Here is a 144179-nt window from a genome sequence, read left to right as displayed (position 1 = left end):
TTGACAAGTCCTACACATTCAACTATGTTGAGATGGGAATACCCCTTTAACCCCTTAACAAATGAATTATTGGTACTTCATGACAGCCTGGGACTTAACACATCATGACTAGTAATAAGTCCAACTCAAACTTGATCGAATTCATCCTAATCTAATCTTTGCATTTGATCACCAATGGCTGAAGAAGCTGGTTGATGTAGGCTGTATACAGACTCCCTAGGGCTGCCTCCAACATGGGCTCCATGTAACATGTATCCATGTTTTCCAGGACTCCCTTGGCCTGCATCCAACTTATTAGCCACTGGTAATCAAAGGTCAAGACTTCCGGGATCTGACAAACTCGAGCATGCTTGAGTTGTGCTAATCTGTAATCATGATATATCGGTATGACATAGTGTGCAGCAGATCTATGAAGCGATCTGAACTTGCTTTATAGACAGCAAGGACCGCCTTAGTCTCCCTTGACATTGTATCAATGCATGTTTTACAGCAAAACGACAAGATGGGAACATTTAGGTCTTCCCCAGCTCCCTTATTTTATTTTCAGAGCCAAAAAATATAGTGCAGAGCCAAAAAATTCACCCCGTATTAGGAAACAAAAAAAGCAATATTGTGTGAATGATTGGTACTGGACCCAATCAAGAACTGGGTTGTAGTTCACTACTGGTAGTTCTGTAAATAGACTGTAAAATGATGTTCAAATGTATCCGTTCACTTTCACTGTCTACTCATGTTTATGAAGTTTTGACATCTGGTTACTTTATTTGACTTTATATAAAACTACATGCATGAATTACCTGTCATCTATATATTGTTTAAAGGTGGAATTCTGCTGTATTTTAGCAAAGCTATAGCTGTTATGTGAGATCTTGGCTGTTTGCCAGTGACATATGTCTGCTTTACATCTTTGGGCTGGGTTCACACTACGTATATTTCAGTCAGTATTGTGGTCCTCATATTGCAACCAAAACCAGGAGTGGATTGAAAACACAGAAAGGATTTGTTCACACAATGTTGAAATTGAATGGATGGCCGCAATTTAATGGCAAATATTTGCTGTTATTTTAGAACAATGGCTGTTATATTGAAATAATGGCAGTTATTTACTGTTATATGGCGGCCATCCACTCAATTTCAACATTGTGTGAACAGATCCTTTCTGTGTTTTTTTTTTACAAACAAAATTTTTATTGTGGAATCAAACCATGTATACCCCACATTGCGGGCATCCAAAGAAATCCCATCACTAAAAAACATTTTAAACAAAACCCTCACTAAAGATGCGCTAGACTCCCAATCAAAGTTATTTTCCACCGAATGTAAAAAATTCATTGAAAAATATCCCTCCTACAGGGAAAGCTCCTGGTTGGAACATTTCCTAGACATGGACCAATTCCCTAAAGGTCTACTATCTAGGATCTATAAGAACCTCCTAGGATATGAGGCTACAAATAAACCTACCTTTATTACATCTTGGGAAAAAGAATTAGACATGACATTCTCCAGTTCTACAACCCTCCAAATCTTTAAAAACTCCCATGGTTTTTCTAGGTGTGTAAAGATACAGGAAAATTCCTTTAAACTAACCACTAGGTGGTATAGGACACCATATTTACTAAAAAAGATGAATATCCTTGCTGTTGATAATTGCTGGAGATGTAAATCGCACACAGGAACACTCTCGCATATCTGGCTCACTTGTCCCAATGTTCAAAATTTCTGGTCAGAAATCGTTCGGCTCATCTCTAATATTACTGGCATCACAGTACCACTTGAACCATCACTCATCTTGCTCTGGGTACCTACCACCTCATTCACCCCTTTCTGTGTTTTTAATCCACCCCTGGTTTTGGTTGCAATATGAGGACCACAATACTGACTGAAATATACGTAGTGTGAACCCAGCCTTAAGCTGTTGTTGGGGAAAAAACATATTTTTTTAATAGGACAAATAAAGAATCTCACAATTTGATTAGTAGGCCTTTCTTAGACTCCACTCATTTCAGTGCAGATTATCATCTTTTTGCATGTGATAGCCTGTCTTTTGGACTACATGTATTATAACAAGCAGGAATTTTCGTTCAGAGTTGATCACTGCAGGAAAGCTAATAGAAGACACCCAGATACAGTAAGAAATTAGTTTTCTTGGTGCTTCATGCAAATGTGGCTGATTTTACATCATTCATCAAAAATATCATCCAATCAGAATTCATGTTCGTTGGAATTGACTTGGGGTGATACTAACATTATTCTGGCACTTCTTTGCTATTTAGCATTTCAGAAATCATGAAATATTCACAGCTGAGAGCTTGCCCACCATAAATGTGCCAGGAGCAGGACCTACCCAACAGAGTAAATTTGTCCAGCATGAATAATAATGATGCCCTGACCTTCAGAGATGCACACATAAGCCTTATAAATGAAAAACATGTTCTAGATATTATACAATCACCTATCTAGTATCATAATAAAACTGTGAAAAATATTGCTTTTACAGGAAACCTGGACCATGCATGTGAGATACATGCAGAGTGTGTTCCAAAACAGCTCGGCAACTTGTAATCTCATTTAAAAATGGTCAGAATCCAAATATCAGTAAATCTGCTTTGTCAGGAACATGAGAGCAGGACCATTATAAGTGGCCTGCCAATTGTGCTAAGCTCCAGTTCATAGCATTTTATATAAAACTCACTGCTAATCACTGCAGACTCCATTGTAGATGTCCAGAAGTTCTCCAAACATTTCAAATCTTAAATTAACGCTACTGTTTATCTCAATGGCAAGAACGTTTAGCAGACTGACAGCTTGGTAATGAAGTGTATTACTGCAAGTACAGTGTCCAAGCTACTTTTTGTAGTCTCACCCATATAATGCTACTGGTAAACATGCGACCAAACACAAGAACTAGTAGTGAAATAATGTTATTTGTACAAGTGTTGGATTGTCAGTGATAGGATATTTCTAGGTACATATAAAGATGATCTCAGTTAAATACACTGCAGATGCTAAAATAGTGTAACAGATTTTACCACATTATCAAGACTTACAGGTATAGGGGTATCTGGGATATTCTGCAGATCCCACGTCATGACCCGGCTGATGGAAGGCCCTCTCAGCCAGTCAGTGACTGGGGCGGGACGTTGCTGCAGTCACTGATTAGCTAAGTGTGCAATCCATCATCTGGGATAGGCATTTTCCCCTTAGTGATGACATCATTACAACCTCTGCTCCCCTGCTCCTGCCACATGTCTGATTTTTGCAACAACTTCTCCTTTAACTGGAGATAATCTTTGTTTCCCTTGATGTTCTATACTGTAAGACTGCCTTAAAGTGAACCTGTCATGACATATATATAAATAAAAAAGCAAAAAAAACACAGCGAATATATAGTTAATGCTTGCCTTGTGTTGATTTTGCAGCTCCAGCAATCCATTTAGTGCCTCATTGCACTGCTCATGCCGCTGTATCTCACTCTGAGCTGGTGGGCGGGGCCTTAGATCAGTTTCCTCAGCTGCAGCAGTGCCCAGGGGTGTGTACAGGGGCGTGTACTACTGCTGCTGGCCAATCAGAATTCTTCACTGGGCCAGTCTGTGCAGAGCAGAGGGACAAAGATGTAGTATATCACCTCTGCTGATTTAACATTATTTATTAGTAATGACAGTGCCTATTTCAAAACCTATTTTTATCTCATAGAGTGACAGCATACCCCCATGCTTTTCTGATACCCCATCACATTTTTAATGAGTGGGATGCAACACTGTTTTAGCACTACATCCCCCTGTTTGTTTTTTTCATTGCACAGTTGCCCAAACCACCTAGCTATATTAGGAACTGCAAAAATATTGCATTTAACCATTGTGCAAAAAAAAAAAAAAAAAAAAGAAAATTTATAAAAATACACTAATCAAGCCTACTGGCTTTCAGCACTGCTTTGCTCCTTGCAGCTCCACCCTGTGTGCTGGGGAAAAGCTGGATCCAATCTTGGGAAACTGGGAGATGTTTTCCAGGATTAGATCCAGCTTTTCCCGGCATCCTTGGAGGAGTGGCAGGAAGCAGAGCAGCACTGAAAGCCGCCAAACTTGATGAGCGGAGCGCTGCTGAAAGAAAGTGCTTTGTTTTCGATGAGTGATTCGCTCATCTCTAATAATAATAATAATAATAATAAAAAAGAGGGGACATCTATCAATCATGAACTGATCTCATACGCTAGCTATAAGTTTCCAATCAGTCCGCCACTTCACTTCAGTGAGCTTTTGCAGTAGAAAACAATCTATATAATATTTGCTAGATTTGTCCAGATTTTGTAATGTTGATCCTTGTTGTCCCAGTAGTTTTTTGGGGGTACATTTATCACATGGAAAAAGGCCAGATTCACCCCTTTTCCATTGCTTACACAGCAAGGCAGGGAGGCCACCCCTTCTCCCTTGCTTGACTTATCATTATTTAAATCATGGCACAAATCTCCACAGGTGTAGTTTGTCTGCGCAATGCCTCCGCCAGGCACAGGGATGAGCCTCTTAGTAAATCTGTCCAGGAAACAGGGGACGGGGGCTTTATTTAGGACTGGCATAGTCATACACCAGTCTTGATAAATGCCCCCCCCCCTTTGTGTTCATAAGTTATAAAGATATATTTAAAGCATTACTGTCAATTTAAAAAACTTTTGACAAGTCAGGGTATTCAGAGCCCCAGCAATCACTAGATAAAGGACAGCTAAAAACTTGATTACCTGGGTTCAGCTCACTGTTGGAGATGGGTTCTATAGTAACTCTATAGAGTCTGTCTCCTTCAATAGATCGGATAGAGCTGTGAGCTGGAAACTGAAGATGCATGCTTCTCCCGACTTTATTCAGCAAAGACAAGTTTAGGATATGTCTTTGTGACATGCCAAAAGTTTTTAAAGTGGTTGTAATGCTTTAGTAGTGATACAAATCTGATCACATGTTGTGTAAAATCTGCAGATAAATGATATACCAACCTATCAGTGCTCACTATTTTAAACACATTCATAATATACCTATATGTATATTCAGTATCATGGGCCTGTACAATCCATAAGTGTTTTCAATGCAAGAAGAACAGTAAATAAATATTATACCACAACCAAGCTCAGTAAATAAAGACTGAAACAAAATGAAGTTCTATATTCCATATATAAATATTGTGCCAGAACCAAGCTTGGTACATTGCCCACATTAAAGGGGTAGTGCGGTGCTAAACAATTATTCACTAAATAACACACATTACTAAGTTATACAACTTTGTAATGTATGTTATGTTAGTGAATCACCCCCTTCCCCGTGTTTCCCCCCACCCACACCAGACCCGGAAGTGTAGTGCTCTATACATACCTGCCTCTTGCCGACTAGGGACGGTCGGAGCGGTTCGGTCGTCCGTCCGAAGATGACATCATTGGCACAAGATGGCGGACGGGGGTCGGCAAGAGGCAGGTATGTATAAAGCACTACACTTCCCGGGTCTGGTGTGGGGGGGGGGGGGGGGAAACACGGGGAAGGGGGCGATTCACTAACATAACATACATTACAAAGTTGTATATTTTTGTAATGTGTGTTATTTAATGAATAATTGTTTAGCACCGCACTACCCCTTTAAATAACATCAGACGTCAGATAACCAACCTAAATTATTTCAGATTTCACAGCATATTTCTAATTTAATTTAGAGGTCTGTTCTGGAGTCTGAATTCATTTATGGAACTTGTCAGGGGTCTGAATTTAATTAAGATATTGTCTTGTCAAATGTCTAAATTATTTAGGGGTCTGCTCTGGGGTCTGATTTATGTTAGGGGTATGGCCTGTGCTCTAAGTTTATGTAATAGTCGGACGTTGACGGATGTCGTCTCTGTGGATGTCAAAATAATGATCATGACAAATATTTTCGGACCTCTTCTGCAAATAGCGTATGTTATTATTATTCAGTTTTTCTTTTTTTACTGTCCTTTAACCTTTTTTACCAAAAAATTCAATGGACTTTTCAACTAAAGACACACCCAAAGGCCAATTAGTCCTCCTAAACTAGAAAAATGTACCAACAGCTGTCACTCATTGACGCCAAACAGCGAAATGACGGACATCATTTTAAACCCAAACTTAATGTCGTCACTTTTTCTTTTCAAAAACGGAGAGGACATAACCCTTCAGTGCATCTATTAAAGCAGTCAGCAAAATCCTCACAAATTGCATCCTAAGTTGAAGACTTCTGCTAAAAACATATACATCCTACATATGACGATGCACAGTATTATCTAACATGTTAGTCAAGGGGCACAGTGCACAGTGATTCGCATTGCCTCTGTCAATTACAGCTGCTGAAAGAGTTGCTGTGTTCTGGGAGTCAACAGTGTAAGACGTTTCAAGCTACCCTACACCGATAAACTGTGCTTCTTGTGTACTTATACTTCATTAAAGAGGGTCACAGTAAATTATACCTCATTAAGGGGGGATACCGTTCATTACACCTCATTGACTTAATAAGTGGGTACTTCCCACTGGGACCAGATAAAGTAAGAAGCGGGTAGAAAAAAGACCAGTGACTGTCAGCAAGCTTGTGATGCTCTGCTGCGGGGGCATGAGGATGGGTAAGTATAGATTTTTTAATGTCCCCCTCCCCGCACAGGATTTTTAGATTTGGCTGGAGATCCTCTTTAAGTGGGCACAGTGCATTATACCTTATTAAGGGCGAATAAACTGAATTACACCTTATTATGGAGTGTAGAAAACTGTGTTACACCACATTACAAGAAGGCACCTAACCTCATTAAGGGTGGGCGGTGTGTGAAGTGCATTAAAGGTTAATAAGGAGGCATTGTGTAATGTAACATTGGGGTCAAAATGCTTATTAGGGGATCATTGTAGAAATATATCACAGTGCATTATATCTTATTAGGAGGGGCACAGGGGTGGGGGTTGAAGGTAGTATTGCCGCTTAATGCTACACCTTAATACACCATTGCTGGTTTCACACACAGCAGTTTTTTGGAGGACTACCACTGCAGTTTTTGTGCTAAAGCCAGAAGTGGATTCAAATGGGATGGAAAATATAAAGGGAGAACTCATACTTCTCTTTTCTGTTGGTTCCACTTCTGGTTTGGTGTGAACCCAGCATATTTGCATTTTTCTCCTCAGCTGCGTGGTCCTGTGAAAACCTCAGCAAATTCTCAACATTTTTGTAGCTATTTTGCTGAGATCTCAGTGAAACCACAAAATGGGAAAGTATGCTGGGGTAGGCAACTTTACTGCCACATGCAGTCAGAAAAGAATGCTGCCTGACATGAGGTGCACATTTCTCCTCATGAATGGTGCTGCCCTGCCAAAAGTCATATTTACTTCTATGTGGTACTATTTTAGGTTATGGTGAAGATAGGATTTGTTGTTGACTTCTGCTGGAAAGTTTGTATTATGGTATCACCATTGTAGTCTTTCTTGTTGATGTCTAAGGGTTTCAGACCCCAGCATCTACAGTATAAACAGCAGTTCAGACATATCATCCTATTTGTTGTGCAACGATAAGGTACACTGTGGTTTCAGACTACATCCCTTCATTTGATAACATATGCAATTTCTATCATATTATTGAGTAACTTCCTTTACTAAAACTCCTTAACCCAGAAAACAGCAAAAAAAAGTCATGATCACTAAGCACCTCACCTCTTTGTAATCTGTGGTTTACTGTTTGTTGTCAGCGGAAATCTGTCTCTTGTAACACCTAGATCAGGACAAATTGCAAACGAAGCAAAGCTTATTATGTGCTTTGTGCTGGAGAGAGAGAAAGTCTGAGGTAGCCTTGGATTTGTTACCTGCAAGCTGAGACAGTCAGTCTGCTGGAGGGGAACCACACTGTTCCTGAAAGGTAAATCAATGCTTCTCTCTCATCTCTGTAGTGTATCTTTTAAATGAGCAGTAACTTTGTAGCTCACTAGAGAACTAAGCAAAGAGCAGTACATACTTACCTTCCACGCTGCACTGTGATCAGCCATGTTTATGAAAAACAATCTTTATTCCGGAATGACAGTGTCACAGAGGTGTGTCTGTGACACCGTCAGCACCTGTCCCGCACACCTCTGCCCACCCTGTTCTCTGGCTGAAGTGTCTTCAGGCCACCACCCCATGACCTCCAGAATGATTGACAGCAGAGACCAGCCTGAAGATACTGTAGCAGGCTGAGGCTGTATGTGGAGGGTGCTGATAGTGTTACAGACACACATCTGTGTGTCTGTTAGATCGTTTTTAATGAACACACTGGATCACACATCTGTGGTGAAGGTAAGTATGCACTGCTCATGTGATCTGCAAGGGGAAACTAGCAGCAAGGATATATGCATATCCGTGCTGTCAGTTTCCCTTTAAAGGCTAAACATTGTTTTGTTTTTACCTATGCATTCTGCCTCCCCTCTTCCATGGTTCCCTAAGTGACAGTCATCTACACCTACCCCAGCTGATACATTGTGATACATTGGTATATTGCTACTCTCTATTTTGCTTACTTGCCATACTCCCCTTTCATCATTGAAGCAAATCTGTGCTATTACTATTTACCTGTCGGTTGTTTTTTTTTTTGTTTTGTTTTGTTTTTACTACATGGCACATGGGTTTGTGCCTGTGTATACGGTGGTATGAGACAGCCCTGGATTTAACAAAAAACAAATCTGTATCTGATTCTGTGACACAAAGCTGACTATCTAGTGACTTTCAATGTGCACACATTTTCTGTATAGTATGTGGCTGCTTAGGACAGAACACTGAATGTCACGCTCCAGTGGGTAAGTTCACGCAGATGGGGATCTCCCGGCACACAATCTGAAAATAGCAGCTTGGTCCTGACAGACACTACGCCAAATTAGAGAAACCCTCCGGGAACTGCACTTCTATATACTCACATCACAGTGTGTTGCAAACACTGTACACACCACTTAATGTGGAGATGTATTTAATTATGCTCCTTGCATACTATAGAATTCAATGACAAGAAAGTATACAGTGAATAACAGACATTTATAGAATGATTTCCTATACAGAATTTCCCTATAGCTTTATGTATACGTACTGTGACCTTGTAGATAAGGTAAATAATATTAAGAATTTGTAAAAATAAATATTGCTATTAAAATTGTCAGAAGACTAAAAGCCCTTTATCTATCATGGCATCACGTCTGTATTACTCATCTATGCCACTTTAAACAACACCTCTTCACTTTTTTTCCCAGAGAGATGTAGTGTGATATAAGATGCTGTAACATGGCATATTCACCATAACATATACTCCTTTGATTTGCAGCCAAGTTTCTGGTGTGAAGAAAATCATGAAACATGTCAACAGCTGCCTTCACAAGCAAGCTCAATATTATATTATTCATTTACTGCCTTTTTACTTTGTTAGTTGTTTGCGTGAACATTAATCAGCAAAGGGTTAACATATGTGGTAATATACTACACATATAATTGTACTTATACTCTCTTTCACTCTGCCTATGTGCATTTGATGGTTCCTGGTTTTGAAACTAGACCACAATTACAATATCAATTTCTTAAAGCATATCTCATTTTTGTCCATGCTGTCCACTCTGGGTGGTGTAGGTGCATGTGCCCTACTAAATCAGAAAAGGGCTTGTTCACTGAACTTACTCGAGGAGGATGTCTCCTTGGTTTCCTGATCTTCCGGCAGGAGGAGTGACTGCCCACCAATCAGAAAAAGCAACATAATGAGAGGTACACTTTTAAATTGGTTCATTGACTAAAATAGTTACTAGACTTAGTCATTAAGGGTCCTCTATGTGGTTTCTCTACACCAGGAGATATGCCGGTTAAAGGGGAACTCCACATTTGTTTTCTATTAAAAGTACATCAAAAGTTATATAGATGTGTCTATATAATGTATTACTGTATCTGTATGGTTCTGCCACACTGGTAGCTGATAGACATCCAGGAAGTGAAGAAAAATGGCCCCTGTGCAAATCCACATTGTCTCCTGCTCCCACTGCTATCCCCCCTTAGGAAACAAATCTTCCATGCCTCTGTCTCACATTGTATGTGTTTGCTGAGGACAGGCTGATTATGCAGACAGGGGGCAGGGTGTGATGTCACAGGAGGCTTGGCTGGATCCCCCAATCCCCTGAGTGATTCACCATCTCTGAACAGGCAGAAGCAGCTGCTGCAACTTCACTGATTGTGCAGAAGTGTGCCTTAAAATTAGGGCTGTGTTCACACATGTTGGAGTTTCATTGCAGTACTGCAGCGTATTCACAAAAGTGATGCAGTAACACAAGTAAATGATGCTAAGCGACAGAGAGGATCAGAGCCAGCACTGCCAATCCCACCTGGAGAAAAACCAAGGCAAAAACAGTATATCCATTGTAAGATAATATGGGATAAAGCCCTTATTGTGGGGCTCAACTTCAAAGATAAAAAATGAATGATCATAATATGTGCGTGGAGATGAAAAGTAAAAAATTTTTTAAAAAAATTCTTTACTTTATTGCAATATCAGCGTTACAGGTGGAGAATACAGTGTGCTGTGTGGTGTTACAGGTAGTTGCTGTGTGGTGTTACAGGGTAGTAACTGTGTGCTGTGTAGGTGGGACAACAATAAAATGATAAAGTACTGAAAATAATTCAGTAACACAATGAAACTGCAATGTGTGAACACAGCCTAGATGTTCCGCAACAGATTTGGGTGGGGAATGGGCAGGGTGGGGGACTGTGATGAACAGCTAAGGCAAAGCATTGCATTCTGGAACCAGTACTGCATTCTGGGAACCAGGAAGTACAGAAACACAATACAGAACAAACCCCCTTCCCCCAAACAAATGGATTTTTGGTAGTTCCAAAACTGGGATAGACAGGTAAGTAATGCATTATGCTTCTGCAGAAGTTAAATTTTTTTTTTACCTCTACCTGGAGTTTCCCTTTAAGAAACAAAAAATGGGATTTACCATAGGTATAAAACTAACAGAAATCTGTATATACCTGAGATAGAAATACAGTATGTTAGTCAAAAAAAGGAAACAAGCTCTGCAGGTATCAGTATGTAACTGTTTTTATCTATACTTGCTCATAAGGTTTGATCCTTACATTTCAATAAGAAACTTCTATTTGCTGCACTTCTGGGATAAATGAATAAAGTTGCAGTACCACACCCTAACTTTCTCCATTTTATTGGGAATATGGATCATATTAATCATGTTCTATGTTCCACCCATTTAGAAGTCCACCCATCCACCCATAGTAGTCAAAGGGGTTATCCAGTGCTACAAAAACATGGCCACTTTCTTTCAGAGACAACACAACTCTTGTCTCCAGTTCAGGTGCAGTTTGCAATTAAGCTCCATTCACTTCAATGGAACTGAGCAGCAAAACCCCGCCCAAGCTGGAGACAAGAGTGGGGCTGTCTCTGGAGGAAAGTGGCCATGTTTCTGTAGCGCTGGATAACCCCTTTATTATCCAAGATCTCAACTTTCTAATTCCCCTAAACCCCCTATTTTATCTACTTATTGCCTTTCAAACTCAAATGCAATGTTAGACTGCTAAGTCGTCCTTCCATAAATGTATGGCAGCCTGGTGCCCATCTGCTAGAAAATGTAAGCAACCCCTACTCCTTCTTACTTATCACAATACTGTTTGGCCTCCTGGAACACTCGTTGCATTTTTTAAGGGTCTTAGAGACCTCTTTACTATAGTGGTTCATTTTTATTTTAGATGTATAACCCCAGCTTCTGCTCCTGTAGACAATATTGTAGACGAGATTGTAGACAAGATGAGCTCAACTGAAGCATTCTCGAGTCTAATCGTTTGGCATTTGAATACCAGTGGCTGAAGAAGTTGAATGCAGCCCTAGGTAGCCTATGACTGTATCCATGTTTTCCAGGACTCCCCAGGGCTGCATCCAACTTCTTCAGCCACCGGTATTCAAATGGCAAACCATCGGACACATGCTCAAGGTGCACTCATCTGTAATTGATTCTAATTCATGTAACAAAGTATGTTTATCCAGCATAAATTCTCCATATGCACATTATGTAGTTATTGTTTACCTTGTCACCTTCCCCCTCCCCAAACAACGGAGGTCTTTGTCTTGTAATTATTCTCTCCTATTACTGCACTAAACAGTTTGCAAAGAATACTGCAATTTAGATGGTAAATTATTGCTGATACCTTAGTCAATATACTTGCTTCTAATAACTATAAGTACTTCTACAACCATATACTTGTTTCATTTACTCCTCAACTAAATATGTATACCTACATGTAATTCATTCATAAAAAACTGGTTAAACAAAAACCTTCAATAACAAACTGAAGGCAGATCACCAACACAATAACTGTGTTTACCTGGGGCTACTTCTGTTGAGCCATTCATTTCATGCCTTCAGTTCATTCATGCACTAAAATTCCCTTACACATACAATGCAGAGCTATACTCAGAAACACTCATTTTAATCAGCTCTATTTACGGCTGCTAATTTTGATTTCATGCATATATATTAGTAACCCCTCTGCATCACAGCACATCTGCTGATGTCTCTGTGACACATTGTAGATAAAACTAAAGGTGTTAATTGTATCATCATCTCAAGGTTCCTGCTATACTTCACACTAATAACCCAGCGGTGGCAGCGTTACCATAGGTGTGAAGTTATCTTGTTTAGGGCAGCTCACTGCTGACATTAACCCTTATATAGATGAGGATAAAGAAATATGTAACAGGTCAAGCATGTGGTCCTGTGATGTAATATGTGTAAACAAGTTTTAGCTATCTTTGGAATAAGAGGGGTTTGAGAGGCAGAGAATAATAGGATTTGAAGGGCTTCAAGCTAATGGGAATAGATGTATCTGTTATTTCCTAAACGTGGGATCACCCTAGTGAGAGATGTGAACAGATTGGGGAGGATAAGTGACTTTACTACAGCCAATGGCTGCAATGATGTAAGCCAGACTCACCAGAAGGGGCTGATTGTGTACTGAGATCTCATGCTGGATGTGACTCTCTAGTCTCCCTCCCATTCTGCTAAGTCTCAGACAGAGAAGCACAGTGCAGGTTTAACTGGGAGCTGTTCAGGACTGTGGTGCTGAAATACTGAACTGGGAGCTGTTCAGGACTGTGGTGCTGAAATATTGAACTGGGAGCTGTTCAGGACTGTGGTGCTGAAATATTGAACTGGGAGCTGTTCAGGACTGTGGTGCTAAAACATCACCTGCTTGCTGTTCAGGACATTTGTGCTCAACTGTAAGTTGTCCATGTCGTGATGATGAAACACTAAGTGGGAGCTGTGCAAGACTGTTGTGCTCACTCATTGTTTAGGTGAGAGCTATCCAGGACAGTGGTGCTGGAAGTGCTAAATGAAAGATGCAGCAGTGACACTTCTGGGGACATAAGGAGCTAAAATTCGTAGACCTTCGGGACAATCCTCACTTCTGATCTTATCTACCGGATTTAACTCAACATGACTGAGAAAATCCATTCAACTAATTAAACAGATCATACCCGAACCTACACGCTCTATGCTGAGAACAACAACTGCACTTGAAAACTTAGTGCTGAAGGGTTGTAAAGGGATTCGGTGCATATAAGCAGCTCCTACTGTTTCTACAAATCTTAGGCTGCTTTATAAAACTGACAAGCCTTTAGGTTTACAACAACCATGGCTTTTATGGTGAAGACCATGGTGGGTGGTCAACTGAAAAACCTCACTGGAGGTCTGGGGGGCAAAGAAGAGAAGGGAGAAGGAGAGAAATCAGCAGCTGAATCTCAAGGAATGACAAGGGAAGAATATGAAGAATATCAGAAGCAACTTCTGGAGGAGAAGTAAGATTTAATGTTTTATTCATTTTTTGCAGCAATTTATGAACAAAATAGCAACTATACATTTACACATCCCACTGTTAAAGCATTTAGACAAGAACAATTTAATACTATTTTATATACTCTCCATAAAGGAGGAGAGTATAGGAAGCACAGTGCATAGGCTGCTTCAACAGCGAGAAAAATCCTTTGTGATTCTACTCCTGCTCTTGTGTAAACTTGCTAATACACAACCCTAAATTATACAATGCAGCCTGGTAATCTGGCTGTTTTTTGTATTCTATGATGAACGTATTATAAATCACGAATGACATGACCCTTCTGTAAATAACTCAGACTCACTGGTTTAATGACATTTAAAAGTTGTTTGTTGGGGACGGAGCTTACTGGTTACACTTCTGTTTGAGCAGCACATAAAGCAGATAATGTAAAGCAAATGAGAAGGAGAAATGTGGAGGAAATAGTGCACATATGATGTAAACAGTATACAAGTTAGTTGTACATATGCTTTAATAAATGGCAAGTAAAATATGAATCAACATAGGTTGCAGCTATCTGTACCTATATATATCATAATTTACCAAACATGATCATAATCCCCTTCAAATTCCTTCATGAATGTAGAAATTTTACTCACTGTAGAAGTACAGTATCATCAGTTTATACACAAGTAACTTAATCCATTAGTACTTTAGCTACTATGTTACATACACAAGAGCAACATCTAGGAACATGTACATTCAGACTTGTTTTACTTAATTGAAAACATGATTGTCTGTTATATCATGCCAGGTCAAGTTCTGCTATTTAATACCCTAGTGGCAGTAACTGTACATACTGTATTACTATACAAAAGGAAACTATGAATGCTCAAAATATGTACAGGGATGCATGGTGCCATTCTGTGACATTGCAGTAAATAATAACTATAGGCGATAAAATGCTGCATGCACTATTAGCCCTGTCCTCAGTCCTGCCATCCACAATTACAGTCCTGATTATGGCATGTAATAGTTTACACATATCTGCTTTCTGAACAGATTTTTATTTCACCTTATAGTGTTTGTAAGAAAACTGCAAAGTATTCTTTTATTCTCATGTACAGTTCTAACCACACTATTATGTGTTTTTTCTTTTGCTATGAGATAGGTTGTTAGGTGAAAGTAAGCACAGGGTAATAAGAGCATGGTAGGCCATATGGACTGTCTTTTTGGACACTGTACACCTCATATGTAAAAACTAACGACAAGAAGAAATTGCACAGTTGAACACTCTGTATATAATCACATTTATTTCACATTCACATATACTGTATAAACTGGACCCATATTCATTGCTATTGGCAAATCTGTAATCCATTACTTTTATCAACTAAGCCCCCTTTATGAGCAGAAGATGTTATAGTAAAGCCCAGAGGAAAATTGAATTTCCCACACCGTCAATGTCAGCATATCAGTAGGTATTGGCCTAGGTATTCTACATTAGCAGAAAGCAGGTGATGGGTAGAGAGTCTGGGTACATAACAGCATCAATTTAATTTACCTAGACTAATATTACTAATATTACCAACTTTATGTACGCCTGTATTTAACATCTTTAGGAAAGTAGTTTGCACTCCTGCATATTACATAAGTGGATAAACATCTCATTTTAAACTATCAGAAATAATAGGTAAACATAGAAGATTTTTAAGCAAAAAAACACCTCATCGTCCATCTAGTCTGCCCTTTTATCTATTTATCTATCTATCTATCTATCTATCTATCTATCTATCTATCTATCTATCTATCTATCTATCTATCTATCTATCTATCTATCTATCCCAGGCATGTTTAAATTCAATTATTGTAGATTTACCTACCAACTCTGCTTGAAGTTTGTTCCAAGCATCTACTACTCTTTAAGTAAACATGAGAAGTTTCATCTTTTCATGTTGCTTCTGATCTTTCCCCATCTAACCTCAGACCGTGTCCTCTTGTTCGTGAGTTCAGTTTTGTATTAAAAACACTGCTGTCCTGAACCTTATTTTGTCCTTGAACGTATTTAAAAGTTTTAATCATGTCCTCACTTTTTCCTTCTTTCCTCCAGACTATACAGATTTTGATCCTTAAAGAGCACATTTCTCTCCCAGCTTTGTGTCATGTGACAAGACAGCCTCATAGTAAAAGTTTATGGGACACGTCTTTTATCACTGATACACAGCAGGGAGCGGTGAGTTCTTCTGAACTGGACACAGTATCCCAAATTACTCCCCCTAAATCCTTCTCTTCTGAAATCTTCTGAAACAGAGAACTGCATATGATACTTGGATAGAAAATTCCCTGTCCCCAAGTGCATTATTTTACATTTGGAAACATTTGCCCTTTACAACTGATCAAAGGGTGTCCTGTTGTTGGGACTCCCAGGAATTAGCTGTAATCTGTTGGGGGGAACCTAGAAGCTCTACTAGAAGGAAGAGTAAAGAGGTTATCCATTAAAAAGCACAGGTACCTTCTTGCAAAAACAGCACCACTTCTGTCCCTAAGTTGTGTGTGACATTCACTTTAATGGTAATGAGCTGTAAAACCACACCCAAACTGAGGACATGGGGAGGTGCCGTTTGTGGAAGAAAGCAGACGTATTTTTTCTAAGCCAACCCCTTTAAGTATGACATGTGTCCATAGAAATCAATGGTTTGTCCATGTAATGCATGGACATTCTGGGCCCTCCAAAGACTCTTGTGGCTGCTCTCCACTCTGTCCAATTGATGGACATCCTGATGGCCCTTTTAATTTGATTTTGGAATGTCCTCTGCATCTACATCAGGGTTTTTGTTAGATTTGGGACATGTTGGAGCTCTGAGGTGTCAGGGATTTCTGTTAATTCAGTTAAGGAATTAGTGAGGCTGAGTACCGACACTGGGCGATAAAGCCTGCTTTGCAGTAGCAGTTTCCAGTTCATCTTATGGCTGTGTTCCCACTAGGTAAAAATGGCGACTATCTTTCTTGGACAGCTGTCATTGCACGGCAAATAATTGCTGTTGTTTGTCTAATTTTTACCTAGTGGGAACACAGCCTATGGGTTTAAATGAAATGTTTAATTTGAATAATTTTTGTGGGTCTTGCTTTGCTTTGCGGATTGGGTTACACTGCCAGCACAGGTCCGTCCAAGATGACAAATTGGCTGCCGGCAGAGGGGTGTGGGGACATAATAAAGAAGCTCTACTAATGCATCCCACTGCCTCTGCAGTGCTGCCATACTGCTCACGGGCCCCCGTCAGTGACTGGAGCGGGAGAAAAGACTAGGGAGAAGTTGGAGCCCGACGGCAGTCATGGAGCCTGTAATGCAAAGTAGAGCTTCTTTATTATGTTTCCATACCCCCCTGTGGCAGCCGCTGTTTCCTTCTGGCTGGAGTTCCCCTTTAAGATTTCTCTTCACTTAAAGCACATGACCCATCTCTAACTTGGCACTGTGCATTCAGGCCAGTATTGTTCTATTGGCATCTGCCAATTCAGATGTGTCAAGCTGATTACAAGCCGGTAAAGCATGATCTGCCACTTTAGAGAATGAGGAGAGGGTGTTTAGTGTCTGATAGCTGTATCTTTCACACCACTCCAGCTAGTGCTTTACATAGTACTTGTTGTATTCAGTCGAACATACTGCTGCGTGGCCATGGAAATCCATGAATCTCCCAAAGACTTGTTCTTGGACTTTGTTATTGGTTTTTACCCTGCTTAGGACAAGCAGCACTGAACACCTCATCAGCACTTCAAGTCCTCTTTAGTGGATTTGAGTGGCCAGTTCCTTTGTAGTTTGGCTAATATTTTAACATGGAAATAACTCCCCCTTCCCCTCTGATCCATCCTGGTGTACAGGATCAGGGAGTCCCCGCTTCTGTACTTTCATTACATAGTACACTACAAAATGTATGTACAGGACCAGGGATCGAGACTCCCTGCTCCTGTACAGTAGTGAGTAGTGATGTGTACATTGTACATAGTGCCACTCACTTTTACAGTGTGCTCTGCTCTACTATGCGGGGTGGTGGTGCAGGCCAGCACTAAACCATCCACCACCTGGTCCTGGTTTAAAGAACTTCCTTTCTTCTAATGATCTGCTGCTCTTTTACTCTCATTGTTGCCAGCTTGTTGTCTGGGTTACCGACTACTGATCTGCTCTAAAAGCTGTGGCTTTGTTATTATATTTATAGCTATAGAATACATATTTATATATATTATACAGTATAAATATATATATATATATATATATATATATATATACCATGACCGATGTTTGTCAAAGTGTGTAAAACAGAAACTAGAGTAAACTGCTCAGCTTTCATTTTACCAGAGCTGAAAATTGAGCTGTGTTTGGTTGCTATAAGCAGTTTACACAAGGCCGTCTTAACGGCATTATGGGAACCTGGGCAGAGCTGTGAACTGGGCCCTCTTCCTCCCTTACTGACCAAACCCACCCAACCTGATTCTAATGGAGCAACATCATAAAGGGGTGGGGGTTTCCCTCCACTGGGGGCGGGCCGGCCCGCCTCAAAAGCTTCACCCCTGGCTGGTGCCCGGGATTAGAACAACACCGTATGTGGGAACCGGGCCATGGTTAAAAAAAACACTGTGGCACCAGTGCTGTTCTATCTATGTAAGAGTTTTGAAGCTAATGTACTGCTGGTACATTTGCTTTAAGCCACTGACAATTTTAATAAATACATTGATTCTTATAACAATAGTTTCTTGTCAGGGCTTGGGGTATATTAGGTGCCCTACCACACTGCAAAAATTGTTCCAGAATGAAACATGGTGAATTCAACTGGCACCAGGGTGTTAGCAGCAGATCTGTCCTGTAATGGTAGCCATACACCTTAGCTTTCAGCAGACTTTGTTGTCAATCTAAGGTGTATGAGCCCATCAGAACAACCTCCGACAGATGTCGTCTGTGGTGACAGGACCCCTATGGAAAATCACTGCCCAACCTTTTTGTTTTGGGAGAGAGAAGCTTAGCTTACCCCTCCCCATATCCATGCCGAATGTTCCTGTGTATGGGCAGGATGGGCGAGAGAGATAATTTTTGTAGTGTGGCAAGGTGCATTATTCTGTTAAAAGCGGCCATTTTCTTTAGGCAATACCATTGTCATGAATGGGTTTACCTGGTCTGTGGCAATGTTTAAGTAGGTGGTAGGTATAAAAATAATATTCACATGTTTCAATGTTTCAGATGACCCAATGTTTCCCAGCAGATAATTGCCTAGGCAAAACACGGCCTCTGTTGTCTTGCCTTATTCCCTTAGTTCAATCTATTTTCTCACTCCACTAAAACAACTCATCAGACCAAGTCACCTTCTTCCATTGCTTCATGGTTAAAGGTGTTGTCTGGCCAAAGCTACTAATGTATATACTTACTGTACTATATACTTACCTGTCCCGCTCTGCCACAAATTCTGGTTTCCAGGCCACCTGCTGTCCACCACTGTTATCTTCACAAAATCTGGTTACATGCAAATCTCATAGGAAACCAGGCACCAATAGTTGTGAAGAGTATGAGAGTGGTGGACAGCGGGTAGCCAGATAACTGGAGTTTGCAGTGGAGTTGGACAAGTAAGTATACCTTAGTTGCTTAGGCCAGACAACCTCTTTAAGTTCTGTTCTCATGTGTTTATTGCTGCCACTTTCAGGAGGTGCAATGTTTAGCATACGCATTCTGACCAGTCTCTTACTACACAACCCTATAAACAGCAAATGTATTCTTTACAGTTTTTACGGTAACAATCTGTGCTATAGTAGCTCTCCTGTAGGATTCGAACAGACAGGCTAGCCTTTGCCACCCGCATGCATAAGGGATCCTTGAACTTATGACCCTGTTGCCAGTGTTACTACATATTCCCCACCCCATGTACCACCCAGACGCAGCTACTGTGACGTCACCCGGCACAGTATCTGCGTACGGCCGACCACTACGGTGCCCCGCTCCTGCCACCAGTGTCGTCTTCCGGCGCCACAGCCACAGCAGTATTGTGAGTGTGTGTGTGGGGAAGGATGGGGGAGGGGGATTGGTATCGGGGGATGGGTCAGGTGGGGTAGTGTGTGTGTGTGGGGAGGGATGGGGCCACGTGGGGTATTGTGTCTGTGGGGATGGGGTCAGGTGGGGTAGTGTGTATGTGCTTAAGGGAGTCAGGTGGGGTAGTGTGTGTGGGGGATGGCGGTCAGGTGGGGTAGTGTGTATGTGTGGAAGGGTCAGGTGGGGTAGTGTATGGGGAGGGATGGGGGTCAGGTTGGGTTGTGTGTGGGGAAGGGTCAGGTAGGGTAGTGTATGGGGAGGGATGGGGGTCAGGTGGTGTAGTGTGTGGTTTGTAGTTTACTTCACACAATAATTATTTTTTGGTTTATTAAGTAAAGTTATATATTAGAATTACATATTTTTGTTATTTAAACCAGTGCTTCCCAACCTTTTCCACCTCGGGGCACACCTTGGAAAAAAAAATTTCCTCGGGGCACCCCTACTAAATAATGTTCTACGAAATAAGAAAACCGTCATACAGTGACTCACAGGTGATGTCTTCTTTGATCTGAGGAGTCACTTTCCCTTTTCCTCTCTTACCGCCATGATGATTTCTTCCAGCTACTTTTCATCTCTTCAGAACCTGCGAGACAAACAATTTAGGCTCCGCACATTTCTAGCAACTTCCTTTCCTTTCTCCCTCCTGTAGGCTCCCAAAGTAACTGTGCTGTTTGGTGTTATGTGCAGTAAAGCTACTAGGAATGTGGGATGCCCCCTGTATGTAGGATCCTCTGCTGTGCCCCCTGTATATAGGATCCCCATGCTGTTCCCTCTGTATGTAGGATCCCCTGCTGTGATGAACTAATAATGCCCCCAGAGGTGCCTCCATGAACTAATAATGCCCCCAGAGGTGGCCCCCATATACTAATAATGCCCCCAGAGGTGCCCCCATGAACTAATAATGCCCCCAGAGGTGCCCCTATATACTAATAATGCCCACAGAGGTGCCCCCATGAGCTAATAATGCCCCCAGAGGTGCCCACATGAACTAATAATGCCCCCAGAGGTGGCCCCCATATACTAATAATGCCCCCAGAGGTTGCCCCCATATACTAATAATGCCCCCAGAGGTGCCCCCATAACTAATAATGCCCCCAGAGGTGCTCCCATATACTAATAATGCCCCCAGAGGTGTCCCCATATGCTAATAATGCCCCCAGAGGTGCCCCCATATACTAATATTGCCCCCAGAGGTGCCCCCATGAACTAATAATGCCCCCAGAGGTGCCCCCATATACTAATAATGCCCCCAGAGGTGCCCCCATACACTAATAATGCCCCCAGAGGTGCCCCCATATACTAATAATGCCCCCAGAGGTGCCCCCATACACTAATAATGCCCCCAGAGGTGCCCCCATTTACTAATAATGCCCCCAGAGGTGCCCCCATATACAAATAATGCCCCCAGAGGTGCCCCCATATACTAATAATGCCCCCAGAGGTGCCCCCCATGAACTAATAATGCCCCCTGCTCTGCCCCTTAAAAAAAACAAACATCCTACTCACCTAATCCGGGCTGTGGCTGCAGGAAGCAGCTCTCCTCCTCCTCTTCGGGCTCCTCTGTGAGCCGCGGGGACGGGACTTCTGGCAGGCGTGATGACATCACATGATCACGCCTGCTGGAGAGGTCACATCCCGGCCTCCCATAGGCTGATGGCATGAAGCGCCGGCAGCCTATGGGAGCGAATATAGGAGCAGGACGCTGACACTTCCTGCTCCTATATTCTGCTTACTTTAATATTCCGCCCACTCACAGTGCGGGCGGAACATGAAAGTGATCCGTGCCGCAGCTTCTCGGGATGCTTAAAGAGACAGCGTGCATTTCCCACTGGGATCCCGCGGCACCCTTGGCGGGTTCTCCCGGCACGCCAGTGTGCCGCGGCACCCCGGTTGGGAAACGCTGATTTAGGGTGCGTTCACACCTACAGGATCTGCAGCTGATTTTCTGCAGCAGATTTCAGTTAAATAACTGAACACAGCATCAAATCTGATGCTGTGTTCAGTTATTTAACTGAAATCAGCTGCAGATCCTGTAGGTGTGAACGCACCATTAAACTATAAATATTGCAAAATTATGCAGTTTTTTCTCAAAGTGACACACCATCCGAGTTATACTTGTTTTTTTGCTGAATGCTGACACACCAAGCTCAAAAAGTTGCCCATCACTGGCATAGGGGGAACACACCACAAGACTTGCTGTTTTGGCCATTGAAAAAGTTGCTACATACTGTACCATACTTTTGCCAATTTTACCTTCTTACATTGCATTAGTTTCATGAACCTGCTGTTTACTTGATGTCTAATGTATCCAACCTCTTGACAGAAGCCATCATTACAAGATAATCAATATTATTCACCATCAGGGGTTTTAATGTTACACGTGTAAGCGCACATATGACTTACACTTGGCTTTTCATTACTGTGTGATACAGAATTTATTTTAATTTTACAATATAACTTTTTTCCACACCTTCTTTACATGTGTTAATTTTTCTTATTCCAGTACATTTCCATTTTGTGTTCATAAGGCACAACTGCCCATAAACAAAATCCTCCCATCTGTCAAGAACAGGCTCTTCAGAGCGCATGTACCTGCCTGTCGGCTGGAGTAGATAGGACAGATAGGGGGATCAGATGTATTCTCCATATATCAAGCTGAATAAAGGCTGCCAGATGAGCCAACAATACATTATCAACTCCATACTGACATATATGTGAGATTCTGGTTGTTACACATAAGAACAGAAGATATGACAGACACATTGTGATAATGAAGGCTAAATAATGCCACTAGTTCTAGGGTTACTGTACATGACTACACCATATAGCTGTGGGAAGACACAAGTACGCAACAAGTATACAACTTCAATCTGATCAGGGCAAATCTAGACTCTCAGGGCAGGTCCCACAGGCTTTAGCCCATTAGAGGAATGGCTTTCTTAATACATTGACTTGACAGTTTTAATGGCTGATATGAAACTATAGACATACAATTAACCATGTCACAGACTTGTGTTAAAGAATCATTGCATACACAGAGACACTGATTTTTGCCAATGATATGATTACTAGCGGTACTAATTTGCACTGGAAATCAGGTATTAACACGTCTATGTGTGATCCTAAAATATTCATTCCAACACCATGATGGCACAATGCCTTCAAATCTTGCACAGCTCCATAAACATGAAACCATTACAAGCCATTTTTCTATATCTGGAATTCTACTATATGGTGAAGAATAAGCAGGCGTTAAATTTATCAACATGGTTAGCCAGTTTTCTAGTGTAATAAATGTTAAATTTTTTTTAGTGATAGGCCCCATTTTGCACAAAAAAATTTCACTTTTTGGAAAGTGGGTGGGCCTCACAATCAAGGGGATTGTGCTGGCAACCTTACTATATATCATGGCAGAAAACTGGTTTAAATTAAAGGAGAAGTAAAATGGAAAAAAAAATCATAAAAATCAGGGGGCATGGCAACATAACAAACAAAGTATTCTTACCTATCCCTGTGGCCTTTAACACTCCTCCCAGGCCTATTGATAGGCACCAGCCACCTACAGCTCTTCCAGCTGCAACGTCAGGTACCCAAGTGATCAATTGCCCGCTACACAGCAATCACTGAGCTCAGAGAGATCATCAACGAAAAATCCATTGGAGTACTCACTCAAGAGTCTCCAATGATACATTGCCCCCTATAAATGTAAATATGCAAAAAAGGTCCATGGAGCCTCAGTTGAGAGTCTCAAAACAGGAAGGAAGAGAAGGAAAAGGAAAGCCTGTTGCCAAGGGGGGCCTCCCAGTGGGGAGATCACCAAATTACCCTGATACGTGGCCCCTTAAGTCCCATTTAGTTGCGAGTATTGGAACATAACGGAATAAAGGAAATACCAAGGTGGCCCCTTTTGCATCAAAGTCTAACTCTGATGCAACTGAGGCTCCAGGGACCCTTTTTTGCATATTTAAATTTATAGGGGGCAATGTATCAGTGGAGACTCTTCAGTGAGTATTCCATTGGATTTTTTTGTCGCTGATTTACATGAGCTCAGCGATTGCTGTGTTTGGTTGGTCTATTTTTCATTGCTCCTGTTAGCCAGAGTCCTACTTCACACTGATGAGGGGCAAATACTCCAAAACGGCTGTCTATGGATGGATGCCTGGCTTTGGTAGACACTTGTCATGTCAAAATACTTGCCACAGAGTTAGACTGTGATACAAAAGGGCCACCTTGGTTTTTTTCCTTTTTATGTTCCAATATTTACAACCGAGTGGCACTTTAAGGGGCTAGGTATCAGGGTGGTTTGGTGATCTCCCCACTGGGAGGCACCCCCTTGGCAACAGGCTTCATTCTCTGGAGGGATATCTGGCTATTCCGGTATTTTGAGACTTACAACTGAGGCTTTTTGCATATCCTAATAAATTAGGAGCGACTTACTCCAGTGCAGATTAGCTACAGATTAGCTATCTCTTATTCCTTCATCTAGCATTCAGTTTTGAGCTTTCATTGAGCAAATGCTCTAGGAGGAATGTTCACAATTGATAGTAGCACTGACTGCTTAAACACTGCTCTCATTGGCTAAGATTTATTAATCTATCTGAGATAATATGCGGACACAGCTCAGCTCTCATGGACTGTGATTGGTTGCTATCTGTCTAAGACAAAATTGTTCTGGGCCATTTCGTTTAATGGGAGCAGGCGAAACAAGTTTATAAGAATTGACATGTTAATTCTTTTCAGGGCGGTTAAATATGTTGCAGATTTTCAGAGTGGAATTGATACTAAAAATCTGCAACACTCCTGCCATGTCTGTGAGTTTAGTAAGCATCTCTTAAGGTGCGTTTACACATAACGATTATCGTGCAAATTTGCGCGATAACGATCGAATTCGCACGATAATCGTACGTGTAAACACAGCGAACGATCAAACGACGAACGAGAAATCGTTCATTTTGATCTTTCAACATGTTCTCAAATCGTAGTTCGTCGTTGACAAAAAATTCGCAGATCGTTCCGTGTAAACAGTCATTCGCCAATTTAACCAATGTGTGAGATAGGCTTAAGCGATCGCAAAACGATTTTCCGTACAATATATCGTACCGTCTAAACGCTGAGTGTTATGAAAAAAAAAAATCGTTACTCCGACATCGTTAATCGTACATCGGGCCAATTATCGTTTTGTGTAAACGCACCTTTAGAGTATCTGATAAACCAATTTGATGTGCAACACCTATCTTCCTCATTTATTACAGGGATTGTGCAGTATAGGGATCCTTATAGGTTTATAAGAGTAGAAGGTGAATTTATCCAAAAAGACGCAGCACAGACTCTTGCCAAATAGCCATGTACTACCTTTTGTAGAGTTATCGTAAGCAGTATTTTTACAGCGATTCCATAAAACATAACTTACATAGTGTCAACCCTTTTCAATAAATATCTCCAGAGGTAGTGATAGCCAATAGCTGCTTAATTTCTGGCCATTAGTCACCACAAGTTACTTGCCACTTTTAACTGTATAGAGTTGTAGCCCCAACAAGTGTTTTAATTGTCAGACACAGATTGGCAGAGCTGAAAGGCCTGTTATTATATGCAATTTAGGAATCCCCTGCTGCTACAACAGGACTGAACATATCATATAGTATTATATAGGACAAGAACTCACAATTGCAGCAAGTCTCAGGACAGAGACTTGCTGCAATCTTGACCTTAGACTCAAAGTTTTGCCTGTTTGCAATACATCAACTTAGTTTGCAATTTTTCTTTTTCGGGTAGAGAGTGACATTGGGCTTTATGGTCCTGGTTTTGTAAAACACTACTGTAATGGTACAGGAAAGTGAATTAAATACCTGATCTCACCCGTTCCCCTGTATTACATTAATATTTGTTTGAGCATATATTATCGTGTGTGTCTCAGGGCTTTGCCAGGATCTCTGCATTATTATCATTTAAGAAAACTTTTCACATGTCATTAAGACATTTAGGAAAATGGGGCCCAACAGGGTCCAATATTCTTTAAAGGTGTTAGGTGTTTATTCCATAAGCGAGCATACAACAGCAACGTTTCGACCCACAGGGTCTTTGTCAAGCTTGACAAAGGCCCTATGGGTTGAAACGTTGCTGCTCTTACTACTGTGCTTTACTCACATTATTGCACCTACTCATTGGATCTGCTGTGTTCTAACCCCTGGCTTGTTTTCTGGTATCCCATTTCTGGATCTAATCTTCCCTACTTGCTATGGCATTTGATTCTGGTATTGTTTCTGACTAGAGATGAGCGAACCTTGAGCATGCTCGAGTCGATCCGAACCCGAACTTTCGGCGTTTGATTAGCGGTGGCTGCTGAACTTGGATAAAGCCCTAAGGCTATGTGGAAAACATGGATATAGTCATTGGCTGTATCCATGTTTTCCAGACAACCTTAGAGCTTTATCCAAGTTCAGCAGCCCCAGCTAATCAAATACCGAACGTTCGGGTTCAGATCGACTCGAACCCGAACCCGGTTCGCTCATCTCTATTTCTGACTTGTTCCTGACAGTACATTCTGGTTGACCTTGGTGCTGGCTAATTTACTTGTCACAAATAGTGATAACTTCTGTACTAGATATACCACTAGAATTCACACAAGGTCTTACTTTTATAGTATTTATATGAATCTGTTTTCTGGGTTAAATGATCTCATATCCAGTGCATGTTACTATGTGTTACCTACATCACTATATGAATACGTGGCTGGTTAGAAAACATTGCTAATTCTATGCCTCAGCCAGACTCCAACTGTCTTACTTTTATCCCTGGCTTCTTACTAGAAGAGAGCGAGTCAGTTATCACCTGCCTATATGACAGATTGCTATCTTTATGTTGGGGAAGAAAGCCTGCTCAATTTTTGAATTGAAAAAAATAATAAGTATGGCGGCAGAGAGGAAAACAGATCTATATAATAATAGACACTGACAACAAAGGCTATTTTTCAGCAGTGCCTGAATCTGTAGACTACAGAAATGAAATTATGCCCCCTGCAATACACATAAATAGCTGGAACGTCTCATTCTAGGTGAGGAAAGAGTGGAGAAGTGACATGTTGGATGACACAATAAGAGATTACAGAAGAAAAGAAAGCAGCATTATTGAGAAGGCGGTAAAATAAGCGTATGTAGTGAGACATTAATTGATAAGGGGAAGAAAACAGAAGATCTCTTATACAATAGCTGGAACTGTGCTACATTTCTTATGATGAAAAAAGCCTCAAGTTATGAGGCTGTCAGTAGACAGTACAAAAAATAAAAGCTAAAAATAAAGGATTAAAATCCTTTTTGCCATGTGCGTAATCCTTCTCTTAACATTATTGCTTTTAGTTGTGCTGCTTCCTAAGGAGCTTTTCGAAACACGCCTTGCACACATGGCGTATTAAATTAGTAGAGTGAGGGAGACTGGGATTAAACAATGTATACTGACAGGGAAAATACAGGATGTAGTTATGATCTGTAACCCTTCCATATCCAGTGACCGAAGGTCACTAGTCACTCAAAAAAAAAAGACAAATTGTGTAGAAGAAAAAAATCCTATTAAAAATATCAGCATGATCTGGCTCTTATTCTAGCGTAAGCTGCCAGTGGTTTGGGTGAGGCTGTATTGCCAAATGCTACAACATCTCTGGTGCTACTCACCAACATATTCAGGGGGTCAAGAAGAGCCACGTGTGGCTCTTAAGATGTGGGTTGAGGAACAGTATGATATAGAAACTTTACAACAGGTCCCTGACATCTATGTGGCCTATAGTGTGATCTACAAAGTAGCCTTTAGACACAAAATTGTGATTTTTTTTTTTCACCCCTTTTGTCAAGCTTAAAGTGACACTGTCACCCCCTATTTGCATTTTGACTGATCTCCACAGGTGTAAAGGGTAAATGTTACAGCTTTCATTACTTATTTTATATTATACCTCATGGTGCTAGTTCTGGTAAAAAGTGGTTTTTATCACCTGTGGATTGGTATATGTGGGCGAGGCCTCGCAGCCTTTGTGACACATCGCTCCGCCTCCAGCGCCACTTAGCTCCGCCCCCAGCCATGATTTCATAGCCGCATAGGTCCAGCCTAAAGCCGAGACAGATGGGGGCGGGGCTAAGTGGCGCTGGGGGCAGAGCGATGTGGCACAAAGGCCTGAGGCCCCGTCCACATATACCAATCCACAGGTGATAAAAAACTACTTTTTACCAGAACAAGCACCATGAGGTGTGATATAAAATAAGTAATTAAAGCTGTAACATTTACCCTTTACACCTGTTGAGAGCAGTCAAAATGCAAAAAGGGGGTGACAGTGTCATTTTAAAAAGTAGGGCCACAGCAACTGAATCTATAGTCAGAATAATTCTATTTATTCTCATTCACAGCCCTTTTCCTGGTAGCTAATCTCTGTTCTCTTATGGAGGTCTGGAAGCATCACCCCCATTTACATGACGTGCTGCAATAAACTCCTGAGAGTTGTAAAAGATACTAAGACAACACTTCTCCAATGTCAAAGAGAGGACCACAACATGTAGTTCACTCACCATTCCACAGGGCAGAAAAATCACACCTTTGTTTGAACGGACAGGGGACCAATCCCCCAATAGAATCGGATAATAAAAGGAGGGTTCTCACACCAGGACGTTGAAAAAAATCTTATACAATATTTAATTGTAGCAAATGTTAAAAAAAAAAGCTCCCGAAAAGAAAACCTGGGCAGCTTGGCTCATGCATCTTGGACAGAATCCCTAGTCATATGGTGCACTCAGGAAGGAAAGAAGGAGCCATTTGTCAGATATTAATTTAGATGTAACAAATGTGTCAGTAGTGCCGCAACATTTTAGAGATGACCACAAATAAGACGCCTCTGTGTTTTCATGTCAGGTCACAGAGTGTGCATAGACCAGCAAGAGGTTAAGACCATAAGAGGAAACATTGGATGCTGAAATCTAGTTGCTCAGCCTGTAATCTGGCATCCCTTATGGTTTATTTATTTAGTACTGCTTTTTTTTAACATGTCTGGATCACTTGATCTTTATTAGTAGTTTTAAACCCTGTAATGACTTTTTATGGGGGTCTTGATTCCATTGCATATGTCTTTAAATGGCGCTGATTGTTTGATTCATACAGGATGGAACGAGAAGCAATGTATGCTCAACGCAAAGCCGAAAGAGCCACACTGCGGACTCACTTCAGAGACAAGTACCGCTTACCCAAGGTATCTCTATAAGATTTTTACTTTACATTTACTGAGTCTTTAAAGCTGGTTCACCAGGAAAAGATGTGACCCCACAAAGAATTTTAATTGTGGCCCTAAAGCTACCTGACTGTCCCTGTAGGTATCCTACAAGTAAAGCAAGGTCAAAAGAGGTTTGTTATCAACTTTCTATATCAAGGTAATGTCACATATAGTATTAGCTTAGCAGAGCCAGGAACACAGAGCCTATATGGAGGCTGATGAAGCCACAGACTCTGTGTAAATCTCTGTGTAGCAGAATACTAAGGAGATTTTCTAAGCAAAGGGAAACTAAATGTGTAATACAGTTTATGCTATATGAATCTCTTTCTTATCATAACTTCTATTCATGTGACATGTTCATTCACAGATATGTGAGACTATAATGTATTTCTCCCTCCGTTTGCAGAGTGATGTTGATGATGCACAGATCCAGTTAGCCGGTGGGGATGTTGAGCTACCTAAGGAGTTGGCCAAAATGATTGAAGAGGATAATGAAGAAGAAGAAGGAAGATCTTCAGTCATCGGCCAACTCAGCAATATCCAGAATATTGACTTGGACTCAATTAAAGGAAAAGCCCAGTCTACACTGGATGACCTGAAGCAGTCAGCTGAAAAATGTACTGTCATGTGACTTTATCCAAACCCCCAAACCATCTAAGTTTTCCGACAGCCAACATGAAGATCCTAGAATCCTATCTTATGACCAACCATAATTTATGTTGGAGAGGCAGTTCAATGTGTACTTATATTTGAAGTTGGTTCCTGTATCCATGAGACAAGGTAGCTCTTGATCATGTAGTCAACAAAGATGAGCATATAAGATGTTAAAACCTATTTGTACATATTGAAGTTCAATACAAGTATGTGATCTCTTACCCAGAAGGCCGTTTTCAACTACGTGCAACACAAGAACAGACCAAGTAGACTATGACAACTGTTCAATCAATACAGCTAAGTGTGTAAACATCAGTCGGCTGTTCCTAAGTTGGCCTCTGCCTGCACATGTATGTGCTTGTTTAACATTGAGACAATGGCTCTAAAAAATAAAGTCTGGTTCTAATGCATATGGGATAACAGATCTCATACCTGTATTGCTGCAGAACACAATGTATACATCCTTATCCTGTAGGCATTGAAGTGACTAAGCTGATCATCTCACTTGTGTTGTGCTATGTACTGTACTGTATGTCTAAAATTGTTTGGCAATAAGAAGGGTTATTTGTAAAAGATTGTGAGATAAAATTCAATGTTTTTCTGATGCACAAAAATATGCAGTATCGGAACTGACAATTGTTAAAAGTGGTCACTGTATATATACAGAGAGGAATTCCAGAAGGAAAAATATATTTTCAAATCAACTGATGCCAGAAATGTTTTACAGACTTAAAAAAAAATGTTGTACGCCCCTGAGGAAGTTATGTAGTTCTTTCTAATCTTACATGGTTTTCATTGCTGCCACCTCTGTTCATCCTGGGATCTGTCCTGAGCAGATGCGGTTTCCTCTGGGGGTTTAAAGACTAAAGGTTTTTCCTCGAGGGCATACAGGAGCTAATAAATAGTTGAATTTTTGAAAAAGAAGTAATTTACAAAACTTTTTTGGCACCAGCGGATTTGAAAGTATGTTTTTTTCCTTTATCCTAGTTACTATTTTAAATGTAGTTAAAATTAAAATAGGACATATAACTATTTAAAAGTAACTATATGTCTACTTGCTGAAAGCACTATGACTGGAGTAAGAACACAGTGAGCACCACTGGTTTTCAAGGGTTGTATCTGGGATTGCACTTAAGCCTCATTTACTTCAACAGAGTTGAGCTGCATTACCAGAGAAGACCACTTACCATAGTGCAGCTGTTCTTAGAGGAAAGCAGCCATTTTCTTTAATTTCACATAACCTCATAAACTGGAGCTCATGTAAGCAACAGTAACGGGTAAGGGTCAGCACGATACATTCTACAGAATAGAATTTACATTCCATATGTTGGGAAAGCTACTTTTTAATTATATATATATATATATATATATATATATATAGGTTAGCATTGATAATAACTAACACAGAGCTAAACATTGGTGGTGGAAAGTGTATATTACAACCCTAAAGTCAGAAAAATTAGGAAGCTGTTTGGGTTGAAGCGGGGAAAAAAAACACAATTTAGATATAGAGGTCAGGAGATTTTATATCCTTGTACTGTCTGGGTGATCCCAGTCAAACCTTGTCGAAGCAGTTTTTAACCTTTCTGACATGTATGATACAACACGTGAATAAGGTTTTAGAACCTCTTTAGGATAAGCACATTTTTGAATATGCTAATATTTTTTAAAGTTATCTGAGACTCACCTCACCCATTGGAAAAGTAATATCTGGTTGTACCAACTTTGGCTATTGTAATCAAACACTTTCTCTAATATGATGTCAGTCTTTCACATTATTCTAGAGTTCAGACTGAAAACTTAAAAGTGGGCTGCAGGGACATTATAGACAAAGCAGTGGTATAATCCTAATGCTAAATCCTAAACAAGTATGATTACCTATTTGTCACACTTCTGCTCCATATATCCCCCTTCTCAGCACAGCTAGAGTAGACATGGCTTCAAAAGCAGCCCACATAGGTAACAACACACATTGCTGGTATGTTCTCCAAACTAGAGTTGATCGAACCTCGGAAAACCCTATGTTCAATCGAACTCGAACATTCCCGGACCTTCCGCATTAGATTGCTGATGTCTTCACAGTCCAATTTACTCTACTCCTGACTGTCCTCCTCTACCTGTATTGCTCTGATCAATTAAAGAGGATGCATTGCCAGTTTTAACTGATTAGCACCAGATAAAGGAACATGTTTTTGTTTTACTAATCTGTTTCTATTTTTGGAAATTTTTCAAAATTCTATTTGTAGTACATTATTATGGGGACTGCCATCTTGCTTGAGCAATTTTTTATCAGCATTTCCAGTGACATGCTTTGCAGCAAGCCTCATGGACATAGACAGAATGAACATCTCCAGACTCTAATCTTTGTTTGGGACACACTTGGAAACAGCAGCCTATTTTAACAATGTGTGAACATAGCCTAATGCTGTTTTTATTGGTCAGCCTTCTTTTAACAGCAAATAACAGCAGTTTTTTTTAAAATAACGGGCGTTGTTTGTATATTGATGATTGCTATTTGCTGTTAAATTGTCCAACAATAATGGCCATCATTTCAACGGTGTGTAAACCTAAGCTGTACAGATAACTTTCCAACAGCCTTTACTCGTCACCCCAGACAAAACAAAAACTCTCAGCTTTGTTTCAAGCCTAGTAGACAAACTGCAAGATTGCAGGATTATTTTATGATATAAATCGTAAAATGGAAAAAAAGACATCAAGTTTATCCCGTTCAATCAGCATAACATAAAACACACATAGCAGCCACACCACCACATTTCACTGTTGGCATCATTGTTCTTACTGTGAAACACCCTATTTGCCTATACCACATTTTTGCCTTTTTTAATCCTTTGAGGATTTCTTTTTCTACAACTGCAAGACTTGTAAAATTGTGGCTGTAGAGGAAAGCCAGCAATCCAGGGTAAAAGTCTGAATATCCTTTATTGGCACTTCACATGCAATACAGACTTGACATATGGGAAATCACGTATAGCAAAACTGCATTGCATGTGAAGCTCCAATAAAGGATATTCAGACTTTTACCCTATATTGCTGGCTTTCTATGGTTACTATTCGGTGACGCTTACACTGCCGTGCACTGGGCAGGCACATTGTTCTGTGGCTGTGCTGAGCTGAATAATCCACTCTATTTGTAAAATTGTGGCTTTAACCTCGTTGTTCCCCCATGATTGCTTGTATTTCTTTATATTGAGTCATGAACACCAACCATTGCTAAGGGTACAGGATATTGGGGGTGTTTTGTTGCTTTCCAAATCAGTTGCCGCTGTGCACTACAGTATTTCTAGCAGGCCAGCCACTTGAGGAAAATAACCATTCTTCACTTATTAATATATGAGTTCCAAAGTCTTTAAGTTAGCCATACCCCTTCAACACAACAGCTGTCTGTCGAACATTCATTCTCCTGTTTCCCCCACATGCAGTAACACCTAGCTTCGCATTCATGTGCTCTTAATAGGAAAAGGGGAGGTAAGTCTGCTCTGGTGGAGACTTGTATCCCCGATGCCCTATCTTTCTCCAAACATCCTCTTTAGGGGGGAGGGTCAGAAAGCCCCTCTACACATTAGGCCAACTATTTTTCCAATGTGTGTGGGGGCCTTAACATGTGGATCATAGTAATATTTTTAAGTAACTTTTTGTGCTTTATGTTATGACCTTTTCCCATGGGTGATATAGGTGTTGAATAACTTTGCCCCTAAAATCAATGCAGTAATAAAAGAAATATATGTATCATACAGTCTATGTTTAACACTATACATTGCTTCTAAATTTTAGAAAAATATTTTTTCAAAGTACTGTATAAAAAAATATTGCAATACATGTGAAAGGCAATGAAAAAGAAAACATTCAGGGTTTTATACAAGATGTGACTGGGATGTTATAACAAATATCTACATCTTCTGTGCACAGCAAAATGACAATAAGCCATTGAGAGTAATAACTTAAGAGAGCGCTGAGAGAGTGCCCTAGAATAGGACGCCTCACTCTCCTCTGTGTCTCAGCACTGTGTAGTGGTTGTGAAAGCTTTGTTAGATCCGTGAGTCTTTGTACCAGTGGTTTCTACTAGCAACTATATTTCTAACAACTTGATATTAAAAACGCTTTGGAAAGTTTGGTGTTGTGGTATTTTTGTGTATGTGGGGTGTCATCCTATATGTGCTTTTAATGCATCAAAACAATACTGTTTTAAATAGCCCTTATTTTCAATAAGCAGCATCACATAAAAAACTTATAGCAGCTCTACAAGCAAGTCTGCGCAAAGGTTTGACCAAACGCAAAACCTTGCTAAGATGTAAAAAAAAGAGGTAACGTGAAAAGTTTCTTCATCATTACAAACATAGAAGACTGAGGGTACTATTACACGGAACGATAATCAGCCAAATCGGCCCGATACGGCCGATTATCGCTCCATGTAATAAATACAATGATCAGCTGATGACAACAATCATCGGCTGATTGCTGATATAGGCTCTGACCTATTTTCGTTGGGCGCCAACCACGCACCGCTACGTGTAATAGGGGTGCGCGGCCAGCGACTGACGATATACATTACCTATCCACGTTCCAGGGCTGCGGTCTTCTCCCCGGGTCCTGCGCGCTCTAGCTTCAGAGTGGCCTGTCAGCTGACAGGCCGCCCAGCCAATCACAGGCCGCGGCAGTCCCGGCCTGTGATTGGCTGAGCGGCCTGTTAGCTGACAGGTCACTCTGAAGTTAGAGCACGCGGGACCTGTGGAGAAGTGGAACGCAGCAGTAGCCCTGGAGCGTGGATAGGTAATGTATGAAGTTCAAACAAGGGCTACAAGGACATCGGTAACAATGTCCTTGCAGCCCTTGTTAAACGATTATTGGGCTGCTCATTTACAGGTATTATCGGGCCCCCATCGGCCCGTGTAATACCACCCTGAGGGCGAAAAAAGATCTCCTGTTCTATCCATATATTAACACGCTTTGTGACATCATTTGCTGGATGCCTGTTCCAAGCATCTACAGCTCTCAGTAAAACAACAAGAAAAATCAAACTGATATTAATGTTAGTGTATTTGAAGTGATTTTGTCAGTCATACATTATGTATACTTGTGCCAAACTTAGCACGGGTTTCATAAATAGTTAAGATTGAGGTAAGTTTCCAAGTGTTGTCTGGGCTGGAGTTAGACTGTGCAAAAATATGTTACTCCTAAGGAGTTTTGGAATAATTAAAAGCGTTGAAGTGAAAAAGTCATTTAAAAAACATACACAAAAAAGGTGCATAAATACAATGATAAATGCCCCCCTATACCTTTATTCTAACTCACAGGTGTCCAACTTGTGGCCCTCCAGCTGTTGCAAAACTACAATCCCCATCATGCACAGGACAGCCAAAGCTTTAGCTGTCCAGGCATGATGGGAACTGTAGTTTTGCACCAGCTGGAGGGCTGCGAGAATGACACCCCTATTCTAACTAGTGGCGTTTCTAAGCCAAGAGGCCATGTAGCAAATCTAGCTTCACCCATCATGTAAATCCTCAGATTATATTCCTGCTGATGCAATCAATTGTATCTTCAGGTTGCCTAGAACAGCTGCTGCTATACAGACGCCAGACATATACAGTAGACATACGCACAAAGGGGGCAGGATGCTTCACATGTCTTCCTAGAATAACAGCTATTCAGCTGTAAATAAGAGGCAGAATTTTGACGGATTTCTTTAACTGTTCAAAGTGTAGGCTGTGGGGATACAGGAAAAATAATGCACCAGAGATTGGAAAATAATTTAATTTATACATAATATCACTAAGACAACCGTATGAAGAGAATTCCATCCAAGTTAGTGTCCCACACTGTGGCTACTGCAGAGAGCATGCTGAAAAAGAGAGAAGACGTTTCAGACATATCCTATATTAGAACATCACTTTCGGATGAAATCCAAACTTTACAAATTTCAGATATTATAGCAAGATGTAGAGGGAATCCTTTTCAGCAATTATGTCAAGCTCGTTGTCCCTTTTTGCAAGATGTATTTAAAAAAAAGTATAAAAATAAAAAGTTTATACACTCACAGCTTCGCACAGATTCTGACAGCATCTCCTGTCCCAGAGATTCAGACTTCCAACTAGAAGTTTTCATCTGCAGCAAATCCATGAAAGAGATAACCAGACATTAGAATCCTAAGGAGCAAACCCAATCCTTGTGTGTGTAGCCGAGGTGTTCTTTTCTTGTACTCTACTTACCTGTTCCTTTAGAAACTCAGCTCGTTTCATTAGTGCCTGAATCTGAATAAGGATAAGTACATCTAGATTAACCAAGGGGGTAAGCTGTAGCTCCAGAATACAATCCTAAAGGAAGCAAGCTATCATCTTGGGTGTGCAGTGCATCTCCGCTAAAGCAAGCAACAGCTTTTCTGTGTAGCAGAAAAACTTTGTGGAGAATACACAGAAACAAATTAAAATTACATAAAATTAGTCCCAGTGGTTTAGTAAGTGTCATATATAAAGCAATTTATGACGCATTTTAGGATCTAATATACTGAAAATATATACCCAAATACATTTCCTTTTATTATTCTGACTATACATAGTTGTGATAGGGAGGTGCGGGTTCTTCCCTATACTCAGCAGCACACCTTTATGGTAAGTCCACACTACAGAATCCCGGCGGATCACCAGACGTGGATTCCGCAGCTCGCCCCCTCTCGCGGCTGTGCGCATCTCTGCTGGTCCCAAAGGCTTCATTCTATGGTTTGGCAGATTCCGCAGTCCACCCGAAGAATGAACCCGCTCATTCTTTGGGGTGGACAGCGGAATCTGCCAAACCATAAAATGAAGCCTATGAGACCAGCTGAGATGCGAGCCAGGATTCCGTAGTGTGGACATACCCTCATCGTGTATGGGGCTAGTGCACTGGATCACTGAGGACTGGTTTTAAAGTTATCTACCATACAAACATATTTTACTAACATTTCCTTCAGATTTTCTCCCACTAGAATACCATAATGTCTTGTCTTCAGCATGTCTACTTACTTCAGCATGTAGTAGCTCCCGTCTTCTTCCAGCAGGTTCGGCTGTAAGAGACCAAAATGAAAAAAGATAACATTAATTTGTGACGTTGCAGGTGAATCAGTGACTGAGACAGGACACCAATGCATCTGCTGACAGGCTGGGCAGGCCTGCAATGTCACAACCCTAGAACCTGGATGTGGCCACACTGCAGAGATGGAGCGGTAAGATACTGGAGACAGCACTGGAGCCAGGGAGAGTGTAGTTCAATATTTTCAATCAACCCCTCCAGCAGCGCATTTTCCCATGTTGTGCAAAACGTTGGTATATGGCCACATGAACTGTTCAGTGATGGTGCGGCCACTTACTGTAATTCATTGGCCTGTCTAAGGGTCTTTTTTTTTTTTTTTTTTTTTGCAGAAAACACTTTGCAGGAAGAGGAGATACCGAGATCATACTATCACCTACTGTGACTGCTGTGCCCCTGGCTTATTTATATATTACAGTCATCAATCATTGTAATTCTGCCTGTGATGATAATGAGATGACGGCTGAAAAGAGTTGTTGTTTTTTAAATACGGAGATTCTGCATGAATTGCTGTCAGATACACAACTATTAATAACAGGAAGTTAAAAAAAAATTACCTGGTACTACTTAGCACTATACACCTCCTATCATCACACTGTGTAACACTGCAGACGTGCTGCAAAATTACAGAAGACATATCACCCCCTATAACAACCCTTTGAACTGAAAAGTGAGTTCTAAGTATTGCTATTCATTTAAAGGGTAACGATAATATTTCATGGAGGGCAGGATACGCTGTAAAAACAGGGAGTCGGAGTCGTGGAGTCGGAGCTAGTTTTGGCTGGAGTTGGAGTCAGAAAAAAATGTACCGACTCCGACTCCAGCTTTAAAAATTTTTTTAAAAAATGTAGAATTAAATTTTGATATTAATTTTACAAGTTTTGCTCATGAATATATATTATGAGCAACATTCTAATACGACACTGACCCTATTACATAAGGGGGGTCATGGAAAAGTTGTCGGTCACGATTTGGCAGTTTGTTTCTGAGCTGGAAGAGTCCATTGTAGAAGAAGACATAAGTAGTGTAGCAGTAACCTCTGTCCTCAGTGTGGTGTTTTCTCTCTGAGAGAAGATTGTGTGTTTTTCTTCAGTGTTCAATGGCTGCAGATGTGTGTATGTGTGTGCGTGCTATGGCTGCAGTAGGCTGTGTGTGTGTGTGTGTGTGTGTGTGCGCGCGTGCGCGCTATGGCTGCAGCAGGCTGTGTGCATGTGTGCTATGGCCGCAGCAGGCTGTGTGTGTGTGTGGTGTGTGCTATGGCTGCAGCAGGCTGTGTGTGGTGTGCGCTATGGCTGCAGCAGGCTGTGTGTGTATGCTATGGCTGCAGCAGGCTGTGTGTGTGCTATGGCTGCAGCAGGCTGTGTGTGTATGCTATGGCTGCAGCAGGCTGTGTGTGTATGCTATGGCTGCAGCAGGCTGTGTGTGTGTATGCTATGGCTGCAGCAGGCTGTGTGTGTGTATGCTATGGCTGCAACAGGCTGTGTGCGTGCTATTGCGTGCCCCCACAGTGACCTTCTATATCACTGTGTTACCTCTATATCACTATGTGTGACCCCCTGTATATCACTATGGCTGACCTCTATATTACAGGGATCTGGAATTGTTAGCAGTGTTTCTTTGTGTATGGTGAATAATTAGTCAGAAACATAGAAGATTGTCAGCAGGAAAAGACCACCTGCTCCATCTAGTCTAGTTCGGAGTTGTTCAGGACATGGAGGCTGGAGACTGGCTGCATCCACTGCACACACAGGAGAAGCTGCTTTATATGTTTCCTTATTCCCTCATAAATCATGTAGGACATTAGGGAGAAGCTGCTGAGCCAGTGTGATAAATAACTCCCCTGGTATATGACTGGCCATTTATGAAGGAGTCGGAGTCGGCAGTCTTAGTCGGTCCTGATAAAATTCAGGAGTCGGAGTCGGAGTTGGAGCAGCGCATACCGACTCCACAGCCCTGGTAAAAAAAAAGCCTGCCACACTCCCAATGCAGGCATGCACCAGGTACAGATTTCTTCTGGCAGTGCTTTTGACTACATTGCAATCAATAGCACTGCTGGAAGAAATCAATATCTGGTGTGTGCCTGCATCAGTAGCGCGGCAGGTTTTTTCACAGCGCATCCTGCCGTCCGTGAAATATTATCGTTACTCTTTAAGAAAATGTGACAGATCTCTTATTCAGTGCATACAACTTGCAATATTTTCTGTGACCCTTTAATCATCTGCAATGTATGTAGTGTAAAGGCTAAATTTATTATGTCGTGGCAAAGAGAAGTCCTTATGCCATTAGCTTTAATAAGGGACACATATGTGACAGACTCTAAAGTTGGATGACTGCCAGCATATGAGATGATTTCTCCCAGGCTATTCTTCACCATCTCTCTGATCCAAACCACTCAGCCCGTAAAGCTGAGCCTATGTAATTGATGTGTCACATGAGCAGCTTGTCATACATATGTCCAGTTTTACAGACTTTCGCTTGAAAACAGCACAGTTTTTATGCTTCAGCTCTTGTACATCACAAAGTCTCATATAAGGCTTATGCTATTAGTTGAATGAATAAAAATGCTGACAAATGGGAACAGTAGTTTTGAAGCTGTAGTATTTTTTAGTGTTTGCTCAAAATGTGCTCCTTTTGAGTGCAACAACAAGACAAAGATCAAAGTAAACAGTGCACAGTGTCATATCACCTCAGAATAATTATCTCATCACAGACATCTTGCTTTAAAGGGGTTACCCAGAACTACAAAAACTTGGCCACTTTCTTCCAGAGACAGGACCATGGAGTTAAAAAAACCCCACCCAAATGATGACAAGAGCAGTGCTGTTTCTGAAAGAAAGTGGCCATATTTTTGTAGCACTGGATAACCCCTTTAAGATGAAAGCCATCATGACTATCAACTGATTACTGGCAATTAGAGCCCGCAAACAACTGATCTGGCCGGGTTAAGCTATTACTGATTTCTCAATCTCTAACAAGGAAATGTAGTATTAACCTTATCCCAGCTCTCTCTGCTTTGGCTCATAGAGAGGGGATTCCTCCGTGACGTCAATATAGGACATGTTATTAGGATACCATCTTTACGAAATTGAGAATAAAACCTGAAAATTCTTTACTTTATCTATAGGAGCCTTATCAGACAAAATACTTCCACTTACCAGATAGCATTAGTATTAACTCTCCCAGGCTCTGCTGGTATAGATCCAGGGCATCTGCAACCTGTCCTTCTTCATCCTGCAGGGACATTCATAACACAAGGAATATAGGGAAGATCTAGCAAAGAAGGTTGCTGCTATTTGTTCTGCTGACTTCATACCTTCACAACCGCAGCTGAGGCCACATCCAAAGCAGCAAACAGACGTGGCTTGTTCTGTGACATCTCTACAATAAAGGATTAAAGGTCTTCATTAGTTTTGGCTACATGCAAAAATATACACATGCTAAGATGTAATATAAAATTACATGTAATACACAGGTTTATTTTTTTTTTTTAATAAAAGATATTTAAGAAGGAATTTCTTTGTGTCAAGTCACAGCATCTCATCTGTCTTTAGAGATGAGCGAACCTGGAGCATGCTCGAGTCCATCCGAACCCGAACTTTCGGCATTTGATTAGCGGTGGCTGTTGAAGTTGGATAAAGCCCTAAGGCTATGTGGAAAACATAGATATAGTCATTGGCTGTATCCATGTTTTCCAGACAACCTTAGAAATTTATCCAAGTTCAGCAGCCCCAGCTAATCTAAATGCCGAACGTTCGGGTTCAAAAGGACTCGAACTCGATTCGCTCATCTCTATCTGTCTTTACTGATACCCCTACATGCACTGTTGTTTGCTGCTATACATTTACAAAAACAAAGAAAAATCTACAACCAAATAAATAAACATTAAACACTTAGAACGGGTCCAGGGTCACAGAAAACACATCTGTCTATCCATCTATATAGATATAGATAATATATCTTACCTTTCAAAAGCTCCCGAGATGATATACCCTGTAGCAGCAGGCTCTTATTATTAGATGACACCAGGACCTTCAGTTCCTCGGCTCGGGACACGTACTGACAAACCTGCACCATGCACAGATTAACACTTTACTCATAAACAGCCAACGCTGAATACATCATTTTTAGCTGGAAAATTGCATTTTGTATCCAAAAACATGGAGGCATTTCATCATTCATTGCTAAAGACACAGGGTATGATTGAAGGCAGGAAACAGACACTTAGAACGAACCTTAGAGCGGATGGCTTCTTTACGACGAACATCTGTTTCATCTACATGAAATAATACAGTAGTTAAGTGCATTTTAAAACTTAACATTTATGCAAATGAAACATCTGCAGCCACTTCCTAGTAAAAAAAAAAAACATAAAGAAAAAAATGAATGCTTACAGTGCAGGGCAGGGATGAAGTATTCTAGAGCTCGGCAGTACAATGTGAGGGCAGCTGAATGCTCTCCGGCTCCATCTTTCTCTACTGCCTCCCCTACAAAGGCTGCCTGTATATAAAATTCAAGATCATCAGCTAAAGGTGATGACAAAGCAAAACAAGACTTCAAGAAACATATCAAATGAATAAAACATATATTTATTAAAAACTAAATTAAATAACCTAACCATAACAAACTGTAGTTTATTGACAAAGTGGGAAAGAAAATGGGGAAATGTCCGATTTCTTTCATAGAATTAGTATAGAGTAATTGCTACTGTATTTGTACACCAAGGCTATGTTCACACAGTGAATAAGCAGTGGCCGTTAATTGGCAGTTCAAACAACGTCCGTTGAAAACTGCACTAGAATCAATGCACAATGGCCGGAAATAATTGACATGTCAATTATTTCAACAGCTGTATCAAACAACAACTGTTGCTCAATACATTGCGTGAACAACACTTTACACAAAAACAACGGTCATTCTTGTCATACAATGTACATTATGTGAACATAGCCCAAAATAGTACAATTAGGTCTACTCATTAGAAATAATTTATACCACCCACACTCAAACAAATAGGGGGGGGGGGAGGGGTAAGGTCACATTAAATGTAAGATACTTACAGCTTTTTGCAAAGACTCTGCACATGGCATGTGCTCCAGGTCCACAAATGGATGGTTGAAGAAATCTGGGAAAGAAATTCGCTGATCAGGGTCTCTTACCAAGAGCAGCTGGAGTAGATCACGACATTCTGGGGAAACCCGTGGTCTTGTTGGGAGCTATGAATGAAGAAATAAAAATGAAGTTCACTTTCAGAGATGTGTGGATTAGGTCCTGAGGGATGCATATAAAGTTGTATTATTGCAAAGCTGGTCATACATATGTTAAATCGTTCAAAGCAAGCCTTTCTGATTCCAGTTGGATCCAAGTAAATCTAATATGTAAAGGCACAGTGTCTCTTGGCTGGCTCTCAATGTGCCCAATTTTTTGTAAACAAATAAACAGGGTATTGGGCATTATAAACACACAATATTGTGAATTCTGCATATCTGATATCAAGTAAGGTAAAGCTGGGTTCACACTGTCTTTTTTCTGTCTATTTAATGTGAATGTTTGAAGGAGAAAAAAATGGATGCTGCTGTATGCCAAATTGGAGAATAAGTTTTCCATTGACTTACATTATAAAAAAAAAGAAAAAACTGGTGTTTTTTTTCACATATGTAAAAACATGGTTTACCATATTTTTCTGTACGTTAAATGTAAGCATAGTGGAATTGATGCAAAAACACTGTGTGAACCCAGCCAAAGAGTAAGCTTGAAATTACACTGCTTTTAATGTAACGTATTGTCCAACATACTACTAAAAGACTTAATACACGATACTAAGAAAAAAGGCAATCAACACTACTACAAGTACAGCTATTAACGTTTAAAGGAGAAGTCCAGTGGATTATAAAATCCTGCAGCCAGCAGGGGCAGGGGGAAAAAGTACTTCCTCCCCGGGGCTGGCGGTAAGCAGCCGGACAGGCTGTGGGACCCCCGCTGGAAAGCATATTCCCCCAAGTGGTGATGATGTCATGACTTGGGGGAAAAGGCCTGTCCCGGCTGGTGGACTGGCCGCTCAGTTAATCAGTGACTGAAGCGGCGTACACTGATTGGTTAGCGGCCACTTCATCAGCTGGGTCATGAAAGGTCAGCTCTGGACACCCTGAAGCCTGGCATGGGTCCTGCGGCCAGTTCTGCCCCTAACCACGGGTTTGGGGAGAAATAAGTTAGTACTTGTAATCAATTTCCTTCCTGCCCCGTCGGCTGCCAGATTTTATAATCTGCTGGACTTCTCCTTTAAGTGGATTGTCCAACATTAGAGTTTTATTCCAGAAACAGTGCCAGAGATATCTACAAGTTCTATGTGGTATTGCAGCTCCATTGACATTAATGAGGCTAAGCTGCAATACCACATACAACCTGTGCACAGGTGTAGTGCTGTTTCTACAAGAAAGTTGCCATGTATTTTAATCCTGCACAGCCCTTTTAATGGCTACACTACCTAGTAAATATTAGAGTGCCATTTAACCTCTTCACACGTCTTACCTCTATACTCTGGTTACTTCTTATTTTTTCCTCCAGTTCTGAGAATGACCTAGATGCAAATGGTGCTCTCCCAAATAAAGCCTCTGAGATGAAAGAGAAGTGACTAATGACATATATGGAGCATTAATGAAAACAAGTGATATGTCTAAAAAACATTTCATTCTGCAGCCGCTATAGAATTCTTCACACACCCTCTTGAAGGGAACCATCAAGATTTTCCCAGTAAGTAACAAAATAGCATCACATTAGAATCATGTGATTAACCCTTTCACAACCTGAGATTATTGATGCCTCAATGCCCAGGTCATGATTTTACATCAGTTTATGGGATCATAAAGATCCCATAAGCTGATGTCCCCTAGCTCTGCCGCCTCTCCGATGTCCCCTGCCGCTGTTACAATCTTGTATCAGCGGCAGGGGAGAGAGAAGAGGTGAGAGAGCTGACAGGCACGCGCTGGAATACTTAGTAGAGATGAGCGAACAGTGAAATATTCGATAATTCGAAATTCCATTCGAATAGCTCCCGATATTCGTATATTCGAACCAATATCGAAACCCATTATAGTCTATGGGAGAAAAATACTTGGGGCCTGGAAATCAATATTCGACTACTAGAAGGTCAGCAGGGGACGCATGCCTGGGTGCATCTAAACACTAGTGAGAAGTGAATATCCCAATTTTGGGGTTCGGATCCCGAAGACGAACAAAAAAAATAAATGTTTGTGATCGGTTCGTGTACGCCGAAGATTCACAAACAAATTATGAGCGTAAAATAGAAGCGTACGTTTCGGTCTAGTGGTACGCACTTGGCTACGTATCAGGTCAGGTGCAGTGTAAAATACGTAATAACAAAAATTAATGATAACTACAAAACAGGTATTATCGCAGTCACAGTATACAGCCGTATACCGGATATATAATTGTTTTTTACAATAATAAAGATGAAAGAGCCGTTCAACTCCTTTACAGGACGTAGACTGCACAAATTGTAGTAGCAAGATAACAGGTATTGTCCCGCAATCGTAGTATACAGCTGAACACACTGCCTGTCTCACAACAGCTTCTAAATATGTGGTTTTTATACTTTTAACCCTAACAAAAGCTTTTGGGGGGCCCTTCTAACTTAACCTAAAAGCTTTCTCTCCCTGGTATACAGTCGGTCCCTCTCTAGCTCCAACCAGCAAGTGACACAAATCTGAAATCCACTATTCTTAAATTCAGGAGGTGAGGTAGTCTAGCTAGCCAATCACAGTTAGAGGTTTTTTAAAGTCCTCCCTATTCCTAGTGCCTGTTCCTCCCCCCTGCATGTTTATTGGCTGGATGTGGGAGGGTGAATCCAATTATTACTGTGTTATTGTTTAAATATTCAAACGCAATCGAATAGCGTGAATAACGTACTGTTCGATTGAATAGCTATTTTATCGAATACTATTCGCTCATCACTAATACTTAGGACTAGTGTTGAGCAGACTTGGGCAGAAATGTTCAGCAAACTCAAATGTTTGACATTTGACTCCCGGTGATGTTTGACATTTGACTCCCGGTGGCTGGAGAAGTTGGATGCAGCACTAGGATTGCCAGAAAAACATGGATACAGCCTATGACTGAACCCGAACCGTTCAGCAAGTCTGTTCAACACTGCTTGGGACATATAGGGGGAGATTTATTAAACATGGTGTAAAGTGAAACTGGTTCAGTTGCCCCTAGTAACCAATCAGATTCCACCTTTTATTCCTCACAGATTATATGGAAAATGAAAGGTGGAATCTGATTGGTTGCTAGGGGCAACTGAGACAGTTTCACTTAACACCATGTTTGATAACTCTCTCCCATACTGTCTACTTGTGACTATGTTAAAGCGACTCTGTACCCACAATCTGCCCCCCCCCCTCCCCAATCCACTTGTACTGTCAAATAGCTACTTTTAATCCAAGATCTGTCCTGAGGTCCATTCGGTGATGCAGTTATTGCCCTAAAAAACAACTTCCCACTCACCTCATCATTAGGAAAGCTCCTGGGCAGTATTTTTCCCATGCATCACTTGTGTGAACATTGCACAGGTGCTTTAACGATCCAACACATGTGCAGTGTTCACACAGGTGATGAATAGGAAAAATCTTGCCCAAGGCATTCCTAATGTTGATGAGGGTGGGGAGGAGTGACAGAGAGGCGGTGCAAGGCTTGGGCAGACATACTCTAGGCCACGGTAATTTGACAAAGGGCTGCAAGTTTAAAAGTTGTTTTGTAGGACAATAACTGCATCCCCTGCCAAACAAACCCCAAGACAGATCTTGGATTAAAAGCAGATTGTGGGTACAGAGTCACTTTAAAGTACATTTAAAAAAACAACAAGTATTTGTATTATGTATCAGTGTTATGTAAGGGTTCAAAAAGTCTGCGAATGTAGAGCAAAAGAGGTCAGCGAATGCACAACTTTATCTCGTACTCCACAAGATTCTGAAAAAGGGTAAAATTGCATAAAGGATTGGCTCTTAAAATGATCTGTGAGGATATTTTTTATATTATATTAAAAGAAAACTAAAATCATTAAAACATAAAATAGGATACCACATACATAAGTGTACAGAGATCTTATTTACTTCACAGTGATTGGCCCCGTTCACACTGAGCAAGAACGTCGGAATTCCGCAGCGGAGCACTCTGCTGCGGAATCCTGCCTTGCTCAGTGTCTCACTGTGAGTAAATGAGAGGGTGCGCGCTCCTCCACAGCCGCCGCTCAGAGAAGTGACATGTCAGAATTCGAGCAGAATTCAAGTGGAGTTCAAGCGGAATTTGAGCAAAATTTCAAGCAGAATTTAAGCCCCGTTGACTTTTATAGGACTCCTCTAGCAGCATCTGCCCATAGAATGAACCTGTTCACTCTTCGGACAGAACGCGGATTCTGCGCGGAATCCAGACAGAATTCCGAATGGAAATTCTACTGTGTGCACAGACAGACGGAATTCTGATTTTGCTCTATTTTGCATTTAAAGGGGCGGAATTCTGTGCGGATTCCGCCGCAAAATACGTGTGGAATCCGCACAGAATTCCACGCATTTAAATGCAACATTGCTCCTTTTCCACAAGAATTGCTCAGTGTGCACATACCCTCAGACAGAGATGTCAGAAGAGAGCACTGTGTCAGACTGAAAAGAAAACATCACTTTCTGTTGGACATACAGCAGCTGATATGTATAGGAAGACTTGAGATTTTTAAATAGAAGTAAATTACAAACCTATATAACTTTCTGAAACAAGTTGATTTAAGGGTGCCTTCACACAGGACAACTTGCAGCGGCAATCTTGCTGCGAGTTTTGCAGCGAGATCCGCTACGAGGTAAGGTCCTGGCATGCCCCCTGAAAGACCGCTGCGAGTATGTAATGCAGCCACCCCCTTAACCCCTTAATCGGCTCCCGCTGTCTGTATATACATTACCTGTCTCCTTGCTGCAAGGGGTCCTGGCTTCCTGCTCTGCCGCCCAGCCAATCAGTGTGTTGCCCAGCCGCAGCCACCGATTGGCTGGACGGGAGAGCAGGAAGCCGGGACCCCATGCAGCAAGGAGAAAGGTAACGTATTTACAGACAGCGTGGGAGCCGATTAAGGGGTTAAGGGGGCGGCTGATTACATACACAGGGGCCTGTAAGGACCTTACCTTGTAGCGGATCTCACTGCAAAACTCGCAGCAAGATTTCCGCTGTCATACTGTGTGAAGGCACCCTCAAAGAAAAAGATTTTCGCTGGAGTACCCCTTTAAAGGGACATTTTTTACAACTGCAGATTTTGTGTGTATATATAAGTACATATATGGTTGTTACCTAGTAAATAGTTGCTCTGAGTCATCTGTATACTAGTGTTTTTATATGCTGGTATCTTACAATAATCCAGTATACGTATACAAGCAATGTAATTACTGTGAAGTATACAAGATCTCCGTACATTTATTTATGTGATTTCCTATTTTATGTTTTAATGATGTCAGTTTTTTTAAATACAATAAAATATCCTTGGAGATCACCTTGAGAGCCAACTCCTTTATATAAGCATTTTAATTTTGCAAGATTCAAAGGCACAATAGAGCACACATTTGAGTCCTGCAAATTTAAAGCTATACCATCAGGAAATGGACTAAATGTGGTCACTAGCAGAGTACATTCTGTCCATCATATTCAATAGGTGCACTACAACTGCACAGCGGTATATTCTAGTATACCATTTTGCCGATAGCCCGAGGTATACCAGGAACCTACAGCTGAAATGTAATAAGAACCCAGCTTTAATCTGTTTTTTCACAACCCAATACCCTCTACTCAAATGAGATACTACTAAACATTTTTAATATAGGATTGAACTAATATAGATAAAAGACAAGTCATAATCAGTAATGTATATGTTACTTCACTGTGACAATGTGAAAAATATGGCGAGAGATTTCTTACCATACAGAATGACCCCAACAGACCAGAGGTCTACTCGAGCATCATAGTGTTTGCTGCACACCATCTCAGGGGCCATATACAGAGGAGATCCTCGTAGTGACTGGGGCCCATCTTGGCATATCATGTGCTGGGCAAAACCAAAATCTAGCAGAAAAATGAATCTTTAATAAGCAAAAGAATAGATAACATTACTAATTCCTCATCACTGGCTAAATATTGAGCACTGTTCGTACATGATCAAAACCCATCTAGTAATTGTTTTTCATGACTACTTCACCATGAACTAAAGGTTGCCATACATATTCAATAAATGGCAGCCGAGCCCCCTCTTACACTTGCACACTAGCATGCATGTTTATTTTAATAGGTAGTTAGGAATAAGCTGCTGCCAGACCACTCTGGCAGCAATGCATGTCCTGTGGAAACAAGGAATTGGCCTTGTAGGCCCCTTTTACCAGGCCACGAAACACTGATCAGGAAGCCTTTTAGGAGGCTTCAGGAAACCATCAGTATTACCTGCCAGTAAAACCAGAAAAGTAAAAAAAAAAAAAAAAAAGAAAAAAATCATACTCACCTACTGCAGTGGTGTCCTCCTTCGCATTCTATTTTGCTCTGAATGTGGAGAAGTGACATCGCTTGTGCACTGCAACATTGGGGGGAAGTAGCAGCCTTTTGTGGCAGAAAGTACAATACTGCATCCGACCACAAGGCCAATGACTCCTGGCCGTGTCAATCACAACACCGTCTATTAACTGTATGTGCTCCTGATTGGGAGCACATACAGTTAAAGGGCCTACGCCAGCACCCAGCGGCAGTCACCGGGGCTGCTATACAATCCATCTGGAATTTCGGACAGTTTCTGGATGTGCATCCGGAGCTGTCTGATATTCTGGATGCCCCCATAGGGTTCTATTGGTCATTTGTGACACAATTTAAGACAAATTCAAGACAAGTATATATATATATATTGACGGTTGCTTTGTCACGCAGAGATTTGGTGTATAATTATAGGACATTTCTGGCAGGGAAAAATCCTCAAGGGTATCTATGCCAAATGCAAACCTATGGGTCTGGAAATTTACCTGGATTTCTTGGTAACAAGTCCGGGTAAATTTCCTGGATGTGTGTAGGGGGCCCTAAAGTGCAACATGCCTGATGCCTCTTTCCACCAACATCTGCCATCAGCAGGAAGTTGGACAGAGAATGACCAAACTCACCAGCAAGCTTTAGGTGGGGCTTATCAAGACTACTAAGGAGAATATTTTGAGGCTTCAGATCCAAGTGTGAAATGTTTCTTTCATGCAGAAACTTCAAAGCACTAGCTGAAAAAAGAAAAACAAAAGTTACTTTACATTTTAAGCAAGCTGCATTCTTATATACAATATATTATCAGAATGTTTTCAGGTTCCATTTGTGGCTCAGTCCCCTCTTTATTTATCTATGCCTCCTGTTAGCATGATGGCTCAATTCTCTGCATGCCAAGGCTTTAAGCTATGGCCAAACAGAACATGCAGAGAAATGCTCACAGTTAAGTCAAACTTAATTAAAAAAATATAATCTACAATTAAATTTTATAGTGAATTTTGCTGCAAATTCCTCGACTCACATTTACATATTCTGCACTAGAATTAGCAATGGCAAATTCACATTATTTCCTTATTGGTAGCCCACCCTAACTGTGCTGCTGTGCTGCTTCGCCCTAACTGAAAGCCGCCGCTTAGAGAATGTGCAATTCAGATAATATATATTCTGGAACGCCATATAATACATAGCTGATATAAATAAAACCCACTTTCTTCTTTGCTCTAGTTTTTCTTTACATTTGTAGCGAAAGAAGAGAGGTCTATAAACATCAACAGCAAAAAGAATAACTACCTACCAAGCTGCTGAAGGAAAATTTGAGTAACCTTCTCAGGAAGAATACGTCTGGTGCGGATAAATCGAGAAAGGTCTCCGCCAGCACAATACTCTGTGATCAGAAATATATAATCCCGGTCCCACTGTGACAGCCATCCAGCATATGCAACAAAAGGAAATGAAAGTGAACACAGGACAAGGACCTGAAAATTCTCTAGATTACATGTAAATGGCTGCCTTGTACTATCACATTACACACAAAGTCGCCATTGGAGTTTTGATGCAGCTTTTTTAACCAAAACCAGAAGTGGGTCCATCGGGGAGGAGAAGTTTCAGTCTTCCTTTACTTTTCCTATTCCCCTTTGAATCCACTTCTGGCTTTGACAAAAAAATGCTGGGTGTGACATGGGCCCAAGTCTGGAATCACAAGACAACAGGGTCCCATGGGCACTGTTGTTGTTGGGGACGCAATGGATCCGCCGTCGCAGTTTTAGTTGGGAAACCTTGGTGTAAACCCAGCAATATACACTCACCGGCCACTTTATTAGGTACACCTGTCCAACTCCACGTTACCACTTAATTTCTAATCAGCCAATCATATGGCGGCAACTGACATGGTCAAGACAATCTCCTGCAGTTCAAACCGAGCATCAGTATGGGGAAGAAAGATGATTTGAGTGCCTTTGAACGTGGCATGGTTGTTGGTGCCAGAAGGGCTGGTCTGAGTATTTCAGAAACTGCTGATCTACTGGGATTTTCACGCACAACCATCTCTAGGGTTTACTGAGAATGGTCCTAAAAAGAAAAAACATCCAGTGAGCGGCAGTTCTGTGGGTGGAAATGCCTTGTTGATGCCAGAGGTCAGAGGAGAATGGGCAGACTGGTTCGAGCTGATAGAAAGGCAACAGTGACTCAAATAGCCAACCGTTACAACCAAGGTAGGCAGGAGAGCATCTCTGAGCGCACAGTACGTCCAACTTTGAGGCAGATGGGCTACAGCAGCAGAAGACCACACCAGGTGCCACTCCTTTCAGCTAAGAACAGGAAACTGAGGCAACAATTTGCACAAGCTCATTGAAATTGGAAGTAGAAGCTGCGACATTCGGATGGTAGGGTCAGAATTTGGCGTCAACAACATGAAAGCATGGATCCATCCTGCCTTGTATCAACGGTTCAGGCTGGTGGTGGTGGTGTCATGGTGTGGGGAATTTTTTCTTGGCACTCTTTGGGCCCCTTGGTACCAATTGAGCATCGTTGCAACGCCACAGCCCACCTGAGTATTGTTGCTGACCATGTCCATCCCTTTATGACCACAATGTACCCAACATCTGATGGCTACTTTCAGCAGGATAATGCGCCATGTCATAAAGCTAGAATCATCTCAGACTGGTTTCTTGAACATGACAATGAGTTCACTGTACTCAAATGGCCTCCACAGTCACCAGATCTCAATCCAATAGAGCATCTTTGGGATGTGGTGGAATGGGAGATTCGCATCATGGATGTGCAGCCGACAAATCTGCGGCAACTGTGTGATACCATCATGTCAATATGGACCAAAATCTCTGAGGAATGCTTCCAGCACCTTGTTGAATCTATGCCACGAAGAATTGAGGCAGTTCTGAAGGCAAAAGGGGGTCCAACCCGTTACTAGCATGGTATACCTAATAAAGTGGCCGGTGAGTGTAGTTCTTCCTCCAGAAGGATGCACTTCTGACTCTGGGACAGAAAACTGCATCACAAACTGCATGAAGCCATTAAGAAGTCATTTTATGCAAAAGGCAAAGAAAGCGAGGAGATTGTAGTGGCTGACCTGGAAGTCCTTCAGCTCAAGGATGTGTGGATGATGGACAGTTTTCAGGATCTCAATTTCTGTCAGTAGGTTTTCCACAGAAGCTTTATTAAGGCTTTTTTTGCTGACACACTTAATGGCCACTACTTCACGAGTGTTGTGCTATCAAGAGAGGGGGGAAATCATAGAAGATGAAGGTTAGGCAATGATGGGAAGACGTGAGGACATCTCCAGCTCTGTATAATGCATTGGGAAAGTCTTCAGACCTTTTCTTATGTTGTGGCCTTGTGATGAAATAATAATAATAATAATAATAATAATACATTACCACCCCAATCATTCTGCACCTAATACCCCATGATAACAAAGAAAACAGAAGGTTAGAAATCTTTGCTGGTTTATTGTAAAGGAACCACTAAAATACTGTATTAATATAAGTATTTGGACCCTTTACTCAGAACTTAGCTGAAGAACCGCTGAAAAAGATTACAACCTCCAGTCTTTTTGTGTCCCACAAGGCTTACACACCTGGATGTGGGGATTTAATGCCATTCTTTTCCAAAGATCCTCGCAAGCTCTGTTAGGTTGGATAGGCACCATCAGAGGGTGAGATGTTCATGTCATTGACAGAGTTGTCCCTAACCCACTCCTGTATAATCTTGGTTGTGGGCTTATGGTCATTGTCTTGTTTACGGCTATGTTCACACAACGTACCTTTTATGAAAAGAACGGCCGCTGTTTTCATAGTGAAATGTGTTGAATTGTGTTGTGTGACACAATGTATTGAACAATAATTAACATGTCGATTATTTCCGTCCGTTGTGTATTGATTTCAAAGTAATTTTCAGAGCAACAACGGATGTTTTTGACACCCACTACAACAACCTTTCTTTTTGAATACCAAACAACGGCCGTTGTTTGTACGTTGTGTGAACATACCCTAGGGGCCAGTTTCACACATACAGTATCGCAGGGGATTTCATGCTGTGAGTTCTGCATCAAAGTCCGCTGCAGATTTTTCATTCTGCTGCGAGTACTGTATGTAAAGCCCCTTCCCACTTAACCCACCAGTGCGGGCGAAAACGTCACTTGCTTCTCCAGCTCCCTGCTGTCCCATTCAGCGGCTGCGGTGGCTGTTGTGGGGCAGCATCATTATTTAGTACTACTATTGAATAATTCCATTTATATGTTACTTCTTATTTTTACACCCTGAAAATCCACAGCATGTGATGTCACATATTACCCACGCTCTTACTGAGGCCAGTTTGGGCAAGTATTCTGCAGTGTAATATGGGCGAATGATAAAACACCATATAAACCCAGCAGTGGCGGTATGGTGGCAGGTGAACTCTGAAGCCAATGATCTTCCCCTGCGATCACCTGCCGGTACAGGACATCATCACTGGGACCAGTATACAAGGATGGGGGATGGGGGGGGGGGTGAGTAGTTCTTCCTATATACTCCATATGGGTCATATTTACTAACCTAAAACCATAGCTTCCACCTGCAGCCATGAGGGGGCGTGGCTGAGCACTCATACAGGTATAATGTAAGGACATACATGTAGCCCACAGGCCTGCTCATACATGTAACTGCACTACACTGCCACCTGCTGGAGACCACACACCACACACGGGCACTATGCCCGGAACCGCCCCCCCGCACCGAGCAGGTTACCTTCCTGTAGGCCTTATACACGGTGGCATAGGTGCCGCTGCCCAGTTTATCAGTCAGAATGAAGTCATTGAGCCGAGGGGGAGCCCAGCCAGCCATGATGTGCCATGTACCCTCCGCCTGTCCCCGCGGTCTATGTGCCCCCCTCACCGCAGACGGCTGCCGGGCACGCACCGGGCACCATAGTGATGTTGTGGAGCTGTCATTCTACATCGCTCTTCCTTATTGCCGTTAAAGGAACAGGAAGCTGCAAGCGCCGCTGAGGACACTGATAACTAGCGCCCTCGTGTGGCGGATCTGCTGTATGTACAGAATGCTTCCTCTGTATACTGACTAATTGAGTTTCATGCTGATATGACTTAGAGCTACTTGACATGAGAATTGGAGGGGCTCCTAATTTTATTTATTTATTTATTTATTTATTTTAAACACAAATAGAATAGTCTAGACAGCAAAAGGTGAATAAGACATAAACTAAAATGACATCAAATCAAAAGTGCTCCCGACACAGCAGAGCTATAGTGGGTGTCTAGATATAGAGTAAGAAGCAGAGGTTAGGTAGGGGTATAGAGAGTAAGAAGCAGAGGGTAGGGGTATAAAGAGAAAGAAGCAGGGGGTAGGGGTATAGAGAGTAAGAAGCAGAGGGTAGGGGTATAGAGAGTAAGAAGCAGGGGCTAGAGGTATAAAGAGTAAAAAGCAGGGGGTTGGGGTATAGAGAGTAAGAAGCAGAGGGTAGGGGTATAGAGAGTAAGAAGCAGGGGGTAGGTAGGGGTATAGAGAGTAAGAAGGAGATTGTAGGGGTATAAAGAGAAAGAAGCAGAGGGTAGGGGTATAGAGAGTAAGAAACGGGGTAGGTAGGGGTATAGAGAGTGAGAAGGAGATTGTAGGGGTATAAAGAGAAAGAAGCAGAGGGTAGGGGTATAGAGAGTAAGAAACGGGGTAGGTAGGGGTATAGAGAGTGAGAAGGAGATTGTAGGAGTATAGAGAGTAAGAAGCAGAGGGTAGGGGTATAGAGAGTAAGAAGCAGAGGGTAGGGGTATAGAGAGTAAGAAGCAGAGGGTAGGGGTATAGAGAGTAAGAAGCAGAGGGAAGGGGTATAGAAAGTAAGAAGCAGAGGGTAGGGGTATAGAGAGTAAGAAGGAGAGGGTAGGGGTATAAAGAGAAAGAAGCAGGGGGTAGGGGTATAGAGAGTAAGAAGCAGAGGGTAGGGGTATAAAGAGAAAGAAGCAGGGGGTAGGGGTATAGAGAGTAAGAAGCAGAGGGTAGGGGTATAGAGAGTAAGAAGCAGGGGGTAGGGGTATAGAGAGTAAGAAGCAGGGGGTAGGGGTATAGAGAGTTAGAAGCAGGGGGTAGAGGTAGAGAGAGTAAGAAGCAGGGGGTAGGGGTATAGAGAGTAAGAAGCAGGGGGTATAGAGAGTAAGAAGCAGGGGGTAGGTAGGGGTATAGAGAGTAAGAAGGAGAGGGTAGGGTAGGGCTGGGCGGTATACCGCAAAAATACCGATACCGTCACTGGGGTCGGTTAACCGACCTCAACTCTGCCAGGACGGTATCTGCGGTAATTGTGTATTTTTAGCTCCCAGAGTACCCTCTTTCCTGTATCCTCAGAGCGCTCCTGCACGCAAACTCGCGGCCCGGCGTGATCGCTGCACGTTATGTGCAGGGACGCCCATATCAGAGCGGGAGTAGCAGCAGGGTCCCGGTGAGAATGCCCGGGGGCACAGCCGTCCCCCCGCACCCGTCCAGTCCGAGCGCCGGCCCTCCCCCCGTCCCGTTGTACTTGTCCTGGCCGGCGTCCCTGCACACACAGGACATTAACATGTGCAGCGCTCACCGGCCGGAGGATGTTAATGTCTTGTGTGTGCAGGGACGCCGGTGTGCGCGGGGAAAATGGAGGAGCAGCAGGGTCCAGGGGAGAATAGAGTGCACAGCCTTCCTCCGCACCCGTCCCGCCGCACCTGTCCTGTCCAGTGTCCCTGCACACACAGGACATTAACGTTCAACGCTTGCTGGCCGGGACTGGTGCCGGTCCCCCCCCATCCCCCGGCCGCGCGAGCACTGCACATGCTAATGTCCTGTGTGTGCAGGAAGGAGGCCATGTCACAGCTGAAGGTGGAGGAGCAGCACGTGGGGGCGGCTGTCCTGTAGTTCCCTCAGTAACAGTACAGGACTATAATATAGGAGGGATAATTGGCTGCAACAAGCAGGATAATAATTGGCTGCTGCAGCCCATGCATTCCTTCTATGTTACAGCCCTGTACTGTTACTGAGGGAACTACAGGTCCCAGCATGCAGCTTTCTGTATAGTAATACACCCCTGCCCGCCCCCCTATACAGCAATACACCCCTGTCCGCCCCCCCCCCCCCCGTATAATCATACACCCGTCCACCCCCCTGTTTACCCATACACCCCTGTCAGCCCCCCCCCCCGTAGTCATACACCACTATCCACCCTCCCCTGTATACTCATACACCACTGTCTGCCCCCCCCCGTAGTCATACACCACTATCCACCCTCCCCTGTATACTCATACACCACTGTCTGCCCCCCCCGTAGTCATACACCACTATCCACCCTCCCCTGTATACTCATACACCACTGTCTGCCCCCCCCCGTAGTCATACACCACTATCCACCCTCCCCTGTATACTCATACACCCCTGTCTGCCCCCCTGTATACTCATACACCCCTGTCTGCCCCCCCTGTATACTCATACACCCCTGTCCGCCCCCTCCGTATAGTGATGCACCCCAATCTGCCCCCCCGTATACTCATACACCCCTGTCTGCCTCCCCGTATAGTAGGGCAGAGAGATAGATAGAGAGAGAGATAGATAGATAGATTGTACTGTACTGTCACCTGTATATACTATATACCCATCATATATACTCTGGGTACCTATAGTACATGGCTATATACCTGTATATAAACGTCCTGTAGTGTGTACATAGCTGTATATCTGTATATACACGTCCTGTAGTGTGTACATAGTTGTATGCTGTATACCTGTATATACACGTCCTGTAGTGTGCACATAGCTATATGCTGTATACCTGTATATACACGTCCTGTAGTGTGTACATAGCTGTATGCTGTATATCTGTATATACATGTCCTGTGGTGTGTACATAGTTTGGGTTGCTGCTCATTAAGTTACTGTACTTTTTTTTAACTTTATAGAAACAAACTATCCCCAGTTTGGCACGGCCAAGTGGGTGTGGCTTGTAAAAGGGTGTGGCTTACAAAGGGGGCGTGTCATAGTTATCGTCCAATTATCGTTACCGCAGCTACATATGCGATAAACCGCGATATTAATTTAGGCCAATATCGCCCAGCCCTAGGGTAGGGGTATAAAGAGAAAGAAGCAGGGGGTAGGGGTATAGAGAGTAAGAAACAGGGGGTAGGTAGGGGTATAGAGAGTAAGAAGGAGATTGTAGGGGTATAAAGAGAAAGAAGCAGGGGGTAGGGGTATAGAGAGTAAAAAGCAGGGGGTAGGTAGGGGTATAGAGAGTCAGAAGCAGAGGGTAGGGGTATAAAGAGAAAGAAGCAGGGGGTAGGGGTATAGAGAGTAAGAAACAGGGGGTAGGTAGGGGTATAGAGAGTAAGAAGGAGAGGGTAGGGGTATAAAGAGAAAGAAGCAGGGGGTAGGGGTATAGAGAGTAAGAAACAGGGGGTAGGTAGGGGTATAGAGAGTAAGAAGGAGATTGTAGGGGTATAAAGAGAAAGAAGCAGAGGGTAGGGGTATAGACAGTAAGAAACGGGGTAGGTAGGGGTATAGTGAGAAGGAGATTGTAGGGGTATAAAGAGAAAGAAGCAGAGGGTAGGGGTATAGAGAGTAAGAAGCAGAGGGTAGGGGTATAGAGAGTAAGAAGCAGAGGGTAGGGGTATAGAGAGTAAGAAGCAGAGGGTAGGGGTATAGAGAGTAAGAAGCAGAGGGTAGGGGTATAGAGAGTAAGAAGCAGAGGGTAGGGGTATAGAGAGTAAGAAGGAGAGGGTAGGGGTATAAAGAGAAAGAAGCAGGGGGTAGGGGTATAGAGAGTAAGAAGCAGAGGGTAGGGGTATAAAGAGAAAGAAGCAGGGGGTAGGGGTATAGAGAGTAAGAAGCAGAGGGTAGGGGTATAGAGAGTAAGAAGCAGAGGGTAGGGGTATAGAGAGTAAGAAGCAGGGGGTAGGGGTATAGAGAGTAAGAAGCAGGGGGTAGGGGTATAGAGAGTTAGAAGCAGGGGGTAGAGGTAGAGAGAGTAAGAAGCAGGGGGTAGGGGTATAGAGAGTAAGAAGCAGGGGGTAGGTAGGGGTATAGAGAGTAAGAAGGAGAGGGTAGGGGTATAAAGAGAAAGAAGCAGGGGGTAGGGGTATAGAGAGTAAGAAACAGGGGGTAGGTAAGGGTATAGAGAGTAAGAAGCAGAGGGTAGGGGTATAAAGAGAAAGAAGCAGGGGGTAGGGGTATAGAGAGTAAGAAGCAGGGGGTAGGTAGGGGTATAGAGAGTAAGAAGGAGAGGGTAGGGGTATAAAGAGAAAGAAGCAGGGGGTAGGGGTATAGAGAGTAAGAAGCAGGGGGTATAGAGAGTAAGAAGCAGGGGGTAGGTAGGGGTATAGAGAGTAAGAAGGAGAGGGTAGGGGTATAAAGAGAAAGAAGCAGGGGGTAGGGGTATAGAGAGTAAGAAGCAGGGGGTAGGGGTATAGAGAGTAAGAAGCAGGGGGTATAGAGAGTAAGAAGCAGGGGGTAGGTAGGGGTATAGAGAGTAAGAAGGAGAGGGTAGGGGTATAAAGAGAAAGAAGCAGGGGGTAGGGGTATAGAGAGTAAGAAGCAGGGGGTAGGGGTATAGAGAGTAAGAAGCAGGGGGTATAGAGAGTAAGAAGCAGGGGGTAGGTAGGGGTATAGAGAGTAAGAAGGAGAGGGTAGGGGTATAAAGAGAAAGAAGCAGGGGGTAGGGGTATAGAGAGTAAGAAACAGGGGGTAGGTAGGGGTATAGAGAGTGAGAAGGAGATTGTAGGGGTATAAAGAGAAAGAAGCAGGGGGTAGGGGTATAGAGAGTAAGAAGCAGGGGGTAGGTAGGGGTATAGAGAGTAAGAAGCAGAGGGTAGGGGTATAAAGAGAAAGAAGCAGGGGGTAGGGGTATAGAGAGTAAGAAACAGGGGGTAGGGGTATAGAGAGTAAGAAGCAGGGGGTAGGGGTATAGAGAGTAAGAAGCAGAGGGTAGGGGTATAGAGAGTAAGAAGCAGGGGGTAGGGGTATAGAGAGTAAGAAGCAGAGGGTAGGGGTATAGAGAGTAAGAAGCAGGGGATAGGGGTATAGAGAGTAAGAAGCAGGGGGTATAGAGAGTAAGAAGCAGGGGGTAGGTAGGGGTATAGAGAGTAAGAAGGAGAGGGTAGGGGTATAAAGAGAAAGAAGCAGGGGGTAGGGGTATAGAGAGTAAGAAACAGGGGGTAGGTAGGGGTATAGAGAGTAAGAAGGAGATTGTAGGGGTATAAAGAGAAAGAAGCAGGGGGTAGGGGTATAGAGAGTAAGATGAGGAAAAGGTGTGACCCAGCTCCGCTGCTAATACAACATAAATTCCATAGGGGGCATGGGAGAGTAAAGTGCTATATTGGTGAGGCAGTACATAGTGTCATATGGGAGTATGGCGCCTACTTAAATTGCACATTACAATCAGTGCAATGCAGATTTTGGTGTTATTTGTGAGGTACTTCTCCAGCATACTTTCCCAAGGTTCTCTGTGCAAATGTAAACTTTGCCTTGACACGCTACATCTCAAACCACAAACTCCAGCCAAGCAATGTCACACAGTCTGTTATAGGCAGGAGGCCAAGGATGGGTACTGCTCACACTGTGGTAGTATGGTGACATGAAGCAGAGTGGGACATTCAGTCTTTCTCCCCAGACCAAGGGACAGTTTTTTAAATCTTAGAATGTCCTGCAGGATCTAGGACAGGGGTGTCAAACTCAAATAGACAGTGGACCTTATGGGTACAAACACACACACCGTATACGCAGCAGATCTGCAGCAGATTTGATGGTGCAGTTTTGATGCTGTTCAGTTATTTAGATCTAATCTGCTGCGTATTTGTTGCGTATTTGCTGCGTATCGCAGTAGTAAATACGCTGCGTATACGGTGTGTGTGTTTATGCCCTAATAAATGATATGGTAAATCCCCACAATAGTGTCCCACATAGTAGTCAGCCCCCCCCCATTGGTTTTCCATATAGTAGCCATCCCTCCACTAGTGTCCCATAGAGTAACCATTCCCCATCCAGGGGTAACAGGTTCCCTTTATTATAATGATTATGACTGCCCATATTATAATCTGTTGAGCTGTCCTAACGGCGGGCCAGCTCTAAGAAATTTATTTATTTCCTAGGCGGGACAAATTTGGTCCACAGGCCAGAGTTTGACATGACTGATCTAGGCCATTTGGAAGGCATGCTAATAGTATAAGGTAATAACATCAATGTACGACTGCAGATTTCAGCTTCTTGGGCAGAATCTTTACATGTGCCTCTGGAGGAAATATGCTGAGCAGTCACCTGGTCATCACCTTCCTGTCTGGGCATGTATGAAACCTCGGCCTCAGGCAAGAGAGTGCTCAGTGGTGTTTTTGATACTAAACCCGCCTGTTTTTGTCGCTTACTGCTGTATAAATGACCGTATGCAATCAATGAGGTTATATCTTTAACCCCTTAAGGTCAAAGCCAATTTTCTTTTTTGCGCTTTTGCTTTTTCCATTTTATGTTTAAAAGTCCATAGCGCTTGCATTTTTTCACCTAGAGACTTATATGAGTGCTTATTTTTTGCAAAACCAATTGTACTTTGCAATGACAGGCATTATTTTTCCATAAAATATGCTGCAAAACCAGAAAAAAATCTTTTGCGCTGTCAAATTGAAAAAAAAAAAGAATTTGTTTTGATTTCGGGGAGTTTTGCATTTACGCCGTTCGCCCTATGGTAAAACTGACTTGTTAAGCATGTTCCTCAAGTCGTTACGATTACTATGATATGTAACATGTATAACTTTTATGATGTGATGGCTTTTAAAAAAATTCAAACCATTGTTAACAAATATACGTTCCTTAAAATCGCTCCATTCCCAGGCTTACAGCGCTTTTATCCTTTGGTCTATGGGGCTGTGTGAGGTGTCATTTTTTGCGCCATGATGTGTTCTTTCTATCGAAACCTTGATTGCGCATATACGACTTTTTGATCACTTTTTTCTGGATTTGATGCAACCAAAAATGCGCAATTTTGCACTTTGGGATTTTTTTGCGCTGACGCCGTTTACCGTGCGAGATCAGGATCAGGAATGTGTGCAGCGATACCAAACATGTTTATTTATTTATTAATTTATATTTATAAAATGGGAAAAGGGGGGTGATTTGGACTTTTATTAGGGGAGGGGATTTTTTTTATTAATAAAAACACTTTTTTTAAAACTTTTTCACATAAACTAGAAGTCCCCCTGGGGTACTTGTATATACACAGCACTAATCTCTCATAGAGATCAATGCTGTGTATATACACAGTAAAGATCCATTAGATCGGTCATAGATTGCTTTGGCCTGCTGCAGGCCACAGCAATCTATTGGCGAGCCGGGATCAGCGTCATTGCGACGCTGAGGCCCGGCACGGGCAGAAGAACGGATCTCTTCCCCACGATTGCATTGCGGGGGGAGATCCGTCCCACTAGACACCAGGGATGTGAAGTGTAAAGCACTTTAATGCAGCTGTCAGGTTTGACAGCTGCATTGAAGTGCTTAATTAGTCGGCGCGGCAACGGACCCGCGCCGGCTAATAGAGGCACTGCCCGGCTGCAGATTGCAGCTGGGATCGGGGCCGCTCTAAACACCCCCCGCGACACCATGACGTATCAGATACATCATGGGTCGCTAAGGGGTTAAGGTTTGGGCAACTACATACCTGACGATGTAACAAGTTTATCTGATTATTTAGTTTAATTGAAAAAAAAGGGGGGGAGGTTACATTTTTAGGCTATGTTCACACTATGTAAAATAACGGCCGCTGTCTGCGCCGCAAAACCACGGCCATTGTTTTGAGGTTCCCTATAATGACTGCAATGCAATGTAACTACGGCCGTTGAATTCACACTACGTATCAGATAACGGCCGTTGTTTCACAACTTACGATACGTACGATAGTAATTTTACGGCCGTTGTTTTGGCCTCAAAATAACGGCCGTTGAAAATAACGGCCGTTATTTTACGCAGAGTGAACATAGCCTTATTATGGAAGTGTTTTTTTTTTTTTTTTTTTTATTCAACAAAACTTCATTGTTCATTTTTTTCACATATATTTTAAGTCCCTATAGGAGACTATTATAAGGAATCCTTACTTCTATAGCTTTCTTATGAGAAAGCTATGATCAGTATTATCCTCGATCGACTAATAATAGACTGTAGGAGACGCCTCAATCAGTCGATCAGGCTGCAAATCCCACACCAGGAGGACCAGACCCCCGCAATCATTACTGGACCATCAGGTACCAGTATTAAAGCCCTTTAGAGCACGTTTTCAGATTGAAATGGATCTAAGGGGTTGATTCATGCTGACACCGCATAAAGTGGCAGCCCTCTGCTACTCATAGTAACACAGGGCTGCCCAGTATAATGCGCCCAAGGGTTAAAGTCTTTTATGCCTCCATGTAGGAAAAAAAACAATTCCCATGCTGTTCTGCCTACAGACTCCAGGAAATGAAAATTTTAGGTAGGACAAATTTTTTTTCTTGCAGTACTTGCAACCACCAGATGTATTGGCACAGTAGCAGGACTGGGACTTCTGAGCCTGAAACAGTTTCTCATATTGGTACAATGACAGATGGGTGCACTGATGGTGGTAGTAGTCTCTGTTGCCCAGGGCACACAAAGTGTAGCATTTCAGTGTTGCTACACTGTGTTTGCCCTGGGGGACAGAGTGTGCCTGTGGTGTAAATTGTACAATAACATGACAAGGCACAGGTATTTGGAAAAATGGAACAGTTCTTCACTAAAGAAGCATGCAGTGATCCTGGTAGAGCTCAGAGGTGGTATCCACTTCTCCCATTAATGGGGTGCAATCTGTATACATCTACTCTCCAGCCCTCTCATGGTGTAGGACAAGTTAGAGGGGTCCCTCTGACAGCAATTGTTAGCAGAAACATTTCAAAGCCAAGCTGTACCCCGACATATTCTCTTCCTCTTCCCATGGAGAAGCTGACCTGGAGAGACCGCACTAGCCTTCCAAATGTCCACACTAAACTTCCTCTCCTTAGAGGGGCTACTCTAAACTGACTAGCTTCCTTCTGGAAGAAAGGTTAGACCTGAGCAAGCTGCTCACTTTTCATGGGAAGGTTGGCTATATATTTATATACACACACACACCACCGTATTTTCGGCGTATAAGACGACCCCCAACTTTTCCAGTTAAAATACAAAGTTTGGGATATACTCTCAGTATAAGACTACCCCTCTTCTAAAGTACATCAAATAAAAATTAATAAAAAACATCAGACAGCAGTGAGATCTGAGAGGCAGAGATGGTGGTACAGTAATACGGTAGGATACAAGGGTGGGCCAGACGGTTGAGAGAGGTGTGTTTTTCTGATCACAGTGCCATTCTACCATTTTGCTTTTTTCCATACCCCCAGACGTCTGCCACATATGGCAGGGATGCAGAGATTTTTTAGCACCCCCACCGTATTCCGCAACCGCAGATTCTCCAGTATGGTTCCGAAATTTTGAGAAGATTTTCCTGGGTTAAAAAGCAGTCTTATATGCAGGAAGATACAGCGTGCGTGTGTGTGTGTGTGTGTGTGTTTATTATATATATATATATATATATATATATATATATATATATATATATATATATATATATATTACACACACACACACACACACACACACACACACATATGGTATAAGGCAGTTACAGCCTTATGAGTAGAATACAAACTGTAAAATTTTGCATGTATTTCAAATAAGAACAATGGGATTCACACTGCATGTTTTTCAATGCATTTTTTTTTTTTGCAAGTAATGCACAAAAACAAAAAACAAAACTGAACCTGGCCTTACCCCAGGTACTGCTGCTTAATCCACAGCCTCCACTAGAGCCTATACTGGCTATACTTATGGTCTCTACGTGCCATGGATGATGTTTCTCCCTGCCTGTGGTGTGCAAAGATATGCAGCACTTGTCTGCCCACATTGCCAAGTGAATGCCATGTTAGGCTTAGAAATGACATACACTTAAAAAATGTAATCAAAGGTGTGTTCAGTGTGTCTTTATGACAGAGTGTACTTGTGACTTCTAATAGACCAAAGTACATACAGTGGGTGTGTGTTGTATTTCTTATCCAAACACCAGTGGTTTGATCATAGTTCACCTTCCAGTTTATCATCCTGTTAGATCCATATCAACATGAATGGGAAAGTCAGAGACTATCCAGTGAACATTACAGTAGATTCTGATCTGTGTAGGTTATTCTTGGAATTAAGGAGATAATAGCATTAAGGGATAATTTAAAAAAAGTAAAAGCCAAGTACAAAACCTTTGATATAGTCACTGCATATTTAATGCCCAACTGAGATCTCTGGGACTATGCAGTTAGTACATACAGCATTGTAAAGGTTTTGAGCATGTGGCTTGGCTGTTTAAAGCATACTTGTCATTAGAAAAAACTTCTGAAATGTTATAGCCACGTTACACAAGTTTATATTGCTGGGGGTCTAGGTGTGGAGACCCCCCTGGTCGCTGAAACGAGGGGCAGAAGCACTTACCAGCACATGCTCTGCTTCTTCATCTCCGTTCTAAATGTTAATGTTGCAGTTGAAGGAATTATAATGGAGCCTATGGAACTTCCAGCTATCACATCCCCTGGATGTTCCATAGGCACCATTATAATTTCTTTAATTGCAACATTAGAATTCAGAGCAGAAATCAAGGGGCAGAGTGTGCTCTGCTAAGAGCTTCTTCTGCCCCTTTGCTCTAGCAATCGGCAGGGGTCTCAGCACCCAGACCCCCCACCAATACAAACTTCTGATATGTGGCTTTAACATGTCAGACGTTTGTTCTAACGACAGGTACAATTTAACTGCATTCAAAATACTGATTGCTGATAGTGTGCAATTGAGCTTTAACTCACAGTACTCAAGGAGACCACCAATATTCAACTCAATCTGGTAGAGATGAGTGAATCACTCATCTAAACAAAGCAGTTTTTTAATCCGTGCTTTGCTTATCAAGCAGCCAGCCTTTCAGTGCTGCTCCGCTTCCTACTGCTCCTCCCAGGATGCCAGGAAAAGCTGGATCCAATCCAGAGAAACTTCTCTGTTTCCCAGGATTGGATCCAGCTTTTCCCCCGGCACCCGAGGGAGTGGAGAGGCACTGAAAGGCTGGCGTCTTGATTAGCGGAGGGCAGATCAATGTTGCTTTACTTAGTCAGTATATATAATAGTGCACTACTCACAGCTTTGCAGTCACTTGTTTAGACTTTATTTTACTTTTTGTTGCAGTAAAACTTGGGCTGTGTGCACATATCACTGGAGGTTTTGGCTTGGGCTGCTTCTCCTGACACAACTTTTCTTGGGGCGGATCCCTCTTAATCATGTGCATTGCCTATAATTTCTACCTGTTGTCTCAATAGCAGGAAACATTGAATAACTGGACAGATTGATTTCACCAAAGTGTAATTGACTTGAAGTTACATTGTCTGTGTTCCCGATTTAGTTTTTGTACTTTTTGAGCAGTAAAGTATTAGGTCCATCTCTGAATACATATATTGTATTAGGCCCCTCAGTGTCTGCTCCCATATAGTAGTTAGGCCCCCTCTGTGGCTTAATATACTATTAGGCCCCCTCTAAGTTGGGCCAACCTCTACAGCCCCTCATATAGTATTAGGCTGCCTCTGTACCCTATATAGAATTACCCTCTGTGCAGCACCCATGTGCCCTCTAGTATTATGGCCCACTATGCAGTTCCACCACTAGCGCTTGAGGTTCCTTGATAATTGTGGTCACCACATGGACTTTACATTGGCAACTCCAGGCTCTTACAACCACATGTAATAACAAATTCCTCATTACAATTACCAAGAAACATCAAAGCTGAATAGTTAAGAAACACAAAAGTACGCATAGGCCTTGTAGAAAATAGATTTATTTTGATTTTCACTCGTTAGGCACTGTAGGGGGAATAGTTAACATTATACACAGCTGGTGCAGTCATTTACATTTATTTAGTCTGTGACTTGTACCTATAAGGGTGCCTACACACGTACCGTATCGCTGCGTTTTTAACGCTGCGTTTTTTACATGCGCGTTTTGATTTTCACATGATTTTCATGTAAAAAACGCAGCGATAAAAACACAGCGATACGATATGTGTGAAGCTACCCTAAAAGTCCATCCACTGCTGCGGCGTAAACACTTAAACATCAATTTTATTCTGAATGGTGAGAAATCCTTACAAAAGAATATCCTGCCAGCATGGTAGGCCACAGACAGGAGTGCTTACAGGTAACAATCTGTGCACTTAATGGTGGTGTCACACAAAGCTTTGTGTGGCAGCTTTTAATTATTTTTTTGAGACAAATGCAGTTGTGAATTCAGAAGTAATGAGAAATATTGAGGAAGGCCTTACTCTTATCTTTCCTGCTGGAGCCACTTCAGACTTTGGCTCAACATGAAAAAAGCCCTCTTGCAAAAAAATGCTGCGAGTAACACCAGCCTTAAAGGGAATCTATCAGCAAGTTAGACATTCCTACTCTGCTGATTCAAATAGGGCATAAAACAGTGGGAATGAGGAAGCATACCTTCATTTTGTCCATGCACTGTGGTATTATAGAGAAAACCTTATATGTAAATGAGAGATCAGATGCACTGCGGGCGTCTCTTTACTCCTCACCAATCCGCCTGCCAGCTCCTGCAGAATAACTATTAAAGAACATTCATTTGATCTCTGCAGTGAATGGTGATGGAGAGGTGTTCTGTATAGAGATGAGCGAACCGGGTTCGGGTTCGAGTCCATCCGAACCCGAACGACTGGCATTTGATTAGTGGTGGCTGCTGAACTTGGATAAAGCTCTCAGGTTGTCGGGAAAACATGGATACAGCCAATTACTATACCCATGTTTTCCACATAGCCTTAGGGCTTTATCCAACTTCAGCAGCCACCGCTAATCAAATGCCGAAAGTTGGGGTTCGGGTGGACTCGAGCATGCTCCAGGTTCGCTCATCTCTAGTTCTGTATGAACTGGTGGGAGGGCAGACCAATGCACTGAAATGTAAAGGAATGCCACCAATGCACCCAAACCTCTAATATTTATAGTTATAAAAGTTAAGCTTTCCCCATAAAGCCACAGCAGACATAGCTAAAAATATATGTGTGGCCTCCCTGTCATCTGCCCTATTGGCAGGTTAGGATAGACAGAATGCCTTTAATATTTAAGAAGTATCATTCCTGGAATGGCCAGAGAGCTGAAATTAAATCTGAAGCGCCATCTTGTAGCCTCTAGTGAAAGAACACTGGTGCATAAAATGGCTTTTGCAGCAAACATAGAAATACGAGAGGAAACATATACAAGAGAGGAATCTACATATTTTACATCTCTGTCTCAACATAGAACAAGCACTTCATTACCACAGATTTGTGTTTTACAGACATATCATTCATTCCCCTTTCCAAATTAAAAAAAAAAAAAAATCTGACAAAAATTCAGCCTCAAATAAAAAAGGTCAAGCATTAAGTAAATCCATTTTTATGCCTAACTATATATTTATGTACATATATATGTAGAACTTCACAGTCTCTTGGTGGAAGTGGCATTATATGGAGTGCTGGGTACAACCACCAGAGCCATTACTGAGGCAACTGCTAAAGAAAGACAATGAGTTTCTTCTCTGGAGAAATAGGAGGAGGAGGGATAGGGGAAATAGTCAGAAGTGTATAAAAGGTTGAAGTAATGCAATCAAGATTCTCAGTTTGCCTGGAATGCCCCCCTAGCAGCCGAGGTGGCAGCTCCAGCAGCTGCATTTTGAACTGTGCGATTGGAAAAGATGCCCTGTGAAAACTCTTCCTGTGCTCTCTGGAAATTTGCACCTGTTCTGCGATACATTGAGTGAACCTGTAAGAAACATATATACATTAATGCAGGGAGCACTCCAAATAACAGAGCAAAACCACTCTTCAGCATTAGAGGGAGTATAAACCTAAAGGGGTTATCCAAAGACTATAACTTATCAGCAAACAAGATAGGGGATATCTAATCCCTACAGGACTACAGGATTGCCGATGATAGCTGGCATACCTCGAGAAAGGGCCGGAAGGTACAAAGCGATAGTAGGCATGCAGGAGGTGGTGTGTGTCTGCTATTCCTGATGTGAGGTTTATTGGAATTTGCATATAGAAAAAATTTTATGGTAAGTGCCGCTGAAATACCTTTTTTTGTTTTGTTTTAGGAAAGAACAGAGGGAGAATTCTAAAATGTGCAATACAAATCTGCAAAGATTTTGGTGTGGATGTAATCACAGACTGCACTGAAAGAAATAAAAGCTGCAAAGGATGGATTTTCCCTAAAGACTTCACTAAATCATTTGGGTGCAACAACAAGAAAACAAGCCCTGAAGGACATGGCATTTTTCATAGTAACACAGTGGGGGGATTTATAAAACATGATGTAAAGTGAAACTGGACCAGTTGCCCCTAGCAACCAATCAGATTCCACCTTTCATTCCTCACAGACTCTTTGGTTGCTAGGGGCAACTGAGCCAGTTTCACTTTACACCATGTTTGATAAATCTCCTCCACTGGGTGTAAAACTACCCAATCTCTGGTGGCAGCTGCAGACTAGGTCACCTTTAAAACAGGATGGAACAGATTTTCCATTCTGATGCATAGTGTTGCCACTGCCTTCTATTAGAACAGGACAGAAAAAAATGGAACCTGCATCATTTCTGTGCCCTGTTGCATCTTGTTATACTAGTAGGTTTACTGAACTAAAAAAAAAAATAAGGTACAGAAAAATAAGATACATGACAAAATAAATCAGCTCAAATTAGCAGGCCTTTGTAATTTTATTGCAACATTACAAGCTTTATTGTAGATTTACCTTTTTGAGCAGGAACAGAGATAAGGCGGCACACACAGTAAAGAACGATGCCACAATCATCATTATCACAGCAACTGCAGTGTTAGTTTTTATCATGGCCAACGCTATTATCCAGCCACTGCAATGAAGCAAAAAGATGTGGGATAAGTAAGAAGGATGGCACAGAGGAGAACAATGGGAGGAACTTCAAACTTACCTGTCTCCCCAGTGAGGGATGCCAACCGCTTGTATGATATAAATGACGATTTGACAGAAGAAGATTAAGAAGAACACAAAGAAATTGAAGGAGCTGTCTGTCCTGTAAAGAAATAGTGTGTCAGATTCAGACTTTATTACAATCTTAACATCTAATACTGACCTTTGGGGCAGAGCCCTGTGGCTGCAAATGTTGGGTCACTGTCTGGCTACTTAGTAAGTTCCATATGGGATATATAAAAGGGTCAGTGCGCACCTATGCTGCAGCAGCAATGGTCCCTAAACATTTAAGAAGCACTAGTGCTTCTTCTAGGATACAGACTCCCATGTCAAGACTTACGCGCTGAATGGAACTATAAAAAATCTAGATCTGTGGGAAAGGTTTCACAAAAGTTTATATGGGTTATATTAAAGTGTCACTGTCATTTGGGAAAACTTTTGAGAATAAAGACATGTCAAAAGTTTTGATCGGCCTGGGTCTGAGTGTTCAGATCTGTACCAATTGGGAGAAGAAGCTGGGAGAAGACCAGGGCTCCATAGACTTACATTATGAGACTGACTTTTTTTGTAACCTGGACTGATCAAAACTTTTGACATGTTTCTATGACATGTTTAAAGTTTTGACACTTTAAAAATGCATAAATGGGAAATATTTTTTTTATTAAGGAGTGCATGAGGATACACTGCTGGTGGGTTTATTATGTACCACCACCACCGATTTCATCTCAGAAGACTTTCCAGATTGTGTTAGCAGTGCCTTTTTTTATGTACATACCAAGAATAAAAATAAAATGAAAAAATCCAATGTGTATGGCCACTTTCCAGGTGCCTTTGACACTTATGGAAAAGTGTACCTCAATATGTGGTAGCAGAGTTATTCTCTCTAACCTTTTCATGCTTAATTATATATATGTTGTATTTATAGACAAAACAGAGATTCCAAGGTCTGAAGAAAAATTTACCTGAATGCTTTGTAGATTGGCCGGTACCAGCATATGAAGGCACAAGGTGTAAACAATATAAACCACAAGATGGATAAGCCAAAATCGACACCACCAGTCTCAGCGTTAGCGGTGAAGTATGCCAAGCAAGCCAGAAGGTTAAGCAGAAGTGTGACAGAGTGAACTAGAGAAAGAATCACAGTATTAATTCCAATATACAATAATATAGGTATCATCATGTTACATTTCTGTACAGCAGCCACACTGCCCATTTCTGGGCTCACAGCACACACACCAACAGGATGAGGGATCATCTCAAATACAATAAAAAGGTCATATAATATATGATTTTATTTTTTGTGCACACTTGTAAATGTGTTTTGAGGCGAAACAGTTACTTCCTGATGTAGATTTTAGCCTGTAAGTGGATTAGCCCCATTTACTGGGTGTAATTCCATGTTTAAAAAAAAAGATCTGTGAAGAATTTTTGCAATAGAAAAATCTATTGGCTGGATATACCTTATTATCTATAGAAAAACCCTATCAGGGGAAACAATGTAGTAACGTAATGTAACAATGTAAGTAAGACCTTCAAACCCTCATTCCCTAGTACTGTGACAACTCCATCATAAAGGTTCCTTGTGTAAACCCAGCATAAGTGCCAGTTCACACGGAGTAAAATCGTCGGAATACTGTGGCTCGCGTGCCTCTGCTTCCGCGGATCTACGCTTAAAGAATTGACATGGAGTGGCGTAAGCCGTCCCAATGAAACAGACGGCGGACGGGATTCTGACGATTTTACTCTATGTGAACTGGCCCTAAAAGAATAATAAAGTTTACAACACAAGACTTTTATATCACTACGGAGATTGTGATAAATTCTTTTTCTAAGGCATTTACAGGTATGTGTCACTACCCCATTCCCAGCTAGATACTTACACATCCATAGGTAATACAGCATTTTACAAGTGCGCTGAAAATCTGCTGGGATGTCTGCAGAGAAGTCCTGATAGAAGCATGGTTTAATGGGGCACTTAGAAGGAAGAGGAGGCCAGTTATTCTGTCTTACTGTAGAAAGGGAGAAAGCATGTCAGGCAGACTTATTATATTGCTTACAGGGGTTATCCAGCTTTTAAAATTAATGCACTATTCTTAGTAACATCAACACTATATTGGTGGTGTGTCGAACGGGACCTAAGTAGGTAAGTATTGGTTATTTTTTTATTTTTGGCACACCCCCGGCAACAACTTTTATACAGTGGGGAAATAAGTATTTGATATACTGCAGATTTTCCCACCTACAAAGTATGAAGAGCTCTGCAAGTTTCATCGTAGGTAGACTTCACCTGTAAGAGACAGGATCTATAGAGAAAAGTTAAGAATCAAGCAATGTAATTTTCTGGAAATAATTATTTAGGATTTCTGAAAAACAGAACTTACTATTTGGTACAGAAACCTTTGTTTGCAATTATAGAGGTCAGATGTTTCCTGTAGTTCTTGACCAAGTTTGCAGACACTTCAGCTGGGATTTCGTCCCATTCCTCCATACAGATCTTCTATAGATCTCTTAAGATTCCAGGCTGTAACATCCAGTTTCAGCTCCCTCCAAATATTTTCTATTGGGTTCAGGTCTGGAGACTGGTTAGGCCACTCCAGAACCATGAAATGCTTCTTATGGAGCCACTCCTTGGCTGGCCTGGCTGTGTGCTTCAGATCATTGTCATGCTGGAAGACCCGGCCACGGCTAATCTTTAATGCTCTTTAATGCTTTAATGCTTACTTAAGGAAGGAGGTTGTTGGCCAAAATCTCGCAATACATGGCCCCCATCCATCCTCTCTTTAATACACTGCAGTCATTCTGTCCCCTTTGCAGAAAAGCACCCCCAAAGTGTGAGGTTTCTACCACCATGCTTCATGTGTTCTTGGGGGTTGTACTGATCCTACTCCCTCCAAACATGAAGAGTGGAGTTCATCCCAAAATAGTTCTATTTTGGCCTCATCTGACCACGTTACCTTCTCCCATGCCTCCTTCTGGATCATGTAGATCAGACCTGGGCATTGTGCGTCCCACGGGCCACATCTAGCCCTTTAAAGGGACAGTGTCACATTTTTGAAAAAATTTTAATAAAAGGTAATAAGAAAAAATAGGTGTTTTGCATTTTTTTTAATTTTTTTTTTGCATAGGGCTTGAGTGTCTTTTAATCAAATGAATGTATGCACAGGGGGCTGCCATTTTAATAGTGTCTGTGTGTGACGTCATTTCACGACACACACACAGACACTATACGGCACCTCCATAACATTAGAGTGAACCGACGGAGTCCGTCTGGTTCACTTAAACTGGAGGCTCCGTCGCTGTGTACTGCACATGTGCATAGACATGTGCAGTACACAGCTGAATTAACTGGGGCGGGGTGGCGGCGCCATTTTTTTGAAGTCCCTGCCCAGCAAGAGGAACGAGGACAGGGGAGGAGAGAAACCGCACAGAGAGTAGACAGGAGAGCTCTGTGCAGCTCTCTCCCCTCCCTAGCCTCCCCAAACAGTGTCGGACTGGCCCGCGGACCGCTCCCACTAACCTTCCAGCAGACCAGCCAGGGGTGGGCTGGATAGGACGGTCCCCCCAGTACAGTTACGGGGATGCGGTGAGCTTTCGGCACGGACAGGCTGTAATACACCGGCCCGGAAGCTCACAGCTGCTGCCCCTCAGTGCCCGGACTTCTCTCCTGCTCGGCGACCACGTGACATCGCGACGCTGCAGAGCAGGAGAGAAGTCCGGTAACCGAGGGGCAGCAGCTGTGAGCTTCCGGGCCGGTGTATTACAGCCTGTCCGTGCCGAAAGCTCACCGTATCCACTGTACTGCGGGGAACCAGCCTGCCTCTACTGCGCCTCCTCCCTGTGCCCCACGTAAGCTTCTCCCCTGTCACTCCAGCCTCCCTTCACATTAGCTTCCTCCTGGCACCCCAGCCTCTCTCCCCCCCCCTGGCACCCCAGCCTCTCTCCCCCCCCCTGGCACCCCAGCCTCTCCCCCCCCCCCCCCTGGCACCCCAGCCTCTCTCCCCCCTGTCACAGCAATAGCCTGTACTCTCGTGTGTGTGTGTGTGTGTGTGTGTGTGTGTGTGTGTGTGTGTGTGTGTGTGTATATGTATATATATATATATATATATATATATATATATATATATATATATATATATATATATATATATATATATATATATATATATATACATATACACACACACACACACACACACACACACACACAGAGGGGAGTACAGGCTATTGCTCTCTGGTGTCAGCAGTGTCACACATTATATGGGTAGAGGAGGTGTGTATATATATATATATACCTCTGTGTAACGTGTGACACTGCTGACACCAGGGAGCAATAGGCTGTACTTTCCTGTATGTGTGTGTGTATATCCTCTGTGTAACGTGTGACACTGCTGACACCAGAGAGCAATAGCCTGTACTTTCCTGTATGTGTGTATGTATACACATACACACATACAGGAAAGTACAGGCTATTGCTCTCTGGTGTCAGCAGTGTCACACGTTACACAGAGGATATACACACATACAGGAAAGTACAGGCTATTGCTCCCTGGTGTCAGCAGTGTCACACGTTACATGGGTAGAGGAGGTGTGTATGTGTGTGTGTATATACAGTGGTGCCTTGGATTACGAGCATAATTCGTTCCGGGACCGTGCTTGTAATCCAAATCCGCTCTTAAACCAAAGCAAAATTTCCCATAAGAAATCATAGAAATGCAGACAATTGGTTCCACACCCCAAAAATAATGATTTATTATTCTGAACAACAGGTAAATCTAATAAAACAAACATTCAGAAACAGCAGAATATGTGATATTATAAGTTACTGTACAGTAATAGAGAGGATGGAAAACACAAGGGCTGACAGAGACTGCAGAGAGCATGAAGGAATGAGCAGGGCAGATGTGGGCACATACATGCAGCACTCTCTGTCCGGGGAGAGAGGGGTTACAGCTATGGAGAGATTACCTCCACAGTCCTGTCCCCTGATGTAAGCCCCAGCCTGGAGTGGATCAGCTATGATTTGGAAGGTGAGGGAGACTTCCTGGGTTGGAGTACAGTGCTGTAGACCCCGCTATGCAGACCATGCCCCTCCCCCACAGCACAGGGAGCTCTTAAACCAAAGCAATGCTCTTAAACCAAGTCACAATTTTTTAAAACTGTGAGCTCTTAAACCAAAACGCTCTTAAACCAAGGTAACACTATATTATATATATATATATATATATATATATATATATATATATATATATACATATACATATACACACACACCTCTGTGTATATATATATATATACACACACACACACACACATACAGGAAAGTACAGGCTATTGCTCTCTGGTGTCAGCAGTGTCACACGTTACACAGAGGTGTGTGCATATATATATATATATATATATATATATATATATATATATACACACACACACACACACACACACACACACACACACACACACACACACATACAGGAAAGTGTGTATATATACATATATTATATATACATACACACACACACATACACACCTCCTCTACCCATGTAACGTGTGACACTGCTGACACCAGAGAGCAATAGCCTGTACTCTCCTGTATTACATACCCTCTACATGTGGAATGTATGACATGAGCTGTCTGTATAAGTGTAACAACAATACTATGTGCATGCGGGGGATGGGCGGTGAGAAGTTTGGGAGATGAGTGTGAGCAGGCGAGCTGTCTGAGGTTCTGCAGCAGGTTGAGGTGTATTAGGAGGTTCTGCAGCAGTTGAGGTTTATTATGAAAGGCTAGGGACACACTTGTATATGTGTACTGCTGTGCAGACAACAACAAAATGGCGCTGCCCAGCACTACACATAATAGCACCTTTCCCCTCTTTGTTTCCCCTGTGAAAAGAGGAGGGAGGTGATGATGTCACAGCAGTTGAGCAGAGACTGCCTCTTTTTTTCAGCAGCCGGCTTTCAGGCTGCTTTTACCAGCAGTTTCCTGGTGGAGCTCCCCCTGGTGGTCATCACTGGGAAATATGGAAAATTAGATTGTTAATTTTTCATATTTCCTTAGATGTAAAAAAAATGAAAACCACATATAAATTAACAAAAAAAAATAACAAATTCAGTTTTAACACTTTCAAAAAAATTTTTAACTTTGCGACACATTCCCTTTAACTAGTACTGACCGGCCTGCATGAGATTGATAAGCTCAGTGTCAGCAGCACTCTAAACATTAAGTTTTGAGGCCCCATGAATCCATGTCATACAGAATTAATAAAGCCCCAAAAAGTAATGTCCCCTGCTCTCCCTGCCTGATGTAGACCCCTGGTGTTCATTCTCCCAGCTCACTGACACACAGTGGTTGGGCAGTGCTACTGTAGTGGTTGCAAAAGCCGCCCTGAGAACGGAGTTATATTAGTCTGGCCCTCTAAAACCATTCCAATTTCTCATGTGGCTCCATGGGAAAATTAATTGCCCGACCACGATCTATATGGTCACTGGTGAACTTCGAACAGGCCTGGTCATATGGTAGCGTGAGCAGGGGGACCTTGCATACCCAGCAGGATTTCAACCCATGACAGCATAGTGTGTTACAAATGGTAATCTTTGAGACTGTTGTCCCAGCTCTCTTCAGGTGATTGACCAGGTACTCCCATGCAGTTTTGGGTTGATTCTTGACCTTTTTCAGAATGATTCTTACCCTATGGACAAGAACTTCCATGGAGCCTCAAGACTGTGTTTAAGTCATCTTGTGTTTCCTCCATTTTCTAATAACTGTGCCAACAGTTGTCACCTCATCACCAAGCTGCTTGCCTATTGTCCTGTAGCCCATCTTAGCCTTATGCAAGTCTACAATTTTATTCCTGTGTCCTTAGGGTGCCTTTACACAAAGTTTTATCTGACAGATTATTAAAGGCAACGCCAGGAATCGATTTGAAAAGTGGAGCAGTCTCAGTCTTATCTTTATGACCTGATCTCTGTTTATAGTCTGTTCCTGGCTTTGGCTTAAAAAAAAAAAAAAAAAAAAAAAAAAAAAAAACTGTCAGATAAATCTTTCTGGGTAAAGGCACCCTTAGACAGCTCTTTGGTCTTGGCCATTGTGAAGAGGATGGAGTGTGACTGACTGAATAAGTGTGTGTGGACAGGTGCTTTTTTATACAGATAATGGGGGAGATTTATCAAACTGGTGTAAAGTAGAATTGTCTTAGTTGCCCCTAGCAACCAATCAGATTCTGCTTTTCATTCCTTAGATGCTTTGAATAATGAAAGGTGGAATTTGATTGATTGCTAGGGGCAACTAAGACAATTCTACTTTACACCAGCTTGAAAAATCTCCCCTAATGAGTTCAAACAGGTGCAAATAATACACGTAATGAACGCAGAGTAGGAGAAGTAGGAGAAACAGAATTCTTGCTGGTATTTATTTCATGCAAAATTTGCAAATTCATTTACAAATCATAAAATGTGATTTTCTGGATTTTTTTAAATAGATTCTGTCTCTCACAGTTGAAATGTACCTATAGTAAAAATTACAGACCACTCCATTGTTTGTAGGTGAACAATTTGCAAAGTTAGCAGTGTATCAAATACTTATTTTCCCCACTGTAAATCTCAAAATACCCCTTTAATCGCCTTAATGACCAGCAAAAGCTTTTGTCAGCGGAGCAGGAACAGCCTGGCACCGGTCTCCTGTGCCGGACATCATGGAATCTTGGTTGTTGCATGATAATATGGCTCTTGCTTTAACATAAAGCAACAGAAAAACCTTGGATCCTTGTAGTTTACATCCTGGATAAAGTAAGTGGTTGAACTATGAAGGCAGCATCTAAGTTTTCTGGGCATCTGTCACCCAAACAACATGATGGCCACAATTTGGATAGGTTTCAATGACAGGAGGGGGCCTATTGAAGACACCCCCCCCCCCCCAGTATGTGAAGTATTGGCCATGTCATTGGCCAAGGAAAATTGTCCCCTAAATTAACAAAAAACAGCTGCATGTGTGTAGGCAGAGCTGCAATATTTTTCAAAACCAGAAAAAAAATAGAAAGAAAAGAAGATGAGTGGCAGCTGACATAATATTTATAAAAAAGGGCCTATGCAACACATTGCACAAAATCATAGCAGCTCACACCCTGAAACCTCTGTATACTCACAGTTAATATTTACATTCCTTGTTTCTTGTTCTTTCCTTTCAAGCTCAGCTGCTTTCCTGTCTAGCTCCTCTTGCTGCTGCAGGAGGCTGGCTTGTGCTGCTGCTGCTACTGCCTTCGAGAAAGAGGGAAAGAATGAACATAAAACCTCTACTCCAGATATTTCACAGTCATGTAAACATCTACTGCAGACTGTATGGTACCAGAAGTGGTGATAAACAAGGGTTTAATAATAAAAAGAAAATGCTAACAGTTTGTGTTGCTGATTGCCCACTGGCTAACTAGGGTGTGCATGAGCCTATTGTGTGACCCCCAGACCGCAGGGGTGGGGGCCAACTTCATGTAGTGCAGCTGCTCCAGCATGTAGGGTGAGCATGACTTCTACAGAGTCCTCTGCCAATCTAAGAAAGGGGAAAGTTGAATCTGCAAGATTTCTCTTCTGTTATGGAGCAACTGTGGTATTTTCAATTACAGTCAGTTTTTTTGCCACAATATCCACTATTTGCATAGTTGATTATGCATAATAATAGTGTTCTCCTTTTACACAAATGCAATGTCATTTTGGTTCCCCCTCCAAGATGATGATGATGATGACACTCTAATCGTCTAATGGCAAACTTATAGTTAAATAGGGTCTGCGGTCACAAGCTTTATACTTCTATGCTACAAAGTCACTGCACAACAGAGCAGAGAGGCACAAAGTGGGGAACAAGACAGTACACTGGAGGAGCTAGCAGATGCTAGGTGACGATTGGTGTTTATTATTAAATTTTTCCCCCACAGCGGAGCTGATACTATATGAGGACTGCAGGAGAGGGAGGCTAATGGTAAATGGGGACAATAGAGGAAGGCAAATTCTGCACACTGTGCCATCTATCCTAAGGCTGGCCCTGTGTGTGATATGCAGCTATGTGCAGGCATGTAAACAAAAGATGTAGTGATTCTCAGTGTAAAGCCTATTTAACCCTTAGGGGACACAGCCAGTTTTCATTTTTGCGTTTTCGTTTTTCCCTCCTCGTGTATATAAGGCCATAGCGCCTGCATTTTTCCACCTAGAGACCCAAATGAGCCCTTATTTTTTGCGCAACTAATTGTACTTTGCTAAGGCAGATGTAATTTTTGCCTAAAATGTGCCGGGAAACCAGAAAAAAATTATATGTGTGGTGAAATTGAAAAAAAAAAACGCATTTCTTTTATTTGGGGGAAATGTGTTTTTACGCCATTCGCCCTGGGGTAAAACTGACTTGTTATGCATGTTCCTCAAGTCGTTACGATTAATACGATATGTAACATGTATAACTTATATTGTATCTGATGGCCTGTATAAAATTCAAACCGTTGTTAACCAATATACGTTCCTTAAAATCGCTCCATTCCCGGGCTTATAGCGCTTTTATCCTTTGGTCTATGGGTCTGTGTGAGGTGTCATTTTTTGCGCCATGATGTGATCTTTCTATCGGTACCTTGATTGCGCATATATGACTTTTTGATCGCTTTTTATTACAATTATTCTGGATTTGTTGCGACCAAAAATGCGCAATTTTGCACTTTGGGATTTTTTTGTGCTGACGCCGTTTACCGTGTGAGATCAGGAATGTGATTAATTAATAGTTCGGGCGATTACGCACGCGGCGATAGCAAACATGTTTGTTTATTAATTTATTTATTTATTTTTATTTATAAAATGGGGAAAGGGGGGTGATTCAGACTTTTATTAGGGGAGGGGGTTTTGTGTTATTAAAAATACTTTTTTCTTTTACTTTAGACATATACTAGAAGCCCCCCTGGGGGGCTTCTAGTATATGCACTCTGATCTCTCATAGAGATCCATGCAGTATAGTTATACTGCATGAATCCATGAGATCGGTGTTCTATTACTTTTGGCTGCTGCAGCCAAAAGCAATAGAATGCCGAGCCGGGATCAGCGCCATTACGGAGCAGACCCCGGCCCGGTATGGATGCAGGGATCGCCCCCCCGCAATCGCACCGCAGGGGGGCGATCCCCCCACTAGACCACCAGGGATGCATATCAGGAAGTATTTAGAAGCAGCTGTCAACTTTGACAGCTGCTTCTAAGTACTTAATTAGCGGGCACGGCGATCGGACCGTGCCCGCTAATAGCCGCGAGCCCGGGCTACACGCGGCACCCGGGATCGCGGCAGTTCAGAGGGTGGTCGCCGCGCGACTGAACTCCCATAGCGGCAAGAGGACGTTAAATAACGTCCTGGTGCAGCTATGGGTTAAATGAGTAATGGGCAGAGATGTCTAAAGTCTGCTCCCCACATACTTTCCTAAGGATTAATACTGTACATTAATACTAAGCATTAACACATATCCCAGAAAACTCCTTTAACGTTCGTTCACAGAAGAGATTCTACAATGTCCAGTGGTCAATTTCCACACTACTGCTGCCTGTTACTTTTTTTTTGTACTTTCTAAAAGGTTACTTACATACACTATGGGTCCACACAACATGGCTAGTAGGACAGTGATCATCTCTCTGTCTCTGACACTTGCAGTGCAAATGTGGGAGCCAACCAGCCTACACAGTCCCGTCTCTTTCACCAAAATAATTAAACATGTACCTGCGGAGATGGCTCCACAGATGGCTGTAAAACAGCAGGCTGAGAAGGCATCACGGGCTGTACCGGCACAGTTTTCTGATTTGTTGTCTGTAAGCAAACAATTTATAGAAATTAACAAATTAAATAATCAGAAACAATATTAATTGGATTTAGGAGGGAACAGTTGTCTGTAAAACTGCACACAACAGTGTATAACGTGACTAGCTAGGCAGTCCCAACATACTTTGCATATATAGAAATGGATCATACTGCATAAGACATCACGTCACAGATGGCTAACAAAATTAAGTAAGCACATGAGAGTAATAAGTGACTGCATAGAACCAGCTCACAAGGCAAGCCTCTTCCTTGTAATGTGGGAATGGGCAGAACAACATTACTGATACCCACCAAGCGAGAATTTTCAGAAAAAGGGTTAAATTCTTCAACAGTCCCATGGCTGCCGCTGGTGATTTGTGTCACTGCAGGATCCTATAAAAAGGAAAGAAAATATGTAAACCATGTTGGATAAAAAACTAAATCATAACGCACATGACATCACCACCACAGGTTATATCCTAGCAGTGGATGCTGCTTCATGCAAAATAGGTGTTTTTCCCCACTTCCGGCACAACAGTTAAGTTATAGGTAACAAGGGAAGACCTCTCATAGCCTGCCGGTGTCTACACTGGAACATTGTTATGACAGTGGAAATACATCACAGCTAGTGATGAGCAAGTAGTATTTGATCGACAACGAGACAGTATTCAGACAGGCAGGAAGGCAGGGTGAGCAATAGGCTGTAGTTGATCTACTGGAGAGATAGGGCCCTATTACACGGGACGATTATCGTGTAAAAAATCGTTATATTGCAGGCAACGATCGAAAAATCGTTCGTATGTCGTTGATTTAGATCTGTACCTAAAATTATCGTTAATTGTTTCGCTAATCGTCCGCTGTAATTCCACGTTTATTCGCTCAAGTTCCGCATTTTTTTCACTAGTCATTCAGTGTAATAGCACATTGCCCATTGTTTTTCTGAGATCAGAAGGAATAAACGCAATCGCAATAACGATCGTAATAACGATCGTATCTAACGACCATCGTTCTGTGTAATGTGGTGAACGATTTCAGGTTAATGATAAACACTCTCGTTTGCGATTGTTTATAGTTGGTCATTAATCGTTAAAAATCGCTCAGTGTAATAGGACCCATAGGGTATTGGCTGTATACTGTGTGTGCCATAAAAACTATTATCTGGGTACTACTGATTTGTGCACTGTGCATCCTATAAATAATTTGAGCGCCTTTTTTTTTTTTTTTTTTTTTAGAATGCCAAAAAGGAAAAAAAAAAATTATATATCTGGTATACGGTTGTATACTGTGAGTGTGCCATAAAAACTATTATCTTGGTACTACTGATTTGCGCACTGTGCGTCCTGTAAAGAATTTGAAGTAATTTTTGGAGGGCTCACCGCATCATTCAAACACATACGTACACAATGACCGTTAGCGGTGGGTGCTGTTTAATTTCCCCCTTGCCTATGCCATCTGTGGTTGTCATGGGCGACATGATTTAAAGGGCGACATGATTTAAAGGGGGTGCATGATAAAAGTTTCTTTTGCTTAATATTTGGCTCTCTGTCCACGCTAATGTAGAGGAAAGAAGCTTTCCAAGTATTTTTTCCATTATACATAGAGGTTATATTGTGTTTGGAGTGTACTTAGACAGGCTGTGATAGTGGCGTAATACTGCGACTTTGACATGTTAGATGCACCCAGGCATGCTTCCCCTGCTGTCCCAGATGCATTCCACTTTATTTCACTATTCACTCATCTCAAATCACAGCATCGTTTCTAAATGCCATTTAGTGACTGAGAAATTAATGTAACCACAGGATCCATGCCGAAAAAACTCCAGTATTAATGGCAGTGTGCAACATACAGGAAGAAACCAGCTTGACTACCACTGTTATTATGGGTATATGCCCCAGCTGCCACACACTTGTCTGCTTGTTACAGTGACCAGATCAGAAAATTCATAGACCTTGACGGAGGCAAGTTGTGACTGTGCACAATAAAGAAACCACTCCCTGTATGTTACAACAGGTTCGCCCAGTAGGTGACTCACATGCGACCTAATGACAAAGTTGGATGAAGACGCAGCACATACTTCACCTGAGAGTAGCAGGTAATATTACCCGTCATGATCATCCTAATGACTGGCAAACAAACGTAAAGGAATCCATGGGGAAGCAGCTTAGAACTGTATTTTCTGAGTTTTTAGTTTGTTTTTTTTAAATCATAAAAGCATTCTATACACTATATGGTTTGAATCCATACATCTACTATGTAACTGTTTTGGGAACGGCAATGTAAAATACCTAAACTACAGTACTGTACTACAGAACTGTAGCTCTCCTGCAGAAGGCAGATTATTTGTACTTGACAAATCCTCTAAAAAGATGAGACACCCATCTGTAGACTGCTGTTCTAGGGTTCTTTCTTCCCAACAATTGAGGGCAGCAGAGCAGGGTACTAGTTAGTAGAGTTGCCCAGGCACAGTTTGGGGGGGGGGGGGGGGGGGGCAGGGTAGTGATGCTCACTAAGGAGACCTGTTATTGAGAATCGTTAACCACCCCCACCCCCACAAAAACAGGTTATGAATATAAGCAGTCTACACATCAGTACTAAACATATAAAAGGCCTGCTTTGTCGGTTTCAGGCGCTGCTCAGACTCTGTTCTGACCTTTCCACACCATATTATGTTTAGTCAGTTGGGTGACACTATCAATGTCTTCATTGTGCCAACCTTAAAGTGACACTGTAACCCCCTTTTTGCATTATGCTTGTTCAAGTAAAAAATGATCTTTTAATCAACTGCAGACTGCGTTAAGTGGACGGGCTTTGCGGCATTAGCGCCACTTAGCCCCGCCTACAGTGCCACGGTTGGACCCGCAACACCGTGACATAATCGGCACACAGGCCCCGATCCCTCAACACCCATTGGTGGGCCAACCTAGAGGGGGTCTGGCCTAGAGCTTTAGGTCAGCCTGTTTCAAAGATTGACGAGGGGCGGGGCTTGTGCCTTTGATGTCATGGAGGGGCTGTGCCAACAGTGGCACTGTGGGTGGGGCTAAGTGGTGCTAATCCCGCAAAGCCCCGCCCACTTAACGCAATCCGCAGTTGATAAAAGATCACTTTTAACTTCAACAAGCACCATGACGTATGATATAAAATAAGTCATGAAAACTGCTTAATTTACCCATTACACCTGTGTAGAGAAGTCATAATACAAAAAGGTCACTTTTAATGATAGGTGGCTGGTTGTATATATACCTATCCAGAATGAATGTGCGCTGTAACAGTTGCCTGGATTGCTTTACTATCTTCTCATTCTCAGTAAGACTTGGTTTAAAGGAGAAGTCTGGCTAAAATTTTTAGTAAAGTATTGTATTGCCCCCCAAAAGTTATATAAATCACCAATCTACACTTATTATGGGAAATGCTTATAGAGTACTTTTTTTTTCCTGCACTTACTACTGCATCAAGGCTTCACTTCCTGGATATAATGGTGATGTCACGACCCGACTCCCAGAGCTGTGCGGGCTGTGGCTGCTGGGGAGGATGATGGCAGAGGGATGCTCAGTGTCCCTCCAGTGCCCTGTGTCCCTTAGTGTCCCTTGGCCATCGTCCTCTCCAGCACCCACAGCCCGCACAGCTCTGGGAGTCGGGTCGTGACATCACCATGTTATCCAGGAAGTGACATCACCATGTTATCCAGGAAGTGACATCACCATGTTATCCAGGAAGTGAAGCCTTGATGCAGTAGTAAGTGCAGGGAGAAAAAGCACTTTATAAGCATTTCCCATAATAAGTGTAGATTGGTGATTTGTATAACTTTTGGGGGGCAGTACGATACTTTAATAAAAATTTTAGCCGGACTTTTCCTTTGAACATAAAGGAAGCAATATCTCAAGTTTTAAAGCCCTATTTATACTATTGTCAATACTGTACAGTGCCTGATAGTAATGTGACCCTATATATGATGTACAGGTTGCTGTTTAGAACAGATATCTTTGGGGAAACGTGTTTTAAGTTGCATTTCTGCAAACTAGCATTCCTTAAAAGGGAACCAATCACACTAAAATAGGCTATAAAGCTAAGGAAACGTGCTGGTACATCAGCCAGCACGCTTCCTAAAACATCCCCCTGTACCCTCCGTCCCATGTACATACAGTCCGCAAAGTTAAATAGTCTCCCGTGCTCTATGTAAATTACCATGCAAGTAGTCACGGTGGGCGGGTGGCTGGTCAAGTAGTCACGGTGGGCAGGGGCTTCTTCAAGTAGTCACTGGGTCCTGGGCCAGCTCTGGCGCAGTAATCACGCCCCTCTGGGCGTGTTGGAAAACGGCGCCTGGTGACGTCACTCGGGGGTGGGGGGTATTGGCGGCATTGCACGTCGGCCACGCAGATGTCTTTACTATGCTGCGCATGCGCAGTACAGTGGGTGAAGCCGCTGATGTACTATGCCGCTCCGGCGCTGTACAGCAGCGTCTTATCCGGCAGCACTGCGCATGCGCAGCATAGTAAAGGCGTCAGCGTGGCCGTGCCGGCCCAGGACTACTTGAAGAAGCCCCCGCCCACCGTGACTACTTGACCAGCCACCCGCCCACTGTGACTACTTGCATGGTAATTTACATAGAGCGCGGGAGACTATTAAACTAACTTTGTGGACTGTATGTACATGGGACGGAGGGTACAGGATGATGTTTAGGAAGCGTGCTGGCTGATTTACAAGCACGCTTCCTTAGTTTTATGGCCAATTTTAGTGTGATTGGTTCCCTTTAAAGGGGTTATCCAGCGCTACAAAAATATGGCCACTTTTGTCCCAGAGACAGCACCACTTGTCTCCAGTTTGGGTGGGGTTTTGTAACTCCGTTCCATTGAGGTGAATAGAACTTAATTGCAAACCACACCTTAACTGGAGACAAGAGTAGTGCTGTCTCTAAAAGAAAGTGGCCATGTTTTTGTAGCGCTGGATAACCCCTTTAAGGAAGTTTACGCAGTTTATGATCTTTGCATGTAGCTAGGCAGAAAATAGACCCAGAGCACATTTTAATAAAAGCTGTAGATGGGTTTCTTGGGTGATGCACATGCTGGATATTACTGTAGTCACTCTTCTGACTGGTGAACTCATTTACAGATGAAAGATCACCCCATTCCCTGGACGAGGCTCACCTACCTACCAAATAATTCATGTTCCAGAAATAAGCACTGATATGAGAAGAGGATCTAATCTTCACAGTCACAAAATGCATCACACCTGCATTAGAGTGCAATGAGGGAGAATATCCTTGCAAAGAGAAGACATCAGCAGCATCTAGACTCAATAGGAGATTTTTATGCTATAAATCATATGCAAAATCATATAAATTATGTGCAAAACGTGATCTAGAAGATGTGTGGTTTCCAGTCCCAATTTATTTCAATAGGGCATGTTCAAAAACAGCACTAAAAGATATGCACAGATTTTGCACAGATAATTGTACAATGAGAGCATCTGCCACAGACTCGGCTCATCCATGCGTTACATGAAATTGTCCATTAATGCTACATTCCCCCTGCAGAAAATCATGTCTGGTGATGAAGGCTGACAAGAAAAGGCTGTACCCATGCAGACAAGTTGTTCCCCGGCCCACAGAATTGAAGACACTTTTAAAGGGGTTACTATTACTATTGCACAGTAAACACAGGACTGTTGTTTTCACTGACTTTTCATCACATCACCCCAATATGTATTTCATACTAGCGGATGATGTAGCAGAGCTGATGCACGCATGGTGTACCTATGTGCTGTTTACCAGGGGGTGGGAGGTGCAGTGTAGGCTTAGATCTCTACTTGCTGACTGTGAATGAAAACATTCTAGTTCCATCCAAACTCTAAGAATATCTATAACACAATATACAGAGCTGTAACACAAAGACAGGTACATATGACAGCAAGCAGAGATGGAACTATAACTTTCCATACAACAGAAACCTAGGCTCAGAGTCACATGTAAGCATCACAGGTGCATGGAGATGATGCAGATAATGTCTCCTGGGGCCCAGGTTACCAAGTGAATAGACCGCTAACCAAGCCCAGAGAGGAGATCACATGTCCTGGGCCCACAAAGGGGGGTGGTGGGCGGTAGCTGACTGTGGTCAGAGTTGACCCAGAGTACAGAATTTTACATAGGGTGGTATTGGGAAGGGGGATTGTTTAGAACATTGTTTTTGTTACCCCCAATAACATATACCCCTTTAACATTTGTATCACGTTGCCTATTTATAAATTGTTGCGTTTGGATGTAGGGTATAAAGTGTTTATTCCCATATAAAGGTATTATTTCCCGCACTGGTAGGTAGCCTCTAAGCTAGAAGCTGTTGGCTGCCTTACAGAAGACTCTATGTCCATGTGCACATGCAACTAATTAGATTTCACACTGGAAATCTCCACTGCTACAGTACATTGCATGTGACTATGTGTTTAACAAAATCGCACACATTGTGGAAAAATTTGCAACAATATGACAGCAAGCTGTAGATTTTTTTCCTATGTGCTGTAAATTTATAAACCTATTGCTATGCAACATCTACACTGAAGTCTATATATAGCATACAAAGATTATATGGCCAATTAACAGATAAAATTGGCTGCTATCGCACCCGATCCCCCCTTCACATGCAAGCTTGGGCTCAACCAGGGGTGTAACTAGGATTCAAGGGGCCCCATAGCAAAAGAGTCTATGGGGTGCCCCAACATATTACCTGTACCGGCGATATGGAGCTGTCCCCCCGCTTCGGCAGCTCTGAGATGCTCTTCCCTGGGGTGGAGGGGGGGTGAGTGGTAGCAGGCCGCTCGGAGTCCCTGCTGGTTGGGGCAGCTCTGAGACACCTGCGGGGTGCGGGCAGGCCTGTATTTAGAGTTCATGCTGCCCTAGGCACTTTGCATGCTGAGGCGCCCCCCCCCCCCGGCACTGGCAGGTTACATGCATGGTATATACCCTGGCACTTGGGTGCCGCTCTGCTTGATGCCCGCTCTTCTCATCAAACATACATGATGGAGGAAGGAAGGAGGCCGGGGACATCTTATTTTGGGGACTGCTTCTATCGAGTGTCGGACTTGGGTACCTGGGGCCCACCAGAGGAAATAATCCTTGGGGCCACCAATATAGAACCAGTGAGACACGACATGCTGAGCCGCTCCTCTCCTGGATCTATCTGTATCCGTGACAAATCCCTACATTTATACAGCTCTCAGCGTATACTGGGAGTTGTCGTCTCTGAGAGGACAACCCTTTAATAAATCTCTGTGTGCAGAGGCTCCTGGTGGTTGCAATCTGTGAGTGACAACCATCAGCCCTGAGGGTCCAGCAATATATCTGTCTACACTGTACTACAACTCCCAGCATATCCTGAGGGCTGCAGACTGTCAGTACATGCTGGGAGTTGTAGTGCCTGCAGCTCTTGTAGTTGGGTCCTAGGTGCATTATACACTGGATGCGTTGTGGCATATAAGAATACATAGATCTGTGGGGGCTCAGTGCAGGGAAGTGACCCCAGAACATCACTAATAGGGGATAAACAAAAATATCTCCCCCTATCCCTTATTAGTGATGTTCTGGGGTCACTTACCTGCACTGAGCCCCCACAGATCTATGTATTCTTATATGCCACAAAGCATCCAGTGTATAGGACCCAACTACAACAGCTGCAGGCACTACAACTCCCAGCATGTACTGACAGTCTGCAGCCCTCAGGATATGCTGGGAGTTGTAGTGCCTGCAGCTGTTGTAGTTTGATTCTAGTTTAAAAGTTTGCGCTAGTGTACTGTAGTGACCGCGGGGCTGTGTCAGTACACTACCGCAAACCATACATTGACCCATTTAGACCCCAACGGTACACAAGCTCTGCACACTATAGAAGTGATTACAGTGCAGTTACTAATAACTCACAGGTGACGTCTTCTCCGATTGCCGTCGCTCACTTTTTGCTTTCTTCTCAATCTGGCGCAGCATCATGAAGACTTCTCCGACCACAACTAGTCTGCAGGTGGGCAGCTGGGGTGACTGGGGAAGGGAGGCAGCTGGGGTGACGGGGAGGGGGAGCATCTGGAGGGGGCAGGGGAGAAGCTGGGGGGCAAGGGAGAAGCTGAGGGGGCAGGGGAGAAGCTGGGGGGGTGCAGGGGGAGCAGATACGGGCAGGGAGAGCAGCTGGGGGGTGCATGGGGGGGGGGGGGGAAGGGGGGAGCAGATGGGGGAAGGGGAACTACCTGTGGGGCAGGGAGAGCAGCTGGGGTGGTGCAGGGGGAGAAGCAGCTGGGGGGGTGCAGGGGGAGCAAGGGAGAAGCTGAGGGGCAGGGAGAGCAGCTGAGGGGTGCAGGGGGGGGGGGCAGATGGGGGCAGGGGAAGAACCTGTGGGGCAGGGAGAGCAGCTGGGGTGGTGCAGGGGGAGAAGCTTGGGGAGAACCTGGGGGCAGGGGGAGAAGCTAGGGGGGGGGCAGCGAGAGCAGCTGGGGGGGATGCAGGGGGAGAAGCTGGGGGGCAGGGGGAGCAGCTGGGTGGGTGCAGGAGGAGGTCTGGGCAGTGCTCTGAGTCCAGGGGGGTGACCTTCATTATACTGACTACTATACAAGATGCTAGGGAAGCTGGATGACCCCATTATACAGGATTCCAGGGAAGCTGAGTGACCCCATTATACAGGATTCCAGCGAAGCTGAGTGACCCCATTATACAGGATGCCAGGAAAGCTGGTGACCCCATTATACAGGACGCCAGGAAAGCTGGTGACCCCATTATACAGGATGCAGGGAAGCTGAGTGACCCCATTATACAGGATGCCAGGAAAGCTGGGTGACCCCATTATACAGGATGCCAAGAAAGCTGAGTGACCCCATTATAAAGGATGCCACGGAAGCAGAGTGACCCCATTATAAAGGATGCTAGGGAAGCTGGTAACCCCATTATACAGGATGCTAGGGAAGCTGAGTGACCCCCATTATACAGGATGCAAAGGAAGCCGAGTGACCCCCATTATACAGGATGCAGGGAGGCTGAGTGACCCCATTATACAGGATGCTAGGGAAGCTGAGTGACCCCCCATTATACAGGATGCCAGGGAAGCTGAGTGACCCCATTATACAGGATGCCAGGGAAGCTGAGTGACCCCCCATTATACAGGATGCAGGGAAGCTAAGTGACCCCATTATACAGGATGCCAGGGAAGCTGGTGACCTAATTATACAGGATGCCAGGGAGGCTGAGTGACCCCATTATACAGGATGCCAGGGAAGTTGAGTGTCCCCATTATATAAGATGCTAGGAAAGCTGGTGACCCCCATTATACAGAATGCCAGAGAGGCTGAGTGACCCCATTATATAAGATGCTAGGAAAGCTGGTGACCCCATTATACAGGATGCAGGGAGGCTAAGTGACCCCATTATACAGGATGCAGGAAAGCTGAGTGACCCCCATTATACAGGATGCCAGGGAAGCTGAGTGACCCTATTATACAGGATGCCAGGGAAGCTGGTGACTTCCAGCTGGCAGTGATAGTTACCATCCTCCTGCTGTGTGTCTCCTCCTTGAGGCCCTGTGCACTCTGCCATGAACGAATATCCCACCTGCGGTGGGCGCTGGGGGCGGGGCGTCCCTGGACTGTTCCACTTGTAGAGATGGGGACACTGGTGCAGGACACTCTGAGCCTGTGTCAGCGGGAGGTGCGGAGGTGTTTAAGAGGGGATTGCAGACTCTCCCTTCTGCGTCTCTGACAGGGTGCTTTACTATCAGTAGCGTAGGTACCTTGAAGACAAGGGAGACTGGCCAGGCGGGCCCCCGGGCCCCCTGCAGTGTGGGGACCCATAGCAACTGCCTTCCCTGCCTTCATGGTAGCTAAGCCACTAGGCTCAACCTAGTGTTCTAAATGCGTAGAGGGGGATGTAGGCCACCACAAGAGGTCTTAGGCTCTGGCTTTCTCCAACCTGCTCTTCCCTGACATCTGTGGTTGGGGGAGAGTGGGGATGTGCCCAGATAAATAAGATGAGCAACTGATCCAAATGTCATCAAATACCAAATACATCTACATATGCATCAGATATGGCGGTGATCACAGACCTAAACACAGGTGAGTACTCTGGTTTTGGTATACTGGCAGTGGATATGTGACCATGTCATACTACCGGCATCATGGATTAAATTGCCAAGCTGTGATGCCAACAGCCATGCACACGACCACTGAGGCAGATATGTGACCTCTGCATCCAAACAGACTAGTATACCTACCAAAGCTTAGGTGCATGATTGGACATATGAATAAATGTTTTTGTGTAATTTGGACATTTGGCTAACTTTATTTTTTTTTTTTTAAGAGTAGATTACCCCTTTAAGGCCCCCAAGCCCCATTTTTAAACCATTAGTTTCAGTTAAGAATATTTTAGTAATACAGTGCCAGACACTGAAGTGGCAAGAAAAAAGGCACTCTTCTGCTGATTTGTTAGTACCCTGAGGTCCACAATAACAAGCAAGAATTGCACCATACTAAGGAACACTGAGAAGAAAATAGCATTTGTTCATATATGGATATCCTTTCCACCTTATAAATGGGAGTTCCTTTGGAATGCAAAAAAAAGTGCTCTTACATTACAGTATGAAAGGCAATGGACTAAACTATTAACATTATTTAGCCTACTGTAAGAAGTTTGTGGATAGATAGGAAAGAAATCCTGATCTCCTGGAGATGTTCCAGGTCTGCAGGAAGCACAGCTGCCGGCTGCAGAGACTAGCAAAATCTCCTGCTGAAGTGTGACAAGTAAATATTTAGCAACTCATGTGGAAGTGTAAAGTAATAACAGGCTGCCATTGTTGTCATCCAAGTGTTTCATTACTGGGATGGGAAGATAGCCCATGCTGGGCTATCTATAGACTCTGGGCCAACAGGGGTGCTCTGCACAATTCCTCCAGCTGTCCTAGTAAAATATCTACATACATACAGTCCACTCAGCCCACAGACCAGGTAAAGGAGTTCATAGATATCACACGTTTGCCTATAACCTAAAGCGATCTTTATGAAGACAGCTCGTATTCTCATTAAAGGGTGCCTTCACACACCGAATCTGCAGCAGATTTGAATAAACGAATGACCACAGCATTAAATCTGCACTGTCAAATCTGCTGCGGATCCGCAGCAGATTTGATGCTGTGTTCATTCATTTAGTCAAATCTGCTGCGGATCCGCAGCAGTAAATCTACTGTGATACGGTACATGTGAAGCTACCCTTAGGGTAGCTTCACACGTACCGGATTCACAGCGGATTGCACTCTGTGAGTTTGCAGCAATATCTGCTGCGATTCATGGTACAGTAAAGTTGGGGTCACATACCCGCAGAATTTTCATTCCGCTGCCTGTATGTGACCCGGCCCCTTTAACCCCCTGTAGCCTGTGCCTATAGCATACATTACCTACTCGGTGCCGCGGCTGCTTGTGAGGCTCCAGTCAGTCCCCATCAGCCAATCAGTGTGCACTGATTGGCTGATGGGGACCGACGGGAGCCTCACACACAGCCGCGGCTCCAAGCAGGTAATGTATGCTCCAGCTGTGGGCTGCAGGGGGTTAAAGAGGCCGGGTCACATACTGGCAGCGGAATGAAAATTCTACTGCAGGTATGTGACCTATTCAACTTTACTGTACCAGGATTCACAGCGGATTACGCTGCAAACTCACAACATGAAATCTGCTGCGATTCGCTACGTGTGAAGGCACCCTTAGGCTGGATTCAGTAACAGTACATTGCTGGTACACCCTTTCAACCCTGTCAAAAAGATATATTGACATAAACCATGGCAGTGGCTTAATTTAGTTTAAGGGTGCCTTCACACCTACCGACTCACAGCGTTGATAAAGCTGCGAGTCGGCTAGGTCCTGGCAGATCACTGTCATTACATACACGCAGTGGTCTGAACGACCTCTGCGTGTATGTAAATCTGCCGGCCGCTTAACCCCTTCTGATGCCGGCCGCCTCCCGCTCCGCTCTGTATACATTACCTGTCCTCAGGGTCCCGGTGTCCTGCTCTCCCGCCCGGCCAATCAGTGTGTTGCCCTGCCGCAGCCACTGATTGGCTGGGCGGGAGAGCAGGACCCTAAAAGCCAGTTCAACATTGAGTAAAACTGGTGGAATTCCGCAGCGGAACTCTCTGCCAAAAATCCCGCCAGCCTCTGTGTTATACTGGCAGTCTATGGGAGGGCTTGCGCCCTCCTCTCTCCGCTTGAAAGAACTGACAAGGCGCGGCCCTCCCATAGACTGCCAGTATGACACAGAGGCTGGTGGGATTCCATGAGTTTCGCTGTGGAATTCCGCCAGTTTTACTCCGTGTCAACTGGCCCTAAGGGTGGGTTCACACATAACGTATCCACAGTGGATTTCGCGCAGCGAGTTCACAGCAAAATACGTGGCGGAGCCTTTCACTGTCATTTTTAATGAGATTACATACATGCAGAGGAATGTCATCCCGCTGCCAATATGTAAAAGTCAGCCCCCTTAACCTTTTGAACGAGTCTCTTTAGTGACTGGTTGCTCAGCCTATTACTGGCGGAGGTGGGACAGTGACGTGGCCTATCACCGCAGAGATGTGTTCAGAAGCTTCAGTGAGCAAAGAAACAGCAGCAGGACAATAGGGAGCCTGGACAGGTAAGGATGTATCTTTATTTTATTTTTTACACTTGCGTCAACCAGTTGCGGACGTTGATTTTTAATACTTCTTAAAAGACAACAATGATTGGGTCCTCGGCTGATTGTTGTCTTTATTACACGGGGCGATATATGCCCAAATCGGCCTGATTGGGAAGATAATTGCCCCGTCGAATAGGGCCCTTAGTCAAACAAAAATGGGAATACTAATAAATCCTCTCTTAAATGATAGGAAACCTGTTTTATACAAGTATATTGTAATTGTCTATAATCTGGATGTACAATAGTTTCAGATATTGCATTGGTAGGTCAGAATTGCATTGCTATAAGTAATCAGTAAGGGCTCAGTCTCATTTCTGTACAAATAATACATATTAATTTGCCTTTTGCTTTTTTTATCATTTATTGAAAAATGTTTCTAATGTTTTTACTCTTATTGCATTGTATTTATTCCATATTTTCATATCGAAGTATAAAAGGTGTCTTTCTGTGCTTGAAATCATAAATCAACAGTAAAGGACCTGTAAGATGGAGGCAAGGTTGGGAGTGTAGAACCAGTGTCAGAAATGCATGACATCCTGGAGACATCTAGGATTCTAGACACAAAGCTGTTTACAGTAATGTACAGCAATGTACACACTAAACATGCTGACAAGAGCCAAAGCTTTACTACATAGACAGAAATTGATAGGAGACAATGTACATGGTCCTACCCCCATAGCACAGTCCTATAGGGGCCATTTAGCTACATACACAGGGTGGGCAGGGCTAGGGTGTCACATCAGTTGGCTCCTAAGGTTTCTGAACAAGTTTTTCCTGTGCAGCTGCAAAAAGAGAAAGGCCCTGTGTAACTCTAATAATTTGCTGTGAATACACAGTCTGCTGAACCCTGTTATCAGCCTTTTCAGACTAGAGATCTTTTAGAGTGTTCTTCAATGAGAAGCTCAGAAAGAAAAATAAATCTATCTTACATAACAAGTATTAGCAGCTGTTTTCATAAACTTTTATAACAAGTGAACTTTGATGTTTCTCACCTGGCTGTTCCTTTTCCTGTTCCCTGTGAAATGATATTGCACAATTGGTATTTGCAGCCCGACATTGTGATGGACTGGTCATTGTTCGTACACAGACGAGTCACATTATTAAGATGACCAGCTAATATTCAGAGTAATCATAGGGTGCAGCATAGACAACAGCTATGCTAGTCTGGGAGTGACTCAATAAGGACCTGGTAGGTTGTCACAGGTCTCTGGAGCAATGCTAGAGGGACAGGATCCATAAAGCAAACACAATGATCAAGGTAGTGCCCACAGATACTCAATTGGGTACAATTCTGAGTAATTAGGGGGTCAGGACAGTACTTGGATGTCTTGCTCATTCTTCCCCAACCAATGTTGGACATTTCTAGCCATGGGAAATGTTACATTCTTTTACTGGAAGAACCAGTCTGCCCCAGGGATGACAATCAGCATGTAAGAATACATGTGGTTAGGCCACTTTCACGTCAGGAATATCTATCCGAATTTCTTATCAAGAAATCCGGATAGACTTCATGACCCATAGGGTTCTCTTGGGTACAGACACTCTTCTGAAAGGTGTACGTACTAGAAAATTAACCCAGAAATTAAAGGACATGCACGGATGCCCGATAGAACCCTATGGAAGCATCCGGAATTCCATGCAGCTGCGGACATGTATCTGGAAACTGTACAGAATTCAGCATGCACTGCTTGGCAGCCCAGGCCAGCACCCGGGCAAGTAATGATGCTGGCTCTTTAACTGTACAAGCTGCTAATTAGGAGTGCAAACAAATAAATGCGTCACTGTGTCTTACAGGGCTGGGAGCCTCACTCCGTCACATTATGACACTTCAGGGGCCATTTATACCAACCGAATATTGGCCAGGAGCGCTGCTAGAAATGTTCCTTTGGTCGATAACTAGGGATAAAAGTGTAAGTGTCAGTGATCAGCCAAGGAGCAGAAAAACACCCGCGCACAGCTCTTTTGGGCCATGCTAAAATATATTGCTATGGGCCGTACATCTACCTGTGTAAATAGGGGATGTTCTGGAGACAGCAATATATTTAAGGGCCACAAAAACGATACAGGGATTGTTTACGTGGTCCGCACGATTGTGCCTTATGTAAATGAGTGCCCTTATATCAGCCTATGTAAAAGGACCCTTAATACCCTTTCAGATTTGCACTCAGAGATTACAAAACACTCCACCTAGACAGCTTCTCACCTGACAATTTACACACAAGCAATGCAGACACTCTACGCTACATGCATTACTAATCTGAAACTGTCCCCTCACTCCAAGGTTTTGTTCATACAAAGTATCTTTTCAACCAAATGGGTTGAAAGCAGAAAAACTGTGCAAATCTTAATGGAATTTTTCTTTGTTGGTTTCTATACAGATTTTGGGTACAAATACTGACAGAAATGCTATGTGTAAACATACCCCAAGGCTTTATGCGCATGGCTGCACTCCACCTCAGTACAACAGTGACTTTGCTAGCATTTGGCTTTCAAGGTGCCGACACCATATTTTTGGCTTGGTGCCAACAGAGCTGCGTACAGGCCCTCACAGACAGGAATACAGCCATTGTGGTGACTGTGCCAAGCCCATTTTACAGGGTTTTAGCTGTTCTGCTCAAAGTGGGAACAGAGTTAGGTGAGTATTATTATTATTTCTATAGCCAGAAAGGTGGGCATTATAATTGTGTGGGAACACAAAACATCATTTCTATGACAGAAGGCAACAGGCTGGGTGCAGAAATGTGTCATGGCAGGCAAAAGTATTTATGGTGATTTGGGTCTGAACAAATAAAGGAAAGGAGTACAAATACAAATGAACTATGTGATTGAAAATGGTTGTCCAGCAGAAATTTTGTCCCAGGATTCCTTGAAATTAACAAAATTCACTGCTACTCACCTGCCCCAACCCTCCACTGCTGCCAGATCATTTTCTGAGAACACATTCACTTTAAATGGGCACATGGCTAGATGGTAGTAGCCATCAGGATTATGGAAATACCTTTTCCCATAGCCCTTTCCAGGATTTATGCAAATGAGGCTGGTACAAGCCCAAAGGCCCTTCAGGTCAATTCAGCCAATTATCTCTGCATGTAATAGGGCAATGATAAGATGATGACGATGAGCATCAGCTGATCGTGTCCTTTGGGCCTCACATAAAAGATAACGCTAACGATGTCCATGCAGCCCTTTCTAAATGATTATTCAAGAGTGTAATAGGCTCATCTTGCAATCTTGTCTAACAGGCAGTCTTGCCGTCATCAGGTCATCTAATAAGACCACAAGGGCTCCCCACGTCCTCCTATACACTGCCTCTGCACCTCCTAAAATTCTCCTACCCGACTTTTTTAAATAATACTTTTATTAATTTTACAAATGAGAGTACAAAAAGGAAACGTAGTTAGGATTTCATAGACATATGAGGTGTCAAATATAATAAAAAAATTATACAGTGAAATCATTACATATCATACAGCGTCTATTATTAGCCACACAGATCCGTTGTGCTGATTTTGTGTGGGGGCTGAAGACAGATAAGTAAGGGGGGAGGGCTGTATCTTCCTAACCCATTTTACTGGCTGCCACTAGATAAAGAAATGAGAAAAATAGGAAACAAAGGGGGAAATTTATCAAGGGTTTTGCGCCTATTTTTAGGTGAATAATTAGATTTTTCGCCCATTTTTGGTCTAAGTTCTATTTATGAACCAGTATTTGACGGGTCAATATTTTTTAGATGTGACTTTTTTTTAAATCTTTTGTATTCACCCAAAATTTCACATAATCTGGGATTAGCACCCAATCATTTGCAACTTTTTAACCCTTTGAGGACCAGGCCCAAAATGACCCAGTGGACCGCGCAAATTTTGATCTTAGTGATTTCGTTTTTCCCTCCTCCCCTTCTAAGAGCTCTAGCACTCTCAGTTTTCTACCTACAGGCCATGTAATGGCTTGTTTTTTTCAGGAATAGTTGTACTGTGTAATGGCGTCATTCATTTTACCATAACATGTATGATGGAATTCCAAATATATTATTTATGAAGATATAAATAGGGGAAATCGTAAATAAGAATGCAATATGGTATCGTTTGGGGGGTTCCTGTGTCTACGTAATGCACTATATGGTAACAGCGACATGACACTATTATTCTATAGGTCAGTCCGAACACAACCATATGCAGGTTACACAGATTCTCTAATGTTATATATGTATTTTTTTATGAAATCCTTTTTTTTGGCAATTAAATATTAATAAAATGGGCCTATTGTGACGCTTATAACGGTTTTATTTTTTCACCTACGGGGCTGTATGGGGTGTCATTTTTTCCGCCATGATCTCTAGTTTTTATTAATACCATATTTGTGAAGATCGGACGTTTTGATCACTTTTTATTGATTTTTTTTAATATATAATGTAACATAAAATCGGTAATCTGCGCACTTTTTCCCCTCTTTTCGTGTACGCCGTTTACCGATCGCAATGACGCTTGTTATATTTTAATAGATCGGACAATTACGCACGCTACGGTATATTATATGTTTATCTATTTATTCATTTTTATATGTTTTATTTATATAATGGGAAAGGGGGGTGATTTAGACTTTTATTGGGGGAGGGGTTTTGGGGTAGTGTAATAGTGTTTTGAACTTTTTTTTTTTTACACATTTGAAGTCCCTTTGGGGGACTTCTGCATACATTACTTTGATTTCTACACTGATGAATGCTATGCCATAGGCATAGCATTGATCAGTGTTATCGTCGATCTGCTCATTGAGCCTGCCTGTGCAGGCTTAGTGCAGCAGATCGCCGATCGGACCGCACGGAGGCAGGTGAGAGACCTCCGGCAGTCCGTTTCAACGATCGGGACCCCCGCAGTCACACTGCGGGGGTCCCGATCGGTAAGTGACAGGGGACTCCCCCTGTCACTTACACTTAAACGCCGCGATCGCGGCGTTTAAGGGGTTAATGACACGCGGCAGCGCGATCGCTGCAGCGTGTCATTACCGGTGAGGTCCCGGCTGCTGATTGCAGCCGGCCCCCACCTGCTATGAAGCGCGCTCCGCTCCGGAGCGCGCTTCATAGCGGGAAAAACACCCAGGACGTAAGGTTACGTCATGGGTCGTCTGGGGACAGACTTCCATGACGTAACCCTACGTCCAGGGTCGTCTAAGGGTTAAAAGTCGCACAAAGAGTTGCAGGCTTAAGTCTGGTCAGTACCAGGTGAATATGGATGCACAATTTTTGCGACTTTTTACTTCGATACATTCACTATTGCAGTGCTACATTTTAATAAAATCAGTCGCAAGCTATTGTAACAAAAAACACACTAATCCCCATTAGAATAGTTGCACACATTAGACTCCTTACCCCCAATCTGACCCCCCCTCCCCCAAACCAGTTGTACCTTCAGATAGCTACTTTTAATCCAAGATCTGTCCTGGGGTCCGTTCGGCAGGTGATGCAGATATTGTCCTAAAAAAAACCTTTTAAACTGGCAGCCCCGTGCCCTACGGCCATGGCCTAGATTGTGTATGCATTAGACTGGCATGACCTCTGTCCCTCCTCCCTGTTCTCATCATCAGGAATGCTTCAGGCAGATTGTCTCCTATCACCTGTGTAAGCACGGTACATGGGCTGGATCATTAAGGCACCTGTGTAATGTTCAGACAGGAGAAATGTTCTAGGGGCATTCCTAATGATGGGTGGAGAGGAGGGACGAGGGGTGGTGCAAAGTTAGGGCACAGATACTGTAAGCCACGGCCATTGGGCACAGGGCTGCAAGTTTAAAAGTTGCTTTTTTATGACAATAACTGCCTCACCTGCTGAACGGACCCCAGGACAGATCTTGGATTAAAAGCAGCTATCTGAAGGTAAAAGCGGTTTTGGGGGGGGGGGGGGGGATACAGATTGTGGGTACAGAGTTGCTTCTATATGAATACGTCTCCATCTTTGAGAAAAATGCACCCCTGGATAACTTGGTGGTCACCTCAAAAGTTTTATATTGTACTTCTCATTGTGCAAAACTGGTATATGACTGGAGTGTTAAAAAAATTGGTGTCATTAGATAAGCTGCCTTCGAGAACTACATAGATAAATATAACGAAAATGACAATATTTCTTCATCTGCAATGAAGAAATTCTATGCATAAAATCTAAGACACACTAAAAGGTACAGCTTGTGGCAGCCTATGGGTGCTGTATAACATAGGTGATCCACCATGAATATCTACCTTCAAACCCTGGACTATAAACCAGAAATCAGTGTGTCTATAAGCCAACTGTGAGAGGCAACCAAAACAGCATAGGACACTTGAATTAGATTACACACATTCCTTAGAAAGTCTCTTTTATGTCCCCGTATGACCAGCAAGCTGTGTATCACAAGATTGGGTGTGGCTACATTACGCATTCCAGCAAGTTTAATAAATAAGCGTTAGTTTGTCGCTGCCTTAAGTTGTTTTATATGACAATAACTGCATCCCCTGCTGAACAGACCCCAGGACAGATCTTGGATTAAAAGCAGCTATAAGAAGGTACAAGCAGTTTTTTTTTTTTTTTTTTTTGGGGGGGGGGGGGGGGGGGGGGGGCAGATTGTGAAAAAGCCTCACACAGGTGCATGGCAATTATGGGGCATGCTGCATAGTCCGCTCACCATCTAACCCCTCATGACTGAGCTAACAACCATGCAGAGGCCTCTTTCTGGCTCCAAGCAGGAGAGATTCCCCAAAAGTATATATGGTCCAGCACAATAGCCTCAGAAAACATAAATTACTAACTGGAAATTTTTTTTTCTTTGAGCCCATGACGGCACCCCTGGAGAGGTCCACCTCCTACTCCCATTGGACAGGAAACAGAATACAGGAAATCCCTGGAGCTTTAAGAAGCAAACGCCCCTCTTAGCACCAGAACTGAACAAGGACCTAGGAGCGAAGCTCAAAAAAAGGAGACACAAAAAAATCCAAAAATATAAACTACTTTTTTTGGTAATCTCTAAGAATATATTCTATGATCTTCAATTTACATATTTACATAATTACATAATTAATTAGGGTGGGTTTTAGGCGGGATGCAGTCATGGGCTCAAAGAAAATAAATTACCGGTTAAGAATTTATGTTCTCTCATCACCCTATGACGGCAACCCTTAAACCCGCCTGGGGGGGACTCAACTTTACCGTCCCAATCACTAAGTATCGGTGTCTGAAGAACCTGGAGTGATATTGTGCCCAAGAAACGGCTGGAATGCAGAAAGTAAAAATTCCTAGGACTCACATGGCTCTTCTAAAAGTAGTCTGAGGGTGATTCATGAGATCCTGCGCTTTAGAACAGACTAGGGAAACCTTATTATCTGGCAAAAGACTTTTTAGACCGGGAATCTAAAAGGATCCCTAAAGACTAACAAGACTGGGAGGGGACCCTGATAGATTTATCCTCATTCACCTCCCATCCCAGACTAGAGAGAATCTCTTCTACTATCCTGATCTGGGACTGAAGTAAGGGGGCAGAGTCACTGATCAGTAAGAAGTCACCTAGACAGGGGACGATAATAATGTCTCTTTCCCTAATGCGAGCCATGACTTCCGCCATAACCTTTGTGAACACCCTGGGTGCCTCGGAGATGCCACAAGGTAGTGCCTGGTATTGAAAGTGGCAGATAGTGTCCCCCATCTTAACTGCAACTCTAAGGAATCTTTGATGATCCAGGTGAATGGATCCAAAAAGTGGCCATGAAACATCCTTCTGAAAGGCTAAAAATGGCTGAGGAGACTGATTCTATTCTGAATCTTTCATAAGTCAGGAATTTTTTGAGAGGTTTCAGATTGATAATGGTTCCGAACGAACCATTAGGCTTCCTGACCAAGAATAGCGTGGATTAGAACCCTCTACCCCACTCTGATTCTGGAACAGGAACCAAAACCTGCTTGTCAAGCAAAGACTGAACTTCTAGAATAAGGGCTGCATGTTTCTCAGGATCAGTAGACAAATCAGTAGTAACAAATCTTTCCCCTGGGGAGGACACGAAGGAGATTTTCAAGCCATGCTTTTATTGTGTCTAACACAAAAGGTACTATTAGAAATTCTGCACCATTCAGACACACAACACAGTAAGCGACCTCCCACAGGGCCCTGGCGTCATTGGGTCTGCCTCTTCGAGCTATCAGAACCCACAAAGAGAAAACATTTAGATTTTTTTAGGGGCTCTCCACTCTTTCTTATAGGTAGCCCCGCCTTTCTGTATGTTCCTACCTCTTCCCTTGAAGGGACAGCTGGGTTCCTGAGGCATGAGCAGAAAGCACTTTTTTCTATCCGAAGCCTTCACAAGGTTATTATCAAGAGCCGGCCCAAATAAAGACTTGCCCTCACAAGGAACACCACACAACTTGGCTTTAGAAGTGACCGCCTTTCCACTCCTTGAGCAAAATTGATCTTCTGGCTGAATTAGATAGGGCAGCACAGCGTGCTGATAATCTAAGTTCATCGGCCGATGCCTAAAATATGAAAGACACCGCATAATCCAGGCTGTGAAAGGACTTAAGGAGATCCTCAGAAGATGTGCCTCTACTAATGAGCTCTTTTAACTCAGACATGCAGACCCCAAGGGACCTAAAAACTGAGGTGGCTGCCACAAGGGGCCTAAAAGGAAACAGTAGATGCTTCCCAATCCATCTTAAGATAAACTTTTGCACGTCTCTCCATAGGGTCTTTAAAAGATGCGGTGTCTTCAAAAGGCAGGGCATTACGCTTGGAGATCTAAACCCACACACAAATATACTAATATATATATATATATATATATATTGTAGACATGTCACTGGTAAAGTGCTCGAGGGGATGTACATCTCACCCAGGTTAATACGTAGCGTGAGATGGTGAGTCCAGGAGGCATCTGTGCTCAGCAGTGTTATGCTGCTGAGCTATTATTTATTATTGCCGGGCCTGGACTTACATGGAATGGCAGGTAGGTTTTTGGTAGTGGGACTTGCCATTCCCTTCCCCCCGATCCAGGTCAGGTTTTGGGGTCAGGTGCTTCTGACCCTAATCAGCCTGACAAGGTAAAAGCCCTGCAGAGGATCCAGTGTTGTCTCTCAGCCAGGGGTGAACAGCCTGCATGCTGATTCTCCTGGGAGCAAGGAATACAGACGCTGCTGGAGCATTTCAGGGCTCCAGACTAAAAAAATTTACCTGGGAGCCATTGGCTCCTAACCTGAAAAATTTAGGCGCCAAATAGAATATTTGGTCGCCAACATTTTAAACCATGTAAAATTAATGTTATGTTAAATGGGACCTACTGTGTGCAGAGGCCACGGCAGCATCCTCCTCCTTTAGATTCTTTCTTTTCTTAGTTTGAAAACGTTTAACATGGAAACTTGCAACTTGACAACCATATACAGTCTGACTCAGTACTTCAGCTTCACTTGGCTAGCCTTTTAATGAGGCTTACTCTTCTGAACTTGAACTTAAAGGGAACCTGTCGACCCCCGTGCCGGGGTGACAGGCTCCCAACCCCCCTATACTCACCTCATCGCGCCATTCTGACATGACGGAGCGCTGGACTCTCCAGTCATTCTCTATGAGCGTTGGACTCATCTCTCAGTGTGCGCGCCGGGCTGCAGCGGCTGAGATCTCCGTGACCCGGCCATCTTCAGAAGCGGGACCCGGCGCGATGAGGTGAGTATAGGTTCTAACGGGGGGTTGGGAGCCTGTCACCCCGTCACCGGGGGTGACAGGTTCCCTTTAAAAGCTTGCAACAGTCTATACATACTGAGCTAGACTTATGACTGCAGCCATAGTGACCCCCCACAAGATGTGTATATAAATAGATATATCTCTCACCTAGTGACTAATGCAAGTGACCCCCTACAATACAGACACCTGAGGGGCCCTGATAATAATAATTGTGCATATATCTATCTCCCAGTGTCTGCAGCCAGTTTGCCCTACACTTATAGATGGCCCCCTCCCCTTATAGATGACCCCCTCTACCCCCATTATAGATGCCCCCTCCTCCCCCCCATTATAGATGCCCCCTCTTCTCCCCCCCTTATAGATACCCCCTCCCCTTATAGATGCCTCCTCTCCCCCCCCATTATAGATGCCCCCTCTTCTCCCCCCCTTATAGATATCCCCTCCCTTTATAGATGGCCCCCTCTCCCCCCCTTGAAGATGGCCCCTCTTCTCCCCCCATTATAGATGCCCCCCCTTTCCTCTATGCTAAGCAGTATTTAAAAAAAACAAACACACAAACTCACCTGACAACCCGCTCCCCCGGCGATCCTCTTCTTCTTCAGGTGCTGTCCCCGGCTGATGCGCGGCTGCCGGGGGTGTCCCGTCCTATCCCCGGTAGCGCGGCGCGTCAGTGAGCTCCCTGTACGCCGGGGCTGTGACTTCTGACACAGGAAGCGTCTCTGACGTGCGCTTCCTGTGCCGGAAGTCAGGGCCCCAGGCAGCTCACTGATGCGCCGCGCTGCCGGGGATAGGACGGGACACCCCCGGCAGCCGCGCATCAGCCGGGGGCCCGGACTTAAAGAGACAGCGCGCCGCCGACGGGGCCAGTCGCAAATGGCGCCCAGATTAATAAATCTGGGCGCCATTTGCAAAATTTCAGTCGCATTGGCGACCATTTTGGTCGCCATCTGGAGCCCTGCATTTATATACCCTGCGGTATCCAGGTGAAAGATGCACTGTTTGTCTAGTGTCAGATAGGTGAAGAAACCTGTTAGTAAGCGCCCAGACGGGCAAGACCTTTTTGTTTGTTTTATTCTTAAAGCACGGTGCTGCTGTGTTTTGTTTGATGGACTGTTTATGCTGCAAATAAACGCCAAGCTGTTATTTTACAAGTCCAAGTCTGCTGTGAACTGTGTCCAAACACACCATCCCCCGGGAAGATCCCTACAAATTATATATATATATATATATATATATATATATATATGTAACAGAAAATCTAAGCAGCACTGCTCAAAAATATTCGGGTGCCAGCGGTCCTGGATCCTGACCACAGATCGTTCCCAAATAGCAAATAGATAATCCACTTGAGGATGGTAACGTGAGGTTACCGAAACGTCGTGTCTTGTTTTGGAATGCTGCAATAAATCACTTACTTTTTTCACCGTTTAACCCCATGAGTGCCGTGGATTATCTATTTGCTATATATATATATATATATATATATATATATATATATATATATATATATATATATATAGCTCACCAGGCTCCTCCAACCCAGATAATTGCTCCTCCTACTCTTCCTCCTGAGTAGAGGGGGGAGGTGGTGGCTGATAAGGTCTACTAGGGCCTGGCTCCTCTAAAATAATAGGTAGAGCAATAACAGGCGCCTGTACTGGGGTCTGGGAGGGGATAGAGGCCTAAAGAAAAAAATGGAACTAACAAAAACTGAAAAAAATAAGAGGTTTCTATAGAAGGAACATGGTACGTACCCCGATTTCCTTTCTAATCATATCCCTCAAGGAGGGACCCTGATCATCCAGAACTTTATTCATACATCCTCCACAAATAATCTTGTTATATGAGCTACTTAAACGCTTTTTGCATACATGGCAATCTCTGCTTTTAGACCGAGCTTTCTTACATGTAATCTCATATACGAGTAAAAAATGAATAATATCAGAAAAATATGCTTGTCATAGATCTGTGGGGAGAACCCCCTCTTACCCTATCGTACCACAGGTGCTTGTGTCTCAGACCTGACAACCACAGTTGTCTCAGCGCTTTCATTCTCCATGATGCAACCTCAGTAAGATGTCTGGAGGTCAGGAGAGAATCAGTAGCCAGAACACTGCTGGGACGCTGGGACAGAGCACTCAGCACTGTGAGGCTCTGTGTCCATCTTAAAATCTGGCGCCAAGAGCATCATGTAACCGGCTGGTCCCAACCCCCCGCCACGCGCTGCTGCGGCTTACACCCTCCCGGCGCTCACCCTGGATAGGCCGCAGCCTCCAGAAGCTGCTGGACACAGCCGCAGCATTCCCACCCCCTGCACTACCCGGAAGTAGATGATAAAGTATTGCATATACTTTAATAACTGTGGACGATACTTGTTTACTAAAAGGAGTTCCCTAATAACTACCCCCTATTAGGGCAAATGTATGTCAGGGGGCTTCAACAGTTTGGGACCCCCACTCTTTCAGCAATGTATAAATGTCCCTGCAGGAAATATCTTCCCAGCCACATAAGAGGGAATGAGTCATTTTAAAAAGAGTATGAACAGTCATCAAAGTACAAAACAAAGATATCATCTGAAATTAGAATAACCATCTTCTCTCATATAAGGGTGTGTTCCAATGTTAGAACTTCCACACGCGGACAAAACCTCTTTCCTGCAAGAGGTGGCCAATCTCTGCATGATCCTGCTGGTATTACCAGTAACATCGCACAGCCATTGGTCACACATGAAGGTGTGGATTTGTTCAAAAGTGGCTGATGCCATGTTATAACATATCCTAAAAAAAAAAACACAGCCTAAAATGCCCCTGTCACTTAAAGGAGAAGTCCGCCGAAAATGTTTATTAAAGGGGAACTCCAGGTAGAGGTTAAAAAAAATGAAACTTCTGCAGGAGCATATAGCATTACTTACCTGTCTATCCCAGTTTTGAAACTACCAAAAATCCATTTGTTTGGGGGGTGGGGGGGGGGGGGGGGAGGGTTGTTCTGTATCATGTTTCTGTCCTTCCTGGTTGAGCAGTTCCCAGAATGCAATGCTTTCCCTCAGCTGATCATCACAGTCCCCCACCCATCACAATCAGTAAAATTAGTGCTGCACCTGCTTCTGGCCAGTCAAAGATGGTGAATCACTCAGGGGATTGGGGGATCCAGCCAAGCCTCCTGTGACATCACACCCTGCCCCCTGTCTGCATCATCAGCCTGTACTCAGCAAACACACACAATGTGAGAGAAAGGCATGGAAGATTTGTCTCCTAATGGGGAGAGCAGTGGGAGCAGGAGACAATATGAATTGGCACAGAGGCCATTTTTTTCAATTCATGGATTTCTATCAGCTACCAGTGTGGCAGAACCGCACAGATACGGTAATACATTGTATAGACACATCTATATAACTTTGAATGTACTTTTAACAGAAAACAAGTTCTTATGCAGAGTTATTGTATTGCCCCCAAAAGTTATACAAATCTCCAATATACACTTATTACGGGAAATGCACATAAAGTGCTTTTTTCCCTGCACTTACTACTGCATCAAGGCATCACTTCCTGGATAACATGGTGATGTCACGACCCGACTCCCAGAGCTGTGCGGGCTGTGGCTGCTGGAGAGGATGATGGCAGGGGGACACTGAGGGACACAGGGCACTGGAGAGACACTGAGCATCCCCCTGCCATCATCCTCTCCAGCAACCACAGCCCGCACAGCTCTGGGAGTCTGACACAGTGCTCTCCGCTGCTACCCTGACAGGAACTATCCAGAGCAGGAGAGGTTTTCTATGAGAATTTGCTGCTGCTTTGGAAAGTTTCTGTCAGCGACTGGGGTGGCAGCTGAGAGCACTGTGTCAGACTGTAATGAATATAGCACTTCCTGCAGGACATACAGCCGCTGATAAGTATGGGAAGACTTAAGATTTTTAAACAGAAGTAAATTACAAATCTATGTAACTTTCGGAAACCAGTTGATTTGAAAGAAAAAGATCACTGGAGTACTTCTTTAAATGGGAACTTTTAGCAGGGTGGAGAAATCTAACCTGCTAATAGCTCTCTATTGCACATGGGGTGCTGAGGATGAAGGTATGTCTCTTACATGCATCCTCAGAACTATTCCCATGCAGTTTTAATGTAGTCCTCTTGACGGAAAGCCATTTGGAGCACTTACCCGCCCCCAGAGCGCTGTTTCAGCCCCCCTGGCTGGCTACACCAGCTGAGCACTTCTCCTGGTTCCATGTAATGATCGCTGTGAGTCTGAACACCTAGACCCCGGCCGATCAAAATACATAATATACAGGTATAAAATATTTGTCATTCTAATAATTTCACCTTTATGACATTTCTATAGGTGGTGATAGTCCCTCTTTTAATACCCATTAGAGGAATAAAATAGTAATCAGTTAAGATTCTGCTTTACACCCCCTATTGTATCCCCCAAAACAGGTGGAGCTCAACCATACATGGTTAATTAAAGGCATTATGGAGGCTTATGCTGCGTTTACACGGAACGATTATAGTGCGAATTCGCGTGATAACGATCAAATTCGAACGATAATTGTACGTGTAAACGCTGCGAACGATCAAACGACGAACGAGAAATAGTTCATTTTGATCTTACATGTTCTAAAATCGTCGTTTGCAAAAAAATCGCAGATTGTTCAGTGTAAACAGTCGTTCGCCGATTTAACCAATGTGTGAGATAGGCTTAAGCGATCGCAAAACGAATTTCCATACGATATATCGTACTTCGCTGTACTTTCTAATAATGCCTTTAAAGGAAAGCTAGTATTCGTAGAGGAGGCACTTGTGGTTCTTCTAAAGGCCCTGTCCCACGGAACGATTATCGTTTGTGTTCGGCCTATAATTGACCTAATGGAATAGAAGGCGACGATCAGCCGACAGTCGCTCAGTGGAATAGGAGCGGTAGCAGCAGACCGCTGCTGTATGCTATGTGCCGCCCAAACAATCTAGCGATCACCCGGGCAGCCCCCCCTCCACCCCTCCGGACTCACCCACTCACTACCGCCGCGTGGAATAGCGGCGGCAGCGAGCGGGGAATGAGGAGCAAACAAGTGCTAATGGTTCCTTTGGATCAGTGGGGGCATTTCTCGACAAGTGCACCTTTTAGCCCTCATGCCTATTTATGCATATTCAAGAAAGCATAAGCAAGCCGGTGTTCCAGTATACTGGAATATGAATAAGTAAACATGAATGTAGGAGGCAGAGGACGGGCCGAATGGTGCACTGAGGGACTGAGGAAAGTCCATAGTGCTCCAGAGGAACTAACTACAGATTTTTCAAAAACGGTGGGAGTTTGAAAAGGATGACAAGAGAGGTGCTGGATAGAGGAGGTAAGGACGAAACTGTGATGGGCCCATGTGTTACATACACAGGTGGCTCCAAAGCTGCTAAAAAGCTGCACAGGGCCCCAACTAGACCTGATTCCATACAGGAGCTTAGAAGATTTTTCTTTTTTGCATTTTATACAAATCTGCCAAAATAATATTTTAAAAAAACAAACCAAAAGAAAAACATGCTGTGCTCTCTCATAACAACAACAACAACAACATGTACACACAATATCAAAATCATGTATCAGACTAGATGCACAACATATGAAGAGTAGAAATAATCTAGAGCAGATACTCACTGAGATTAGACAACTTCCTTTTCACGGCTCTTATCTGTGCCCTGTGTGTTCACAACAGTAGCTGCACACACACAGCAGGCGGGCGCACCAACACGCCTGGCTGACATACAGACATTTACCATATATTACTACAACAATACAGCATGGGTGATTTTTGCTCAGCACAAAATATCTCAAACAGCACCTTTTTTTTTTTTTTTAGAAAACTGTCACTGTAGTTTACGATACAAATTTGTTGAGCCAAAGTCATAAATGGGTGAGTCAGGAAGAAGTTGTTCTTTCCTTATAGGCTGGTCTGGTGTGTAGTGTGTGTGTGTGTGTTTGGGGGGGTCTGGTGTGTAGTGTGTGTGTGTGTTTGGGGGGGTCTGGTGTGTAGTGTGTGTGTGGGGGGGGGGGGTCTGGTGTGTAGTGTGTGTGTGGGGGGGTCTGGTGTGTAGTGTGTGTGTGGGGGGGTCTGGTGTGTAGTGTGTGTGTGTGTGTGGGGGGGTCTGGTGTGTAGTGTGTGTGTGTGTGTGGGGGGGTCTGGTGTGTAGTGTGTGTGTGGGGGGGGGGTCTGGTGTGTAGTGTGTGTGGGGGGGTCTGGTGTGTAGTGTGTGTGTAGGGGGGGTCTGGTGTGTAGTGTGTGTGTAGGGGGGGTCTGGTGTGTAGTGTGTGTGTGAAGGGGGGGGGTCTGGTGTGTAGTGTGTATGTGTAGGGGGGGTCTGGTGTGTGTGTGTGTGTGTGTACACGTGTGTACACACATGTGTGTGTGTGTTTGGGGCGGGGGTCTGGTGTGTACTCTATAGTTGTTTCAGGGGTCTAGTGTGTATATGTGTGTGTGTGTGTGTGGCTGTTTCCAGCAGTCATGTGATAACCATGGTTGTGAGTCTCCTGACGTACATGCCACCGGTTGGGGCGTGTCCTATATAGCTGGGCAGGGGGCATAGAGGATGGGTTCCCCTCTCAGTATGAGAAGCTGCACAGCCCCAGGAAGTTGCCAGGAAGCTGCAGCGCACAGACACCTCCGCCACATCACAGCATAGAGAGCGGGTGAGAAGTGTCAGGCCCCGCCCCGTCCACCTGCTGAGCCCGGGCTCCCCTTCCCGGCCGGCTGTATTAGGTTACTACCCGGCAGCAGCCACTTACGTGACTTATTACGCCACCAGACAAGTTCTCGGCTCACAATTACCTGGAAGGGGTTAACGTCCACCGGGTCCGCGAAGGGGTTAGTGTCGTAGCCGGCCATGGCTCCTTCCGCGAGGGTCAAAGTGTGGAGCTGGATCCTCCAGCCGGGACTCCGCCTTGGACAGGTAGCCTTCGGGATGTGACGGGGCAGTCTATGCAGGGCGGGGCTCCCGTGTGCGACGTCTGTATTACAGCCAATAGGCGAGCGGCGAGCCTACACTGTCTCATACCAGCCAATCATAAGACAAGTTTGTACAAGAAGAGGCGGGACTTGGACGCCAGGACTCAAGGAACAGCTAAGTTACGGAGGCGTGGTAAATGATGCAAGGGGCGGAGTTTACAAGAGCCAATATTTTACTGCTACCGGGAGGGGCGTGGTTTAGCGTGTAGACAGGTATGACATGCCACAGGTGAGGCCGCGTGACGTCACCTGGAAGGCGGCCAATGCTAGGAGCTGTCAATCAACGTCAGGCCCGGGGCAGCGGAGAGTGTGTATAGAGGGGTCGCTGTCTGTATCTGCTGCATTAAACCTTTGTGCTCATTACTATGGTTGTGTTGTGTGTTTTATGTCAATCAAGCCGTCCGCCAATCCCGATCACTAGAACTTTATGTTAGCCGTAAAACGTCACCGCTGGGACGTGGACTACACCTCCCGGCATGCTTCGCGGTGTGAGGTGTCTGCGCACTGTAAGGAGCCGCATATAGAGAGCCATGGCTGAACCCAAAGGTGAGCGGAGGGCAGGAGGGCGGAAGGACGTGAAGCTGAGCACGGCGGGCGGGGGGGGGGACAGTGTACAAGGCCGGGATACAGGCACGGGGAGCGGAGCAGGGCCTGCTGGGAGATGTAGTTCTACACCTATCTGTGCTGTCTCACATCAGTCACCATTGTTTGCACATGTTTCTTACTGTCACCTATTATTCTGTACTCTAATAACCATCAGGGCATTGCACTCGCGTATTACCCAGTCCAGATAGCGGTGCAGTCCAAGGGAGCATAATGCATACATCATATATGACCCGTTTACTAGGTGGGGGCTAGGAAAGTCCGAAAACGGGGGCTGCGAGGGCGATCATCCCGGTTTCTGGCAGCTCACTGTTCCAGCTATGAAATACTGTATTACATGTCTGTTCTGCAGAATAATACAGTAGTGTTAGATTGGACGTGGCGCCCCCTGGTGTTCAGTCCATCTCCCTGACTCGCTCAGTGGTTCCCGGATCTTGTACATAGGGAGTGGAGTGACCTGTGCAGACAAGCCATAGTACACCTGACTCTTCTCTGCTTGGCAGAGGATTTCCAAGTGCACGCGGATTAGTTGATGTTACAGACTGACTGTGACCATAGATATAAGCTATTTAGCCAGCTATAACAGTGTATTGTATGTGGTGGTCAGCTGGTCCCACACCACTCTCCCCCTACATCTTCAGCGCAAGGTGTGACCCTTGGCAAAAGTTAAAAGTGGGGGCCCCAGATGTACCCCAATATAGTCAAAGTTGAATCAGAAGTTGGCGGGGCCGTGGCATTAAAAAGATCAAGAACACACACACACACACACACACACACACACACACACACACACACACACTTTCCATGCATTAGGGCCAAACAATACTGCTTTAGGCTATGTTCACACAACGTAAGTTTTGTACTAATAATGGCCGTTGTTGCCCCATTGCAACAACAGCCGTGATTAATACAAAACTTATCTTGTACTGCAGTCAGAGAGAATCCCGGACGAAGTGTATACACATAGGGGGACATGTATCATCTGGCGTATCTTTGATTTTCGGCGTAAAGTGCCGTTTTGCGAATATTTTATTTATATTTATAAAATATTCGCAAAACGGCACCTTCTGCCGGGTATGCCGGGGAGGGGGCGGAACGGGGACGCAGACGGGGGCTCGGCCCTGCGCACTGGAGCGCACAGGATTTATGTAGAGGCAGTCTGCCTCTACATAAATCTTGGTAGCGCCGGAGATGCGGGGACATTTTTAAGTCCGGCGTTCAAAACGTCGGACTTAATAAATGTCCCCCATAGTATGCACTCCGGCTGGGATCCCTAGCAGCCACACGAAAAACTGACATGTCATTGAATGACATGTGCAGCAGCATAATCTTTTTAAAGGGAACAAATCACCACCAACTAGCCCCTGCAGCTGTATATACAGTGTAATAGAACTGGTAGCACTGTTTGTAAACATATGAGTATTTGCTTTGTTGTTAAAAAAAGTCCCCCAAATATTAACTTTATACATAGCCCTCACTATATCAATAATAGTGAACTAGGCATTGGGGGACGAAATATCCTGTGTATTCCCTCCCCTCTGGACGTGATTCTCACTGTGACTACTTTGCTGCTGAGGACCACCCATATGGAGATGCATAAAGTAAATTTTGGGGTGATTTGTGTAGCTGACATAGCGAGTACTTTAGGTATAGCCGCAGGGGCTAGATAGTGGTAATAGGTTCCCTTTAATACACATAATATATAAAAAAAAATTGCCCTTTGGGCTTCTTCAAGTAGTCACTGGGTCCTGGGCTGTAATCACGACCCTATGAACGTGTTGGAAAGCAGCGCCTGGTGACGTCATTCGGGGGGGGGGGCGGCATTGCACGTCGGCCACGCTGACGTCCTTACTATGTTGCGCATGCGCAGTGCAAACGGATAAGAAGCTGCTGTACTGCGCCTGCGCGGCGTAGTACAGCAGCGGCTTCACCCACTGTACTGCGCATGCGCAGTATAGTAAAGACGTCAGCGTGGCCGACGTGCAATGCCGGCCCCCTGAATGACGTCACCAGGCGCCGCTTTCCAACACGCTCAGAGGGGCGTGATTACAGCGCCGGAGCCGGCTCAGGACCCAGTGACTACTTGAAGAAGCCCCCACCCACCGTGACTACTTGCATGGTAATTTACATAGAGCGTGGGAGACTATTAAACTAACTTTGCGGGCTGTATGTACAGGGGGATGTTTAGGAAGCGTGCTGGCTGATGTATCAGCACGTTTCCTTAGCTTTATGACCAATTTTAATGTGATTGGTTCCCTTTAAGGCGATATGTAAAATATACAGTGGGCCAAAATGTAAAAATTGGACAAAGTCGCAGGCCAACCTTGATAATCATTGAAAAGGACATGTGGCCGTCCTGCCATTGTTGTTCCTGGCACTGTCAGAGGTGTGCGTCTCCCAGCACTGTGCACTATGATATGATAAATGATGTGATACATTGCTATGATATGATTAAACCCCATCCCATGTAATAGCCCCCCCCCAATATTGCCCCATGTAGTAGCCAACCCAACCAAAATTGCCCCACATATTAGCCAGCCCTCCCAATAGTGCCAAAATAGTAGCCAGCCCCCCAAGTGTCCCATATAGTAGCCAGTCCTTCCCCATAGTCTCATATAGTAGCCAGCCCTCCCCAACTGCCTCATATTGTAGCCAGCCCTCCCAATAGTCTCTTATATAGTAGCCAGCCCTCCCCAATAGTCTCGTATAGTAGCCAGCCCTCCCTAATAGTCTCATATATAAGCCAGCCCTCCCCCATAGTATGTTATATAGTAGCCAGCCCTCCCCAATAGTCTTGTATAGTAGCCAGCCAGAACTAATAAATTATCACATTCCTAATCTTTTACGGTAAACGAAGTAAGCGCAAAAAATGCACCAAAAGTGCACATTTTTGGTTGCATCAAATCAAGAAAAATTGTAATAAAAAGTGATCAAAAAGTTGTATATACGCAATTAAGGTACCAATAGAAAGTACAGATCATGGCACAAAAAATGCAAGTTGTCTATCGTTGTAATTGTACTAACTTGACGAATATAGATAACAAGTCAGTTTTACCATAAGGGCGAATGGCGTAAACAAAAAACGTCTATAAAAATGCAACTGCTATGGCCTTTTAAACACAAGGAGGAGAAAAGCGAAAAGGAAAATTAGACCGGTAAGAAAGGGGTTAAAGGGAACCTGCCACCCCAGGCAGCCCCCCGGGAGCAGAATACGCAGGAGCTGGTATGTATGTGGGGCCTTGTCCAGGGGTGGGGTGGGTTCGCGAGGGCTGCTCGGGGTGACAGGTTCCCTTTAACATCTTTGAAGCTAAGTTGAATAAAATATCCATGAAATGATGAGGTGTATCTTAACAGTGGAAATGTTAAATGTAAGGGATTTTAGAGGGGTCGTCTTCCCTATGTAATATAATATCATGCATTTAACTTGCTTCATTCTGTCCTTTTGTATCATACACAGTTTTCCTTCTGTCTTGTGTGGTGCAAGATTATGCATGGGGCAAGCTTGGAGGTGACAGTGAAGTAGCCCAGCTATGGGCCAGCGGTGACGCTGGGCGGTTGATTGAGCCAAATAAACCATATGCAGAGGTAATGAAACAATACTGTTGAGGAATAATGCCAGATATACACAGTGCTATGGTTTCCCACAATCCTTGCCCAGATAGCTGTTTTGGAGATGCAGTTTATCCACTATAGATTAGTGAAGTACTTTACACAAGGAAATAGATTGCAAGTAGTGATAAGGTTTTATTCGAAGGCTCTGCTTAATATAGCTTTTTGGCTATGTTCCCACTAGGCAAAAATAAGGGCAAACAAAGGCTGTTATTTGCCTTTATTTTACCTAGTGGGAACATAGCCATTACCTTAATTCTGGAGATATATCTCTTCTTTTTTTTCCCAATCCATTCTCCTCATAGAGAATATAGGAACGCTGGGCAGTGCCTACCATTCCTGTGTATGGGAAGGACAGGCGGTGGGCAAGAGAGATAATTGATCATTCAGCCATCAGTTATTGAAGGTGTATGACCACCCTTAGATCTTGCTCTGTGATTGACAGCCCAAGTAGCACTTGAACACAGGCAGTGAGCTGTCAATCAGAGCGCACAGCTCTGTGACTCAGGATGGATGGACACTGCCCGATAACTCCGTACAGGTGTATAGTAACTATGAAATAATCCATTCCATATACAGTGGCACCTCGGTTCTCAAACTGCTTGGAACTCAAACTATATTTTCAAGGAAAGTTTGCTTTGGTTCTCAAACCCTTGCTCGGTTCTCAAACACTTTTCAGGCACCCAATCTTGAAGTATTAGGTATCTCAACGTTTTTGCGAGCGTGGATGGTGGGTAGTATGTGGTGAGTGCGGTGACTGCTGGAGTGCATATACAGTACAGTAGTAGTACAGGCAGTGCACCACCATCTCCCATCTTGTACAGTACTGTATAAGACTGCTGGAGTGCATATACCGTACAGTAGTAGTACAGGCAGTGTACCACCATCTCCCATCTTGTACAGTACTGTATAAGACTGCTGGAGTGCATATACAGTACAGCAGTAGTACAGACAGTGCACCACCATCTCTCATCCTGTGCTGTATAAGACTGCTGGAGTGCATATACAGTACAGTAGTAGTACAGGCAGTGCACCACCATCTCCCATCTTGTACAGTACTGTATAAGACTGCTGGAGTGCATATACAGTACAGCAGTAGTACAGACAATGCACCACCATCTCCCATAGTTTACAGTGCTGGGATTGGGGGGACTCTATAACGTAAAGGATGAGTGAGGAGTTGGTGACTACTGTACTATAATTGCTGTTTTTTTTATTGTTTCTTGTGTATAATGTATTGTACAGTATAGTGCTGCTCTGTAATGTCCTGTATAGTGCTGCTCTGTACTGTACCATACTGTAGTGATTAAACTTGGCACTTATCAATGTAATATATGGGTACTGTAGGCAATTATTAGTGGGTGCTGAAACCAGTTAAACACAATTACATTATTTCTTATGGGAAGACACTGCTCGGCTCTCAAACTGCCTTCTGGAACCAATTAAGTTTGAGAACCGAGGTACCGCTGTATCTGAATGTTTCTGTAGCATATACATGGATTTTTACAAACCCTGTTCAGATGAATGAGACAGTTATAGAATCTATATTTTTGCAGCACATCTGTAGGCTGGTTGCTTTCAGGACTGCTTATCTCTTAGGCAAACAAAGAGTCAGATGAGTTGAGATTTGTCCCCATAGACATTAGATAATACTTACAATCCCAGGGTACTCATAGAAAGACAAAAACCCAACCATGAGACAAAGATCAATTTACATAGAGTGATGAAGAAATTCTTTTCTAACCCTTTATTACCAGTAGGACACATCCGTGAATGAATGAATGAATCATAGCTTCCTATTACACTGTAGTAATTTTTATAATCTTATTATGTGTATGCTTTTATATAGACCCTTCTTTTCCTTCATTAGTTGTGGATGGGAACTCACCCCAAAGGTGATGCTTTGATCACTGACAACCGTGTTAGCCAGAAGACCTTGGGACAATGGATTTCAGCTCATCCAGATTGTCTGGGGTCAAAGGTCAGAGAAGCTTTCCAGGATCAGCTGCCTTTTCTCTTTAAAGTTCTGTCAGTGAGGCTCGCACTGTCCATCCAAGCTCATCCAGACAAGGTAACAATAAGACGGTTGCACGTTTAAAAGTATTCCTATGGACCGCTGTAGCTATTGCATCTGTTGTGCAACAGAGAGCCTGTGTCTTTCCAATGTCCACATGTAATTAACCAAATTGTAATCTATTGGCAATATAAAGAAACACTAAACCTCAAAGTGAAGAGGGCAGAGCTGTAAGACCATGCACTGCCCATGGATAAGAGGAGCATTGTTTCTGAGGAAGAGAGACCCTTTATCTAATCCTAGGAAATTCCTTTAAGCAAAATGGCAGACCTGAAGCCTTACTCCAGACAGATTCTTGTGACAAGGAAAAATCCAATTCTATAACTCTGCAAAACATCCGCAAAGATAAAGGCTTCATTAGTTTTATCTCCCTATCACCTATCTGTCTGTGTCTGCAGCTCTGTACCTGGTACCGACCCGACAGATTCTCTTTAATACGCAATGCATGTTTATTTAAATGTGGAGAGGTGATAAGGTGCAGAAAGCAACTTTTCTTCCAAGGAAACAAATAAGTGGACTTGTTGACTTGGCTCCAACTCTTCCAATCCTCCTTTCGCCTGACTTTTAATATCAGGGAAAATGTTAGATGGCTGAATTTGGCTAAACCTGCCTACACTGTGTATAGATACATGTTAAAATGATACATACAGTTAAAGAAATCTCTATTTCCTTCCTTATCTGATTAATTTCTCTCATCCTGTTTTCTTTGTCCATATTTGACTGTCCTTTGTCTATTAATTATTGTCCTAACACCTCAATCATCTCTTTTTTTCTCTTACTACATTCATACCTAGGAACTGGCCAAGAAGTTGCATACCCAGTTTCCTCAGCATTACCCTGATGACAACCACAAGCCAGAGATGGCCATTGCTCTTACCCCGTTCCGGGGTCTTTGTGGATTCAGACCTATAGCTGAGATTGTAGGATTCTTGCAGGGTATGCATCAAACACATACAATGGTCACCTTTACACTCTGTGCCTACATGGGGTGACCTATTTTTTTTCCTAATAAAGCTTTCCATGTTCAGGGATTAGAGAAACGGACAATTGTGTCAGCCACTATAGGATTAGCGGCTCAGAAATTCAAGACAAAGTGACAACTAATATGACTGTACTTCCTGTTGTTATGTTTGTGCAGATGGCTGTTACAAGAGAGAATTAACAACGTTGGCTATTTCTGCAATGCTGTTCTTCTTATACATAGCTGTTTTATATGAATTTATTGTCTTAAATTGTACAGATGCCATTCCATGCAAGCAGTTCTATTACCTGTCAGACTACACATGTGATACCCGTATAAATTATGGGGGAGATTTATCAAACTGGTGTAAAGTAGAATTGGCTCAGTTGCCCCTAGCAACCAACCAGATTCCACCTTTCATTTTCTAAAGAATCTGTAGGGGAAAGAAAAGTGGAATCTGATTGGTTGCTAGGGGCAACTGAGCCAGTCCTACTTTATACCAGTTTAATAAATCTCCCCCTATGTTTTTCCATTGAAGGAGACAGTATCTCAATGTAAGGGCTGTCCTGCCATTATTTTTTAGGCATTCCAGAGTTCCGCACACTCATTGGCGAGGATGCTGCACAACAGCTGGAGTCCAGTGCAGACGATCCCAGCAAGGAGACAGAGCAAAGGAAGGCACTGCAGCGATGCTTCACCTGCATGATGCAGAGCGGCAAGAAAGAGTTTGCAGAACAACTTAACTTGCTGGTGCAGCGTGTAACACAACAAGGTACATAAATCTGGTTAGGAAGAAATATAGCAAGCATGGCCGAATTTATTCTAGCATGCAGGTCACAAGTACTATGGTCCCACCACTGTGAACAGTATATTATCTTCTACATAGTTCTGCTTTCTTGCATAGTGAAGCCTTTCTCCTTTGCTATGATTCTCTCTGCATGGAAGTGACCAACATGTACTCCAAAGGAGAATAATAAGGAATAACCGCCTATAGCAATCAATTAGAAATCAATGATTGGGGGAGCTCACACAGATATCAAAAAGAAAACGGGGTGCAGCTAAGTGTCTATGACACCAGTTATCAGACTAGGAAGGTTATCAGAAGGAAAAAAGCTAGACAATCAATAGATCACCTTTAAACTGGCTCTGGAAGATTTGCTAAAGGTCACACTGACCCTTCTTCTCTGTGTAGTTTTTATGCATTAGGCCATACTTGTCTTCTGAAAAGAAAGTTCTTGCAGCTAAGGAAGCTATATTATTATCCAGTATGCAATGAGCTTCCCTTTGACAGGGTTTATTTAGTCAGAATTTTATACTGTAGCTCTAGCTATTAAGAGGGACATTTTCTGACAAGACAATGTTTTGGTGGGGGAGGGACAGTGACCTGTAAAACAGGATTGTTGGAATAAGCTAGGAGGGCTTCTTTACCATTTTGTTGCAGATTTGGGCTTTCTAGACTTACTATAGAATCCTCTTTCTGCAGTAAGCTAAAAAGAGAAGTGACACACTTATTAGCAGTGTTGATGATGGATCAGCTGTGAAATTTTTCCATCACTGTTTGAGGGGACACTCTGCCAATACTGCCCCTGCTATGTAGAGGCACTTTGTTGGCCAAGTTTATGCAGGATACTGAGGCAGTTTTAGGCTGGGTTCACACTACGTATATTTCAGTCAGTATTGTGGTCCTCATATTGCAACCAAAACCAGGAGTGGATTAAAAACACAGAAAGGATCTGTTCACACAATGTTGAAATTGAGTGGATGGCCGCCATATAACCGTAAATAACGGCCATTATTTCAATATAACAGCCGTTGTTCTAAAATAACAGCAAATATTTGCCATTAAATGGCGGCCATCCACTCAATTTCAACATTGTGTGAACAGATCCTTCCTGTGTTTTTAATCCACTCCTGGTTTTAGTTGCAATACTGACTGAAATATACTGACTGAAATATACGTAGTGTGAACGCAGCCTAATATAGGATGTGGCATGTAAATGTGGGCAGGGTTTACATGGAAAAAAATTAAACTATCATCACTGTCCATATGCATTAGGTCCACTAAGTATATATTATTCTGTTATGTTATACTATACTGACTGTTTCTTCCATATCTTTTTTTAGTCCAGAGAGCTGAAGATGTGTCTTATTGTATTGGAGATCTTCTCCTAAAGCTGCACTCACAGTTCCCAGGAGATATAGGTTGTTTTGCTATTTATTTTCTCAATATGGTGACTCTTCAACCTGGACAGGCCATGTATCTAGGAGCCAATGAACCTCACGCATATCTGGAGGGAGGTGAGTAACTGGAATAAACTAGACCTCTAGTCATTGCAGTGGGAAAACCTCCCTAAAATAACATTCAAAGACTGCAAGGATTTGTTTACATTGAACACCGCCAAAACAGGCACAAAAGCGACAATGCAAGAACACAGAGGCACTTCTGATAAAGAAAGTCTGTTCTGCCCCACAGAGTACAATAAATTCATAAGACCAGTGGCTTTATCTAATCAGGCTTTCTCCCTTATAGAATGACCTCTGCACAGGTCACAGAGCATGCTTACAAATCTGCCCCATACAAATAATAGGGCCTGGAAATGTTCATTGTGTCTATGTCCATGGGGTTTGCTGTAAAACATAGCACTTAATGCTCTCAAAAACAGCTCAGGCAAGATGGCTGCCCCCATAATAATGTACTATACATTAAATAAAAACAGTAAATAATAAAAACGTTATTAAAAAATATATATATATATTTTTCTCTAGATTGTGTGGAGTGCATGGCTTGCTCTGATAACACAGTGCGTGCTGGACTCACCCCAAAATATATTGATGTGGACACACTGTGTGCAATGCTGACCTACATACCAGCTCCTGCTGCTGACAAGCTGTTTTCCCCATCACCAGTCAGTGGAGACGCCTATGCCCTCCTCTACAACCCTCCCGTACCTGATTTCTCAGTCATCAAAATTGAGGTACATTTGCTCCATGTTTTACTCTTTGTTTTGATACATTTAAGGTCAAGCAACATGGTTGTTACATGTTACACAAACGATCTAGTAATAACATATAAATATATATATATCACTTTACTTTCAAATATGTTGTACAGTATGTGTAGTATTATATACAGAGCACAAAAATTCATTCTAATTATATATCCAAGCACAGGTTCCCAACTCCTAGGTTAAAAAAAACCCTCTGATAACATTATTAGTGTGTCACTTCTATAACAATGTGGGCTATTGGATAGCAGTGTAATGTCTATAATGTATGACTTCTAATGCTCACTACTAAAGTCACAACATCAATTTAGCGATGGGTTAAATGTGTGTATTTTTGTTCCTGCAGGTTCCATCTTCGGTATCACAGTATCAGATTGCTCCATTAGATTCTGCAAGTATTCTACTGGTAGTCAGGGGCAAAGCCTCCAGCCAAGGAATCCATGGAGGTTTAAGTCTTCATCCAGGCTCCGTCCTCTTCATGTCTGCGAATGAGAGTATAGCCCTGACTGTGGACCCATCCCACAATCTCCTTTTGTTCAGGGCTTGTTGTGTGTTGTAGTAATGGAGAAATCAAATGCTGTTACGTGACTAGTTACACAATCACACTCCAGTACTGACAAGAGATGAATTCTATTTCATCTATCAAGAATCAGGGACATTTCTGAAAACTACACTGGAAACCATGGATGTCCATGTAGCTCTTATTTTTACAGTACAGGGGCAAAATAAAACTACTAATTGTTTGAAAACCTTTGCGTGTCCACTTCTGTTTGTCAATCACTATGATGCATATGGACAACAATAACTGGGTATTGTTAGCTCAATCCTTTTTTTTTTATTTCACGATATGATCTCTTTTCCTGCTGAAGAAGTATTTGTCACTTTAATGGTACATATAGGGGGACATTTATTAAGTGGCACAGAGGGCATTTTCTGGCGCAGAAGGCCCACTTGCGAATTCATTTGTTCACAAATGCTTGATTTGCGAGTAATTTACTCAGAAGTGGGCTCTCTGCGCCACTTGCGCAAGGGGGGCGAGGAGACGGCGTAACAGGGGGTGCATTTATAATTTTTCAGGTGGAAAAATGTCAGTGAAACCTACACCAGCTCTGAGTCGGTGAAGGTTTCGCTTTGTTCGAACAGGAGCTCCGGCACTGCAGGGACATTTGTAAGCCCAGCGTAAAAAATGCTGGACTTAATAAATGTCCTCCACGGTGTTCATGACTTTTTTTTTTAAATCCAGGAGTCCATGCAAAAAAATTGCTAAATACATACATGCATATGTATTTTTCCTATTTTATTGCTTTTAAAGAGAATATACAAAAATCTAATATTATTTGAAAAATCGTGTTAAAGAACATTTGTTATTGCTACAAAACAAGTAAAACATAAAGATATGTTATTGATCCTTTATGGTGAATGGTGTATACAGGGGCAAATTCATCTACATCAAAAATAAAAAGAACTATCCCCCAATACATCTCCCTACGTGGAAAAATAAAGTTATAAGAGCATCAGCCGCGATTGGCTGAGCATAACTGTGCTCAGCCAATCGCGGCTGAGCAGTTATGACGCGGCAGAGGAGGGACGGCGGCAGCGATTCTGCCATCCGTCCGAAGATGACGTTTGGCACAAGATGGCGGATGGGCTCGACACGGATCAGGTAATGTATAATGCACCAACACATCCGGGTACACGTGCGGGGGTGGTGGGACACGGGAAGGGGGCGATTCACAGACATAACATATAAAGTTGTATAACTTTGTAATGTGTGTTATTCTGTGAATAATTTCTGAGTGCCGCACTACCCCTTTAAATCCTTTTTTTGGTATTATATACTTACAGGTGCTGTTGGAATTAGATTTTCATAGATCCCATAACACCAATTCCTGTGGGTAAGCAATTATCAGTGTGACATCCACTGACTGATTTCCCCAGACATGACAGATTTCCTCTTGGATACTCTTTGCAGTGAAAGGCAACTTAAGCCAAACAACCCCATTAAAATTACAGTTTTTCTGCCTTTTTGATGGTAGTTTAACTGGATGTTGCCATTACATGAGTAATAAGTACGCACCGCGTATATAAGATTCATATTACAGAAGTCTTTAAGAAGGTGAATCCTCAGTAATAAAAGCACAGAGTACATAAAACAGGAATAGTGTTTATTAAAGATACAGTCTCTGAAAACATTTAGCTGAAAATAAGTCTTAGAGTTGTTCGAGAATGGTGCCTTCAAATGCTAGTTCTTGCTCAGCTCTCTTACTAAACACGTAACACTTCTCAGTCTTCAATTAAAGGAAGTGTCGCTTTACATTATGTAAACATTTCCGTCCACCCTTTTTGCACTTACTCAATAGAACGTGATGTGGACATTTCCTAAACCTGTAACAGAAGGGACCACAGAACGATCTGAGTAGACAGACATCCCATCAGCTTTAATGCCATTGAATGCACCACCATTCCCACGCTGTCCATATTCAGTAACTGTTGTAATGACCAGTTTTGTTATGTAAATCTCCATGATGTAACAAATCAGTTATAGGTAACAGACTCTGGACAGATGGGTGCTAACACAGTATGTGATATACATAGCCTGCAGCCAAACAAACGCATACAGTACAAAACCAGGGCACCTAAGACACGAGTTTATCAAGGTGGATATTCTGTGTCTTTGGAATCGCAGATAGCAGGCCTTCTTCTGGTGGCCCTGGGTACTGTTATAGAAGCACCATAGGTTGTGTCTTTAGAAATGATTGTCATGTCACAAGGTAAGTAGCAGTTTCTTCAATTTCTCTCAAAACTGGAGCCTTTGGCCATATATAGTGTTCATAAGTGAATGTAACAAGGCCAGGCATCTCAAGGAAGTGTACTATATCAAGAGAGCCCATAGCTCTCTCATGCCCAGTTTAGGTCATTATCCATATAGGCCAGTGCTGTAGACCATCTGAGCAGTGACCTCCCAAGATCAGAGAAAGCTGAGGCAGCAGCTAGTGGATAACAGTAGGGATAATGCATATATTTCCCCGCATTGGATCACTGGATACAGCATGACCAAGATTCTCCTAAGCAGCATGGACAGGAGAATGAACGTACAGGCTTGGGGGGTATCAAGTCGAGGTCTTCATCATCTGGAATCTCATCTAAGTGATAGCCATCCTGGAGAAGCTGTCTGTTAAGGTCTTGCGAGACCTGCTATAAAAAAAACAGAAAAAAAAACCACAAGAACCCAATTAAAACCTGGATCAATATGTATTTTATTTATTTATATTTTATTTATGTGAAACAAAAGACATTTAATGACAACTTATCTAAGCTTTATTGGGGTACATATGTATGTTTGAAGTACCCTTTTAAATTCTTCCCTATAAAGAGAGTCATCAAACCTGCTACAGGTGGGGATTGGCTGCATAGCTTTATGATGAGGGAGGCGTATTAAATCCTGCAGAACTTTTTTGCTACAGTAACTATGATGTGGGATTAAGCCAAATGGGCAAGTCTTTGCTAAACATGCGCATTAAAGTGGTTATTAGGGGGACAGGAAAGGTAATACCACTTCTGCGCTGCTGTTGTTCCAGAAGTATAGTTGTCAAGATGGGGGAAAGAACGGTATCGCGATCACTAAGTATGGGTGAAAACACACCCACATGCATTGATCAATGTCTGCATTATTTTATCGTATTCATGATCGCCAAGCGTCAGTCAGACCCGGACTGATTAAAACTTTTGCCATGTCTCTATGAAATGTCAGAAGTTTTTTATGAAGACAGTAACACTTTAAGGGGTTAAAGGTGGCCCTTCATTTTAGGGCCAACAACAAGGAGATGTCCATTTAAATGTAATCTTACCTCTGCTGAGGAATATCCAGAGGAGCATCTGGACTCCAACTCTACATCACTGCGGCAGGAAGCAGGCAGGAAATAAGGGCAGGAAGCAGCAAAGTCAAAAGGGTGACGTAGATAGGAAAAGGGAAAAAACATAGGGAAAAAAAATTACATTTAGTGTAGTTCTCTCCATGTCACAGTTTGCTGCATATAATAAACAATACATCAGTACTGTATAAGGTTTGGCTAAGATAATACACAGAAAACAAGCAGCACAGTGGTTAGTGCAGAGGCTCTGCCGCATTTATAATAGATAATGCATAGATCAAGTGGTCATTCCCCTTGAAGAATCCAAACATCACGATTCACCAACATCCATAAATAATGCAATCTCACCCTTGACTCCAGTTAAGCCCCTATTACATGGGGAGATGTGGAGAGCAAGCGAGCGCTGACCTGTTAGGTCAGTACTAGCTTGTTCCTCCATCCCCCGCTCGCTACTGGCGCTATTACACGCACAGACAGCACGGGGAGCTTCCCGGGTGATCGTCAGGGCAGCCCATAGGAGACAGCGGTGGTCATCTGCCGCCGCTCTTATTACACGGAGCGACAGCAGCAGATGGTTGCCAGGCTGGTCGTTGGCGCTTCAGCCTGTCGAAGGACAACAATCAGCTGACATTGTGCATGTTGATGATCGCTGTCTTTTCTTACACGCAACGATTACTGGCCGCAGCGGCAGATAATGGCTGATAATCGATTCGTGTAATAGGGCCTTTACTCTCTGCCACTTGTGCAAAGGCAACCGGGTGCTTCCCAGTGCTCTCTGCTGCCACCTCTATCCATGTCAGGAACCATCCAGAGCAGTAGCAAATCTTCACCTCTCCTGCTCTCTAGACCAGAAAGAATATGACTTCCTGCAGGACATATAGCAGCTGATAAGTACTGGAAAACTTATTATTTGTAATAGAAGTAAATTACAAATCTCTGGCACCAGTTGATTTGCAAGATTTTTTTTTTTTTTTTTGCTGAACTACCCCTCTTTATCTTTTCATTAATCATATTTTATTGCATACTACAATTAAAAGGGAGCAATATACATACTGGAGACTACCTATGCAAATCAGCTGTCATCTAAAAACAAGAAAGCTGGCTCTATAGTGCCACCTGTTGGACACTGATATATAAAGCAGATACCTCCAACCCATAAAGAGAGACTTGCAACATAACCCACGATCATCGGCCAAATTGAAATCTGCTCCGAAAGGAAGAGAACCCATCTGCAGACAGAAGCTTCTGGGTTTTTGTGCAGCCTGCCTGTGACTTTTTGCCTATTAGTGCTGTGTGCACAAGAAGCTTGCAGGGAGGTGTGGCCACCATGCTGTGCCCTGTTTACTACAGTTTACACCTGTCAGCAAAGGTAAATTGTAGTGGACATATATGCCAGCTCTGAGCATCAGATGCCTGTCAGGATTGATCAAGGCATATGCCTCGTGATCAATTTGGCATGACCATACAGGAGTAGGGGTTATGAAATATCAGTAAATCGTTCCCACTGTCCATGTTTGCTTTGTTTACTTGGGTGTAACCAGGGTACAGCATCCTAATGAGAAGTCCCTCTTGGAGGTCTAGAGGGGTATGTATCCATCAGTTTCCTGCCCCACCTGCAACCCTGGCTCCCCATCTAAGGAGGCCTACTTTGGTTCCTTGGTAGAGACTGGGATGGCAGCCAGAAGCAAGACGGGCTCTCTGTTGACACTGACTTAAGCCAGAGTAGCCATGTCCAGTAGGTGGCACTAGAAGCAGTTCTCTTCTTCCTGGAGGACAGCTAATCTGCATATTATTTTCCCAGGGAGCATCAAGACTCCAGCAATCTCCATTAGGAGAAACACTATCACTTCAGTCAAAGATGGTCAGCCATGTCTCTCTCCCCACTACTGTCCTGATTTCAATGTAAGACAACTAGCTGTAGCAATTGCTGGCTGAGGCGAGTCATCAACGTAGAAACGGGAAAGCAGCGGGAATCAGGAGCCAACAGAATGGCAGCTGTGGGGGATAGGGGCAGGCAAATATAGATTTGTTTTAGTTTTACAGCAGGAGGAGTCAAATAGAATCTCTGTACCTCTCCGCCCCACTCCCTCAGTCAGCTAGCAACCAAAGATGGAAAAGGTCTGTAGTTTCTGCTGGATTTCTACAAGACTGTTGCAGGACTGTCCAAAAAAAGGAAGCTAACTCATAATAAAATAAATCATATAACTTTCCTATTTATCCTTCATTTATATGTTAATGTTCCTTTAAGACTGAGACAAGAGACAATGTAACTAAAATTTAAACTTTTTTTTTCGCTTTTTTTACTTCCCCTAACTTATACCCCACCCTACATTGCAATGTTTGTCTACTGTCAATGATTTACAGAATTACAAGGAACCCCTGCACTGAAAGCATGATCTGAGATGGCCTCACAACACTGCTTTATTTCCCATAAAAAATGTTACTTCTATTCAAAGCTACAAAGTGAAATTCCACCTTTTCCTAAAATGTTACCATACAAATTAGGCTTTCTGATTTACTATGTTTAGTTTCAGTTCCTAGCAATTGCATGTTGTGTTCTCCAATCATACAGGGAGTACTTACACAGTGCAGACATACTGCAGCTTTGGTAAAACTAGCTAGCTAGGACGGGGATCCCATCGCAGCTTCTGCTCTGGATCACTGTTGGATCAGAGAGGTGAGAAAAGGTTTGTCTGCAGACAGCACAGTTAGAGGAAAGCCGAGGGAAAATCTAATCAGGTGCTGAGTGCAGAGAACTAGAACATAGCTATAATAGGGGGTAGGTTAGGCAGGAGCTCAAATCGTTTCAAACATATGCTGGATTTCTTTGTTATGTATGATCTAAGCGCCTACTCCTAGGGTCTTTTTTTTCTTTCTTTTTTTTTAAGGTATTGTCTGCGGAGTAGAAGATGAATGAAGTCTTCTGCTCCCTGGTGCTCACCTCCTGTGATTTTATGTCTTGGAAGTATGCCTTCTGAGAAGTGGAGGGGCAGGCGTATGCTCTGATCACATTGCGGTGACATTGTGCAGCTTGTGCAGCTAGTGGACATTGCATGGTTTCGATAACTGGGACATAGGCCAGGAAGTGAGAGTGAGGAAGCAGAAGGCTTCGGCAGTATTCTACTTCCCTGACAACCCCTTTAAGTTCAAAACTCAAATACAGCAAAAAATTGTTTAAAGAATCATAATAAAACATGGAGTCACCTGTCAGAATCCAAGGAGACTAGTGTTTCATCAGACGCCTGGCTGAGGGCTGCATATCCCTTGTTGAACTTTACTGACCTGCAACATAGAAAAGATATTATTACACATAAAATGGCCCACACAGCTCTATGTACTAGCTAAATGTCAGCAGGCCCTACCTTTTAGGTGCGGCCTTCATTTTCCCTGTTCCTCCAAGCATTCCTTTTTTTCGGAGAGCTGCCCGTGCCAAGTCTCGCTGCCTTTCTGAAGTGAGAGAAGCTTGGTATTACACACGCAGATAAGCACAGCAACTATTTCTAGTTATGCCCACTCAATCCGAAAATCTAACATTTGCTATTTTTTCTTGAACGCTCCCTAGCATGCCTAAGGCTGTCAGAGGGTACTCCCTGAAAGACAAGTTCCTATAACCTGTCTGACATAGTCACGGCTATTCAAATAGCAACACAACCCATAACATTGTAAAACTAATGTAGGTGTTGTAATTGCTCTTAGCACATGACTCCAACCCATGTCCACGGTCAAATCATAAACCAGGTATATATTTTACAATCTGTAATAGACAGAAAAAGCTACAGCAGCTGACACAGTAATTTTACTACTAATCTATATATTGCGTCTTGTAATGATAATTATTAAGGAAATCTACTTCATTCTGTTGCCTGTATAAATGTGTCATTGTTCCTTATGGAATGAACGTTACCCACAAGGTGTAGTAAGTACGAGAGACACCTGCCAGCTAGACCCAGGGATTACAACTTGGTGCAGCCATAAAACCTGTACTTGTATCAACCTGTTTTTCACCACTACAAAGTAAAATGTTAGCCTTCTGCTTTTCAGCAGTGTCTCTATAGCACATACATAAATTATGCCCTATAGTGAAAAACATTAAAGTAAATGTTCAGATAGCGGAAAAAATTTTCACTACCTTGTCAGCGCTGGCACAAGAATCATGGTGGCGTGGTCCATTTTTCGAAACGCTGCTAGCCAGTGTAATGATATCCCCTCTCTTCTGTGACTTGGCCAGATAGGATTCTAATGGAGGCGCGTCACCAAAGAGAGGGGAAATTACACTGGTAGCACCAGACCCACCTCCTGTGCATAGAACAGGCAGGTGTACATGAAGAAACTGGCACCAATCATGGGAATCGGGCAGCATTTTAAAACATGGACCATGCCACCGAAATCTCTGCGCCGACACCGACTGGGCAGTCATGGGAGGGGGGAATCAATACCTGAACTGATACATTTGCTTTAATAAGCAGCTTTCAATCTGAGAAAAAGGAAGGCCCCGTTCCCACTGAGCAAAATTAGCGGAATTCCGCGGCGGAATGCCGTTAGCCTCCCGCTCATAATGGGAGTCTATGGGAGGCGCGCGCTCCTGCCCTGTCTGCGCTGAAGAATGAACATGTTCCGCCGCGGAAGAATGAACAATTCCGCCGCGGAATTCCGCTAGTTTTGCTCAGTGGGAACGGGGCCGAAGCTGCACTCCAGATGTAAAGGTTCTTTTTTGGATGGTCTGAGCAGGCCATAAATACAAATACTGATCTCTGTGATGGGCACTCACTTACTGAGACTATTTGTGCGTCTGGGCCACCTAAACAGTCACTAGGTCATTTAAGTAGTCATCATTGTCAGCTAGACATGCCGAGTTTAAGACCCTTTTACACAAGATGACTTATAGGAATGCTCATTTCCGATAACTCCATAGGGTCTATGGATTACAGAGCGTGTAAATGACCCCTAAAGAATACACAAATGATCCAGTGATTGGAACCCAGCTGCATGATCAGTCAGGCTTTGTGAGGGCTCAGCAAATGAGTATATATTGCTGGGGTTGCAAGAAAAAAAACAAATCATACTAAACTAACATACTCCCTTTGGCCCATAATTGATTAACTCTTCTTGGCAGTGACGGCCCACTCAGCCAATCACTGAGGGCAGCATTGCTCCTCTTAAGTCAGTGACTGGCTGAGGGGGCTGTCACTGCCAAGATGAGTCCATCTTGGAAGCAGAGGCCAGAGACTTCAGTGGGGGACCTGAAGACTTCACACTAAGACCACATAAAAATGTTTTTTTTTTCTTTTGCAACTCCAGCAATATATACTCATTTACTAAGCCCTCTGAAAGCCTGGCTAATCATGTGGCTGGGTTGCGTCAGTTATTACTGGATCATTTGTGCATTGTCAGCTCCACATTCCCTGTGTAAACAGAGTTATGTGCGGCTAATAATGTTTTTATTAGTGGCACAAAAGGTGCAATAAGCCGACAAATAAGTGTTTATTATGTTCTTGCAGTCTAAGCAATATATAACAGAAAAGATCATCTTTACTGCCGCTGAATTCGGATGCGGGAGCATTCATGTGCGCCGGCATTCGAATTCCTGCTGCTCACAATAGAGCGTGCAGCCAGAGCCGCATGCTCCATTGCGTGAACTGACAGGGTTTTCTGCGGCCACAGAAAACTGACATGTCAGTTATTTATGGCGCCGCTAGGGATCCCGGACGGAGTGTATACCATGTGTAGACACTCCGGCCAGGATTCCCTCAGCGGCAGCACTATGTAATTGTTGTTGCAACGGCAGTGATTACTTCGGTACTTACATAATTTGAGCATAGTCTACGGGTGCATTCACACGTACAGAATCTGCGGCAGAACTGCAGCAGATTTGATGCTGTGTTCAGTTATTTATTGGTATAAAATCTGCTGCAGATCCTGTATGTGTGAACGCACCCTAAAGGCCCTAGTACACGGAACAATTATCGGCCGTATTCGGACAATAATCATTCTGTGTAATAGAAGGCAACGATGAGCTGACATGAATTATGCAGTCGCTCTGTGGGCTGCCCGGACGATCTAGCGATCACCCAGGCAGCCCGCCCGCAGCTCCCCCTGTACTCACCTGCTCGTTGCCGCCGCGTGTAATAGCGGCAACAGCGAGCGGGGAACAAGGAGCAAATGAGTGCTGACAGCGCTCGTTTGCTCCTTGATGTCGCCCTGTGTAATAGGGGCTTAAAATGCTAAGGAGATCTGGTTTAACCTCAGGAACCTACACCAAAATGTCTACCGTACTTAGCTTTGACATGTCTTAATTACAGAAGTGGGTGGGAATTTATCATTCCTTGTACTACTACAGAGTGGCAACTTTGCACATTTTGTTTTTTGCAATCTCCCACCCTGCACAAAACCAGAGCTTGCACAAAAATTTTGGGTAACTTTGACACTCTGGTGCAGGAACGATAACCTTACCCTTAGTGTACAGCTCCTACAAAGAGCCATAAGGTTAAGTTAGCATTTTCTGTGGAGTATTTTGGGCAGCGGTTTCTGTGGTCACCATTACAGCTCTGTGAGGGGGTTGTCCCCAGCTTTCCAACTGTCCCCCAATTAAATAAAGGACAGCATGTATGCCGGGCTAGCGCTCTATTCATTCTCTACCAGAGCTCAATGTTTAGAAGCCCTACAGAAAACAAATAAAACACTGGACACCTCTTGTATCCAAATCAAATAAATCACACATATACACCAGCATAGCTTGATTTTGTGTAGAAGTATATATCATTCTAGTCCAACATATTAAAGTGACTGTCCCACCAGGCCCAGGCTAAAGCACTGGAGGCGGGCCGACCCACCCTTAGTGGGAAGAAACCCCAGCCCCTCCATGATGTGAATCCATTAGAATCAATGGAACCCTATCATAGAGGGGCTAGGGTTTCCTCCCACTAAGGGTGGGTCGGCTCGCCTCCAGGGCTTCAGCCTGGGCCTGGTGGGACAGTCACTTTAAAGCAGTTGCCTGGCGTTCATTATTTTTTATACACTGCTCCTGATGCATATAAAACAAAAATCCTATGCTTACCTTTCCATTTTTCCTGATGTCGTCGGTGGCCCCCGCTATTTGCAGAGCTTCCACTTCTGAGACAAACTCTTCTCAGGAGTCATAACCTGCTCAGCCAACCACTGACTGAGACAGGACAGCCCCACGGCCAGTGATTGGCTGAGCGGGCTGGGCTCTCACTTCTAAAACAAGTTGGTTTTGAAAGGTTAAGGCTCTGCAGACAGCAGGGGACACCAGTGACATCATAAAAGCATACCAGGGGAACGTGGAGAGGTAAGCATGGGATGTTGATGGTTTTATATGCAACAGAATATATGAAAAAAAATATAACGAACGCTGGACAATCCCTTTATCAACTAGTAACAAACCAGTACCTGTGGGAAAAGTTTCAGTCCATCACTTCTCCCTGCCAATACTTACGCAACTTGGCCTGGATTGTTGGACCTTTGCTCATCAGATATGGCCCTTTTTTCTCCACACCAGGGCCCTTGGGCTCCATTGTCCATCCCTGTCCAGAAGATAAGAGGATTATTACAATCTCTAGTACTAGACATTATGTAATTGAATCTCCTTAGTACATTAGACACAGAAAGACAACAAGCAGACATGAAGAATTCCTTGTAATTCAATGCAGTTGCATAATGAATTTACTAAACATGGAGCTTTTGTATTTAATTCAGTCCCTCTAGGACCCCTGCGGGCGATGTGAATAGTCCTTTTGTCAGGGAATCTGATATGCAACAGGTCTCTGTGATAACTAGTCTCTCTCCTTGTGATAAGATACAAAGCTTTCACCACCATCAGAAGAAGCATTTAGATCAATATTCCCCAACCTGTGGATCTCCAGCTATTGTAGTTTTGTAGCAACCAAAGGTTGGGGAACACAGAAAAAGACAATTACATTGTCCCATATTAGAAATATTACCCTACCTCACACCGGCCATCGCTGGCGCCTCCTACGTCACACACCGGCCATCTCTGGTGCCTCCTACGTCACACACCGGCCATCGCTATCGCCTCCTACGTCACACACCGGCCATCGCTATCGCCTCCTACGTCACACACCGGCCATCGCTGGCGCCTCCTACGTCACACACCGGCCATCGCTGGCGCCTCCTACGTCACACACCGGCCATCGCTATCATCTCCTACGTCACACACCGGCCATCGCTGGCGCCTCCTACGTCACACACCGGCCATCGCTATCATCTCCTACGTCACACACCGGCCATCGCTGGCGCCTCCTACGTCACACACCGGCCATCGCTATCGCCTCCTACGTCACACACCGGCCATCGCTGGCGCCTCCTACGTCACACACCGGCCATCGCTGGCGCCTCCTACGTCACACACCGGCCATCGCTATCGTCTCCTACGTCACACACCGGCCATCGCTGGCGCCTCCTACGTCACACACCGGCCATCGCTATCATCTCCTACGTCACACACCGGCCATCGCTGGCGCCTCCTACGTCACACACCGGCCATCGCTATCGCCTCCTACGTCACACACCGACCATCGCTGGCGCCTTCTACGTCACACACCGGCCATCGCTATCGCCTCCTACGTCACACACCGGCCATCGCTGGTGCCTCCTGCGTCACACACCGGCCATCGCTGGTGCCTCCTGCGTCACACACCGGCCATCGCTATCACCTCCTACGTCACACACCGGCCATCGCTGGTGCCTCCTGCGTCACACACCGGCCATCGCTGGTGCCTCCTGCGTCACACACCGGCCATCGCTGGTGCCTCCTGCGTCACACACCGGCCATCGCTATCGTCTCCTACGTCACACACCGGCCATTGCTGCCGCCTCCTACGTCACACACCGGCCATCGCTATCATCTCCTACGTCGCACACCGGCCATCGCTGGCGCCTCCTACGTCACACACCGGCCATCGCTGGCGCCTCCTACGTCACACACCGGCCATCGCTATCGTCTCCTACGTCACACACCGGCCATTGCTGCCGCCTCCTACGTCACACACCGGCCATCGCTATCATCTCCTACGTCGCACACCGGCCATCGCTGGCGCCTCCTACGTCACACACCGGCCATCGCTGGCGCCTCCTACGCCACACACCGGCCATCGCTATCGTCTCCTACGTCACACACCGGCCATCGCTATCGTCTCCTACGTCACATCAGCCACCTTTTCCTCTACAGTATAAGCTCCTTTGGGGAGCTGCACAATCATCCAGAACAGGGCTACCCAGCTAGTAACATTACAACTAGATTTACCATTCAGGAGTCTGGAAAGCTGGGTGACAGCCCATGTAAGTACTGTACTGGGGTCAGGAACAGATGTTATTGCAATGATCATATTATATAAGAGACCTCCCGGACATCTCTATGCTGCCATCAGCAGGAGGAACATCCAGGGCAGATGTAAGGAGGATAACCAGGAGGAAGTGACTCAGAGATGACAGCCATGACACGGAGCCTGTCCGCCGGCCAGCGATCCCTGCTGTACCCAGATGTACAGCTCCTCCATCCCAGTAGCCGGGGCTCTACCTCCGTACACACTACACCGGCGGACCTGACTTAGTAAGTGCTCACAGGTAGAGCTGAGCCGCCATACACCCCCTCCACACAACACCCTGATCCCCGGCCCTAGCAGCCCCACTCCCGCCCGGTACCTGCGATCCGTCCGCAGCGGAGGAGCGCTGTCCGGTGTCACCCCGACTAGCAGGCTCCATTCGGCTGTCTCAGGCCGGCCGCTCACACCGACCATGGAAAGGACTAAACGAGCTAGGACCAACAGCAGCCTGCCGTCCCGATCACATGACCCGTAGCCACGCCTCCTACAGATGATAACAGAGGGCATTTTGGAAAGGTGACGTCAGCTCTGAGCTCCTGGAGACGATGTGCTGGGAAACAGGGACTCCCGTCCCGGGTAACCGTCTCCCTGGTCATGGGCATAACGCACGGCCTATCCTTGTTAGACCTTGTTCACATGACTAATATAATGTAGACATAGGGCCTCACAGGCAGAGGGATCTGCACATTTCTGAGGACATCATATAAGCATAAAGGCGGGGAACTATCAGCAGTAGTTGTGGGGATCAGTGTCCAGAAGCCACACAGCTCTGCACAGATGCCTCATTGCTTAGTGTGTGTGAGGTGCGCTCCCTGGTCAGTGTGTGTTAGGTGCGCTCCCCGGTCAGTATGTGTGAGGTGCGCTCCCTGGTCAGTATGGGAGAGGTGCGCTCCCTGGTCAGTATGGGAGAGGTGCGCTCCCCGGTCAGTATGGGAGAGGTGCGCTCCCCGGTCAGTATGTGTGAGGTGCGCTCCCTGGTCAGTGTGTGTGAGGTGCGCTCCCTGGTCAGTGTGTGTGAGGTGCGCTACCCGGTCAGTGTGTGTGAGGTGCGCTCCCTGGTCAGTGTGTGTGAGGTGCGCTCCCTGGTCAGTGTGTGTGAGGTGCGCTCCCTGGTCAGTGTGTGTTAGGTGCGCTCCCCGGTCAGTGTGTGTGAGGTGCGCTTTCTGGTCAGTGTGTGTGAGGTGCGCTCCCCGGTCAGTATGGGAGAGGTGCGCTCCCCGGTCAGTGTGTTAGAGGTGCGCTCCCCGGTCAGTGTGTGTGAGGTGCGCTCCCCGGTCAGTGTGTTAGAGGTGCGCTCCCCGGTCAGTGTGTGTGAGGTGCGCTCCCCGGTCAGTGTGTTAGAGGTGCGCTCCCCGGTCAGTGTGTGTGAGGTGCGCTCCCCGGTCAGTGTGTGTGAGGTGCGCTTCCCGGTCAGTGTGTGTGAGGTGCGCTCCCCCGTCAGTATGGGAGAGGTGCGCTCCCTGGTCAGTGTGTGTGAGCAGGGCCGGCGTCAGCACCCGGCTGACTAGGGCAAGTGCCGGGGCCCACAGGTCCTCTAGGGGCCCACTCTCGTCTGTTACTACATTTTTTTTCTGTTAGTAAAAAAAAAAAGTGTAGTAACAGGGGGGACTGGGCCCCTAGAGGCCGCATGTGACAGTTAGGGGCCCGTCGATACATACTGGGGGCCCCGGGCTCACGTCTCCCTCCATGAGTCTTCCCTACAGCCGAGTAGGTAGAAAAGGACCTTTGAGTAAGAAGGACCTGTGATGATGTCATGGGTCATGTGATCGGACACCTGACCTGATAAAGGGCAGACGGTAGGCTCTGTAAACTAATAGTCTACTGTAAGTTCTGGAGTTTCTTGTTGTTTTGTTTTGTGTATAGAGGTCCTGCTGTAATATGTGTATATATATATATATATATATATATATATATATATATATATATATATATTACAGCAGGACCTCATCTATCTATCTATCGATCCACAGAGCAGGAGCTGTATATAGGAGTGGTGCTGCTGGTTCTGTATACAGCTCCTGCTCTGTGTGTGTGTGTGTGTGTGTGTGTGTGTGTGTGTGTGTGTATATATATATATATCATGCAGCATGATATATATATATACAGAGAGCAGTAGCTGTATACAGAACTAGCAGAACCAGCATGATATATATATATATATATATATATATATATATATATATATATATATCCAGATATTCCTCAGCACGCCAGCATAGGTGGTAAAAAACGTGATTTTAATCCATAAAGTACAGAGATACAAAAGATGCGACGTTTCAACCTCCTCACGAGGTCATTATCAAGCATAGTGGGAGTGTCCAAGTGATGTCATTTTATAGCCAACAGCTTTGCATAATTAGTGGCGTCATAGATACATTTGCATATAAAAACAAAATACAAAATACAATATAACACACAATATGGTAAAGTGCATAAGTGGAATAGCTGGACCTAATACATTAAGGTCACAGAAATAGTGTATATCTGTGTGATCAGGGTGAAGAGAAAGTGCTCTGTGCATAGACTTGATAATATAAATTCATGGAGTATATAAGGGGTTAAGAGGAGGTCTGGGGCACTCACCGCAGCTGGTAAGACATGTAAGGAGAAACCACGAGGAGCATAGATAATGGAGAGCGGAGTCTTGGCATAGCGTGAGGCAGATGGCACTGCGCACGCGCCGACAAAGGAGCAGCCCCCCGGTGTGATGATGCGTTGTGGGAGGGTGTATGGCGGCCGCGTCATGGCTCAGCGTGATGCAGAGTGAACTGCGCATGCGCTGGCCTCGGGCCGGCCCACAGTGCAAGAATACGTAAATGAAAAGTTTGTTTATCATCACTATGGCAACTGGAATAGCCATACAGGTGCGCAATGGGGGAGTCCATGAAAGAAAGAAGACGGGCACCGGAGCAGAAGGAGAGACGGGGTCCCACGTTGGTAAACGGACTCGAGCTCCAAACTGGACTTGTGAGGACCTGATGTTGCTCTTGCCGTCGCCCCCGTTCGCTACAAGCCTGTAGCAGACCGGAACGAAACCATAGTAGTCGCCCTTTACTCCACAGCTCCAAGTAGTGATGCCCCAATATTAGAGAGAGTAATGAACTAAGTGCTCCTGTGTGTCGATATGTAGTATAATGGATGAGTGACCCCATAGCCTCCGAATCACACATTTTGGGGTGATTCGGAGGCTATGGGGTCACTCATCCATTATACTACATATCGACACACAGGAGCACTTAGTTCATTACTCTCTCTAATATTGGGGCATCACTACTTGGAGCTGTGGAGTAAAGGGCGACTACTATGGTTTCGTTCCGGTCTGCTACAGGCTTGTAGCGAACGGGGGCGACGGCAAGAGCAACATCAGGTCCTCACAAGTCCAGTTTGGAGCTCGAGTCCGTTTACCAACGTGGGACCCCGTTTCTCCTTCTGCTCCGGTGCCCGTCTTCTTTCTTTCATGGACTCCCCCATTGCGCACCTGTATGGCTATTCCAGTTGCCATAGTGATGATAAACAAACTTTTCATTTACGTATTCTTGCACTGTGGGCCGGCCTGAGGCCAGCGCATGCGCAGTTCACTCTGCATCACGCTGAGCCATGACGCGGCCGCCATACACCCTCCCACAACGCATCATCACACCGGGGGGCGGCTCCTTTGTCGGCGCGTGCGCAGTGCCATCTGCCTCACGCTATGCCAAGACACCGCTCTCCATTATCTATGCTCCTCGTGGTTTCTCCTTACATGTCTTACCAGCTGCGGTGAGTGCCCCAGACCTCCTCTTAACCCCTTATATACTCCATGAATTTATATTATCAAGTCTATGCACAGAGCACTTTCTCTTCACCCTGATCACACAGATATACACTATTTCTGTGACCTTAATGTATTAGGTCCAGCTATTCCACTTATGCACTTTACCATATTGTGTGTTATATTGTATTTTGTATTTTGTTTTTATATGCAAATGTATCTATGACGCCACTAATTATGCAAAGCTGTTGGCTATAAAATGACATCACTTGGACACTCCCACTATGCTTGATAATGACCTCGTGAGGAGGTCGAAACGTCGCATCTTTTGCATCTTTTTAAAATATTCCCCCAAAGTAGATATATATATAACATGCTGGGCTGCTTGTTCTGCATACAGCTCCTGCTCTGTGTGTGTGTGTGTATATATATATATATATATATATATATATATATATATATAAAATCCTGTCATTGGGTCCTGACTACTACAGAGATCAGGAGATACAGGAGGAGAAAGATATGCAGCATGTTTCTTCTGCTGCAAATCTTTCCTCGCCTGTCTCTCCATGATTTGCTCCTCAAAGGGGCCCGCCGAGGCTCTGTCGCCCAAGGGCCCACAAAAACCTGGAGCCGGCCCTATGTGTGAGGTGCGCTCCCCGGTCAGTGTGTGTGAGGGATGCTCCCCGGTCAGTGTGTGAGGTGCGATCCCCGGTCAGTGTGTGTGAGGTGCGATCCCCGGTCAGTGTGTGTGAGGTGCGCTCCCCGGTCAGTGTGTGTGAGGTGCGCTCCCCGGTCAGTGTGTGTGAGGTGCGCTCCCCGGTCAGTGTGTGTGAGGTGCGCTACCCGGTCAGTGTGTGTGAGGTGCGCTCCCTGGTCAATGTGTGTGAGGTGTGCTCCCCGGTCAGTGTGTGTGAGGTGCCCTCCCCGATCAGTGTGTGTGAGGGATGCTCCCTGGTCAGTGTGTGTGAGGGATGCTCCCTGGTCAGTGTGTGTTAGGTGCGCTCCCTGGTCAGTGTGTGTGAGGTACGCTCCCTGGTTAGTGTGTGTGAGGTGCGCTCCCTGGTCACTGTGTGTGAGGTGCGCTCCCCGGTCAGTGTGTGTGAGGGGTGCTCCCCGGTCAGTGTGTGTGAGGTGCGCTCCCTGGTCAGTGTGTGTGAGGGATGCTCCCTGGTCAGTGTATGTGAGGTGCGCTCCCTGGTAAGTGTGTGTGAGGGGTGCTCCCCGGTCAGTGTGTGTGAGGGGTGCTCCCTGGTCAGTGTGTGTGAGGGGTGCTCCCTGGTCAGTGTGTGTGTGAGGTGCGCTCCCTGGTCAGTGTGTGTGAGGGGTGCTCCCTGGTCAGTGTGTGTGAGGGGTGCTCCCTGGTCAGTGTGTGTGAGGTGCGCTCCCTGGTCAGTGTGTGTGAGGGGTGCTCCCTGGTCAGTGTATGTGAGGTGCGCTCCCTGGTAAGTGTGTGTGAGGGGTGCTCCCCGGTCAGTGTGTGTGAGGGGTGCTCCCTGGTCAGTGTGTGTGAGGTGCGCTCCCCGGTCAGTGTGTGTGAGGGGTGCTCCCTGGTCAGTGTGTGTGAGGTGCGCTCCCCGGTCAGTGTGTGTGAGGTGCGCTCCCTGGTCAGTGTGTGTGAGGGGTGGTCCCTGGTCATTGTGCAGCAGCATGATCCCTTATATTTATGGACAGTCTTACAGGCAAGTTATTACCTTTTGCTCATTACGACTATCACTTTTTACTTTCTAAATAGTTTATTGTGTAAGTTTTCATTGTGATTGTGTGTAGTTTTGTGCAGCTTTCTGTAAATTCGGTGTGTGTGAGGTGCGCTCCCCGGTCAGTGTGTGTGAGGTGCGCTCCCCGGTCAGTGTGTGTGAGGTGCGCTACCCGGTCAGTGTGTGTGAGGTGCGCTCCCTGGTCAATGTGTGTGAGGTGTGCTCCCCGGTCAGTGTGTGTGAGGTGCCCTCCCCGATCAGTGTGTGTGAGGGATGCTCCCTGGTCAGTGTGTGTGAGGGATGCTCCCTGGTCAGTGTGTGTTAGGTGCGCTCCCTGGTCAGTGTGTGTGAGGTACGCTCCCTGGTTAGTGTGTGTGAGGTGCGCTCCCTGGTCACTGTGTGTGAGGGATGCTCCCTGGTCAGTGTATGTGAGGTGCGCTCCCTGGTAAGTGTGTGTGAGGGGTGCTCCCCGGTCAGTGTGTGTGAGGGGTGCTCCCTGGTCAGTGTGTGTGAGGGGTGCTCCCTGGTCAGTGTGTGTGTGAGGTGCGCTCCCTGGTCAGTGTGTGTGAGGGGTGCTCCCTGGTCAGTGTGTGTGAGGGGTGCTCCCTGGTCAGTGTGTGTGAGGTGCGCTCCCTGGTCAGTGTATGTGAGGTGCGCTCCCTGGTAAGTGTGTGTGAGGGGTGCTCCCCGGTCAGTGTGTGTGAGGGGTGCTCCCTGGTCAGTGTGTGTGTGAGGTGCGCTCCCTGGTCAGTGTGTGTGAGGGGTGCTCCCTGGTCAGTGTGTGTGAGGGGTGCTCCCTGGTCAGTGTGTGTGAGGTGCGCTCCCTGGTCAGTGTATGTGAGGTGCGCTCCCTGGTAAGTGTGTGTGAGGGGTGCTCCCCGGTCAGTGTGTGTGAGGGGTGCTCCCTGGTCAGTGTGTGTGAGGTGCGCTCCCCGGTCAGTGTGTGTGAGGGGTGCTCCCTGGTCAGTGTGTGTGAGGTGCGCTCCCTGGTCAGTGTGTGTGAGGTGCGCTCCCCGGTCAGTGTGTGTGAGGTGCGCTCCCTGGTCAGTGTGTGTGAGGGGTGGTCCCTGGTCATTGTGCAGCAGCATGATCCCTTATATTTATGGACAGTCTTACAGGCAAGTTATTACCTTTTGCTCATTACGACTATCACTTTTTACTTTCTAAATAGTTTATTGTGTAAGTTTTCATTGTGATTGTGTGTAGTTTTGTGCAGCTTTCTGTAAATTCTGCTGACACTACATCAAAGCTGCAATAGAGAAGGTTGTCCATGCACCACACATGATAGATGAGAACTTACCACTTACATACAATACAGTGCGGTAGATGGATTGCTCTGTCTTTTATTAAGATTCTTATTGTTGCTCATAACAACCAATCACAGCTCGGGTTTCATTTTCCCAGAGCAATATGAGATATGAAAGCTGAGCTCCAGCTATACGTTGGGCCTGCGGCAAATCATAGAGTCTAATGGGTTCATTCATGTGCTCTGTGCTGATGACATTCACAACTATCGGGTCTAGGTGTCACCTCTCTGCTATCTAGCATCCTAGGGTTTCCCTCAGCTATAACTTCCTTCTTTTCCTCCTGCTTTCTCAAAGTGATACTGTCACCCCCCCCCCCCTTTACTATGGCTTCTTTTTATAGGTGGACAGTGTCACCTGGGCGGGGCTTCAAGGCAGTGTCCTGCCCCCATGGCACCGATCCGCCCTCGGCCGGCCTCTTACTAATTATAATCAATGGAGTGGGTCGGATTGGCGCTATGGGAGGGGCAGTGCTCCTAACAGTCTCACCAGACAGTGGGGTAAACGACAAAGTGCACTGAAAAGGTGCCGAGGATAAAGGTAAGAGGCATACCTTCATCCTCGGCGTCTCCTGTGCATTAGGGAGCTACAGATTTGTCTAACCTGCTGGCAGTTTCCCTTGAAACACGCCTGGGATAAACATATATCTATCCTAACATAATATAGAAGGAAACAATACAGTATAATGGCAGACTAGATGTGCCAAGTGGTCCTTTTCTGCCGACAATTTCTAAAATCTTTTACAAACGTTGTTAAAGACAGACCGCATTGGTGGGGTCTTGATTTTATTCACCACTTAAACACTTGAATTCAGTGATTAACCCCGTAACAGCACATGATGTACCTGTACGTCATTATGTCGTGAAGGAGGTATAGAGACTCAAGCCCTTTCTATACCTGGTGGCTCCCCACTGCTATCAGCAGCTAATAGCTGTCACGGATTAATCTCCAGATCGCCACCCCCCCCCCACCGCGATGTAGTCGCAGAGGGGCGATCCCTGCATCCGCACGCGGCCGGGATCTGTGCCGTAATGACGCTTATCCCTACTCGCCATTCTATTGCATTCAGATGCAGCAGCCTTGGATCTATGCAGTATAACTATACTGCATAGATCTCTATGAGAGATCAGTGTGCATATACTAGAAGTCCCCCAGGGGGGCTTCTAGTATAAGTGTAAAAAAAAAAAATATATAAATGTTTATTAATAAAAAATCCCCTCAACTAATAAAAGTTTGAATCACCCCCTTTCCCCATTTTATAAATAAAGAAATAAATAAACATGTTTTGTATCACCGCGTGCGTAATCACCCGAACCAATAATTTATTTAATTCCTGATCTCTCACGGTAAATGGCAAAAAGTGCAGAATTGCGCATTTTTGGTCGCATCAAATCAAGAAAAATTGTAATAAAAATCGATCAAACAGTTGCATATGCGCAATCAAGGTACGATGGAAAGTACAGATCATGGCGTAAAAAATGACACCTCACACAGCCCCATAGACCAAAGGATAAAAGCGCTATAAGCATGATTATAGAGAAATTTTAGGGAACATTTTTTAAAAAAGGTTTTAGTTTTTTAGAAGCCATTAATTAAATAAAAGTTACTTAAGTTACATATCATTGTAATTGTACTGTCTTGAGGAACACGCATAACAAGTCAGCTTTACCCTAAGGCAAACGGCGTAAACACAAAACCCCCCCAAATTAAAAAAAATTTTCAATTTCACCTCATATTTAATTTTTTTCTGGTTTTGCAGCGTACTTTAAGCAAAAATTAAGGCTGCCATTGCAAATTACAATTAGTGTCGCAAAAAAAGGGGTCATATGGGTCTGTAGGTGAAAAAAAAGCAAGCACTATGGCCCTATAGACACGGAGGAAAAAGCAAGAGAGAGCGCTCCCCCAGTGGCAACTGTAGGTTTTGTGCAGGGATTTTATTCAGTCATTTTTACTTTTTTCAAGTTCTGAGAGTGTTGTAAAATAACAAACAATATACTCAGCTTACTGATCCCCCCCACTGCTCCGAGCCCCACCTACCCAAGGCCTCCTACTGGTCTTTTTTTCCTGCTCCATTTTGACGCTAATGTTTATAAAGTAATAAAACAAAAAACTCTTGTAAATTTTATGTCACCATACTTGCACTGACCACAGCATAAAGTTCATATATCATTTCTTGTTCTCAAGGCAATCTCTGTAAAGAATAAAGCACAATGTCATAATTGCATGCTGCACCTTGTAGTTTTACCCATGAATTTCTCATTTGACCCAATAAAGTTAGTTTTAGGCTGTTCACACATGCCGTTTTTATTGCATTTTTTGTAATGTTTCTTCTATTTTGCAGGGAAGTGCAAATTTGCATTAAAAAAGCACCATTCTAAAGCTATTTCACTAAAATTACAGCAAAAATAGTGCTTTTATAACCCAAATGCACAATGAGTTCTGATGAACTGGCGGTTTTGGTGAGCTGGTGTTTTTCTTATTACCTGTGTTAATTAACCCTAAGACAGCACTGGATGTTGTGTGTATGTATGTATTTACATATTTGACTGATGATTTCTCCTCTGCCTGACAGTCATCAGTATAGAAACCTGTAATATCACATTATACCAGTAGGGGTCAGAGTTCAGGATCTATGATGCGGCTTAGTGTGATTTGTGAACTAGCTGATAATCATGTGACTGCCTGTTTCCTTCCCTATTACTTATGGTCAGTACATACCCTACAGGCTTTCACATAACATTATAAAGATCTTAGAGCTGTCACATCACAGAATCTGTTTCCCGTTCACTGGCAACAATGTTTATGGCTGTTTAGTTCTCTTTACATTATATTGTGAAGGTATTGCCTAGATTTTTTTTTATTTTAGATACTGAGGATACCATATGCGGAAACTTAGTTCCCCCCCCCCCAATATGTTTCTAGTTTCTATTATAACCTTTATTTCATTTTTCTACATTATTACGAGGGTAGCCATGTTGCATGAATGTTTTTTTAACAGCATTTAGAAATATGCTTTACAGCAAGCCCCATGCACATAGGCACAATAGACTGGCCCAGAACCTATTCACAATAATGGTTAGATTTCTTTCCCCAAAACATTTTATTGAATGTTTTTGCAGAAAGTAAGAAGGGGGGGGGGATATACTATTACCAATTGTAGCATTGGAAATATTCAGCATGGTCAGACTAAAAAGTTCCAATAATTGGTTATTCCACTCAGCTAAAATACATGTTCAATTATCCTCCCTCCTGGAGACTAACAATTCACCCCAGTTCTGAGCCTGCTGCTGGGCTTTTCACTCAGTCTCCACTCCGAACCGCCTTCCTTCTAAGACAGCTCTTGTATAGTGTCCATGGCTATTTTTTTCTGCACTCTGTAATGCAGAGAGGGTTAATCATATTGAGGTCACCTGCAGCAATTTGACCTCAGATGAACCCTCCCTGCATTACAGAATGCAGTGACAGCAGGCAAGGGACGCTGTTTACATGAGCGGTCTAGGAAGGGAGGAGGAAGATCAGAGCAGAGATGAGTTAACAGCTCACAAGCAGTTTTCTGTGTCTTCAGCATATTTAAAACTGAGGGAAGAAAAGTGAAAAGATAAGTATGGAAAGAATTCACAACAGATTATGCTGCGAGTTCCGCAGCAATTTCCGGTAATGTAATTTTCTATGGGTTTACATATGCTGTATGTGAAGCCCCTTCCCACTTAACCCAGAGCTGCCAGGCTAAATATGTTACCTTGCCGCAGCTCCCTTGAATTCTACTCAGCCAATTAGTGCACTGAGCAGGACGTCAGGGAGCTGGGAGCCTGATACCTAGCCGCGCTGCAGCTTGCTTAACACATTAGCCAGCCAGCTCTGGGTCAAGTGGAAAGGGGCTTTACATACTCGCAGCAGAATGTAAAATCCACTGCGAGTATGTAAACCCATACAAAATGACAGTACTGGGAATGGCAGTGTGAAATCCGCTGCGATCTGGTATGTGTGAAAGTACCCTTAAAGGAAAAGTCAGTGCACAGACTTTTTTCAAAATTGACAAGGATGCGGGTGAACGAAACATGCGCTTACCTCCCCAATTCCAGACTCAGACATCTAGGCCTGAGTAGGATCTTAGACTTGACGTTTCAATCCCGCTCTGCCGCAGACTGGCTGTGTGCCCCGACATGTAACGTCCCCGATCCCACTGAGACCTAGAAGCGCCAGAGACCAGGAACCGCAGTGGAGGACAGCAATCCACAGTGCTGGAGCCAGGGAGGTAAGCACATGTTTTGTTTACCCACCCTCTCCTTGGCAATTTTGGAAAAAAAAAAAAAAGTCAGTGTAAGTGTTATATCATTTAGACCAAAGCTTCTCAAACTTTTTCTACTGGAGCCTCACCAAACAGACAAAATGATGCCTGGGCCTCACCAGACTGACCAAGAGGATGCTGGGGCCTCACCATCTGTGGTAGAAGTCCATGCAACTATATAAAAACTATTGCTCAGTTTACCCTCCATTTGTCTCCTAATCTCTGTATAACATAAAATAAGTACAAAATGAGTGAATAATGTTTCTAAATCAGAGATGGCTGCAGTCAGGGAAAGGACTGTGCAACGTATGGTCACTTTTGTGAGAACTGCCTCCCAAGCCGCGCCTCACCAGCAACTAGGGGGCGCCTCACAGTTTGAGAAGCACTGATTTAGACCACAGGACATAAACACTGTAACAAAAAATAAAGCTCCATTATGGCAGGACCTTTTCCCTCTAATGCCTGTCCTATTAGAGCCTGTGGGCCATTCAATCCTGTGTCCCAGGCAGGTGAAATGTGCAACCTATACTGGGAAAGAATTATGTGGCTCAGGTGGGTGATTCCACACAGCGGAAGATGGAACCATCAATTGAAGTGAGTTTATAAAGTAGACTGTAGCGAAGTGACAGCTGTGATGAACAATAGGTCTTGCCAGTACAGTTCAAAGCACTGACCTTGGCGCTAAATGAGAGCATTATATTGGCATGCTTTGTGACCTGTGCAGAGGTCATTCTACAGGCAGGGGGTGGCAGAGTTGTGAGTTTCAGCTATTGTGAACAGTGGTACCTGCTCTGTTACTGGTATCATCTTTCACTGTTCTGTCTGTGATAAGGACACTTTTAGAAAAAGATCGCTATACTTCGCAACCTTTGGTTATCTGTGACTTGAGAAAGGTGGCCGCCATGCCACTGAAACGCGTCGTCTATTAAAATACCTAACACTTATGACCTGTGGCTTCCTCCACCGCACCTACCCTGGTTTATACGAATATCGGCCTTCTTGGAGGTGGATAAGATACTGGTTATCTATCCCCCACGTGAAGTAAGTGGAACTTTTACCCACTATATGTACAGTACATTTTGGTTTACTTGAGCGCGGTCCTTCCTCTT

The 144179-nt window shown here is 43.8% G+C and overlaps 5 protein-coding genes across 5 annotated transcripts; 2 read left to right on the top strand and 3 right to left on the bottom strand.

The window, feature by feature from the left end:
- The first annotated feature begins 13654 nt into the window (after nucleotides 1-13654).
- On the top strand, nucleotides 13655-29732 carry CPLX3 (complexin 3). The gene is made up of 3 exons (XM_069956432.1): nucleotides 13655-13818; nucleotides 28993-29080; nucleotides 29508-29732. Exons 1-3 carry the CDS (start codon nucleotides 13655-13657, stop codon nucleotides 29730-29732), a joined length of 477 nt encoding a protein of 158 aa, XP_069812533.1.
- A 5776-nt stretch (nucleotides 29733-35508) lies between these two features.
- On the bottom strand, nucleotides 35509-53366 carry ULK3 (unc-51 like kinase 3). The gene is made up of 16 exons (XM_069981466.1): nucleotides 53122-53366; nucleotides 51465-51605; nucleotides 49674-49794; nucleotides 49012-49116; nucleotides 47795-47938; nucleotides 43358-43440; nucleotides 41890-42045; nucleotides 41224-41329; nucleotides 41065-41105; nucleotides 40795-40897; nucleotides 40146-40210; nucleotides 39988-40063; nucleotides 36769-36809; nucleotides 35980-36021; nucleotides 35809-35875; nucleotides 35509-35612 (listed from the first exon to the last, which is right to left on the bottom strand). The coding sequence occupies exons 1-16, from the start codon at nucleotides 53215-53217 to the stop codon at nucleotides 35596-35598; spliced, it is 1404 nt and encodes a 467-aa protein (XP_069837567.1). The 5' UTR covers nucleotides 53218-53366; the 3' UTR covers nucleotides 35509-35595.
- Nucleotides 53367-65248: 11882 nt separating this feature from the next.
- On the bottom strand, nucleotides 65249-108583 carry SCAMP2 (secretory carrier membrane protein 2). The gene is made up of 9 exons (XM_069981454.1): nucleotides 108371-108583; nucleotides 79525-79605; nucleotides 79135-79221; nucleotides 76553-76664; nucleotides 70292-70420; nucleotides 69374-69536; nucleotides 68413-68514; nucleotides 68217-68334; nucleotides 65249-67232 (listed from the first exon to the last, which is right to left on the bottom strand). Exons 1-9 carry the CDS (start codon nucleotides 108425-108427, stop codon nucleotides 67086-67088), a joined length of 996 nt encoding a protein of 331 aa, XP_069837555.1. The 5' UTR covers nucleotides 108428-108583; the 3' UTR covers nucleotides 65249-67085.
- Nucleotides 108584-109002: 419 nt separating this feature from the next.
- On the top strand, nucleotides 109003-119548 carry MPI (mannose phosphate isomerase). Its single transcript, XM_069956431.1, has 8 exons — nucleotides 109003-109093; nucleotides 112608-112735; nucleotides 114630-114830; nucleotides 115628-115769; nucleotides 116378-116566; nucleotides 117919-118092; nucleotides 118561-118769; nucleotides 119146-119548. Exons 1-8 carry the CDS (start codon nucleotides 109078-109080, stop codon nucleotides 119356-119358), a joined length of 1272 nt encoding a protein of 423 aa, XP_069812532.1. The 5' UTR covers nucleotides 109003-109077; the 3' UTR covers nucleotides 119359-119548.
- A 1399-nt stretch (nucleotides 119549-120947) lies between these two features.
- On the bottom strand, nucleotides 120948-132555 carry FAM219B (family with sequence similarity 219 member B). Its single transcript, XM_069956430.1, has 6 exons — nucleotides 132350-132555; nucleotides 130125-130212; nucleotides 126034-126118; nucleotides 125876-125953; nucleotides 122648-122696; nucleotides 120948-121994 (listed from the first exon to the last, which is right to left on the bottom strand). Exons 1-6 carry the CDS (start codon nucleotides 132407-132409, stop codon nucleotides 121836-121838), a joined length of 519 nt encoding a protein of 172 aa, XP_069812531.1. The 5' UTR covers nucleotides 132410-132555; the 3' UTR covers nucleotides 120948-121835.
- Nucleotides 132556-144179: the final 11624 nt, after the last annotated feature.

Source organism: Dendropsophus ebraccatus, chromosome 1 (assembly GCF_027789765.1).
Source record: "Dendropsophus ebraccatus isolate aDenEbr1 chromosome 1, aDenEbr1.pat, whole genome shotgun sequence".
Lineage (NCBI taxonomy): Eukaryota > Metazoa > Chordata > Amphibia > Anura > Hylidae > Dendropsophus > Dendropsophus ebraccatus.
The sequence above is the reverse complement of the archived record's forward strand: the minus strand, read 5'-3'. Positions and strand labels throughout refer to the sequence as shown.

Bases quoted from the DNA above. Each gene is read 5' to 3' on its own strand.
- SCAMP2 (XM_069981454.1), bottom strand. From the start codon at position 108,427: ATGGCCGGCTACGACACTAACCCCTTCGCGGACCCGGTGGACGTTAAC. The intron at 76,665-79,134 runs GTACATGTTTAA...TCTTTCTCGAAG, and splicing joins CTGTGGAGCCATCTCCGCAG to GCAGTAGCAGCAGCAGCACA. The intron at 67,233-68,216 runs GTAAATCTACAA...TGTTTCTTACAG, and splicing joins CTCTGTTCCTGCTCAAAAAG to GTTCACTCAATGTATCGCAG.
- MPI (XM_069956431.1), top strand. The intron at 118,093-118,560 runs GTGAGTAACTGG...ATTTTTCTCTAG, and splicing joins TCACGCATATCTGGAGGGAG to ATTGTGTGGAGTGCATGGCT. The intron at 118,770-119,145 runs GTACATTTGCTC...TTGTTCCTGCAG, and splicing joins TCTCAGTCATCAAAATTGAG to GTTCCATCTTCGGTATCACA.
- CPLX3 (XM_069956432.1), top strand. From the start codon at position 13,655: ATGGCTTTTATGGTGAAGACCATGGTGGGTGGTCAACTGAAAAACCTC. The intron at 13,819-28,992 runs GTAAGATTTAAT...TGATTCATACAG, and splicing joins AAGCAACTTCTGGAGGAGAA to GATGGAACGAGAAGCAATGT. The intron at 29,081-29,507 runs GTATCTCTATAA...CTCCGTTTGCAG, and splicing joins ACAAGTACCGCTTACCCAAG to AGTGATGTTGATGATGCACA.
- ULK3 (XM_069981466.1), bottom strand. From the start codon at position 53,217: ATGGCTGGCTGGGCTCCCCCTCGGCTCAATGACTTCATTCTGACTGAT. The intron at 51,606-53,121 runs GTAACCTGCTCG...CTCTCTTGATAG, and splicing joins TGTATAAGGCCTACAGGAAG to CACAACACTCGTGAAGTAGT. The intron at 40,211-40,794 runs GTAAGATATATT...CCTTTATTGTAG, and splicing joins ATCTCGGGAGCTTTTGAAAG to AGATGTCACAGAACAAGCCA.
- FAM219B (XM_069956430.1), bottom strand. From the start codon at position 132,409: ATGGAGCCTGCTAGTCGGGGTGACACCGGACAGCGCTCCTCCGCTGCG. The intron at 130,213-132,349 runs GTACCGGGCGGG...TCTTCTGGACAG, and splicing joins CCGCTGCGGACGGATCGCAG to GGATGGACAATGGAGCCCAA. The intron at 121,995-122,647 runs GTAAGATTACAT...TTTTTTTTATAG, and splicing joins CTGGATATTCCTCAGCAGAG to CAGGTCTCGCAAGACCTTAA.